The sequence below is a fragment of the Phyllostomus discolor genome, chromosome 11 (assembly GCF_004126475.2).
Source record: "Phyllostomus discolor isolate MPI-MPIP mPhyDis1 chromosome 11, mPhyDis1.pri.v3, whole genome shotgun sequence".
Taxonomy (NCBI): Eukaryota; Metazoa; Chordata; class Mammalia; order Chiroptera; family Phyllostomidae; genus Phyllostomus; species Phyllostomus discolor.
In genome coordinates this window covers 17544800-17688978 of record NC_040913.2, presented here as the reverse complement: position 1 = coordinate 17688978, position 144179 = coordinate 17544800, and the positions used below count along the sequence as shown (strand labels likewise).

Here is a 144179-nt window from a genome sequence, read left to right as displayed (position 1 = left end):
TATTATTATTAACCAGTGTCACTCCAACAAATTCAATAAAAAAGATATATGGACTAAAATGAAAAAAAAATCACTTTGTTAACCAGGTCCTATCAGAATAAGTTGTTCTATTTAATTTTCTTGGGTATTCTAATAGAAAGTTTCTTAGAGTTACTATCTGTATATTATGAATAATTATAATTATAATTATTAAATACAATAACTACTCATTTGCCAAAGATATTAGTTAAACTGTCATTTTAATAATTCTTCTTTGTAATTGTGAATGTCATCATTCAAAACAGGGTGAAATTTAGCAGAAGGAACTTGTTACAAATAACATGTATGTATCCATGAACTCTTTGAAGAAAGAAGTGAACCAGGAAAAGCAACTGAGGAAGAAATATGAAGAGAGGTAGGTGGACAACAAAGAGACCATTGCAAGCAGGTTAATAATGGCAAGAAGTGCACATAGGTCAAATGAAACCAGGACTGAGAGACCCATCAGCAAATAGTGACATTTCCTGGAACACTTATAGGGTGATGGGGAGCATAGAACTTGTTTTAAGTCTTTTGAGAAATTTAATGTGGACAATGAAGGCAGCAATTTCAGATCATTCTTTGGAAGACTTAGCTTTTTAAAATTCTCACCAGAGGACATTTTTTTCATTGCTTTTAGAAAGAGAGGAAGGGGGAGAGAGAGAAAGACATCGATGTGATAGAGAAACATCACTTGGTAAGTATGTCCCCTGACCTGGGATTGAACCCGCAACCTTTCTGTTTATAAGACGTGACTCCAAACAGCTGAGCAACAGTGGTTAGGGCTGGAAGACTTGGTTGAAAGAGGAGAGCTAGCATAACATGTGCGGTAGGAAGCAATGGAGGTGATGAGAAATGGTTAGCTTTTCTTGATCACTCAATTAATCTATAAGATGGGAGAGTCATACTTAGCTTATTTATAGCCCATAAACCAGGAACCAAAATCAAGAGAGAAAAATTACACAGAAAGAGGATATAACTATTGGGCCAAGTTCCTAGCAAGAATAAAAGTTCGGGAAAAAAAAGAATAAAGCTTAGCTTTGAGGAGGAAAAAACAACTCTCTCTGGGATTAAATACAGGTGATAATGGTCAGTGCAAACTCTTTTTTTAAAGCTCTATTTAAGGTTGCAGCTTCTGAGAACATCATATGTGACACATGTGCAAAGGTGCCCAACATATGATGAGATGAATGCTGGTTATTGATTTGCTCCAAGCCTTGTAATTTTCTTTTTCAGTATTGTAACTTGCAATTTTTTCCCCCAATTTTTCTTGGCACCAGAAAATTCACTCTGAAAAAACTACTAGTATAGATTCTGGTTTCCATTACTATCATTGCCCACTACTTCATTTGCTTCAACATTCAACCATCATAGAGCTGGTTAATTTTAAGTTGGAACTTCTTCCTCTAAGCCCAGAACTGTTTCCAAGCTTGTTAGTAAGTAGGAAAGTGAAATAAATATGTAATTTTAATGATGAATTTACATTTCAATATTTCTGCATATTTTAAAAATAAAAACAGTGTCTGTTTTCTCCTTTTTCTACCTCCCTCAATTTCAAATCTGCTATCTATTTGAACATTTACCTAAATATTTCTGAAAAATAGTCTTATGCAATACTAATTTACTAACATAGCTATACTTTTCCAATTTTAGACAATATATTTCCAATTTTTCCAATATATTCACTTATTACAATAAAAGATGCACACTTAATTCTTTTATGTCCCACTCTTTTTCACTTTTTTCTTGCATTTCTCAATATGTTTATTTTTTTCATTTGATCAATAATCAGTTTTTACATGATTGGGAAGGTGTAAATATTTTTCACAGCCTACCCATATAAGTTATGTTTATATTTACTTTCCCAGTTATGCTATTTTTGGTTTTGCCTTTGAATTAAAAATGTGTGTGTATGTGCATGGGATTTGTTTCCAAACTCTGCAAAGTGTAAATGGGTTTTCAATATTTTAAATATACAGGGGTTTTTGTGAACTCTATCTTCTTGCAGATAGCCTTCTAGCATAGTTTTCCCCTCCTGATCTCTTCTGGAGTGACTGCTTCATTGGCCATTTGCTTAGCTGTTGTTTGGGGGATCTCCCTTCACAATCATCCTAGAAATTCCCATTGTATTTCACTTGCATTGGATCTTCTCTGTGTAGGTTCAGGTTTTCATTTTCTTGCTTTGCACTCTCATTTTGGTGACATGTTTTCTATTAATTTCCTGAAGAGCCCATGGTAGATCAAGTGTCTGGTACTTTGCAAATGTGAAATGTCTTTATTCTGTTCTCATACTTTATTCCACTTGGCTGCTGTAGAAAGATAAGATAGCAGTAACATTCATTCATAATTTTGAAGTCATTGATTTACTTATTGGTTTGTTTGTTTGTCTAGTGCTGCTGATGACAGGTGTGATGCCATTTGGGTTTTTCCCCTCTGGACGTTCCCCCACTGCCGTGTTCAACATTTTAAGGTGGTGTGCATTGGCCCGGGTCTTTTTCTCCTACTGTGTCAGACATTCCATGGACTTTTCACTTGGGCTTCAGTTTTGGAACATTTCATTAAATTATTTCCTTGATAATCTCCTTATCATGATTAATTTTGTCCTCTTTTTCTATTATTCAGATAATTAACCACTCAACTGGGCACTCTACTTTTTTCTTCCCACTTAGTTTTCTACACTTAGACGTTTTATTTCTTTAAGTTAAAATTCAATATTTCCCAGTAGATGTCTTTTCTTAATTTCTACTATTGCATTTCTAATTTACACAGATTGTATTTACTTGTCTGGATATTTATTTATTTGTTTATTTATTATTACTTTTCCTTTGTATTCACAACTTGCCACAGGGACCTTGCTTTTGGTGTGTCTCAGCTTTTGACATGCCCTCCTTGTTGTGCTTAATCATTTGTAGCTTAAACATTTATTAAGAAAATTGTACACTTATCCATTTATTTTAATACGGTGTTATTTTCATGGAAGCACAGTTTCCTGTCTCTGGGAAGCAATGTTAAACACACAAACACACACACGGAGTTTGCTTTGACTTCCATCCCTTTATTTTCATCCAGTTTCTTATTTCTGCTGGTTTTGTCTCTGTATTTCATGCTAGAGACTTTCTTCAAATATCTGGGGATCCTTGGCTGCCCGTAAATACTTAAGAATGAGTCACTAAACATCTGATTAGAAAACTATGGGCTTGTCAACTGGTGTGTCTCTACCAGCTGACAGCTAAATCCACTCTGTGATTTTATTAGGGTGTCATGAGGAAATGGGGGCAAGCGTGTGTTGGCTTAGCTGCACAATTTAGACAACTTGAAATATAGACTTTTTTGATAATAACCTCTTAAGATGTAATATTTTTTAAAAACACTGACCTAAGCATGCAACTCACAACTTCTAATGTTTTGTAAAATGCAAACCAAACCAAACCAAACCAAACCCCAAAACTGAACAACATTAAGTGTTTAAAGGTAATAAAATTGAATCATGAATCCCTTTAGTAACAAATAATCTACATCTATTTTAATGTGCTTCACACATCTCTTAATAACCATGAAGGGAATACAGTATTCTCAATAGATCAATTCCATACTTCGTCTTATTAATCATTCTAACTTTTATAATGCTTGAAGTGCCAAAATATCTCCTCATTGCAGCTGCATATTCACGGTCCAAAACATTCTTTCCAGTATGACTTGATTATCCTCATCAACTTTGTAATAACCTTCATATGTGAGGTGAGAGAGTGAAAAACTCCATCTTGCCACCAGTGAGAGTGGATTTGGAGTTCTAATATGAATTCAGATTGGAAACAGTGCAATAGCTGTGAGGAGAATTAGTTGGAGTAGTTGCTATAGAACAAACACTAACACAGATGAAAAAAAGTAAACAGGGTAAAAATCTTTTGAAACCCGATGGCTCCTCATTTTTAAGAACTTGATTAAACATTTAATAATTTCAAAGATTAAGTGGATGTTTTGTCAAAAAAGTAGACATAATAGTAAATGCTAAATCAAGGCAAAGATGATGGAAGTATCTGTATAATGTCAGTATGGCTTCGAACCTATATGCTAGTAGGAAAGAATAAACAACATGAAAATTAGAATGAAGAACGGCCTCCATTCTCGTACGATGCAACTCTGAGGTCTGAGTAATTTCTGTATGAGTTAAAACAGTCTACGTCAGTGAGTGGTTTTTATAGCAGACCTCTATACGGCAAAAGAAATTGAAGAAGGTAACAGAGTTCCCCTGAGGGCTAACCACCCTTATTCAAGTTAATGAGATATGTGCCTGAATAAGGCCTCAGTCAACATTTAAAAAAAATGTTTAAAAAGGTTAGAAAAAAAGGCCATTTTTCCAAATAGTCTTTCACCTAATGAGCACTTCAGATTACCTTAATTTCTTCAAAATGATTTACATGAATTCTTTTTCCCCAAAGAGTTTATATATTTTTACGCCACTTGTCTCCCAGAAAAAAAAACATTCTTATTGCTACTATTGCATAGAACAAAAGCAAAAGCATGGCCAAGAGACTGGGGGCGGGAGGAGAAGTGTGGTGAGATGTTCTATAGGGAAGTCAGTCAGAATAAAAATGGGGAATATTCATGTTTCTTTCGACTTGGTTCTATTTCCAAATACGTACTCTTAAATTAGCTTAGAAAGGTCATTATATTTAGTGCCTAATCACATGTGAGGCTGGTAGATAAATTATAAACAAGTGAAAGATATTTACAGTTGCATCTGAGTATGCCAAAAGGAAAAGCAAACAAATTAAAATGGAAAATAAAAGCATTACACAAAAATCTATGGAAACAGTACAATAAAGAACCAATTCTAAGGGGAAAAAACCTATGCCAAGTGAGAAATCAGTGGGACTATTTTACTGGATAGACCCATGAAGTCAACTTTGAAAGATATCTAATGTACTTTTATAATTTTTTAAAATTGGTCCAATTGTTCAATTCCATTTGGCCTAAGAAGATGAAAATTCATAATTTTCACCAGAGTTGAAATAGAGATTTTACTGCCTCATTGTTCTGTTTAGTGTTTATTGTCAGCTGGTTATGAGGATATTGAAGAGGAAAGACAAGTGATTTTTAGTTTTCAGGAGCTTAAACAGTTGGAGAAGGCAGATATATGAATATACAGTAATAGCACTAAGTGCTATATGATGTTTTTATTTGTTTGCAAAGTTTCTGCTTATAGTTTTTTAAAATGAATTTTATTGAGATGACATTGCTTAATAAAATTATATGGAGTGTACAATGCCTTTACATGTTATTGCATTGTGTGCCCACTGTCCAAAGTCAAATCTTCTTTTATCACCACGTATTTGATTCCCTTTACACTTTACTACCCTCTACCCGACCCCCTCCCCTCTGGTAACCACCATACTATTGTCTGCGTCTATGAGTTTCTGTTTGATTTTCTTATTGGTTCATTTGTTACTTTCAGTTTTATATCCCACATATGAGTGAAATCATACGGTTTTTTGTTTTCTCTATATATTTCTCCTAGCATGGTATTTGCAAGATCCATCTACGTTGTTGCAAATGGAAGTATTTTGTTTTTTCTTATGGCTGAGTAGTATTCCATTGTATATATGTACCACATCTTTATCCAGTCACCTGAAGGACACTCTGGTTTTTTCCTGCTCTTGGCCACCATGAATAATGCTGCAGTGAACATAGGGATGCAAATACTATGTAGAGATGGGATGATAGGTGTTCTGGTGGGGATAGTAAAGGAAGGTGTCAGAAGTCATACTGGATTTCAGTTTGAGTATGACTAAGTTCTCAATAAATCAATGGAGTAATTAATTTAGGTAGAAGAAAATGTGCACCAGGCCAGACCATGTAAGGACATGGACTGATTTGGAAACTGCAATATAAGCTTGGCAGAATTTCAGAGAGGGTAGGGGATGAGATGGGAGAAAAGTGTTTGATGGCTCTCACGTATGCAATAAAAAGGAATTCGTACTTTAGTGTTTAGATATTGGGGAGTCACTTTAAGCTTTTAATAGGGAGACAGACATAATTAGGTTTGTCTTTGGTACCATCTCTGATAGCATCTGTAAGGGCGAACTGGAAAAGATTGAGCATTTAGGAGACTGAAAAGTGAGTAGCAATTGCTGTTAAAAAAAGACAAAAATAGCTTTGAGAAATATCTGATAGTTATAGGTAACCAGCTCTTCACCACTAACTAGATTCGAAGGGAAGGGAGGAAAAACCGAGTGGTTACCTGGCTTCTAGCTTGGCTGAATGGAGAATGATGTTCCTATTACTCAGGTAAGGAAAGGAAAAGTAGAGGGAAGATAATGCATTTGTTTTGAGTAAACTGGCCACTGTAATGGTAAAGAGTAAAATGATTTACTTGAAAACAAATACCAGCAGAGATTTTGGGAAAAAGTAGCTTATTCCCCTAAAATAAATAAGCCTTTCTTTCTTTTCAATCCTGGAAATATATTACTAATACCAGCTGATCTTCTCATATCATACATCCACCTTTCCCATTCCAGGAATCAGGTATTATTTAAACTTACTTTCTCTGGAACGTTGCCTTGGCAAATAGCCTGAAGAAGCACGTAGAGTTAGGAAAGTCTTTGCAGATGGAAATTCTGCTTTCCCCACTTTATTACCATTAATGTCCTTTGCTTTTCTTGACCATGAAGAGGAAGAATTCAATTAGAGGACACCTTTAGGTTTGAGCTTTGCCTTATAATAACTGGATTTATTTAGTTATCACAGAACTAACAGATGCGTCTAAAAACCACCTTATATTTCCTTTATATTGTTCCAGGGATGAGACAAATGGTGACCAGATGGTCCAGTCCAGAGAAGCGTAATTGCCAACTCTGATTTAAGCTGGAAAAACTCCTCAAAGGAAAATGGGAATTTAGCTTCAAGATAGTAGTTTCCATGTGTGAGTGAGTTTTAAATTCTCCAAAGAGGAGGGGGTGGGAAAAGGAATAACATAAAAAAATCATTTGCAGGGTTAAGATGATAAGTTTATTTTTACGGAATCTATTTAAAACATCGATTTCTTGCTTGTGTATATTTGTACAAGTAGAAATAATTAACCTCTTTTTTTTCTCCAGAGCTCAGTGTTTCTCATCAATACTTTAGAAGGAGTTAACTGAACTGACAGGTTTGATTACTCAAAGTGGTCGGTCTCATTTTTTATTTCACTTTGACATAAGACTTGGCACAGGTGTATTACAAGCGAGGCTCATTTATTGCTGCACTTCTAAGTTATAAATCTGGTTTACATCTATGGAAAATGTAGTGTAGAATTGAAGACATGTCCAATTATCTGGGCAATTTGTTTTATGAACTTATACCAAATTAAATAGAAAGCATCGCCAGTGTTTGTTCTTTCCTCTGTGGGCTGCAAATCAGTTAGAAAACACACACACACACACACACACACACACAAAACCTTCTTCAACAGGGGCATTGAAAGTTCTGGCTTTTCAGACTGTTTCCTGAATGTGTTCTGATTAAAACAGGATCTGAAAGTCTGATTGATAGTCTCTGTTTCCTTTCTTAATGTCACAAATACGTTCAGAATGTTGACTCCTCTGAAAGGTAGAATCGCTGAGCTGGATTGTATTGCCTTCAGCAGTTCTTCATATTAGAGGAAATGATTTGACTAAGCACTTAAATCATGGATATGCAAGGCTGGGTTTCTCAGGAAGTACTTATTGAAAAGGAGTTTGTGAGTCTCTCATCTGTAAAAAGGGAAGAAAATTCCTAGGCAACCAAGACATATTATTATGTGTATATGCGTTTGTACTTTTACAAATAGAGTGACTTACCTAACCAAGTGTGATACTTATCGGTGAGTTGTTAAGCATTTATGTATATCCACTTTTTCTATCGAATGAGGCAAAAAATATCAGTAGAAGAAATATTTTAAAGTTGAAAACTAATGAACACTTTACCTCACCCTTAAGAAAATTTTCCAGTAAAAATACTTTGTTAGGTTCAAATCCACAATTATATGTGGCAGACAAATCAGCACAAATGGAGAGATTTTGAAAATAGAGAGATTGTGAAAAAGGTGAGATTTAATTGTCTGGTAAAAATGATTTACCTTTGTGGGTGAGGATTTGTTTCCTAAAGGATGGTCAATACTCATTTTCAAAAAAAAATCATATATAAAAATTTAAAACTATTTTTCAGGAGAGCTTTTATGGATGCTTTAAAAGGAATTTTTTTATTCCCATATATATTTTCTGATCAGTTTTTCTCTGTTGTTAAAATTAAGTGGATGGTGTATTGAAATTTATCCTTATTGCTTTTTATTCTTCTCAGAATTATTCACGTCATAGTCTATTTTCTTCATTTACTATACCAATTTGCTTTTAAGTTGACAGTTTTCCTTGTGTGTCAATGTATTGTTTTGACAGAGAGTTCCTCATCACGATTTTACTTGAAAAAAGAAAATCATAATTCATGTTCACATTTTAAACTTTCAACTCACTTTAGTCTTTTTATTCCATAGCCCTATGTGTATTACAATGACACAGACTATAACTGACAAGATAATGGATTACTAAACTTTGTACATTGATCGACTTAAAGAGGGTCCATTTGGTACTGAAAACTAATCTGAAATCAAATTCAAAAAACATAAGACTGTCAAAATCTCCCCACAAGAGATAGACAATATAGTTGTTTTTAAAAGCCAACACTTTTTATTTTTAACCAGTAACAAGCTAAATTATGTACCATTTACTCCTGTTCTTTCCTCATGGCATTGATGACCTGGATCAGTATGCCACACACTGGCTTGTGAATATATTAGTTTGCCTTAATCTGCACACTGCCTTTTCCCTTATGTTCCTTGATGAATGAGCTTTGTTTTTACTTTTACTTCCTATGCTGTGTCTGCCCTTCCTATTTTTTGTTTCAATTATCTATCTATCTATCTATCTATCATCTATCATCTATCTTCATCATCATCATTCTTTTCTGCCTTTATCTCAGTATTTCAATAATACACACTGACATGATTTTGATGATGGCAATGAGGTTATCTTTTGCACATTCTTTTCCATTTCCTCCTACTTCCTATCCCATACAAAGTTTGAGAAAAAAGATCAAGAGGTTAAAACTCTTCGACCCTATATTTAGTTTTTTGTAAAGAGCCTTTTGATTGACAATGTTTGCAAGTCTATTGGGCAAAGGTGTCTAACAACCTGCAGAATGTGTGGTGGGCAACTTGCATGGAGGTCTTTAATCAGTGTATTATGTTGAGAATCATCCATTGACAGCCCTTGAACTGGATTCTGTCTAAAAGATCTAGGTAGGAAATTCTTGCCTCATTCTGAGTGCCCCTTCTTCTTAGGTAGACCACCATGGGATGGAGTGTGTTGTAGAAAGGAGTTTTCTTCTGACAGAAAATTAAAGGATTTCATGACTCCCCCCCCCAAAAAAAAAAGTCCAATTAGGAGGCCGTGGAGTTGAAACAAATAGCTTCCTTTTCCTCATTCAGGATAATTAAGGAAAAACTATTGAAAATACCATAATTTTTTAGTGTGAGCTTTCTGAACACAATAGGAAATGTTACATTTTTTTAATTTTATTTTTTAATTTTTTATTTTTAGAGAGGGAAGGGAGGGAGAAAGAGAGAGAGAGAGAGAAACATCAATGTGCGGTTGCTGGGGGCCGTGGCCTGCAACCCAGGCATGTGCCCTGACTGGGAATTGAACCTACGACACTTTGGTTTGCAGCCCGCGCTCAATCCACTGAGCTACGCCAGCCAGGGCGAAATGTTACTTTTAACTCAAGATTTGACTTGTTTATAACCCTTGTTTTTACGGTGATGCCTTACTTAATATTTGAATATTTTGGGATTATAATGATTATGGTAAAATCCATGTTAATATAATGGGAAAATGTAATTGTCCTTTGTATGGATTTTTATAAAGAATCTTATTCTAATCCTTGGCTGGTGTAGCTCAGTGGATTGAGTGCGGGCTGTGAACCAAAGTGTTGCAGGTTCGATTCCCAGTCAGGGTACATGCCTGGGTTGCAGGCCATGACCCCCAGCAACCGCACATTGATGTTTCTCTCTCTTTCTCCCTCCCTTCCCTCTCTAAAAATAAATAAATAAAATCTTTTTAAAAAAGAATCTTATTCTAATAAACTTTAGTAGAATATTTTATTTGCAATTCTTATGATGTGGTTAATATAAATTCTACAGAATTTGGATGGGATTTTAACAAGAACGTACTTTAAAGATTATTCTTAAATGAGGCCATTGTCATATTGAGTACATAGCTGCATATTATTACTTCTTTGAAGCATTGTTCTAAACAATAAATGGAGAAAATCATTCTCATTCATGAAGGTCAATATAAATTTAATGGTGTGAACATCCCATTTAATTTAAAGAAAAGCACTACTTACTAACAACATTTTGACAAAAAACTACTTCACACAAAGAAGTGAAATACCACTGTTTGAGGTTTTATCACAGTGCTGGGAACATTAAATAAATAACAATGGAAATAAAACAGGACAGAAGGGCTGTAAAGCAGCCTGGACTTTATTCACACGAGAGACTGTTGAAATTTATGCTCAAGTTACTGAATACCAATGTATATAACATCTGAACATGTGGGTACCACATTTAATTCTTTAAAAAATCTACTTTAAAAAACATTAATTGGACAAATACCTGATAAATTCTTTCTGAGACATAGAACTTTTGTTGGAAACAGTATCTTACCCCACTTCATTGTCCTAGAGATGCTATTTAGTACAGACCAGCTGATTGATTTTAAACTGGAAAATTTATGACATCACATTCCCATGGCCTCTGGTTGGTCTAATTGTGGGTACATGGTTAGAGTTGGCCAATGTGTTCCTTCTGCAGTACTGTATTGTTACCATGTGCATTTATAATAGCTATAGTTTTAATGTATAAAGAGATCAACAGTTGTAAATAGACACTTTCTATGCCTCATCAGTTAGAAGAGCGAGGTGAGTTGTCTGGGGAGAGGGCCAGGAGAGAGACAGTAGAAAAAATGAGAAAAAGAAAAGGAGAGAAGAAGAATGAAATGGGCAGGTGGGGTGAAGGAGGTGGGAGAGGAGGAGAGAAAGAGGAGAGAGAACTATTAAGTTGACCCATCAACTTAGAAGAGAAATCAATAGTCCTGCTGGCATTCAAATAATTTGGATTCTTGGGTCTCTACTTTACTTGTTGCTTGTTTGTTCTGCAAGATATTCTTTCCAATAAAAATCCTCCTTTAAAATTTGTTCTTATTGAGTATCCTTCACTGCCACAAATACATTTTCAATAAATGCAAATTTTAATGTATTTCACAGGTCTCAGTCAGAGAGATATCCACTTCGATAAGGGCAAGCTTGTGTATATGGTCAATGTCCAAATCCAGAGATCCTCATACAACTATTTAATATCAATTATGGTTAACTTTTATTTATTTTTACATATGTACATATGCACAACTCCACAATGTGTGTATCTCTAAACATCACTTTCCTTCTCTCTTTTTAAAACAATTATTTATTTTTTCATTGTTCTTCAAGTACAGTTGTCTTTGTTCCTGCCTCTTCTTCCCCCCCCGCCCCCAGCCATCACCACCTCCCACCCTTGATCCCACCCCTCCTTTGGTTCTGTCCCTGTGTCCTTTATAGTTGTTCCCGAAAACCCTTCCCTCTTTTCCCTCCCTTATCCTGAACCACCTCCCCTTTGGTTACTGTCAGTTTGTTCTTTATTTCAATGTCTCTGATTCTATTTTGCTTGCTTGTTTGCTTTGTTGATTAGGTTCCACTTATAGGTGAGATCATATGGTATTTGTCTTTCACTGCCTGGCTTATTTCACTTAACATAATACTCTCCAGTTCCATCCATGCTGTCACAAATTCTAGGAGTTCCTTCTTTCTTTCTGCTGTGTAGTGTTCCATCACATAAATGTACCAATTATGGTTAACTTTTTTTTTAAAGATTTTATTTATTTATTTTTTTAGAGAGGGAAGGGAGGGAGATAGAGAGAGAGAGAGAAACATCAATGTGCGGTTGCTGGGGGCCATGGCCTGCAACCCAGGCATGTACCCTAACTGGGAATTGAACCTGCAACACTTTGGTTTGCAGCCAGAGCTCAATTATGAGCTATGCCAGCCAGGGCCCAATTATAGTTGACCTTTAAAGAAAGCAAATAGCCAAAGTAAAACTGTTGAATCTATTGAGATACTTAGAAGCCTTTTAGATTTTGAAATTTAGGTTTTCTTTGATGAGTCAAAATGGCGGTGGATGAAATAAGTTTACTTATGGGGCTTGACTACTCAGTTTATCTCATGTAGACCTAAATGATCCCAGTGATTTTGAATGTCTTCATAGAATTACCAAGCTGTCAAATGAATTTTGCCTATTTCCCTGCATAAATGTAGTTGACTATTGTCTGTAAAATAAGCTCTTATAATTCAATTTCAAACTTCCTGTCATTTTATCACCCTTTATAGGCCCTTCCAAGTAGGTGTACTCAGTTCTATGTGATATGAATATAATAAGATCTCTGACATAGTATAACCTATATTTAATGGAGGAGGTAAATAAAATATGTCAATATGGTACCTATAGAAGGTACAGATACTTACCATAAGGGTTTAAGAATACTTAGAGTTCCAAGGACCTGTGATTGCCTTCTTGAAGGTCCTCACTAATCCCTTGGCTTTCATCATCACCCAGAAAACTGAGAAGTACAATCTCTTGGGTAGCCTGGCAACCCCTATCTATAATTCTACAGTCAAGGTTTTTTTTTTTGGTATAATGGCTGAGCAGAATGTTTTGTGAGGCATGTGAATCCGGACAAGCTCTGTCTCTTCAGATGAGCTGAGGAACATGCCTGTTGGACCTATTGCCAGTCTTCCAAAGAGATACTGGAGCAGCTGCTGAACACTGATGATGTCACTCACGCCCGTCATAATCATTGCTCTGTTTTCTGGCCTTACTAGTTCATCACGTGCAACAGTCCTTGGTCTCTGATTGCCCCCAGAACTCGGCTTTGCTTGCTTACTTTTCCTCTTACTCAGCTTTCCTTCTTTGACACATCCCAGTCTCCCTATTTTCTGACGTTGGTTCACAACCAGCATTGCCATCCCTGCTGTTCTGTTTTTAAAGCTTAAAGTCTCAAAGGAACTTCAATTCCTCTATGACTTCATTTTCTTAGAAAAAACTTACATTCATTTAAATCCTTGTCTGAACTCTATTGCTAGTTTATAGATTGTAAGGGATGAATGGAGGTTTTCACTAGGTTGCAGAAGGTCATGGTGAGAAAACAGTGACAATGTCAAGGACAGAATAAAAGGCTAGGGAGAGTTAAGGAAGAGATATCACGTAAAGTAGGGTTATTATATGACTTCACATTGCTTGTCTGTTTCTCCTGGTATAAACACTTTTGAAAAATTGTTCAGTTGGCACAATGTCTGACAAGTAATTGATGGCAAACCAGTATTGTTTCAAAAGTAGATAAAAATAATTGTGAGAGTTTAAACCAAGGCCTCTGAGGGATAAAAGAGAAGTTATAATCAACAGTACCTGACCTCCCTTTGGAAAGTGAAGGAAAGGAAAAAGTCCAGCCTCTCCCAGATTTCAGGTTAAAGTGTTTTGAGTGGTTGATGCTGTGACTGACAGAGCCGCAGAAACAGAGCAGTTAGCAGGTTCTGAAGGTATAGGCTATGACTTCGGAACTTTGACTCTGCCCAAGTGCCTGTCCAGTGAGAAGTTAGATATTTGGATCTGGAACCCAGAGGAGATGTAGAGGCTGGAGATTTGGGCATCACGATGGGATTCTTTGGTTTGCAGGCCAGCACTCGACCCACTGAGCCACACTGGCCAGGGTCGTGATGGGATTGTTAGAGTGGGGGACCTTCGCATTTAAAAACTGAAGTGCAAGAATATGCTATAGAGGAAATCAAATAAATTGGCCTAAGAGCTAGGAAAGTAAACAAAAGAATATTATTATGGAAATTTAGAGGAGAGGAAATATTGGATGTTATGCTGCGGCATAAGCATGCCTCTTGTGTCAGTCCTATGATTTGACCCAGCCAGATGGGAGATGTAGAACAAGGTGACCTGTATAGTCATCAGTGAGGACCTTAGCACCATGGCAGGGCCCCTTACTCCAAACCCACCTCTCCAGGGTGGGCCGCAGAGCCTCCTGAAGACTGGATATTTCTCTTTCTCTAACCAGAAAACATTTGTTTGCACACTTGAGAAGAACTGTCTTTTCTTTTAAGGTAAAGAACTTAACTTCTGAGTCCTCAAAATAATCCCACTTTAACCTGTAGTTGTCTCCTAAGTAGTATTCGAACGTGGTTGGTAGTACCCTGCTTTGCGCACAGCTCATGTCCACCCAGAAAATATCGAGTGACTCAATGACGTCTCTGTTGACGCCTGTATTTACTAATATGTTCACGAGGCACACACGAGGCTGATTTACAATATGCATGTGGGCACAATGCCTCGTCAGTCGAACACATTTAAAAAATCAGTTTTGGTCATTTTAAAAGTGGATTCAATATGTGAGATACAACTGGTAGTTCAAGGAAGTGAAAAATGACGAGTTAGGTGAATAATGTATTCAAACCATATATTCCTTACTCTTGGTAATTTTAAGAGAGTTTTCTCACCATTTCTATGCTGTAGTTTTTGATTTCTGGAAAATTGAGTCTACTTGGATTTGGGCCATTGGCCTATTTTGTGTTTCCAGTGCTTGCAAATTGGAACATATCTGAAATTGAATAATTTTAGAGTACCTAAGCCAAAGTGTACTAAAAATCTTGATTTGCTCTTTCCTAATGGAAAAGTGGAGTGATCTCCAACAGAGAGGGCCTCTCTCTCCGGTACGCTTGCCTGTAGAAGAGGGCACTGTTTATACATGAGCACGGAATCGTTGTGCCAAAAAGGTGGTGTGTTTTGATGTACCCTATCGATCATTCTATTCTTCTGTTAAGAATTTTATTTTGTGTTTCTCAGAATATAAATCTGGCTTATTGCCTTTAAATATTTATACAGAGTCATATATTATCTTTAAAGTTTTATGTTTTTCTTGGCATAAGTCTTACAGTAGAATTAAGAGTTTCTATAATTGATGAGCCAATCAGTTGAGTTTATGAATATAAAATGTAACCAATTGAGCCACCAGAATGAAGATGCATGAGTCAAGTTCTATGAAAATTATTATTAATTACTATTACCTGAGAACTACATTTTGCTGCCACAACAAAATGAATTACCTCTATGAGAGCTACAGGATAATTGAATCAAATAATCAAAGAGTTTGTTTTTGCTGTTGTCTCTACTCTGTTGAGGGGACTGAAATCTGGAATACTGTAGCTCTGTACTGAATGTTTTGTGGCACCAAAACTCATGTGTTGAAAACTCAAAACCCATAATGGGATGGTATTTGGAGATGGAAGCTTTGGCAGATAATTAAAGTTAGACTAAGTCATGAGGTTGAGATTCTTAGAATTAGTAGTCTTACAGAGAAAAGGAAGTGAAAATACAGCCAGGAAGCAGTGAATCAGGTAGAGCCTTTCTCTCTCACACACAAAAATAATAATAAATAAATAAAATAAAAAAGAAAAGAAAGAAACAAAAACCAAAATTTACTTGCATCTTGATATGGCACTTCCCAGCCTTGAGAACTGTGAGAAAACAAATTTCTATTGTTTGAGTCACCCAGATTATGGTATTGTGTGACGGAAGCCAAATGAACCAATGACATGAAGTTCTAGGACTAAGAGGTATTTATTGTATAGAACATAAACAGGGCGATGTTTGACAGAGAAGTAGAATGGTGACCAGGGAAGACCTCTTATTGGAGATGTTCTGCTGTCAAGAACAAGATTATTTTGTGCTACAGAGAGTAAGGGGAGACAGTGTTTTAGACAGAGGGAATGGCCTCTCATTTGTCCTATGTGTACCCTGGCACCATAGTTTGTGTTGCCTAAATATTAAAGAGAAACAGTTGACGAGAGGTAGACAAAGATGAAATTTGTTTTGGATTTAGATGGGGATGGAGAGGGACTTTGCAAATAATAGAAGACATTTTTTTCTGGGCACGTATGCAAATTATTTAAAAGAAAATAATGAAAAATTATTTAAAATACCAACAATTGTTGAAAAAGAGGCTTCTTGGTAAAATCTATATTGTTAGTTTACATCCTCTTACTCTTCCCTTCACTTTCGTGTTACAAAACAAGTTCATGGTCTCAGAGTTTTATAGGATTTTACATTCACGATTGTGAGAGGCTCTCCACAAGTGGACATTGGAAACGATGAACGGACCGGGAAGTCAGTATGGGTTTGCTGGAGGGCAGCGTTCCATTTCTGCCGTGTAAGTTAGGGTCTAACCTCTGGAGCCAGATCTCTGCACCGATTTCCTGGCTGCGGCTCTGCAAATGCGGCTGGCACCGTCCAAGGGTGGCTCAGGTAACCAGGAACTGAGATTATGTTTACCATTTTCATAAACCCTCATGGAATAAATATAGGCTCCAGTCACTCTCCATTCTACCCCCCACTATAGCCGTGAGCAGGAAGGAAGTATCATTTTCATCTCTTGGTACAATGAAAGCTCTGAGAATCTAGTTACAATTTCTCTTAGCAAATGGAATCCCAGAAGTGTCTGCGCATAGCTAAAATGCACGTGTATTCTCCTCTTAGAGGGCTTTTTTTCAGACCGTGGTTGAAAAATATCTGCTCTTTAAATTATTCCACTGCTTTACAGAGGAAGTATTAATTACATGACTGCAAGCATAGATCAGGCCGGGATGTAATTACAGGGCTTGCTTTGTCTCTGTTGTCTGACAGAATTAGGCAGGAAGTGTTCGTGATGCCAGCAGTTTAAGGTGTGCTGGGGCCCATTATGTTTCTGGTTCTCTCAAGAACGTAAGCGTGGATCAAATGACACTTCTGTTGCCCAATTGTCTGGAACAATGACAAAGCGCGTATTACCAGGGATACAGTTTTACAAATTTTATGTTTGTGCATTAATAGGAAATGTAGGAAGCCTTGGAAAGGTAGTGTTCTACAGCGTCACTCTTGTTCTCTGGGTGTTAACATATCCCTCGTGTCACAGTGTGAGCACATTGGCTCTCCCTGTGGTTTCACATTAAACAATGATGTAGCCGAGAAGATAAAAATGCGTCGTATTATGCAGTTTATTTTTTTCTGAAAGTACTTCTCTATAAAATCGATTTTCTTGCATATCTAATTTCAGATTAGAATGTCAGAAGACAAATAAAATTTCTAAAACTACCTTTCTTTTTCATTCCCTTCTTGAGTTATTTTTTTCTTGTATTTTGATTTTTTTATTATTCTCATAAAAAATTCAGGCTGTTTTTATTTGTTAGAGTAGACAGACAGGGTAGAGGCGGGCTCACAGATGCAGAAAGCAGACACGGTTGCCGGAGGAGAGAGAGTTGGAAAACTGGGTAAAAAAGGTAAAGGGTTTGAGAAGTACAAATTGGTCGTTGCAAAATAGTCACAGGAATGTAAAGTACAGCATCGGGAGTATAGTCAGTCATATTGCAATAACTACATACGGTGCCGGGGGGTCCTCCATTTACCAGGGGAATCACTTTGTAAAGTATCTGATTGTGTAACCACTGTGCTGTACGCCTGAAACTATTACAGAAGAATATTGAATAGAAACTGCAATTGGAAAATAAAATTGAACACGTTTTTATGTTAGTTCTATCGTGAGTTTCCTTGCAATGATCAGCTTTACACTCAGCTTTCAAGCTCTCCCCTCAAGCAGTTCAAGAAGCTTTATTTCGCCAGTGTTTTCTGTTATGTGGGATTCCATATCTTTTAAAAAATATTTTATTTATTATTATTTTTAATTATTTGTTTTTAGAGAGGGAAGGGAGGGAGAAAGGGAGAGAGAGAGAAACATCAATGTGCAGTTGCTGGGGGTCATGGCCTGCAACCCAGGCATGTGCCCTGACTGGGAATCGAACCTGTGACACTTTGGTTCGCAGCCTGCGCTCAATCCACTGAGCTATGCCAGCCAGGGGCTGGATTCCATATCTTTTGAAAATTCTTTACACAGTTCCAGATTCTTCTCCGTCATCAAATATAATATTTCTTGATATTTTTTGTCACTGTTGGGCAATCTGTACTACACCCTTAGTGTTTCCTCAAGGCTTTCACATTATACTAACGTTGGGGTTCCTCAAAATCCACCCCAAACTTGGAGTGCACCTTTTTTCTTTAAACACATGTGTAGATAGTCACTTTTAGCCCCTGTTATAAAACATGACATTGCTACTGTTGTTTTGCAATCATCGCATTTATTTCCTGTTCATATTTGTGTCCTCTTCCTTTTACGATAGGATGACAATTTCTGTAATTCAGCAGAGTGGGAGGAATGAACCTCCAGTGTTGTGCAGGCCTTATTTCTCCTGTCCTTTTGTTTTGGATTATATGGATAGAGGGCATCACTCAAAAGACAAAGACTTGGATTTTGACTGGTATCTTCATCCTTTGCTAAGAAAGTAACACTAAATGGTATCAGTTGCTTGTTTCAGGAGGGAATATAAAATAGTATTTAATGTATTCCAAGAGTGGAAATCTTGGTAATCTTAGGTACTATGAAGCAAAACAAAAACACTCAATGTGAAGTCTGGGCTCTAAAACACCCGCCTAGTGCCGCAGCAGGAGTATACAGTCAGAGCACCCGGGTCCGTCTTGGCCCTGTCTCCTGCTTGCTGCTGGATACATCTCCCAACTTCTTTAAATCTCAGTTGTCTTGTGTAAAAGGGAAAATGTTTATTCATCTCCAAGAGGTGTTATGTTAAAATTCAAATAGGATTATAAAAGGAAAGTGCCTAATAATCATTATTATCTTCTGTCCCATAGTGGTATACTAGTCTGTGTTCATCTTCATTATATTAGAGCTTTGTGTTTAAACTTAGACTTATGTTGGAGCAGGAAGAGTGATGGACCTTTGATGATGATCACACAGCATCATGGTTAAGAGCACAGGGTCTAGTCAAGCTGATCTGGGCTTATATCTGAGTTCTCCTGCTTCCCATTGGCATGCTCTGGGGCAAAGTGCCTGACTTTGCATATTGAAGTTCCTTCTTCCACAAATTGGCAATAATGATAACGTGAGACAGCACTGAAAGCATTTAGCATGGAGCTGGCACATGGTTCTTAAGTATTCAATCCACCCCGACTACGGCAAGTCAATAGTTCTGCTAATAAGCACCCTACTCTCTGTCAGGAATATAGCTGTTTTCTTTCCTTAACATTTTTACAAATAATATCCTTCCATCACTTAGGTATGCAGCATAACTCCACCTTATAGAATAAAGTTAGTACATTTTCTGAATGAGTTCAAAGTTGAGTTTCGTTTAAAGAAATGAAAACATTCATATATAATGCACTGTTTTCTCTTTTCTACATGTAGATATTTATAATGAACTTTTCATGTTAATACAAATGATTGTTGCTAAATCAATAGATTAAAATTAATAATTCAGTTCACTGGAAAAAGCGGTGAACTTTGTAACAGATTACTTGATTTTGTAAACCATTTATTCTAGTTCCTGGCAGTGTGATGTGACAATATGCTTTTGTACTCTACTGCTGATCTTGAAATTTGCTACATTCTCATCCTTCTTGCATTTATCTCCTTGGATCAGAGAAAATAGATAGTTTTATGCAGAAAGAAATGGCAGTAATAAAAATTCTATTTCCCTTGAGGAATATACAGACATGTGGCAAAAATGAAGTAGGAATTCCTCAGATTTCATTGTATGTAAAGTATATAAATTTAATTAAGTGGCATAGGAGAAGACTAATATGAATAAATGTTTCAATTATGGATTATTTGAGGTATAATTGACATGTATTCTGTTAGTTTCAGGTGCAAAACATAATAATTTGATATTTGCATATATTGGGAAATGATCAATAAAATTGGTTCACATCCATCACCACACATAGTTATAGATTTTTTCTTGCACTGAAAACTTTTAAGATTTATAATCTTATCAGCTCAAGTATGCCGTACAGCACTCTTAGCTATAGTAGTGATACCGTACGCCATGCATTTTTTTAAAGAAGTGGTTGAAATACTGCTTTGAACTTCAGAGAACTGAACACTTACGTGCTTTGGGCAGAAGTTTCTGGAAGACAAATTTTAATAATTAGGATTATTTTAACACACACATATATATGAATTTCTGTTATATTCATACACCTTTCCCAGTTCTTAAAAATGGTTTGATTTAGTTAACACTCAATATAACACAAGAGTCTTTAACAGCGAGGGAGTCTCATGCCAGTAATCAGGAACCTGCCTTCATAGAGTTCATTTTTTTTTTTGTTTAGAAATTCTTTTTAAAGTTTTTATCTATTATTACTATTAATTAAATCCACTGGGTGATATTGCTTACTAATAACACTATGTAACTTTCAGGTGTACACCTTTACAATAGGACATCTGTGTGCTCTGTTGTGTGCCCATTGTGACAAAGTCTAGTCTCCTTCTAGCACCCTGTATTTGACCCACTTAGCCTAGTTCATCTGCCCCACACCCTGTTTCTTAATAAAATTAGTTTTTAGTTTCTCCTCTCCCATCCTGTTCAATTGTTTGTTAATCTTAATATCTCAAACATCTTACTTACCTCTGTGCTACATAAAATTAAAGAACCGACACATCTGTTAGCCCAGGGAATAACATAAAACTCTCCAAATCCTGACTCTTGGAAAAAAGATCCCAGAATGACGATTTAACACTATTCTCCAGATTCTACCCCAATCTTTTTGCTGTTTGCATTTCCCCAGAAACGAACTCTAAAACAAGTATTCAAGTTCAAGTTACTTATTTGAAAGATAATTTTAGAAAATGCCGGTAGAGAGTGGGAAACTCAAACAGGGGAGAAAAGCAGCCGATACCAAATGCACTAGCAAGCGGATCATTACTGAGCAAAACCACATTTCACTCTCACTGAGAAAATCTTGGTGCATTTCAGCATTACACCAAGGTGGGGAGAACAGGCAGGCTCTGTATACACCCGACTTCCTTCTGTCATTGGCTGTGGGGTGCTCCCTTGGGAATGTCAGTTCTTAGGCATTGCTAGGACACAGTGGCTTTGGTTGCCAGATAAAATTCATAGGCAGTAAAATGCAGGTGTAGCCAGCTGAAGATAGGAAAGCAGGTATTAGAATGGTTTGAGGGGATGTGAGTGGGCGCACACAGTGAGCGTTTCCCCCTTCAAAATCTTGCAGAATAGGAAGCAGAGAAATGGAAAGCGATGAAATGTTGGCATGTCCAGTTATTTATTTTACCATCATATGCACACAATGCTCCTTTTAGCCTAATTTTTATTCCTATAACATCCAACTAAAATTTTTATTTTTTTCTGTTTGACTGTTTCTTCTAGTATCCTATCCTTAAGATATATCACATGGTTTTATGGTTTTTTTTTTTAAATTTTAAAACCTCTTTAGGTTTGCATAATGATTTTATATCACTTCCTTTACCACATTCTTATTTGGACAATTACATTAATTTGGTTTTGCTAAAAGAATTATAGGGTATAAATCTAGATGCTGAAGAGGAGAAAAAAGGGCGTGTGTTAAAAGTCATACTTGTGCCTCCTGTCCCTCAGGTCAGGGCAGAGATTACTAATGGATTACATCATTTCCTTTGAGAGACACTTTGCCCCAAGCCTCAAGCCTGTTTGTCAATATCACTAACTCTCATGTCCTATTGTGCTTCCACCGAGATTCTTTATAATTCAAACCACAACTCTGTTTTTGATCAGTCCAACAGCCCACTTCACTTCATCTTTCCCTGGGCTATAGAACGCTTCTGCAGAAATGGACACGCTGAATGGATGAAGTCTATTGCCATGTATTGTCTCAAACTTTACTTGGACCCCCTAACAGTGTCTGGTAATGGTTATATGTTGCAATAGTAAGCTCTATTGCTAATTTTCCCAAGAACAGTTTTTATTAATTACAACCTTTTGTTGCAAGTCTCAGATAACCAACCTGAACCAGTTTAAACAATAGGGAGAAGTCACCAACATCTTTCTGGGCTGTCTCACCAAGTCAAAGAAATAGGAGTGAGACTGGTCCTCTGTTACAGCTGGAACAAGGGGATTACATTTGATCTGTCTCCATCCTATGTTTATTCTTAGTATTGTTTGTGCATCAATTTTAAGTTTCTCTGCAGGTCACCTCTGCTCTACCATTCATATGATGGTAAACATGTGGGAAGTACAATAAAAAGACAATAGGATATGGCATTCAGGTTTCTGTCTTAAAAGCCAGATTACTAGAAAGACCGTGAGTTTTACAGCTCGGTTCCTGAAATTCTAGGTGAACACGCTGATTGGCTGCGCTTCAGTCTGGGCTCACCAACTCTGCCGAAGAGGCACGTGTGTGATGAAATCGTTGGGCAGTTTCAGTGGGAACGATAATGCATGAAGCAGAGTGGACAGGAGAGTTACTGTCCTGTGAGGGTGACAGACAAATGCTACCCCAAGTATTAACTAATGAACCATTCTACTTTTCTTGAATTATTACCTCACCATCTCATTCTTCTCAAAAAATGACCTTACTTTTTATTTCATGAAGATAATGTGAACCTATATGGAAAACTTCATTTGTTCTCTCTTCTACTACCTCTTTTTAGAATAAAATAGCTGCACCCCATGCTTATGGCGATTTTCTAGGTCCTCGTTATTTACGGTCTGCCACATTGTCCCCAAACTGGTGGTTCCTCTTGCCTTTACACTGTTTCCTTCAAACCTCGGAACTTCCAGATAAACTTTCTGCGTCAACAGTTCTGTTTATAATTGTTCTCTTAAAAAGGTATCTTCTTGGCATCTTTATTCCAATAAAAGTAGAAAATACTAGCTTTGCATTCAGGGTTCTCTAGTCCACAGTAAGTTATAAACTACTTCCTTGGTTTTATCTCCCTTCCATGTGTATATTATACCGTAGGTGCTGTCCCTGATTTCCTTAACAGACTATGCGTTTTCCCATTCAGTGGCTTGCTCTTTTGATTGCCAAAATCTGTAATTCTTGTTATACATTTTGAAACCTCATTCACCTTTTAAGATTCATATGATTAGCCAGCTCTTCTGAAATGCTTTTTTTCATCTCTGCACCAAAATAATCTCATCTTTTTACAAAGCCCACTGTATTTTGTGCTCTGATTTATGTTGTGGTAGCTGAGGTATTTGTGCTAGTCCACTCATTAATTTAACTTCTAATCAATACATTACCCAGAGCCCTCTTTGCCTTCAGAATATTATGTTTGTGTGGAATAGACATCCATAGACTCTATATGATCCAAAGAGAAATAAATACCTTTTCAAATTTTCCCTGGTAGAACCCATTTACACACTATATTTGCCGCAAATGTAGAATTCACTGAAGTTTGCTCATGGACTTTAGTTGAGGGTTTACATTGAAATGCTCACACAGGTAGTGTGTTTTTACCATAGCACCCTTTCTCCATCTTGTGGACTCTGCTTTTTAACATCTGTTTCTCTTCTGCTCCGTTAGTCCTTTACAGGAGTAAAATAGTAACATCCTCACCTTTCTCTCTTTCTTCTTTGGAGTAAGTTCTCCCTCTGAAGCCTCCACAAAGGCCACATCCTTCTTGTATATTTCACTGAATTGCAGGCCAGGGCTGGTTTTTACCATCCTTGTATCTTCGGCAGAGTCAGCAGCCATGCCTTTTGAGCACTTGAATTGCTAAGTGGCACTCAGTGACTCAGATGTTAAGAGTCCCATTGCTTCAGCACATACAAGTAATATAGGGACGGGAACAGAACCAGAGAATTATGGAACACATAGCAAAGTTTCAGCTCTGCCTTTTAAACTACAGGGTTCTAGCAGTTATGAACATGCCCCTCTGTGAATTTATACCAGCACATTCCAATCTCTGTGGGGTAGGGAAAAGTAGAAGAGAACTAAGTATGTGATATAAATTAGATTAATAGCCTGTATGGAAAAATGTATTAGGGGAGGACATTTATATTCATAAATAATTTTATTAGCTCGGTTCCTGGTTTCAGTTACCTATAGTAAGTGTCTTCACTACAAAACTTTTCCCATGCCTTGAAACAAGTTCTATCATTTTCCCAAGTTTAAGAAGAATTAATTCTTTATGATGTCAAAATTGGGAAATTGTTTCAGTGGTTGGGGTTGCAAAACTCGTCCATGTCCTTATAAAGGATATTGTTCACTTATGACTGCATTCGCTTCTGTATGACTGTGGCTTTCAGAATGGTCTATGGGGGTAATTTTAAGTTTCCGATAACTTTATATCATTTACATTTTACCCACGGAATGCTGTTTAAAAATAAAATCATTAGAAAGGACAGAAGCTTCGAAATATCAACCTAAATAAATGTGGAATTTTTCTCTTTCACCACTTCAAATTTTAATGGCTTCCACGAAACAGGTTGTGGAAGCATATTTTACTAAATATTATCCCTCCTGGGTGTAACAGGTATGCCTCGTTTATTAGTTAAGTCTGGGTCAGAGAAACGGAGCCAATAGGAGTGATAAAGACCAAGGGGTTTATCATAGGGGATTTGGCCCTAGGCATTTGCAGGAGGTGGTTAAACGTTTGTATTAGCCTGTTTATCCACATTACATGCTGGGCCTGAAGTCAGCAGGACAAGCCATTGGAGAGGGACAGGATACGTTTGCAACCAGGCAGAACTGAAACTCACATAGGTCTCCTGACATGGCCAAACCTCAACATCAATGCTGCTGGTGACTTGAGTGTGAGCCTTGAGCCCTTCACCATGGAGCTGAACTCATAGAGGGCCCAAGAGTCAGAGAAACCAAAAAGGAGACCTGATGATAACTGGTCTCTTGTGGCCCACAGGAACTTAGAACTATGCAGAAAATGGAATTCTGAGGATCACAGTTCCAATGTGGACAAACTGACACAATGCAAATCACCTTGTGGATGTTAAGAACAAACAGAAAAAATGAAATAAAAACCCAAGCATCCCCATTTTTCCCCTGGAACAGACATGAATACCTTTTGGTCTATGTTATGTTTTCATCAGGATTCTCATCACAGCTTCTGTGTCTGCATCAGATAATATCTCAGGAAGTCTCATCCAGGTTACCTTTCCTCCAGATGCACTGGATATGATCTTAATTACCACGGATATTAAGAGAAGATCGTAAGATAATAAGGGAGGCAACAGCCATATGATGTGGTAATTATCAGTCTGGGATCTGGAAGCTTTAAGAAAGACATAGGGTAGCAAGGACTCACAGACTTATGTGTTTAATGTCTTCATGCACAGTGACCTGATGGATGTGTTTATTATGATGGCAAAGATCTTATGTTCAAGTGCAAACCCCACCTGAGAGGACAGGAAGACTATTTAAGTTGTCAGGGCAGCCTGATAATGAACTAGGGCTGCATACAAACCATTAGTGCACAGTGCAAGGATACATGTAACACACAAGGCAATAAACAAAGAGAACCTTGTGTGGAGTGTAAAAAATGCATAATGCCTACAAACTGCCTGAGGCTTTGAAAGCAATTTACTGAGAAAGCTTTTACAGTGGCCCACTTTGGAGCCATTGATAATTAACCAAACAAATAATTCAAAGTATGTTCAACCAGTTTCAGTAAATTTCTTTAGGGAGTTGCAATACTTTAAAGTTCATATTACGGTACTGTTGGATCAGTGTCTTCAGCTGCAGCATGTAAACACACAGGACTTGATTCATGATCGTGTGCATAATAACTTAAGATCAATATTTTAAATGATGTAATAGAGAAGCAGCAAGGAAGCTCTCATCAGTAATAAAGAGCAATTGAGCCTTAGTTGTGGGCATATGGAGCCATTATGAATTCTGCCAAGTCTATATATTTATGCCTACACAAATTACTGAGTGATAAAAGAGATAACATTTTCTCATAACAGCAGCATAGTTTCATGACTTATTAAACACTATAGATTTAGTCATATATGACACCCAGATATTCTCTCTACTTACCCTCATGGGGTCTAAACTCAGCCGCTGATATTTCCACTTTGCAGGAACTCAGTGTTTTTTTCCATCTTGTTAGGGAGATGAAGGCTTGTGTTACTGAAGCTCTGTGGCCTTCGAGAAGGAGGTTGGGCTTGTTGCAAGAGTGTGTTTCCCGATATAGTCTTTCCTATAAGAGAGCCTTCGGCACCTGCTCTATCATCTGGTCTGGGCCTTAAGAACTGAGAGCGCCAAGCCACCTGCATGACCACCAGTCCTGCCAGTGACACAGCACCGAGAAATAATGAGCCAGCACTGGTGACTGTGCTATTATTCACGTGGCTTTTATTAACGCAGATTCAGTCCAAGTCCATGGTAATGCAAGCAGTAATCACATCACACTAGAGAACTGTGGGGTAATGAACCCAAGTCCCAGTCTTCAGTCTATGGGTCCGGGAGACAGCGTGGTGGGCAAGGGAGCCGTCGGCATCTTACAAGGCAGAGTCTCTGGAGCCGGGTGGGCAGCAGGGCAGATGAAGTTCTTGGTCCAGCCGGGCGGAGCCTCCAGCTACAAGGCGGTCGGGAGCTCGGCCCAGTGTAGGGCAGCACCGTAGTGTGTGGAGCTCGGCGGTCTCAGCAGTGGTCCGGAGCCTGCCTCAGTTATACCTTTACAGTGGTGGACTCCACCCCTCTGGGCCTCTTGATAAGTGTCTTGCCCCCCCCCCGATGGCGAGTGGGCAATTTCCTAGTGGGCTTATCCTGGGGAACCCCACCTCTACAGACCTGTCTGTTCAGGTCACATGTGCAGATGTCTTGAACACTCCACTCTGCTGGGCATGACTTAGCTAGTTCGCTCCTAAACAAGTGTCATGGCTGACCAGCAGCCATCTCGGCTCATGTGAGCGACACCGTTTTGTTTTATATACTTTACCTTATCCTGATGGACCAATGCCATTGTATTGGTCCTGCTTTCCACAGGGCTTTATAGAGCCATCTGCTTAAGAGATCTCCTCAGTGCTAGTTTCTGCTTCTGTATAATGGGCATGAGGCATCATTATTGCTCTCACACAGTTAGTTATCCTGAGGGTCACGTAACAGAGGAGAAGGCAAAGTGAGTTGTAAACAGTGGAGTACTCTAAAAATGACAGCAAATTTCTGACTTGCATCTCAAGGTTGTAGTACCACAGGGGCTAGTGACAAAGGTCAGCCATTCAAAAGGAGCTAAATGAGGATGTCTCTGTTTTATTTGTGAAACTCTCATATTCTTCTCTAGTCATACTCTTTCCAGTGTTCACTCAAGTGTACACCATCTGGTATTTTTCATAGCCTGGCATTCTTTTCCTGTTCAATAAACTCTAAAGTATCGGAAGTAGCATCATACTCTTTCTTCATGCTCTTTGTTAGTCTAACTACTCATGGTCAGTGGACCTTTTCACTGCGGGTCACAAGTTACCCATTTCCAGAATTCATTTGGAAAACTGTGTGTGGATATAGAATTGCCTTTTCATTAGACAATAGCCATCTTTCTCACTCCCTTTTCCCCACTCACTCGTTCTAGCCATCTAGCCCCCCATTCTCTTGTCTACCAGCAGACTTTTGACAACATCTTGCCTGAATCATTATTTGTTGATTTTTCCAACATTCCTAGCCAACTACTATTAAACCCCAAATTATTCTACCTATCTGATTTCTTTGTTCCTACTCCAGGGCTGTGGAGATTGCTTGAGGAAATTATGCATCCTGTATCCATGCCCACCCTTGTAAATGTCCTGTCTGGACCTTGTTGGAACCCACTTAACCACAGGCAAAATAAATGAATTGAAGCAGCCAAATAAATGTGCTTGCAAAATGCATCCTCCCGAACCAGGCCCGCACTGCCAATGTGGTTTGCTGTCTTCCTCACTGCTCATGCTCACGCTCTGACCTCCTCATTCCTTCTGTGTTTTACCCATTTTCAGTTTTGGCATCTCGGCTTATTTTTACCTGCTTTACCTTCTGGCTTCAAGCCAGTTTCCGTGAGTTGCCATGTTCCTGCCGATTAGCTAATATTCTGAATACTTTGGCGTGGCCCCAGGACTCTGTTTTGTAAACGTTTCCTGTGGCTAAACTCAGACAGGTTCGTTTTCAGGATCTGCCCTTTCCTGAGAGGGTCCAATGTTGGACATCGGTTTCCAACCCGAACTGGACCACGCGAATCTCCTTGGCAATACTTTTTTCCCTCATTGTAATCGACTTTGATTTTTCAAAGCAGATCCTGAAAATTCTACCGCTCTTGTCAAACTACAATCTAAGCCTTTCCATTTTACTTCATTACTTTGTCTTTTAGTTCTTAGAGACAATAGAAGCACATCATGAAAGTGCACACTTCCGCTGCCCACCCCTCCCAATGCTGAATCCTTACTGACCCCACACGATTTTCTTCTAACCTCAAAGGAAGAAAATTCTTTTGTTCTAGTTGAGAGTATCCCCTCTCTTTTCTCCAGATCATTATTCTGGAATCTTATTTTAGCCTATAAACACGTTGAATTATTTTTTATTGTTTGCGACATACACACCTACCCCTGTTTAAGACGTTACTCTCACCCTACCTTCTTACTTTCTTTTACTTCCTCAGTTCTTGCACAAGTAACTTCCATTAACTATACTTCATTGCCTGTCTACCTAGCTTTTCTAGGATGGGCTGCTTTAGCAACTATTTTTCTCAGAGGAGGCATTTACCGGAAGATTGGCTTTAAGGAATTTTGTAAACTAGTAATATCCTGACAAGTTCCCTCATCTGTTGCTTATAATTGCTCTTCAATTTGGCATTTTAGAGCCCAGAGTATCAATTCCCTTATGGCGCCCCTTGATGGTCTAGTTCCCTTATTGAGTAACTCAATAATTTTGAGTAATCAAGATTTTCATACTCTGCTGCTACCTCCCCAAATCCCTCTCCACTGTCAAAATCTGCTGCCTGCTTTCTTTCATCATTTTTACAAAGTTACTTGCCTACTCTTATAAAGGCTTCCTTACATCAGTCTTTGAGGGTGCCTTTGTGTGCTGTGCCTCATGGAGAACAAGATTTTAATTAAAAGGGAGTTTTATCTTTTTAGGGAAAGAGCCCTAATTTGAACACCATCATTACTATTAGTTTATTTACTATAATTATAATAATAATCATTATTATTATTATTTAGTACCACCATAAAGATTCCGTGGTAGAATAGAGAGAGATTTTTGGTGTTTTGGGTTTTGGGAAAGAAGTTCTGGGAAAAAGGATTGAGGAAGAGAAGTGGACAAAACGTTGTTTGCATAATGAATTCCTTTCTGCGCTTTGTTGTCACATTTTCTTCTTACTTTCCTTAATTTTCCGCAAATTTTATTTTTGTTCCATAACATTTGCATCGTAAATAATCCACTTTGATTTCTCTCTGTGTCCTAAAGTGAGCCAGACTTCTCAGTAAAGGGTACTTCATTGTGGTTTTCATATAATCCTCCTACTTTTTTCTGTTCCTATATACAATAGGCATTTAATATGTTTCATGAGAACAAAATGATTGTAAACAAACATGTGTCCAAGACACTATTTGTAGAAAAACAAAATGCAGTTAACCTCAGCCAATGGCCTACTTATTTTAACTGTTGTCATTCTAGCAATATTTGAGGACAAAAAAAACCCCACTGCCCTGAAATGCACATCAACATAAACTGGGGTTTTGTTTTTGTGGAACGCGATCTCTCTAGACCAGATCATTTTGTTCTCATTTGTAAGCCTGACGAGCATTCGAATACATATGTGGAGCATGTTGAAGTAGATTTCATTGTTTCTATTTTGAAGTTGGAAACTGAGGCACTGAATGTTTAGGAAAGCTACACAAGTTCCTAGGGACACATTGTAAGCTCCTTGGGTCAAAGTTCATGCCTACTTTCCTGAATGTGTGTATGTTTAAAAAATATTTAAATTTTTCTTCACTTACAGTTTACATTTAATATTATTTTGTATTAGCTTCGGGTGCACAGCATGGTTAGACGATCATATACTTTACAAAACGGAGCACGTGTATCTTTATGTAGTCAGAGCTCAGTAAAGGCTCGTGAGTTTGAAATGCCTGGGGGCTTGTTCTAAGCCTCCTGACCTTCCGCCTAGAAACCTCTCTGTGACAGAAGGAATTCCACCCTGTGTAAAGAGGGTATTACAAACTGGAAGTGGCTCCTTCATAAACTCTGCCTACTGTCTGAAGCCTTGGGCGATCCAAGATTGAACAATGGGCCTTCTAAATAGGTGCAGGGTTAGAGTGGGAAGGGTACTTTGTATTAATCCTATCCACCTGCCTTTTGCTTATGGGACCAGCCATTCCATCTGATGATTTTTGGCTCCTCTCAGTTTTAATGGAATTCAAGTTGTAAGCAAAATGTGGATTATAACCAACATTGCTGATCTCCAGCCAAATGTGCACCGGCTAATGACTTTTTGCTGCCACTACATATTAGTTTTAGAAAGCCAAATTTCATACTGCCTTCAGGGAAATATGCTAGATGTTGAAATGGAAATAGGTGAGGGGCTGGGGGATATGGTGTACAAGGAGCACATTTCAGAGGGGAAGGCTCAAGGGGCATATGATTCTGTTGGTATGTAGAAGATCAAGTCACCAGGAGCTGCTTGTTAAGTACTATGGGGACAGACCTCCCCCCACAAAAAAGCAGAATTACCTTCTGAAGGGCAGGCACCCACTGTATAGGACAGGCTCCCCCCCCACCCCAGATGAGTGTTCTAGGAAACTGTCTGTATCACTGTACCAGCTGGCATTGTTGTGAGAGGCTGCATTCAGCTTCAGTGAAACCTTTTGGAAGACTCTTTCAAGGCACTTGTCCCTTTCATGGTGGGTGGTTACACCTGCCCACACTGTGCTGAGTATTCAGCAGTTTTTGATAAAAAATAGCATGATCCCCATGCCCCACCCTCCCTCTTCACCCAATCTCACCCCAAGCAACATTTTTTTTGTTTCCCCAATGAAAAAACTCCTCAAAGGGGAATGTTTTGCTGATGTGAAAGAGGTGAAACCTAAAACATCAGAAGCAGTAAAAGACCTCATAATCGACGAGTTCGAAAACTGTGTTGAGCAGTGGAAAAAACGTCGATAGGTGTATTGCCTCCAATGGACAGTACTTTGAAGGTGACTGAGTTCAACCATGTAAGAATAAATACACAATTTTTGTAAATAATATCTGATTTTGGGGGACCCTCCCTGCAGGGTTAGAAATGCCAATCATCTGGGCACAAAGGTGCATTTAGAGTGACTACATCACGAAACAGCAGCGTGCAGATGTTCATTGTATTTTATTTACACAAATCCCAGAGGTTTCTGTTTAATTATATCCACCTGCTCTGATTGCCTAAAACACACATACAGAACTAGTTTAATCCAGTTTTGAATGGGTGATTACTCATTTATGTATCCATTGTAGCAACCTTTGAAATTTTCTCTCTTTATAGTGTACATGTTAACAAAATCAACCAGACATTCTGTTCTCAGAACTTACACATTTACCTTTAGGTTACAGGGTGGAAAAGGTAGGTTTAGAAAAAATTACGTTTAATTTTCTCAGTCTAGGGAAACTCTTCTAGGTAAAACCACCACCTCTTTTTCCAAAGTTCAAATTATAACACTGGCTGTAGGTTTCTGGATAAAGATTCTTATGAAGGCTACAAGAAGACAAAGGTTTAAGATTATCATCAGACAGGTGTGTATGAGAGTATGGAGCACATGTAGTTAACTCATAACTAGGGTCAAGGTATGTGAGTTTCTACGGAACTGAGACAAAATTGTTGACATTGTTTTCCCTCAAACCATCTATGTTCCCTCAAACCTATATGAGGGAAAATAGCACACAGGATAAACTTATTGTTTCAGAGTCTTCCAGCTGAGAAAAAGAATTTTGCGCACAGAACATGAATTTTGACTTCTTGCCCTAATATATGTTTTTTTTGTAGTATGCTCCCCACTGAAGTTGAAGTGGTTTGAGACTCAGATTTCTCATAATTTTGTGCTGACATCTTCTATTTATCCAGTAGCTTCATGACCAACAAATCACCCATTAGTTTCTTAAAATAACCACATGCTCCTTGACTAATAATCAAAATGTGATAAGAAAGTGGAAATTTTGTCAATTTTAAACTTTACATTTTGGAAACTGGGAATCTTTTAGAAACAATGTAGAAAATTTGGAAGGAAAGAAAACACAAACACAGTGTAACATCTAGTCAGAAGCTTCACTTTCTCAGGAAAAAACCAATATCAGTTGTCTAGCCATTGTCATCAATAGCATTCATGAGAGCTGCATGATTGGGTCAAACAAACCTACATGTTTGTAGAGAAATAGATTTCATAACAGAAGCCCCTTTCTTTCTGCTTACCAATGCGTTTAAGATAACTACCTTTACTTTAATCTCTACGCTCAGCTAATTTATCATTAACATACAACAAATTGTATATGGGATTTCACTCCAACCACATAATGTGTATAGATTCTTGTATTTCTTGTTTTATTGGTGTGTCTCCATACTTTCTTCCTAATTTCTTTAAAGGATGTTAGTATAAAAATAAGTGAAACCTCAACTTTCCATACATCCTTTGGTTTCACGGTTACCCAGCGGGAAATGTGCTGATGACCGACTGCATAGCAGATACACTGGGTTGGCTACAAGTTCCTTTAGCTTGCTTCTGTGTAATGGCTCTAGTAGTGCTTAGCTGTCTTTAACTGCATTTGAATCAATTTTGTTAGATTGTATTGTGACAGCTGTCATATCAGCGTGCATTAAAAAAAACTTATCAAAATTGGTCAGTTTTTGTGCAGCTATTTTCATATCGAAGATGGAAGAAAGTACACAACATTTTCAGCATATTATGCTTTATTATTTCAAGAAAGGTAAAAATGCAAAAAAAAAAAAGGATTTGTGCAGTGTATGGAGAAGGCGCTGTGACTGACCAAAGGTATCAAAAGTGGTTTGCAAAGTTTCTTGGTGCTGTTTACATTTTGGCCAAAGAATTTTTTGCTGTGGGGCTGTCTTATGCATTGGAAGATGTTCAGTAACACTCCTGGCCTTTACCCACTAGAAGCCAATTGTGGAAGCTAGATAACATACTCAAAACATTCAAATCAATAAAGTTATTGGTGAAAATGAAAAATGTGTCTTTTATTTTATGCAAAAAACTAAATGGACTTTTTGGTCAACCCAATACAACGAGTCAAGGCTGAGGCTGGTGAGCAGGGAATTCAGTGAAGGAAAAGAACCATGTGAAGGGAAAGAACCATAAGAAGTTTAAGGGAGCAGGTTTTTTTTTTTTTTGGTTGTTGTTGCTGTTCTTTCAAGAGGAGATCTCACAGGTAGCTAAGATGGTATCAGGTTCTTCTAGGAAGTTACAAGGAAAAGGACAGGAGAGACATTAAAATTCAGCAGGCAAATGTCAATAGAGTTTGGTGATTTTTTTTTGTTTTGTTTTGAATCAAAATACTACAGAGCTTGGACTCAACTAAAGCATAAGGGAACTTACTTCACTTACAAGTGCAGGGTACCATTGGAGAGAGAAAGGGGCAACGGGAGACCACTCTCCACTGGGGGCCTACTACGATAATTTCTCCATCTGCGCTTTGGAGCTCTGGCTGTGAACAGACAGGCCTTCTGAATTGGTCCCCAATCTGTTGATCTGCCTCACCACCATTAATGACATTTTGCCCATGCTAATGCTTACTTCAATCCCAGAACAATGAAAAATTCCTGAACTCTGTGTCTAGACATCAGTGCATTATTTAATATGAGTTGTAACAGTGCCTGCCGTTCTAGTCTCATACCTACACATATAATTTACATTTAAATAGGCAAGGTGGCCACCCAGGGACACCTGGCACAAGCACAATGCCACCTGCATGAGGGGAAACACAGTGTTTTTATGAGACAAATACAGTTATTTCCAGGAATGCGCACAACATGCTGCACTAAGTAAAACAATATGATTTAAAGGATTTATAGAAAACAAGCCAGAGGGCCATGAGGGCAAAGGTAAAGGGAGTTTTTTTAAAAAGCTATATTTATATATGAAAATTTACCTAAAATAATAAAAATAGTTTCCCCAAGTTTCCAAGATATTTTCTTCAAAGTTGCAAGTCAGAGGAGAATGAACAATTCAGAAAAAAAAATTTGAGTGGCCAGTTTTTTTTTTTTTCAAAAGCATTAGATCATCTAAGTATTGTGGATCTTCTACCAAAACACTTGTTTGAAATAACGTTCATTTTAATAAAAAGTATTTGGAAAATATTAGAAAGATGCAGAGGAGGTAGACACATAGGTAAACCAGAAATAACCACCAATGGTTTTGGTGTATACCTCTCTAGTCATTTCAGTGTTCCCTTTCATAAATGTTTATGCATTTAAAAAACTGAGATATTTGGGGTGGGGTACTTCCTTCTTCTTTGAGAAACAGTTTTCTGAATACCAGATAGCTGTCAGACGTCTCTTGTTGGGTATGAGGGATCTACTGGCACTCGTTGGGAGAGATCTAGTACTTCGAAGGTCCTTTCGCTCCATCTTCAGCTCAGTGTGAGGACTCAATGGATAACGTTCCTCGACCTGTGCTCCCCACCAAAAACCTCGCACTCTCCTGCTTTGTGGCCTGTGCTACATTGCAGACACATTTTGTTCTCTGTTTCGACCCAAATTTTGAATAGCAGGAGTTGTTTCTAAAATGGGGTAGGGCTCACTTTCTTGTCGATTTTAGAAATGTTCTCTATCCATATTACATTTTTTTTCTTGTCATAGTTCCTCAAATAATCATGGCATTAAAAGCATAAAATCTGACATTATTTTTGAGGACACAATAGGAGAAACAATTGCTTAATACTTTACTAACTTGGTTTAAAATATTTTATATATCTTCAGATAAATCAATCATAAATTTAATATCCATGCCAGAAGTTGAATCAACCCTGCTCTTAATCTTTTTTTTATAGTTGACACTGTTACAGATGTCCCCCATTACCCCCTTTCTCCCCTCTGCCCAGCCCCTGTCCCCCGCCTTCACCACATTGTCATCTGTGTCCATGGCCATTATATACGCATGCATGTTCTTTGACTAATATTTTTCTGTCCCCTCACCCCTTTCCCCTCTGAGATCTGTCAGCCTGTTAATCTTAATGATTAATATTCTTAAGCTCATTTGATATAAGCATGCAGATTCACAATGGCTAAGACCTGAAAACATTATAAAATTTTATTTTGATAATTGATAGTACCTACTTAATATTATATCATTTTACTGGGACATTTCTGCAAGATGTATCTAAACCAGGAATTTTCAGTACTAGTACAGGCTTACTGAATTGTAAAGGGGTTATTTCTTTTAAAAATTGTATAATGCCTTCTTGGGGGAAGTAGGAGTATATATTAGCAAGCTGGGGAAATTGTTTAGCAAATTTACAAGGCTATACCATATTATGTTTAAATGTCTTCTACTTAATATATTGAATCCCAGTTTAACTCTTTTCTAAAATTAATAACAGAGGAAGAGAATTTTAAAATGTACATATTAAAATGTCTGTGTCGGACATATGCTAGAAATTTTGTCCGAAATCTATTATTTTGCAACCCTATAAACCATATATTTAACATCAGTTATAAATACATTTTATGCATTCATCTTCAGCACACAATTTTAAGAAGTTATTTCACAAGAGCGTCTAGGAGTTTCCAAATGTTTTTTATTGGATTTCTTAAAAATGTAGTATGTTTGTGGAGCCAGTTTCTTCATAACTGACTTGGTTTGGATCTCAGTTGCTGGTTTTACAACTAGTCTTGGTGGCTCTGAGCTTTTTCTGCGATGCCTTGCGTGAAGCTTTGTTTCAGAGGAATCACTGTCTTGTGCATTGACAAAGCATTCTGTGTGTGTACTGCTGGTGAATGTACTACTATCACACCATTCCTGAAGTGTTTCTAAAGTGTCTACCCATTGTACACAAGTACAGACAAGACTGATTATAGGCGGTAATAATTCCCCCGTAAGCAAGACACACCAAGTCTCTGACTTCACAGTTTAGTGGGAGAGGCACAGAAACAAGTAGGAGCATTAAATAATTTCAGGAAGTGGTAAGGGCCATGAAGAAAAATAAAGCCAGGTGAGGGCATAGAGCAAAGAGGAGATGTTCCTACAGAGAGGGAGTCAAAGGTGTCCTCCCTGAGGAGGTGGCCTTTGAACATAGAACTTGTTAAATGATGCAGTGTACAATGTAATCTTCCCAGTAAAGGAGACAGCAAGTGCGGGGACCCACAAGGGATCTGTCTGCTCAGATCAGGATAGCCTAAGCGTTGGCAGAGAAAGAGAAGGGGTAGAATATGAGGTTGAAATGCAAATCTTGGGCCAGAATTTATAGGAGTTAGTAAGCCATGGTTCAGCCTTTTTGCACTGGTACAACCAAACTCATTTAAATATTTAAATACTTCTGAATTATTGAGCTTCTTATAGCCCCTTATGTGACATGTACCTTAATCTTCCCTCAGGACTGATGCATCAGTAAGGGGTGGGGAGGTTGGGGTTACTGCATTTCTTATTGAATGCATTTTATTTCATCCCTGACAGTGAGGATTTAGCCTTCTACTTTAAGTGGTAAGGAACTTTTGGGTGGTTTTAAGTGATGGGCAGGGAATACATGTGAAACAATCTTATTTACTGATTTAAAATACCAGAAGAAAAGCCCTGACTGGCATGGCTCAGTTGATTGAGTTTTGGCCTGCAAAGCAAAAGGTCGTGGGTTGGGGACCCAGTCAGGGCCCATGACTGGATTGCAGGCTGGTCCCTGGGTGGGACATGTGCAATAGGCAACTGATCTATGTTTCTCTCCCTTTCTTTCTCTCTTCTTTCACCCCTCTCTAAAAATAAATAAATAAAACTTTAAAAAAATATATCAGAAAAGGCTATGGGAGTGGAAGGATGACATTATTTAGAAAGCTATTGTAGAAGTCTAGGCAAGAGATGATAGTGTGTTAGACCAAAGTGGTAGAGAAGGAGACAGTGAGGATTGGTCAGAATTAGGATGTATTTTGATAGTCGTATTTGATAGATAAGGGCATCCTTCTAAAGTGTTTTTTTATTGCTACTGTTTTAGTAGAATGCTGAAATATTTTCTAAACATAGAATCTTTGGAGAGTTACACATCTTTAAGTAGATGTATTTGAGTTATGAATTCTGTTTTAGTGTCTAGTAGAGCAAAGTATAATCTAAAGAAACAATTAAAAAAGATAACATGAACATAACTTACATACAGTAATATCTTCATCTGTAAATTCACATGTAAACATATGACCAGTCTATATAATTATAAACTATACATGTTTTAAACCTCATGAGCAACTAATTATTGATTTCACAAAGTAGCAAAGACATGTGTCTATGTGTATATTTGAAAAACAAGGTGAATGTTTTGATTTTATTCTTTTAATGATGTTACATCTTTGGTATTTATTTGTTTAGAGTCTATCTTGGCTCAAAATAAAGTGACTTTCTTTTTTTTAAGATTTTATTTATTTACTTTTAGAGAGGGAAGGGAGGGAGATAGATAGATAGAGAGAGAGACATCAATGTGCGGTTGCTGGGGGTTATGGCCTGCAACCCAGGCATATTCCCTGGCTGGGAATCGAACCTGAGGCACTTTGTTTCGCAGCTCACGCTCCATCCACTGAGCTATGCCAGCCAGGTATAAAGTGACTTTCAAACACACATATAAAACAATCAATAAAGAAGTAGTAAAAGAAAAAAGAGAGTAGAAGAATAAGAGAGGCCAGAGATAAGTTTTATACAAATTATGTGTACTAAGGACCTACAAGGTATTAACATCTAGTATAATATATGTGAATATATTCACATATATTCACTGTGAATATGTGAGTATAATATATGTGAATATACGTGAATATATATGTACATATGTATATGTATCTTTCCCCCTCACTATAAAAGCCAAGCAAATGAATGGTGGGGCTTTTGAAAGTCCAGTTTAAATCCTTCAACAGCATTAAGAATTGAATTTACTGATCCAAATCAGAAGAAGACCAATTAGGTTTGGTAAGGTCAGAATCAATTTCACAATGGTACAGAAATTGATATGAATGTTGAAATAAGGGCTCTATTTAATTGTCTTGAAAATGAATCATATTATAGAATTTCCCGCTGTGTGTAGTGTACAGATACCATGAAGAGGTAATGTGCAATTTGTTCTCAATTTAATTTAAAATAAAAAGCTCTAAGACAAAAGCAGCATTCTAGCTATTACAAAATGATTCTCCAGGAGACAAGTTGGAAAGTACCATTTAAAATGATCCGTTTGTGTGTTCCTGTTTACCAAAGCACAGATAAAAAAGATACTCCATTGGGAATAATGATTTTCAAAGCAGCACCCTTGATAATAAGTGGAAGTAATTATAATAAGGAATTGTTTTCCTTCCCATTGCTGCCTTGAAGTCCTCTCTTGCCACCCTTCCCCGGCTTTGACAACCTTTTTCTGTTCTTTGCATTTTTTTGCCTTTAATATAATTTTTTCACTTGCGTGGACTTTGAGACTTACATTCATAACTAAGCAATCGAATGTATGATACCCATTGTGCTTTTTGAAAAGTCAGATGTGTTCTATTTCTTTTATTTTCTACATTGTAAAGCAGTTTCCTCTAGTTTATACACTCATGGTGCTTGATTCATTTCTTTGTGTTTAGAAAATAGCAAAATATATGATCGCTTCATAAAATGGGACACAGAATTCCTCTTCAGCTTTTTCTGTGCTCACCCTGGTCCCCTCAAGGTAAACAGGCTCCTCTCCTCTTTGTCGTCATTTGCATTATTTTAGAAATATAACACAATACTGAAAGAGGGATTGACCTACTGGTCCACCTTCTACCCTGACTAAGCTCAGATCACTTCCATTTGAGAAAACACAAAAGAGCACGTTCCTTATAAGATTGAGGCTGTTTCCTGAAACAAACGTTAAGTAGAGACTGTCAGAAATTTCCTGTACAGCTTTCGACAAGCTTGATGCCCTCTTTCTGTAAGCCCTGAACTCCCTGCGTCACCACTCCAAGTTCACCGACCAGCCTCTTGACTAAAGTTTATTTTTAAACCCCACCTCCCTGGAATTACTACAGTAATAACAATAAAATGATTGTTGTATACTGAAAGTGTAATGTACATCAGACTTTATGTATTTTGTACACTAACTCCTTTAGTTCTTGTAACAATACGGTGAATTAATATCATTAACAACTGTTTAAACATGAGCAAAACAAGGCTTAGATATGTGTGAGCTGATATGGTCAGTAAAGTGCAGAGCTGGGATTCAAACCCGAAACCAAGGTTGGACCATTTCAGAGACTGCTTTTAACAACTGGGCTTAAACACCACTTTCAGCCTCAGTTTTAACAATTTTGCATACCCTCATGTTTAAACTACAGAAAATTCAGAGGTTTTTCCCCCTGGATTTCAAAACACAAACAATTGTAACTAACAGGAATTAAACCCCTAATCCAGAGCCAGTCAGTGTTTTTCTTCTTTGCATGCATTTTCCAATATACACTGCACAATAATGTTTGTCACAGCTTTAGTTTTGTTTTAGATTTTACAATGGAAGAAACTGAGCTCCAAAGATACTGAATCACTGTGCAAAAGCACTCGGTTGGTAAATGAGGGATCCATGATTCAAATTCAGGGAGGGCGCATTTTTACGTTTAGGGATTTCTGAGCAAAGAAACCGGGAACTGGGGTTAAGGGACAAGCCTCAGTTAATGGAAATACAAGATGACTGAATAGATAATGAGAAACCTTTAAAGAGACTTAGGATTTATTTGCAAGTGTGTTTGCTTTTTAAAGGGGGATAAAACCTGGAGTCACGGAGCCATCTGTTCACATTCCAAAGAACCGTAAAACATTTGGGAGCAAAGGTTTCTTTCCCTCTCTTAGGAGCGGGGCGAGGCACTAGATCACTTGTACAAGTTTTCTGATTAATAGTGCTGGACGTCCTCTTCCGTGGTGTAAGAAACCCTCTTTGTACACACCTAGGATCTATCTGGTTCTTCCCCACCATCTTGAAGGGGAGAAAATGGGCATGGGGAAGCCAACCTAGTTATTGCTGTTAAGAATAACAGTCCCTGACCCAGATGCCTCGTATTTGCTTTCAGGATAAAATAAATAAACACAAATATTTAAGCATTTCCTGACTTCATATAAAACTCAACATTGTGCTATAGTTCCTTTCAGAACACTCCATTATCCATGTTATGATCACTCTATTTGCTACTGAAATGAACTCTTGGTTCTAGTCTTTGCTATCCTAGGAGATTGGGCATTGCTATATTGGAACAATGACACTTTTTATTCTTCTCTCCTGGTTTTCTTTTACCCTTTTCTATCTAATTTATGCATATTTTCAAAGTTGAGCTCAAACCCTACATTGTACAAAAAATCATTTTTTTATCATTTTGCTTTAAATATATTTATATTGTATTTATTTCCTAGCAATTTTTGAAAGCAAAAAAAAATAAATTAGTACTTCTTGGAGTGTTTCAAAGATTTATCTTAAATGTTATGTTTTTAATATTAACACTATTTTATTCTAATAATGGTATTGTGGTTATTTTATTTACTTCCATTCTATCTTATTTTAACTTTCCCCTCAAAATAATAATGATAGCTTTTTTGTAATTGTTTACTGCAGTTATTCTCATCTTTTAATTTTCTTTCTGATTTCTCCAGGAAGTTAAAATTTATGTATTTTGTTATTCCATTTTTGAGCGTATTCACCTAAGAATTTTTCTTCAGATTGCAAATATGTATATTAATATGTACTTTATTTTCACTAGAAATTCTAATTTAATAAACTGCTTTTTTTGTAGTACTGTTACTTTTTATTTACTTCATTAACAGTGATGATTGATTTTTTTCACAGCTTTAGCATTTTAAAAATAGGTTACATTCAAATAACTTCTTGTAGGTGTATATTTAAAGTATAGAATCAAACAATAGAAATCGAGTGAATCAAGTATGTTCTTTATTCTGGAACTGAAGACCAATTAGTCAAATTATGAATATTTTTTCCCAGGTCTCAGACTCAGTATCTGATGCCATTGTTTATTTATATTTGTGAGATGATACAAATCAAGATAAGCATTCCAAGAATATGACAGTGTTCCACACAACTATTTTATAAAAAAAATATTAATTTGTTTTTCACTGCTCTGTCAAGGTACAATGGAATGTAGCAGAAATAGATTCTAGAGTGAGCTGCGTTGTCATGGAAGCAAGAGACCGGCTATGAGACTAAGTGTAGCATCCGGGAGCACGTAGAAGTGGGCAGAGGCTGTTCATATAAGAAGATGTGTGTGTGCAGTTGCACGCATGCACGTGCTCTGTAAGCCAGCATTCTGAACGTTAGAGGTAAAGCAGAATCCCAGTCAATCAGGCATTGAATGTATGAGCCAGTTAAAGAAAGAAGGGTAGACAAGATGTGGGGATTAGAGACTATATTAGACGGCAGAAAAAAAAGAGCAAGGTTTTGACAAGGGAAAGTACTGACCCAAATGATTTGTAGTTATTACTAGCCCTGTTGGAAGGCAATACACCTTCCTCTCACTGAAAAAATAGAATATACATGAGTTTTAATAGACAGGACATTTTTTAATGAAGACATGAGCGAATGACACACAGAGAACGAGACGTACAGTGCATTGTTGGAAAGTTATACAAAGATGTCAGCAAGGTTTGGCCGTTGTGCAACCTGGTGAAGCTGAGTTGCCCTGAAGGGCATCTTGACGGAACACTCATGAAGGACAAACACATTTTGGAGGATGAGTGGTGGATGTCCATGTATAAAATGAAGTTTGGAGGGGCTCAAATTCAGAGCTTTGTTGTCTCATTTCCTCTAGAACCATCTGAGCCTTGAGGCAGACAGCTAAGTGTGGATGGCATAGTTCCCTTTCATTAACTGTCTTTCAAATCATGCCGTGTTGCCCTTCATTATTTCATGTGTAACGGAATGCAGGAAGGGGGGTCCGAAAGGGCTCAGATGGTTTATGTAGGTAATGGTTTGAGTCTGAAGAGGAATGAATACAATATAAATTGTGTGTGCGCATGTGTGTTATATGCTGTGTAGTGAGAACTTGGATCCAATATGCCGAGGTTTGAACTTTGGCTCTACATCCAAAGCTCATGTGACTGACCTTGTCCAAGGTATTTAATCTTTCTTACCTTTAGTCTTCACATCTGTAAAATGTGAACAATATTCTTTCCACTAAAATATCATAAAAGCTATATGAATTCATATGTGTAAAGAATATACTAGTACTGGGTCCAGCAAATACCAGGTGGTGAACAAATATCATTTATTGTTATTAATACCACATCATCATACCTTGTTAATTATGATAAGATACAAAAATTCATCATTGTGCCAATTCCTTTATTTTTAGAATGCTTCTGCCCAGTAGTTGCGGAAGCCTAAAATGTTTCCTTTTAGCTACTTTACACATTATTCTTAGTAAAACATTAGAGTCTCTTGTATGTTTCTCTGGTTTCCTCAAGAGTCAGTGTGTATCATACTTCAGGTCCTAGTCAGCCATCATAATGCACATTTAGTTAATTTAAGAGTTTAGATGCCATTGGTCTCATTGCAAATCCCCCGACATTTTAAATCAAGCCAAATAAAGCAAGCAGGAGAGTATTTTATATGAATTCTCCAAAGAGAGAGGGTTATCAAGTTCATTTACATGTTTACCAAGGCTGCCAGCCATCCTGCCTTGTTTGGTAGGGGGCTGTTTTTATATGAACTGAACTCCCTTTCTGATGGTCTGTTGGCAGTAAAACAGCATGAAATCTCACTCATCATTATTGCTTACTCAGTGGGCCTGGTTTTCATCAGTAACGTTTGGCATTTAATCAGAGTTTGGGGTGCATCATTTCTGAACATGCATTCTGTGCTAGAGGCAACAAAAATCATTAAAATTTGGCTCTTGGTATAATGACGAGGTGCATGAATGGGGTGGAAGTTGTAAAGGACTATAAAACTGTTAAATTTGGTGTGTGGGAGGAAGAAATTATTTGTAAAACCCATAAACTTCTTTAGCCAAAATATCTATTACATGCTAACTGGCGCTAATGAGCTGTTGTAAAAGTCCAGGTCACTAAAATATATATTTGCCTCGCTTTCTATGTAAGTGAACATTACGAAAAGGAACTGCAGGCTTGCCTTGCTATTTCTGAAGGAAAACCCAAACAACCTCAATACTACAAATTAAGGGCCTAGGCCACATTTTGAAAAAGCATTATTTTTGGAAACGGTTACCTCAAAAGCAAAAATTGTATATAGGGTTTTGCATTGAGATTTCTAAACCATTTTTAAAATTTGTATCTATGAGGAATTAAAACATATAAATTCTCAAAGGAGTAATGTTTTTTAATATTAATATTGACTTGAAAAGAAAAGCTTTAAGTACACAGGTAAATACAAGTAAAGCATACCATTAAGCACTTGGACAGTTTAGGAAAATTGAGGAAAATAAAGAAAAAACATTCTATATTGATATCTATGCCCATATCTAGGTCTTTGCTATATCTGTATTTCTATATTGGTTTCTGTATTTATCTATATACCTATCTCCATTTCTCAGCATCAAATCTGTTTATCCATATCTCTCTGTCTGAGAAGAAAGATACAGGGAAAATCAGCTTATAATCAGTTATAAACATCCTATAAGTGAATCTGTAATAACGAGAGAGGAAAAACAAAGTTAAAATCCCCTGATTACCAGAGGCCGCTGTTCCAATCATTCACTGCAGTGTGTTGCTTTGAATAGCTTTACCCAGATTTTGAGGTTAGTAAAAGGGCCTGAAATATGGCGTAGGGATACGCGATTATAGCGAGCTTGACTGTTAGATCAGACTGGGTATTTTCCTGAGAGACGTGAAGTCCGCCCTCCGGTTCCATCAGTGAATTAGCACTAACACAACTGTAAATCACACGGCTACTGCCGCTTCTGTCACGTGCCTGCGGACAACTCTGGCTCTGCCCCAGTCGACTGCCAGTAAACTGGTTCCAGATCTCTGGAGGTGCAGGGCTGGGTCAGTCAGTCTTTATCAGGCAAAGAGTCTAAGCAGGAATAACAATAGCAAACCAACCAGTTAACGGACAGAAAGAAATGTAAATATAATTAAAATGCGCTTTAACGTCTCTTAAGATAGGGAAAATGACAGCTAAGGAGATGAAAGACACTTCCTTGAGATATTCTCAGTTCTGATGTGGAAGAGCCTTCTACCCATTGCTATCTGACCTTTCTAAATTGTCATGGGAGGATGGTGATTAAAAACCATATTACCCTGGCTGGTGTGGCTCAGTGGATTTTGCATCTGCCTGCAAATCAAAGGGTCACTGGTTCAATTCCCAGTCAGGGCACATGCTTGAGTTGTCGGCGGGGTCCACATTGGGGCACACATGAGGGGCAACCATACACTGATATTTCTCTCCAGAAAGACAAAGAAACAAAAAACAAAACCATGTAAACTTATTTTGAAAATTCATTGTCTATATCTTTAAAAACAGTCTGATTTTATCCTTGATTTAATTAACTAACCTACTAATATAATAGTCAGTACTAAAACGCATATTCTGGATTTTGTCTGCTCGGAAAATTTCATCTATTTGGACCAAATGCACTGAACAACTACCGAGTGACAAGAACTCTGGCTTCTGGGAGCTGGGGGTGGGGGGTGCCATGATTCTGAAGGCAGGCGTTTTCCCTGTCCTTTCTGAGCCTATAGGCTACTCTTGGATAAATAAACTCAATTCTAACAGAGTGTTATATGTATGTGATATGAAAAGCTAAGTTAGGGGGATCAGGTAAGATTCTGGCAGGAAAACTGCTCCATTGAAACCTGGAGGATGAATTGGAATTAGTTGCATAAGCAATGAGCCATGAATATTTATTTCATCAGGGGGCAATACGGAGAAACAGACTTGGAAGCTGTATGGTAATTCCAAGGACCTGGAGAAAGGTCCATGTGGTGGGGGTCAAATTTTGTAAAGGGAAGGTTGTAGAGACCAAGGGGCAAAGGAAGTCTGGGCTCTGATCATAAACCCATTGTTAAACCAGGTCAAGGGGTTTGAAATTTCTCAAACGGCAAAAAAAGATGTTTCTGAAGCATCATAACCTATTGAGAAATAATTCTAGAAAGATTATACTGTAATGAGGATGACAGGTCGGAAAGAAACAGGGTGCATATTTAGGGAACTGTGAAAATAAAAGTTCAGGCAAAAGGATTAGGGAAGTGATAATGGTGATGACTAAGTGGACGACTGTGTGGCGGTTGGTGACAGTGGTGGTGGTGGTTAGTAATGTACCCAGATCAGCAGACTATGCAATGGGATAGAAGCTGCTGCTATGTCCTGGTGTAGGGTTTACTGTAGCAGAACAGACTAATGGGAAAAGGTAACGGGTGGGTATTTAGACAAGGTGATTTTGAGATGCCTGTGAAATAGATGGGTTGTGTGTAGTTGAAAGTAAGGGAAGGGAGCTCAGGAGAAAATCTGGGGCTGTGGGTATAGATTTATGAATTGTCAGCAAATCATTGGTTTTCGCACCCGAGGAGTGGTTGGGAAGTCTGGAGGGCAGAGGAGGTGGGATGAGAAGCGGTAACATCTAGGGCAGTAACATCAGGGTCCTCTCTCAGTGACTCAGTCTCCCTTTCATCATGCTCGTCTTCAGTGTGGATGATGACAAGATTCACAATGGGGACAAACATTCAATGCTTTAAGTTATTTAAAAGAAAATTTGGGAGAATGCTGATATGAAAACATATTTAAAAACAAGAACCTAGACCCCACACCTAACAATGAGGTGGTAAGATAATTTTTCTAGTGAGAACGTTGATCAAACGGAACCCTCTCCCTTCAGAATAGTGGTTTATACACGAAGGAACAATGAATTCTCTCTCTCTGCTTAGATATGCAACTAGAAATGTTCTGGAACTGCTAATTGGTCTCTGATGGGCCTTATGACTTTTAATAAACTACAGACAAGATTTTTAGGATTTGCTACACTTTGATTTACAATTTGTATAAGAGCACTCTAAGAAGTCATTTATAAAGATGCATTTCCTAAAGTATTCATTAATTAATTTCTTCATTTTTTCACTTTAGAAATAATTTTGCATGGTTCCTTATTTATTTAAATATTTCCAAATATTTGCACCATTTTTCAATTCCTGAACATTTTTTTCTCCTTTTGCAATAGCTTGCTCTTTTATAGAAAGCTTACTAGCCTGTGGTTTTTGAATGAAAGGAGCCTAAAGACCTTTCATTCTTAGGAAATAAATCTATAAACACATAATAAATTCATATTTGCAATGACAATAGAACATATGTCATTCAAATCATCACTGAATCCTGCCTTTACAGTGAATGCATCCAGTAAGAGATTGTCATTTATGTTTTACTTTAAAGAAGTTATGATACAAATAGCTTCCATGTAGACATTAGCAAATGTGACCAGAGGAAGTTCTTGGCTACACTCAGAGCTTAGGCAATCAGTTCTGAGTGAATTTGTGTTACAAGAGGAAAGATTTATTCTGTCAATCAAGCCAGGAGGAGGGCGAAACATAGGGCTTGGCCTATATTGAACTCTCCATTATAATCATCGTTTATCATCTTCTTGTTTTGGTAATGTGACATTTCTTATTTCCAAATGAAGTAGTTCCTTCCTCTCTTCCTTACATGAAAATATGCGCTCCTCTCCAATGACTGACGTGTGTCTTCACGGAGATGGTAGGGCACCAGCTGAGGAGTGAAAGGTCAGTATTTGAGAGAAGGGGCCAGCTGTTGTGCTTGAGAAAAAGCATGGTGAGTTTGTGACATAGGGGAGAAAATGTGTTTTCTTGGAATAGCAAGTCCTCCCTGGGAGACTTTAGGGGATGTTCCAACTGTATACATTAAGAGGTTCTAGCAGAATATGTAATTCTGAAAACATTGGGTTACTTGCCTTAGATTTTAAAATTGGGGAGAACTGTTTTCTTTAATATCCCTCTCTTTATGTATTATATATAAATATATGCCTACATATAGATATATATAATATATAGCTATCTCTACATCTATCTGTATCTACCTATATATCTCTCTATATATGTGTGTGTATGTGTTTATATATACCTGTATGCATCTATATATCTATATCTCCTGTCTGTCTTTTTCTGGATAAGATCCTGAAATCTACCATCATTCCAACTTCACTGTCATACTCCTTGCTTGAAATATTTATTTTTTCCCCATATGATAAAATCCCTTTCTTTAGTCATATTCTAAAAGTAGATTTTTGCTTTGTAAAATCTAGTCACTGATCGACTATAGAAAGCCTGAGCTCCTGTAAAAAGTTTAGTTTTCTATAATAAGAGTGTTAAAATTGTGTTTTATAGAGAAAGAAAAAAAAGATTCCTACCAAAAATAATGATGCTATAACATGCATTTATTTATATGCAATACAATTTGATTATAAATTTAGATTTTATTTACTGAGTCATTGGATTTTGGCTTATAAACTTAAAAAACAAGTCATGGGGCCCTGACCAGGTAGCTCAATTGTTCAGAACATCATCCAATATGCTGAGGTTGAAGGTTCAATCCCTAGTCAGGGCACATACAAGCATCAACCAATAAATGTATAAATAAGTGGAAAAGCAAATCTCTCTCTTACTCTCTCCTCCCCCTCTCTCCTCTTTCTCTTTTCTCTTTCTCTTTGTCTAAAATCAATTTTTAAAATTAAAAAAAACATGGAACTTTTCACTTCAATGTTCTTTACATATGTTATATAAGAATGTTATGCATAATCTTACTTGAATTTATTCAAGATATATAGAATAGTTGTGCTCACCAGATTCTTTGGGATGACTGATCCTATGGTTCCCCTTGAGCATGATTTGAATTCCCTTATCAAATATATCACTCTTTTCTGTAAAAATCCCAATGCACTGATGTCCCTCTGAAAGCACAGTCCCCAGAACGGGCACTGGTTTCAACAGTGATCTTAGCAGAGCAGAGAGGGGTCCTCAGCTCCCTCATTTCCGAAGGCCCATTTGATGGATAGAGCTCAAGATTTTATTCGCTTCTGTCGAAACAACTGTTTGACTTGGTTAAAACAAAATACTCAAGACTTTGTAAAGTTTCCTTACATTACCTCAGGGATGGGAGAGAAATTAGATTCCTCTTATAATCAGTTCAGTTAAAAATGTAATGAAATCCTTTTGAACCTGTTAAAGATTTGTTATGATTACATCCAAACGTGCATTCCCAGAATTTGAGGTGATATGTAAGGAAACAATCATGAAGAGGGTAAGTCCTTGCAAGCTATTTTCAGGACTAAGAAACACATAAGGAACATTTGGTGTTTATTGATGATGAGAGTGGAAAAACTAAAATGTCAAATCAAGTGTTTTCACATTTAGCTGGAATCCTATCAACTGAGTGTCATGAGGCTGCTCATTGTATGGAGGTCTGAGGCTGTATTTGTATACATACACATGTATCTATACCTGCGATATATTTGCTTAATCAGCACAGGCAAATAAATAAATTATTCTTGAAAAAATGCAACATAAATTCAGTTGGAAACATTTTGGAACTGGTGTCTTCAAAAGGCAGAAAATCTGAATATATGTAAGAACATTTAGTAAAGCCCCTGGTTGTAGGTTAAAACTCTCTTTTATAAATTTCAAAAAAATGCTCCTCAACCTCTGTGGCTGGCAGAACATGGGCCAGAAGAACCGTCTGTACAGCTTATTGTTTTTGTGGCCAATTTGTTATAAGCGTGGTCAAGTTTTCCTTTGAGATTCTCATTTAGATAAAATCTCTCCTGTATGCACCATCTGTGACAGCCCCTAGGAAGCTCTCTCCCTGGGTTTGTTTATGCACATTCATTCCAGTCAATGCTATGAAAGAAAAGCAACTTTCTTTCAGTTGTCTTAAAAAATTATTTGCTATTCTTTCCCCAATGTAGCCAGAAAGACTCCCAATTCTGTAATACATAATAATTTTTCAGAAAAGCAAATGGAGAAAATTCTGTGACTTTTCAATTTGGAAAGCTTTGTTTGGCTTCCCCCAGCATTCCAGAGTTCTCATTAAGCTTTAGTGTCTCTTGGTTTCAGGATGTGTGTTCAGCGATTCTGGCCACCAGAGAGTTCCCTTGCTCAGAGGTCCAGCCTCTTCTGGTTAGGAGCCACAACATCTGCAATTCTGTTTTTCTATTGAGTTGGGATGTGGTCATCATTCTTTTTTCTTTTAGTTTGAGTAGGATAGGTTGGGAAAAAAAAAGGCCCAGTTATTTTCCATTTTGTGTGTGTGTTATTCTGGCCATTGGCAATAGCATAAATATTTGAAAGTGATTTTTCCTGTTATTTATTAATTTCCTAAATGTGCGCTTTTTATTGTATATTTGTGAATATCTCTATGGGGCATCAAGCACTGGTTATACTATTAAAGCATGAAGAGGTAACTAAAGGAAATCTTAACAAGTTGGAACTCTTTTCTAACTAAAAAAATGGAATATTTTTTTAGAGAAAATAATCTCAGAAGTTTTTATCCTATGACTTACGTATGCCTTCAAGCTACTCCTTTGACAGCATAGTTTGGCAAAATTTCCTTTTGGTTGAGAAGGAAGCACAAGTTGTGGCAGGTGAAGGGACAAGTTAATGACAGGATTGCGAGCATAGCACAGGCACCTGGCACATGTTATGAGGCTTTTAGGCTGTTCCTTGCAGGAGCAAAGAGCAGCACATTGAAAATATCTGTGTCACTCATATAGGATCATTTTTTTTGTGTCTGAGGAAAGTCAGTTTGCAGGTTTCGCATGGCTTGAGTTGATCCATGCAGACCCAGGTTTCATGAGCTCTTCTGATTCTAATTCCTCCATATGCTTTGGTTTTAATTTAATTGCTAAAGAAATAAGATTTATATTATTAATCTATGTTTTTTATTCCATTTACCAATCATCCCAGAAATGTTTATTTCTTGCTACAGGACATATGTAATTCGAAATGCAGGTTGTGGTGTGGCGAGAGTTGGGGCTTAGCATGAGCCCATCTTTGATGTAGTTATGATAAGTAAATGCTAAAGATAAGCTTGAACTTTGTAACAGCTTTAAAGAAAAATCTGAAGTGCATTGTATACATATATAAGTATTATAGTTTGTTCCCCTACTCCTGTTCCTTTGGGATTTTTACTGTGAAGTTCGATTCTTTGAAGACATTTTTCTTTCCTGTCCTTTGATACCCAAACTATTTTTTAAAAATTTAGAGATAATCACATTGGCTGTCTTCATTTCATTTCTTTGGACCTGATTTCCTCTTGATTATAAATTTGTCATTGGGGAATCCTTTTCTTCCTTTAGGCCAAACAGCTGTTTTTTATTTTATTTTTTTTTCTTCTTCTTTTTCTTTCCTTTACCACTAAGGAGGTCAAGTTCCTTTGGTGGGGGAAACACTCCAGTTCATTATGTTCCTTTCTTTTCCATCAACATGTACAACAAGAAATACAAATGGCCCTTGGGCTGGGAGTTGCTACAGTGGATCTGGAGATGCTCATTTAAATACCCTCGCATTCCCCAGTGGTAGCAGCACTCCCAGCCTTCAGGTGATGCCCAGTTAGCAGCTTATTATAGCTAATTTACTTTCATCTATAAATATGACAAATGCCTTCTTAGCCATGTCCCCCTGGGTTGCTGGAAAGAGTGACGTTTGTTTAGCTTTCATTTATATTTTGCTGAGCTTTCATATTTCATTTATGAATACCTGGGACCTGTTATCACAAATCATTAATGAAAAGCCTATTTCCAATATTGCCAGTGTTTTGGGCCCCACTTCCATGTGTAGAGTGTCCAGTATCTTTGAACTGAGTGACTTGTTACCTGTCTGGTGTTGAGAACCAGTACGTTTTGTTGGTATGAAATTATGTCATTAGAATAGTGACTGGCAATGCAGATGCTGTCCAATGCTGAGAACTGTTAGGAAAATTAGTCAAATCAATGTTAGTTTATCTTTAACTTGACAAAAAGATACTACATAAAATAATATAAGACATACAAGTTTGCTACATCTTTTTGAAAGTGAGGATACCACCCAGGCTTACATGATCTTACCTTACTTCTTTTTAAGAAAAGAAATGGGGCAAGCATAATATCCACCAATAATAGAGCAGTCTATTTGCTGTTTCTTCCCTCCTTCCCAAGGATTTGATATGTAGATTAATTTAACTGAGCCACGTATTATAGAAACACAAATAACTCAGTTGTGCATTGGATGGGAAAGCAGATTTGCCCTCTTTGTATGTGATCTGTCATTTTTATGTGTTTGAGAACTTGAAGTTCAAGACTCTCACCAAGATGGTAGAGGGAAATATACCAGCTCCAGTCATCATGTTTCTGAATGGTTCCATAAAATAAGAACACCAACCAACATTGCTGTCATTTTTTTCAATGTGAGAATCAGATTTTATTTTTTAAAAATTATTTTATGGTCGTTCAAGCACAGTTGTCTGCATTTATCCCCTACCTGACCTCCCCCACCCCAGCCATCCCCACCTCCCTCCCCTGATACCACCCCCTCTTGATTTTGTCCGTGTGTCCTTTATAGATGTTCCTGAAAACCCTTCCTCTTTTCCCCCGATTATCCCCTCCCACCTCCCCTTTGGTTACTGTCAGATTGTTCTTAATTTCAATGTCTCTGGTTATATTTTGCTTGCTTGTTTGTTTTGCCAATTAGGTTCCACTTAAAGGTGAGATCATATGGTATTTTAGTGAAGCACTTTAGAATAGTTTCTGCCATTCTCTATGTCCCTTCAATAAAAGGGAAGCTACAAAGACCAATAACAGTCTGGAAAACCGTTTGTTTTCTATTGGGATCTAGAAATATATGGAAATTCATTGCCCACCTGTGACCTCATATCCTGCTGCTTTTCTTCTCTTGTAGGTACCCACCCATAAAAGTGAAATTTGTTTTCTCTATTTTCATTGCATTGGGGGAAAGCCTGATGTCTCCAGCTACTCACTTATAACTGTCTGGAAGAATTCGTTCTGAGAAGTTGTAACACACCCAGTGTGAGACTGAGCTCCAACCAAGAAATAACGTATGCCATGTTTCAACACCCACTTGGCACTTGCCTATTCAATGAAGAAATCAAGGATGGCAGAGAGAGGAATAATAAGCCTCTATGACCCCTTCAGGAAGATAAATCTTTGCTTTTATTTTTTTTCTGAGTTTTGTTCTCCTGGTTCCTGATGAACTATTTTGTTCTGAAGATTCAAAAATTTAATCAATTTTTAAAAAACAATCTTTTGAGAGAAGGTGTTGGAAATATGGGTAATTCCAGATAGAAAATTACATGTTTTCATGGCCTCATGTCTCTCATTTCTAGGTGTGCATTTGCCTGTTTAATTTGTGAAGTATTGTGCCAGATTTCGGAGTTCACATCCTCAGCTCTCTTTCCTGGTGTAGGAATAGCATTGTTCCCTCTGAGATGGAACTTACCTCGTGACACTTGACTGGAGCCACTCCCTTGACTGTGTCTCTAAGATATCTAGGCCACCTCTTGTCACGGAAAACAGCTATTTCCTATTGCAAAAAATCAGTCCAATTTATTGTGCTGTCACCTGCCAACTTGATAAACCATCCCTCATGGGGTATGAGCACCCCTGCTGAGATGGCTCCACTTGTATGGTCACCTAAGGCACGGCATTTAATGAGCATGTTGGCCTCAAGTGCCTTTCCTTACCCTGATCTACACACTCTGTATGTGGCCCAGATTCTTGGAGTGACTGTCAACGTGGTGACTTCCATGATTTTTTTCATAAACACAAGTTCTCTCTTACTCTGTGTTTCAGAGGAGAGAAGGAGATGGCTGGCCACATGTCCTCAGGTTGTAATATGTCCTCACAATTCATGAACTACAAACTTTGAAAGTATCTAGATCTCTGGAACTTCAGAAAGAAAAAAAAAAGAGGTTTCACACAGCAAACACACCCATAGGTTTCTCTGCCCACATTCAAATCTGGAAGAATGATTATAATCTTTATGCCTGAAAGCAACAAAAAAGATATTTTTAGATAAGCCAAGGCTCGGATAGCACACTGTGTCGTTCTGGTAAAAGAAGAGATTGAAGTTGTTTTTACATACATTTCTGCCTGAAATTACCTAAATGATCAAAAACAATGAAAATTAACCTTAACTGTAAACTAAGAAAGAGCCACACTACCAAAGCAAATAATACCTTTTAAGAGTGATAGCATGAACCTAAATGAAATAGGGCAACAAGAACTAATGCATATCTTTGCAGAAACAACACAAATGGCAAATTTCTTTTATTAAGTCAGAGGATCTTAAAGGGTCCTAATCAAGAAGTCTTCATTTGGGAAGATGAGGATTTGGACACGATCAGGAGGGTACAGTACCCAATTCCTCACTATAAGACGTCATGGAAAAGAAGGCTTAGTGAAAGACGTGCCGTTTTTACTTGCTTTGAGCTGAAAAAAATGGTCAAGACCTGTGGTGATGCAAAAACATTTCAGGAGAAGCATCAACATAGAAATCAGCTTTATAGCTACTGAATGATGTTCTTAAGCAGAGATAGGTTCACATGCAAATAGAAAACACAAATGAGTGTGTTCCCGGTCTTCGCTGTGAGGTCTGGGGCCGTACCACTGAAGGGCGTTCCATCAGAGAGAGCTGCTTGGTAGGGAGCAATAGCTTCTTTCTGAAGATGAATTTACTGAATTTGGCACAACACATTTGTCTACGTGGAATAACTGAATCAGGCTGCTCGGTTAACTCACTGGCCCCAGTTGTCCCCAGGTAGCCAAAGAACTGAAAGACTTAAAATTATCAATTGTCCAACCTGTAATTTAAGTTCTATGGAAATAGTAAAACAAACAAATAAATGGACAAGACCTGAGACAGAGACTGCCAGACCACTCTTATGCAAGTGGAAACTTTAGAAAGATTTACAGTCATTTGATGATGAACTATATAAGTAGAATAAATCCAACAAGAGATCTGTGCATGGACACTTAAACAATTAAAAAAGGCTTTCAAAAAAGAAAGATGGTACAAAACTAGCAGTGGCATTCAGAAACAAGAAAAGTTTGAACAAGACAGCTTTTTCATATGATTAAAAAATCAAATACATGAGTTATTTAAAGATATATCATTAAAATAAATATAAAAAGATGATGTGATCAAGTAGAATTCAAATTTTAAAGGAGCTGAGATGGGAAAAAAAAAGTAGAAAATAAGAAAACCACCATGGAAATGAAAATCCATATTAAAAGCAGATGGATATAGAAAAAATATTTTTGAAATCAGATTCACTGATATCAAAGACAGTCATAAGAGAGAAACCCTGTGTAACTATATACAATAAGAATAACAGGATAAATACAATGGGATTAAAAAATAATGGATAAATGGAGGAAAACACCAAAGGGATTATATCATGATGACATTTTTAGATCCCTATGATGTAGAAATACTTGCATAAATGTCCAAAAGAAAAACCTGGTCACTGAAGCCATTAACATTTTCATAATTACCTGGAGCAGAGTCTGTAGACTGTTTTGTATGACCACAAAAGTTTGAAGCAGCACAAATCATATACATGTAAAGGAAGAGGAAATGTACTTATAGTTAGTAACTTATAACATTTATAGACATTTCTAAAAATCACTTAGAGACAGAGTCCTATTAATGGAAATGTTAATTGAAAAGAAAGAAAAACCTGAATGAAATAGCTTTATATAAAGACTGGTAGTGAATATTGTATTGAACAGAAAATTCATCCTCTTTGCAAGTGTATTTGTTCCATTTGCAGAAATAATGAACTTAAAACAGCCAAAATAAAAGCATAAATATATTTAAAAATTGAAATAATAAAAATGAAGGTGAGTAAATTATAATAAAATGAAAAATAAAAGCAAAATTAGAAGTAAACAAATATCTAATCACTTGCACATGTTTAAATGCTTTCTGTTTTTGATTTCCTCTTGGTTAAAACATTCAGAAAATTAAAAATGATAACATACTAATTATTAAAAATATGTGACACAGATTTAGCTCTACAGAGATAAAATCATAGCAGTAAACAATCAGAGCATTGAAGGACAAAGAGTGGAATTTAATTAAGCACCAAAGAGAGCAGATTTTTTTCAAAGGGAGAGAAAAACACAAGGTAAGGAGTGGTAAGAGGTATTGCGATAGAAGTGAGCTTAGGCCAGGGTGGAAGCAGAGATCACAAAAACAGAGGTTCAGGTATGGAGGCTTTATAGGACTGGAAAGTTATTACCTCTGCATCCAAATAGTAAAGAAAAACTGAGAAAGGTTTTGAACACCAGGAGTAATAGATTTGTCACTCCACTGAACCAGTCCAGCAGTGAACAGCATGTTATCTTCGGGCCACACTTCCTTCTCTTCAGATGGTGACAAGGCAGTCACAGTGAAATTAGTTGAGGACAGCATCTAGAAAATAATTTTTTACAATTAAATTTATTGGTTAAAGTTCTGTAGGTTTCAGGTGTACAGTTCTATAACACATCCTCTGTAGACTGTATTGTTCGTTCACCACCCCAAGTCAAGTCTCCTGCCATCACCATTTATCCCTGTTCTTCTTCTACCTCCTGCTCTGTGTCCAGGAGGTTTTTCTTTTTTTTTCTTTTTGCTTAATTTCTTCACTTTTTCACCCAGCCCTGTGACATCCCTCCCCTTTGATGGCTGTAATTTTGTTTTTTATGAGTCTGGTTCTGTTTTGTTTGTTAGTTTATTTTGTTCATTAGATTCTACATGTGAGTGAAAACATGATTCTTGTCTTTCTCTCACTGGCTTTTTCACTTAGCATAATGCTCTCCAGGTCCATCCATGTTGTCACAAGGGTAAGATTTCCTTCTTTTTTTTATGGCTGAGTAGTAGTTCATTGTTTAAATGTGCCATAAAACAAACAATCCAATTAAATGATGGGCAAAGAACCTGAATAGGCACTTCTCCAAAGAGGACATAGAGACGGCCAATAGACATATGAAAAGATGTTCAATGTCACTAATCATCAGAGAAATGCAAGTTAAAACCACAATGAGATATCACCTTACACCTGTCCCAATGGCTATCATAAATAAATCAATAAACAACAAGTGCTGGTGAGGATGTGGAGGAAAGAGAACACTCATGCACTGTTGGTAGGAATTCAGACTGGTGCAGCCACTGTGGAAAGCAGTGTGGAGGTACCTCAGAAAATTAAACATGGATTGCCTTATGACCCAGTAATTCCACTTCTAGGAATATATCCAAAAATCCTGAAACACCAATTTGAAAGAATATCTGCATCCCTTTGTTCATTGCCACATTATTTACAATAGCCAAGAGTTAGAAGCAACCCAAGTGTCCATCAGTAGATAAAAACTTTGGATGGGGTAATTAGTATATGCTCCAAAACAGGAGGAGGAGGGGAAGGAGGGGAAGAAGGGGAAAATGGAGAAGGAGAAGGAGAACAAGTGTAAGAAAGAAGGAACAGAAGCCTCATAAGAATTTGATGAATGAGTGTGAACCTGGTCGGACAAAATGAAAACTATGTTTCACTGCTTAAGCCTTGAAATAGTCTCTGGGTCTTTCAAATGTCTAATCAGGAAGATTCATCATTGCTCCAGACTAGCCACTGCTCTGTTTCTCTCCTAAATTCTTCCAAAAGTTGTTCCCATCCCTACCCGCCACTGTTATCTGTGGAACAAGAAGTAATTAGTCCTTTTAGTTCACAGGTCACTGGACCACAGGAACCTCATTCCAGATCTGATAGACAGAACTGCGCCCCCTCCATTTAGAGATCATGAAATTTGAGATGGGCATTTGGTTCCTTCCCTGCAGGATGGGGTGGTGCCTGTAGTCTTTGGAAAGAAAGATGCAATTTGGAACGTCAAGGGGAGGTTCTGATGTTACAGCTCAGTTATCCACTAAACATAGTTTCCTTTCACCCAGTGCATGCAGCTCAGCTCTCCTCACCAACCTCCCTGGCAGTTATTTGCGGCCCTGGGAATGAGTTCTCGCAAATGGAATGTGAACCGAAAGTAACGTGTCATACCTATGTTGCTCCAAGGCCTTTTGCCTTTTCCAGAATGAGACTGGCTCCACTGGCAACCTTGAATTAAAAAAGGCAGAGCCACATGCTGGAAAGAGCATAGGTCCTTGAATTATGAATTAGAGGAAAAACATCAGTAACCAGAAACACTTGGTTTGTACTTATACAAATCAGATTCTTTTATATTTGAGGTGTTTTATCTGGGGTTGCTTCTGACAGAAACTAATGCTCACTCATCATTATAGGGTTCATGACTTCTTTATTCCTTCTATTATGAAAATTTATTCTTTTTGCCTTTTTCCCCTTGCATTAATAACTTACTCTGCCCTGCTCTTGGTCCAAATATCTGATCATTTTCTTAGGGTTTTTTAGACAGGATTTTGCCATAGAAAGATGTAAAATATTTTTAAAGATTTGATAAATATTGCCAAATTTTTTTCTAGAAAGCTTGTGCCAATTTTATAATCCCACTAGAAATTAATAAGAGGTCAAAAATTATTACTTGGACTAATAATTCTCTCTTTCAATGGATTTGTGATGAAAAACCTTATATATAATTTTTTCTAATACAACGTATTTCTTCAAGGCCGTGAATTCTGACTTCTGTGTACACTAGACATTGACTCCACAGTTTATATTATTGGAGTTTTACGTTATCTCTTAATATTTGGTGGTATGAATATTCACTTCTTTTCTGAGATGCCTGTTTGCTTCCAGCCACACACTCTTTTGATGAACTTGAGAAACACTTGTTAAGGTCCTTAAAAAGTTCCATAGGAAATATTATATGAGGTGTATTCATTTAATGCATATATTTTTAGAAATTTAATATATTTACAATATTTAGCATTTCCAAACAGAGATGATTTTATGTTTGCTTTGTTAATCAACCTCAGTAAAAATCTGTACTTTTTTCATATACTCAGGCACACTTGTTATTTAAGTCAAGCTATTTTATTATTTTTATAGTAAATATGAAATTTAAATTTATAGGGCAAATTTGTTTTAAAAATCAGTTGTGCTTGGAATCATTTCTGTGCAAAAGATTTTGCTTTTTTTGGTAAGTTAAAATGAACCAACAATAACTAAAAACATAGAAGACTGTCCTTTCTATTTTTAGTTTCATGTAGCGACACACTTCAAAATATAAGGATTAATAGTTTTATCACATTTATACATCAGACTACATCTGAGCATTATGTGTAGCTAAAGTTGCTACAATTTAAAACGCGCTTCAGAAAGTTAAACTGATCTGGCAAAGGAAGATAAAGATTGTGAAGATTTTGAAAATCACGCCAAAGAGGAAAAAGCTTTCAAAATCGGGAATGTTGATTCCAAAGAGGGGGAGGCTTGGCACCCCAGACCTGACAAAATATGTGAAGAGTTACCCTGTCAAGGGACGAAGTTTTCAGGTCTCTGGTGAATGACAAAACTAGCAACAACAAACAGAGCTCCAATGACAGAAACTTTGATACAATGTTAAGGGAGACCTTTTGACCACTGTAAATGTCTGAAAATGAGCAGGGTTTTTTTTTTTTTTTTCCTAAGGCTGGAGCTGGGCAGGCCATCTGTCAGGGACGCAGGGTAAGACATTCTTATATGGGGTCACAGCCTGGCCTCTATGTCCCTAAGGTCCTGGCCAGCTGTGATTCTGTCATGAGAGTGTCACGCAGTGAAGGTGGTCCCTACAGTTGGTGGAACCTCATTGTAGCGGTCTCAGCTGTCGGGGCTAGTGCCAACTATGACTTTATCCTTCTATCTATCAGTTCTGTGCTGTCAGAATGGTGTTTGTGCAGAACAACGCCCTCTCCCCTGCACCTGCAGCTGGAAATTCAAGTTGCACAATCAGGAGTTTATTTTTCATATTCAAATGGTTCTCCCAACAGCACTACAATTTCCTTTGCCCCAATTAAACTTGCTCCCCCTTAAAAAAACCCTACCATATTATGTGGCAACCATTTTAAAGTAATTTCGGGCCTGTGATCCAAAATACAGAATATTAAATAAAACTGTGGAATCTGGAATAAAAATCATCAGAATAACAGTTCTTTAAAATTCAGGGCGTTTACGATATCTAGTGTTTTGCGCAGGTATAGCTTAACTTTAAAAAAGCAAACTTATGAGCCCATCTCTTACAGCTAAGCTCGTGAATTTAAAAATAAATTAAATCTAATAAAATAACGCATTGTGCTGGGACATTGTAACTGCACTGTCTTGATGTCCTAATCCCTAGCAAATATAATGAAGGTCTGAAATTGTCCTCATAAGGCTTGGTGCAGGTCTTCACTGGAGGGGCGAACATCACACCCTTCACCACATGCTCATTCACTCGGCATATGCTCGCTACACTCAGGACCCATCATCGAAGCTACATCACGCTGTGGTTGCTTTTTAATTATTTTTTCCAGAAAAACAACAAAAAATAAAATATATTTTAGGACTTGTTTTTATTTCAGAGATTTCAAAAATAATCGTTCTGTTAGGTTCCTGACAGGCCTGGAGAACTGGTGGTGACACATTCTCTCTTTGTGCTGTGTCCTGTGTTTTCAGACGGCCGCGGCTCACTGAAGAAGCATCCGAGGGCCTGGCACCGCCCCCTCCCTGGTGAGTGGACGGCAGGTTTCTTAGCGCCTTCCCAGGGATGCGACTCTGTCCGTTTCTCCAATCCTCTTCCCTCTGGTTTCTGGAACCTGCCCAGTATTACCTTAGTTTTCCTGAGAACACTGGCGAACTTAGAGTAAATTCAGATGTATATGTTCAATCTTTCAATGTGATTACTTTACTTGGAAGAAAGTTTATTCCGGAGGGAAAGTTTATTTTGTGCCGTAAGGGTAGAAGGAAAAATAAACTGTTGTAATAAATCAGTTTCTTTTGGTAAGGATTCTGATGGCCTGAATTGGACTGGGATGAAATGAGGCAATGTACAGAGGTAATATTTAGAAAAAAATATAAGCGGATATTGGTGGTGTGTTATGTGCAAGAAATAAAGTAAGTGAGAATAATATCTGGAAAGATAACTATAAGGGGGTGTATTAAATGTGGTGATACCAATAAGCGCAGGACATTATGAGAGTTCAGAGTAGAGAAACGTAATCAAACGCAGGGACATCAGGGAAAGCCAAGGATGAGGAAGGCTGAGATGTAGTCACTTGAAGGTCATTGTTATCAAATGGGGCCAGATGCTGGATTTTAGGGGGTTGAGGTAGGGACGATAAGGAAAGATTCTTTTTAGATGTTTGGTTTTTTCAAGGAAAGAAAGCTCTAAGAAATAGTTAGAAAGGCATGCAAAGCCATGAAACATGGAAGAGGGTTTTTTTTTTGTAATTTAATAGGAGTGACTAGAGCATATTTATATGCTGATGCAGAAAAGCCATTAGAAAGTGAGATTACGTGCCCAGGAATGATGAGATGATCCATGCATTACAACGATGGAAGGGATCGGATGTCAGCTTCAGATCCATGAGCAGCCTGGATGCTACTTCCTCTGTGACAGGGTAAACAAGATAAGGAAGGGTGCATGTATCCAGAAGGAGGCAGGGATGCAGGAGTGTGTTCATGATGTGAGTGATGTCTCCTGCTGTGAGGTGAGAGGATGTTGAGACAGAGGGCATCAGAGCAAAGGCGAAAGTTTGGGATGACCATTCAGGGAGTGTGAGAGGGAGTCTATTCAGAATATACAATTGGATGGCTAAGTTGTTTTGAAAGCACAGATGAAAATCTGTAACATGAAATGCTGGTGGGAGGGCAGTGCAGGGCAGAGAGGAATAAAGGGAGGAAATGGGATAACTGTAATAGCATAATCAATAATATATATTTTAAAAAAGAAAAAAGAAAATCTATAACATATAAGGTCTTGTTGGAATAGTCTGCGGATTCTACATAGTTCTATGCACACATGTTCCTCCTATTTTGGCACCCTAGCAGCTGTTGTTTTGCCGGAGGTACACTTTGCAAGAAGAGCAGGGTAGAAAGACGGAGGGTGGTGAATCATCGAAGATAGGAAAGGGAGTGATATCAGGAGATTTATTTGGCAAACTAAAAAAAATTACAGCATAAATTATAGTTGCAGAAAAAAGATAGATTGGAGTTTCTGTTTGCTGAGGTGGAATAGCAGTGACAGTTGAAGATGACACTGGTCGCAGAAGTGAAGTGAAAATGAAGTCATTCCAGCTGAGACCATTGGATTTTCAAAGAGTCATCTACATGACTCAGGGGCCTCTCCAAATTATGGCAGGGAGGAAAATGATGAGGGTTACACTAGATCTCTGAGCTAGCGTGGACCTCGGAGGAAATTTGCTTTTGAAAGCCTTTAATTGTTAAAAAGTAATATGACTACCTGACTTTAAATTATGCTACAGAGCTACAGTGATTAAGATAACATGGTATTGGCAGAAAACAGACACACAGATCAATGGAACAGAACTGAGAGCCCAGATTTAAAACCGCATGTATGTATATGGGATGATAATTTTTTACAAAGGAGCTAGAAGCACACAGTGGGGGAAAAAACCTCTTCAACAAATGGTGCTGGAAGAACTGGAAAGCCATTTGCAAAAGAAAAGAAAAGGAAGGAAACTAGTTTCCTACAGTTTTACAGTTTGTCCCCATGTACAAAATTAATTTAAAGTAGATCAAAGACCTAAATATAAGATATAAAACAATAAATTACATAGAAGAAAACATAGAACCAAACATATGGCCCTTGGTTATAGAGAAGATTTTATGAATTTGACCCCAAAGGTAAGGGAAGTAAAAGCAAAAATAAATGAGTGGACTATATCAAACTAAAAAGCTTCTGCCCAGCAAAAGAAACTGACAACACAACAAAGAGGCAACAGACTGAATGAGAGATGATATTTGCAAACAACAGCTCCAACAAAAGTTTAATCTCCAAAATGCATAAGTAACTCATAAAACTCAACACGAACCAAACGATCCAAATAAAAACTGGGCAGAGGACCAGAATAGTCACCTTTCCCAAGAAGACAAACAGCCAACAAATATATAAAAAGATGTTCAACAGCACTAGCTGTTAGGGAAATGCAAATCAGAACGATAACGAGACACCCTTTCACACCTGTTAGAATGGCCAACAAGACAAATCGTAACAAGTGTTGGAGAGGTTGTGGGGAAAAGAGAACCCTCATTCACTGCTGGTGGGAGTGCAGCCACCATGGAAAACAGTCTGGTGGCTCCTCAGAAAATTAAAAATAGAGTTACCATATGACCCAGCAACCCTCTCCTGGGTATCTACCCAACAAACTTGAAAACATGTATTTGCAAAGATGAATGCACACTTATGTTCGTTGCAGCATTATTTATGGTTGCCAAACATGGAGACAACTGAAGTGTCCTTCAACAGAGGACTGGATAAAGAAGATGTGGTGCACATACACAGTGGGGTACTACTCAGCCATGAGAAGAAATGCTGCCACTTGCGACTACACGGGACCTTGTACCTGGTGCCGCACTCACTGCCGTGACATGCAGTGCACCTGGGACCGGCCTGGACTGGCACGCTTCATTCTCCGGGCTGCGTCCTTCTCCGAGGAACACTGTGGGGCATTCTGCTCAATAAGGAAATAACTTTTTCCTTTAATAATTAATTTACCTACTATATTTAAAAAAACACATATATGCTTTTGGGATCTGACAAGTGAGCTGTGCTTTCCTTGCTGTTGGCACGTGGAACGTGCCCTCGCCAACTTCGCCTTCAGCCCCACCTCTCTAAGCACTGGTACCGGGTGCTGAGATCATCTTCTTTGTCCTGATCGCTGTATTTCTTTATATGGCAGCAAAAGGTCATCTGAGAAGTGATAGTAAGTCTTTAAAGATTTTCACTTTTCCGTAGAAAAGACTTTTCCATTTACTTCTGGGTGATTCTTTGCATCATGAAAGCAGATGGCCCCATGGTGAGGGCGCATCATCTCCAGAACAGCTGTATTCGTGCTCACCACGATTCACTTAAAAATGCTGCCGCACTTGCTGCACGCCACCGAGCAGCAGCACGGTGGTGAGGATTCGGGTACAGAGATGAAACATTTTCTTGCTCCCAAGAAACTTACCAGCTGATGGACCTCCAGTTTGAGGAAGGAGAGAAGCATAGAGCAATTTATATAAACTGATTAATATTGTTTGAGGATTCATGCCAGACCATCCGCCCACTTCTCTGACTACTCAACTTGTAAAATAATTACATTATTTGTAACATTAGAGCTAAAAACATTTTTGTACCATTGCTTTCTTCGATTACAAAGTTCTGCATAAACACATGATTATAGTTAATTAAAAAATACAAGTGAAAGGATAAAGATCTCACTTCTCACTTTCCCTTTTCTCTTTCCCTAACTTCTTTGCTTAAGGCAAAAGAAATTTAGGATGTTTCATTTGCAAAATTTGTTAAGATGGAATAAGCATCTCAATATGTGTATTTCCTTCCAGAAACAGAGGGTTTGTGCTGCAAATGAGTCATTTTCTATTATGTTTCCTAATTTCTTGTTGCTAAGCATGAACAAATTCTTTAGAATTTGCTTATAATTCTACCTTGAGCAATATTATTGGCTGCTCATATTTTAAAAATATTTCTAAATTGAATCTTTCTGTGTTCTAGACAGATATAAATGCCATCAACACATAATTACATTATCATTATATTCAATGTTTAGTCCTCCTGTTAATTTTCTTTCTCTCACTGTACAAGAGGGGTTCCCCCACAAACCAGAATTTATTTACAAAAAAGTTATGTATTTATTCTTACATGTTTAAACTTTAGTCACATTCAAAATCTCCATTTGATGCAATACATCTATCGAGACTTTTTCCCACGGCTCAAAACAGGTTTTGAACTTGTTGATTTTGGTGCCTTTTAGTACTTCTGCTGTTTTTTGTTTTACCTCTTGCACATCAGCAAAATGTTTCCCTTTGAGAACTTTTTTCTGTGTGAGGAAACAAAAAAAAGTCACTCGGGGGTGAGATGGGGTGAATAAGGAGGGTGGGAATGGAGGTGGTGCTGTATTTGGTCAAAACTGCTGAACACTCAGCACATCATGGGCAGGTGCACTGGTAAATTACCCATCATGAAATGGGCAAATGCTTGGGAGAGTCTTCCAAAAAAATTCCTGAAGCTGAATGCAGCCTCTCAGAACAACCCCAGCTGGTACACTAATATAGAACACAGTGGGGAAGGCTGTACTACAAGGGGCCTACCCTCCAGAAGATAATTTGGGTTTTTTTGGGGTCCCCCTCATACTCCCCGAGATCAATATTGAGTAGTTGTGATGATATTTCATCAGGATCTTTCTGTTGCAAATGATAACATTTTGTTATCATATTGTTATTGCAAACAGCAATATATTTAACTTGAAGAAACTTTGGGTAACAAGAGGAAATTTTTAGGACATTCAAACAGCTTGCAGCTGGCCTGAAGTCAGTGCGGCTTGGCCTGAAGCACACTCTAAACCAGTAACTGAAATGCAGCCCGGACTCCTTCTCTCTCTAACTCTTTTTATGTTTTCCCTTCATCCGGGCCTCATTTGCTACAGCAACCGATGCCTCCTCTCTGAGAGCAGCCATGAATGCAGAGAGCTTGATGTTTCATATCTCGAATCTTCTGTCATTAGTTGGAATAGAATCCCTTTCTTCAGCTTCAGACTGAAAAACAAAAATGAAAGCAAACCCTGAAAAAGACCGATTGGCTTGGGTTGGCTCACTTGTCCAACCACCAACAACAAATTGGGAGCTGTGGCCTCCTTCATCTGTGCCGTGGAGCAGAGCTGCCGTGGGGAGCAGCTCCCCGCAGAAGGGGGCTGTTTTTCCTGGAGGAGATGGACAGTGCTGAGCACACCAACAAAAGCTGCCCAAAAGACAGTGGGCAACCTATCTTATTAGTAACTTTAATGGGATTGAATTCGGAAAAAATGTTCATCTGTAAGGTGATATGTGATAAATGCTGTAATTTCCTGGTAGATACATTTTAGCAAGCCAAGAATTGGTTTTAAAGTTTAGGTTTGTAATTGTGTTTTCAGTATTTCTCTAGCTGATCTCATGGATTGTATCTTAATATCTATTCATGTCATTTAGAGTTTAAAAAATTTAAAATATACCTAAATGTCCCTAGTTCAACTCATGCCTCCTTTGTTTTTTTCTAATTTCTTTTCTTTCTTTCCTATTCGTCTCCCCTACACCCCACCTTTGTTATTTATTTACTTTGCCCCTCCCTCCCTTTCTCCTTTCCTTTCTCCCTTTCTCCCTCCCTCCTTCCCTGACCTGAACCTTGACCAAAATGATAAGATTTGGGAAAGCAGCTCTCATAAGGACTGCACCAGTTCTTAAGGTTGCATTGCACCAGGGATCCCAAGCGAAAGAATAATCTTCAACTGTCCCAAACACAAGTTTAGCAGCAGGGGAAGAGGAAGGAAACAAACTTGAACTGGACCACAGGGAACTCAGACGCCCACTCCTTCTTGTCCTGTAGCACTCCACACTTGCGCCACTCAGGCGGTTACATGGCCTTCTCGTACTGGAAGGTGCATCAGCTGAATAAAGCCTGTCCTTTCTAGTTAAATCTTTTAAACTACTTGATAGTATTCAGAGATGCTCTAGAGATGAGCAATTTCGAATTTCTGGGGAAAAATGTTCTTCGTGACAAGTAGTATTCCAATCTGTAACTGAACTGTACTTTAAATTGTATTTATACTTTTGTCTTTTTTATCAAAGAGATTAGACTAGCATTTTTTGTAATGCTAACCACTTGCATTTTTCCACAAAGACTTTGCCACCCTGAGATACCTTCTTTATTTTTCTGCCTTCCAAAAAAAATGATCTACATTTTAGGATTGAACTCTCCTCATGGGTTTGAAAGACTTGCAAATAAGGTGGTTGGGGTTTGATGCGTTTTACAGGGACAGAATCTTTTAAATGTCTGAGTTTCTAGTCCTTTCAGATCAGTCTGGTTATTGCATATTTTCCTCACAAGTCATTCTTTTTTGTTTTTTTGAATTTATAGATAAAAAGTGTCCTAGTTATGTTATCAATACTTTCCCCTTCTTAAAGCTGTTTGAGCTTTCTAATTTTAGTTTGTTGTACTAGACTCTTCAAAGAACCAGCTATTATGAATCTGTTACTGGTCCTCTCCTTGTTTTATTTTTATTTCTATTTTTATCTTTATTAATTCCTTCCTTTGTGAGTGAAGTGTTATTGTTATTTTTTCTTGATCCTTAAAGTGTTTAATTTTTCAGAAATTTTTTTGTTTGTTTTCTAATGTGTTTTGGATTATGCAATTTACTAAGTGCCACTTAGCCCTGTTCTGCAGATTTTTGGCACATTGTGCTTCCGTAAGTAATCTCTCATTTTAAATTGTCATTCTCTGTACTCCTACTGTGATGTAAAATTGTGTTTTTACAAGTTTAAAAGGATAAATATATTATAGATTTCTTTGTTTTTATTTTCCATCAACGCATATTCTGGCAATATTCAAAGCATGTGTGAGTCTGGTTTAAATAATCTGTCTTCTTTAGCTTTCTAGTACATTATTTGAACTTTTATTTTATTTTCTTTCTTCCGTTTCCTTTGTTCTTATTTTCAGGAACTGTTATTACATTGATGTTCAAATTGAGCCTACCCTCCATTTCTCCTGTTATTTGAATTTTGATTCTTTTTGACTGCCTTTGGAGGGAATTCTTTGGCATCAGCATTAGTTCTTAGTTGAATGTATTCTATGTATTCTATAATATTTTGATTTTAGCAGTATTTTTTGTAATTCTAATCTTTTATTACTTCTTTTCTTAATACAATCTTTCTAAGGATGCTAAATCTTATCAAATTTCTTTGTAAATACTTATTACAGTTATTTTACATTGTTTTTGTCCTATCTTTAACTGTTTCTTGAATACGGTGATTCTGCTGGAGTGTTTATTCTAAGCTCCAATTAAAATTATATTTCATTAGCAGAAGAAATCTTTTTTATATCTGTATTTATGCTACGCTCCAAGCTTACAGCAAAAAATTCTCTAGTGCATTAAGCTCTAGAGAAGCTTGTAATTTTATTTACCTGTTATTGGTCAATAAAAGAAGCCCGGTTCCTGTGTGCGTGTGAGTGTGTGTTGCTTGTGAGTGCTCTAGAAAGAAGATTCTGTCTGGAGCAGGCAAAACCTGTCTACGGTGGAGGTCAGTTCAGATGCAAGCATGTGAAGAACAATGCTTCCATGCTTAAACTATTTTTTTCCCGACGAACATCTGTTCTTCTCTTAAAGTCAGGAGAGCTAATATCACCGGAAGTAAGGCCTATTTCCGAGGCTGGTCTGCTGCCCAGCACCACATCCCGAGGTGTGAGACGAGAAGGGACAGCTGCGAAGGTCCCAGCACCAGCTGCAGGGAGTCTGTTTCCGTGACTTTTATGATCGAATGCACAAAAGTGGGTACGTAAGAGCTGCTGAAAGACTTGAACTTCCAGAGCCTTCCTGAGAGAAATCGTAGAAGCAGAAAATAAAGTTATAAAAATGTAAACTAAAAATTAATTCACAATGAGAAGAAAAAGTGAAATTCTTGTGTTTTGTAAATGTTTACCAAATAGTGTGTCAGCAGGATTTTGTTCTTGGTATTTGTAATATTTTCTTCTCTAATATTAGTTCTTGTTATCAAAGTTGATAAGAACCATTATTTTTTTCCTCTACAGTTTAAACAAAGATTGAAGCTTAAACGTCATCTTGGACACCTTTCTCAAACATTTTAATTTTGATTCTTTATCTCTTTAAGTTTCCTTTGATTCTTTCTTGACAGGTACAACCATTTTTTATTCCTACAAACTATTCTGGACAGTGTCATCAACTAACTTTACTTAAAGCAACACTCTACACTTTCTGTATCAAAATAGTACCATGACTTCTCCTGGATTTCCAAATAATGTTTTTGAATAATTATTTTAGTATTTAAGCTTTTTCGAAATCCGATACCAATCAGTTTTCCAATGGTATCTTCTATACTTCCTTCACACAAAACTTATGTTCCAGGCAAATTGGAATGTTTATTATGGCGGGAACCGACTTTCACACGTCCCCGCTGTTCAGTTGTAGTACAGGTGCCCTCTGTTCCAGCCATGGAAAACCATCTATTCTTCCCCTAATGCTGTCGGATGATTCATTTGCTTGTCCTTTTGCAAAATGTTGCTTCCTGAAATATTCCCTTGCCTTCCTATGTACAAATGCTAAGTCATTTCTCCAAACCTAAATCAAGAATACCCTGGGGACCCAGCCACATTATCCAAGCAGAAGTGACCATTTCACCCCTTTGCCCATCCCTATATTCAGGGCAATTCTTTATAAACATGCTTATGGCAATAAGCTATGGTAATATTTTTACTGTTCTCTTTTTTGCCCTCCTAGACTGATGAGCTTCTTGAAAGCTAGAACACTCTTTCATTCATCTTTGTAAATCCCACGGCCTTGTCAGAGTTCCTGGCACACAGTAGGGTCTCAGAAAATTAATGTGGGCTGTGTGAATATTTCTTATTCCTAGGCATTTTAAAAATCTGTCCCATTTTAAAGGCCACTTTCTCTTAATAGAATGTCCTTGGACTCCCCCTTCCCGCGTGCTTTCAGCTGCTCCTGGAAGAGAGCGCATGGCCTTTGAACTGGAGCAGCCTCTGGTCTGAGCACCGTTTCTCTCCATCCAGCCCGCCATATGTTTTCAAGGCTTCCTATATTGTGTGCTTAGCACTTAATGTTATAATTCTTCCTTTATTTACACTGTAGTCCTAACCACCTGGCTGATGATTATATCAATACGAGGGCCCTATTTTAAAAATATCGTTGTAATTTCATACTTAGTATATTGCCCTGCATACAGGAGGTGCTCAATAACTGTGACTGATTCTGAACTGACGGCTTTATTTCCATCCACTTGACATTTCACTTCCCGGAAGAGCGATGTGCTCTGGCGACGTGGGGGCTGTGTTGCACCCTCTCTCTGCATTAGTTGTATAAGCTTTAGGGTATTTCACTGTTTATTTATTTGTTTCATAAGAAAGATCTGTCTTTCTTCTCACCTCAGTCTGCTTCCAAGTCAATTCTTAATCTGAAAAAATGTTTCCCTTTTACATCTTCTCATTGTAAGGTTATCTTTCATATAGAATCATATTATAGATGAGTCCTCTTCAGTGATCTCTCCTGACTCATGTGTTTAGTTCTTTCTGAATGAATTCACATAGCATATGCATACTTTTTTCAGAAACTATTTGCCTTTATCATACCTATTACATTTGTTTCATTGCCCATCCATTAATATGACCTCCACAAATTTATTAAATATGAAATTGTTATTCATTGGCCTATAATTTTCACCCTAACATTTATGGTCTTTTTTTTTTGTGTGTGTGTGGGGGGGGGGGTTAATTCATATTAGCAATCTTATAGTCCTAGAGTATGGTAGACAGTGGGATATTAAATTTTATCTCTCAGCCAAGAGTTCCACATTTTCCTCTTTGTATTTTTCAACCTCTTTTGTAGATTCAGTCCAATGTTGGTACATTGCACTGATACATAAGATAAAATTTACATCAGGTGCCATTTTTCAACCTCTAATAAGTATTTAGGCATAAACACCAGACAGGTGTTTTCCTCCATGAAGACCAAGCACGCAGTTCAGCACCAATCTCTACCAGCCCCCCTCCTCTCTGTGTCTCCCCTGCTGTGATACACGTCTGTGTCTGGCATGCTGAATAGTTACTTATTTTTGTTTACTGTCCGACTTTCCTCATTGTCACGTAAGGGGCATGGAGCCTGGACATGAGAGTATTTTGTTCATTAATTGTTATATTGTTATATCCTAGAACCTAGAACAGCACTTGATATAGAATAGCTCTACAATCAACAACTGCTGAATTAGTAAATTAACTTAGTTTTTTGTTACTTCCATTTATTTTTGAGCATTTGTTTGTATATTGATCATTAAACACCACTATCGTCTTTCTCACACTGATGAATTGAATTTTTATAGTTGTTTCCACATTCCCCTGCCATACTTCTAACTGGTTCTTCCTTCTTTCTTTGTATTGGGTATTCCAGAGGTTTTTCATTATTTATGGCATTAGAAAAAAAATTTTCAAAGGAACTTGGAACAGCGAAAATAAATCAATATTTTACCCATGTCTCATTCAGAGAAAGCATCTGATAAGATTCAATAAATCTATGAGCCAAAAAGCGTTGTCCATCTAAGAAGGGAGCCAGCGTGACCTGGGCAGCTCAGCGGAGCTCAGCGGAGTGGGACGGAGAATCAGCTGGCCCTCAAGCTATGGAGTCACCGTTGGAGTTAGTGACACAACAGCCAGCCATTCTTTTTAGGAACTACCAACGTTTTTGTAGTTATATTCATTCCATACCATGTTTTTTATTCATTGCTGAGAGTTTAGGACTGGCTATTTTCAGCTTACGTGTGTCAGGTAAAAACGATGATGTATGTTACAGTTCTTATATCACAGACTACAAAATAAGGGTAGGCATCTCAAACATAATTTTTATAAATGATTATGAATATTAAAAATTCAGACTTTTTAATAGTTGGTAATTTTTATGACACCAAAGTTGGGAAGAAAACTCCTTGGTTCAATCCATTAAAAATATGTTAAATTTAAATTCCAGGATCCAATCAACTTAGATTCCTTGCAAATACCTTTAGAGTTAGCCACAGGAGGTTCAATAAGAATACACTAAACCTTTGATAACGATGTACACTCTCAAAGGATAGCAAAGACAAATGGGTAAAGTAGGCAGATTTACATGCATACCCAGAAGTAACTGATCTTCAGGGGTGCAAGTAGGAAACACAGAGAATTCCTGTTTGTTTCTCTGCCAATTTCTCACTATGTTTCTTCATTCAAGCCATAATTGCACTGCTAAAGATTCCACTGTGGCAAGTGAAAAGATGAATGGAATTTAGGTCTCTTTTGTGAGCTCTAAGAGGAAAGAGAAGGGACACAGTAAAGCTTTTATTGACCCAACTCCAAACCCAGTGTATCTAATGAGAAAATTGTTCATTCAGATGAAAGCCAAAAAGCATCTCAGCCTAATGTGGCTGAGACAGCAAAATCAATTATAAGCACAGCAGCTCTGTTTAGTAAATGTTTAAAGGAGAGAAAAAAAGGCCTGCACAAATGAATAAATGATACAAGAATAAGAATTATGTAGCCTTTGTCTAATATCCCTTTTATGATATGATTTTTTTCCTCCCCACTCTATGATAGGATTTTTTATATGTTACTTTGCTGTGAAATAAAAAATGAATATTACCTTCATCCATTATAAAGAAAATAGTACCTTACTAAAAACAGTAGTTCTTTTATAACACTTATTTTTAATATCATGATTAAATTATACCTCTGACTTAAACTTTCTATGGGAAGACTAGGTGCATTTACTCTCCCTGTTAATCATGTTTTTTCTTACTCCTCTAGCATAAATCATTCTTGTGCATATTGAAGCATCAGTCTTCATCATTAGGTATATAAAGCATTTTGGAAAAAGGAGAAAAGGGGAGGGCTGGATATTAGCTTTCGGAATGAGAGTGGGCGATTTACAGGTAATTGAGGAAGAGAGGAAGGAACATACAAGGCAGGCCAATTCTTCTAGGAAACTCAGAAGCCATGAGACACAGGGGATATCTATCTAACAGGGCCTGCTGAAGCCCTCTTGTTTATCATACCTAACTCAATAACTTTTGAAGTGACCCCCTTAAGTGTAGCACCTATCAGACACCACACATGGTTAGTACAATATTATTAACTTCATTCCCTATGCTGTAATTTACATACCATGACTATTTTGTAGCTGTCGATTTGTACTTCTTAAGACTTTTCTGTTGTTGATTTAAACATTAATTCCATTGTGATCAGAGAACATGCTTTGTATGATTTCAGTTTTTAGAAACTAGTTGCACTTTTCTTTTTTTCTTTTTTGCAGAAAGTCCAGTCTATCTTGGTGATTATTTTGCATGCACTTGAAAAGGATGTGGATTTTGCTGTTGGGTGGGGTGACCTAATGTCAGCTAGTTTAATGTTTTGTCTACTTATTTAATCGATTCCTGAGACAGGAGTGTTGAAGTCTCCAACTGTAATTGTGCATTCCACATTGTATTGTTGTATGTGTACATCTTTAGAACCATTATAGCTTGTCATTAAATTGACCTATTTATCATTTGGGCTTTGGGTTTTGCCATTTAGATTCTCTATCTATCTTACGTAGGGTTTGAAAAACTCTACCACTACCTTTCCAGAGTCCTCAGGAATGGTTTTTTAAAGGAATAAAATGACCAAAGATATTGCCAGCCCATAGGCTATCTTTGTGTGAGTTAGAGAAAAGCTGTCCCATCTCACTGGGTACGCATTGATGACATATATCTTGGTAAACAATTTCTCTGTGCGAACCAGTAAAAAGGTGTCTCATCCTGTAGGTGCTTGCAGCCCCGTGCCAGACAGACAACGTGATGTCAAACATCAGGTTTGATTTCTGCCCCTGCTCACTCTCAGGCTAGGCCCTCTTGTGCTTGAGAGAAACCACACAACCATGGGAGTATATTACAAATAGTTTGTGCTTCCATGTGGTATTTTCTGGGGCAGACCCCTAATGATAATACACGAAGTATGGAAAGGAAAACTGAAAAGTCTTAGGTAGGATCAAGCATAACATAAAAATCTCCATGGCCATAAATTCAGCAGAAATGCACAGGAACAAGATGAATTCATGGGTGTGCTGCACGACCAGAATCCTGTGGTAGTCAGGAAGTTACCCCTGTGGGGTCGTGTGAAGTAAGTGTGCTGTGGAGACGGCGAGCCAAGTTCACTGCATGAGTATAGGTGTTTGATTGGCCTTGCTCCCACCTCCCACCTGTGAAAGGAACCTGAAAAAATGTTTTCTGGTTGCTTTCTGCTTCCATGGGTTTTAAAAAACGGTGAGCCTAGGGACAGGAGAGGAAATAACAGAATCACCAGCAGGATCGGAAACTTAATTTGCTCTCAGTTCCGTGACTTGATATCTGCAAAATGTATAATGTCATCTCATGACAGAAGAGACCACACTTTTCATTTTATGATCTCACCCTGGACTGAGGAGCTAAAGATAAATTTCTGTGACCTTGTAGGAGTCTACTCCCAGCCTTGCCTGCTTTTCTTCAGATGTTGAACACAGTAGGTTCACAGCTTAAGACTGTTTACTCTTCTATTGCTTTATTTTGGGGACAGTTGAAAAATCTGAATGTGGGGGATATATTAGGGATGATGATGCATTATGTTTACGTAAGACAATGTTCTAGTTCTTAGGTGACACATGCTGAAGTATTTAGTGTTCAGGAAGCAATGAGGTCTGCAACTTCCAGGTGATTTAGCAGAAAATCTATCTATCTACCTCTAATTTATCGTGTAACTATCATCTACTTATCACCTGTGGAAAGATAATTGTGGCAAAATATTAATAATTGATAGATATGGATTGTTTATTGTAGCATTTTATGTAGATTTGAAATTATTTAAGGTAAACTGAATAAAGTAAACACAAAATAGGGTATCTGAGGTCTTCTGACATGCTTCTTTGTGTTCCGTTTCTGGCCACAGCCTACTTTCCAGGATAATCAGGACGAAAGCCTCAGCCAACACAGTGACCTCCTTCTTTTCCTGTTGACTCAGTTCACGATAAGCTGGAAGTGCCCAGGTGGTAGTCTCAGATCCCGGCTCAGTGTGGTGGCCATTACATCCCCTAGCACAAGTATTTTCCTTGGTATCTTCTCCACAGAATTAAGACAAAGTTCAATGAGGGGGAGAAATGGCTTATGAAAGGGTCTTTTGGCTTAAGCCTATAGAAATCCTGAGAGCAATGAGCTTTGATCAATATGCAGAATAACACTGTATGTCATATGCAGTTTCAAAGCATATATCGCATCTTGAAGGACCATGCCCTCAAAATGGTACCGCCAAGAGGGCACCATGATAGAATATTCAATAGACCACTCGGCATTTTTTTCAGGCTAGCTATTGGGTGAATAGACTGCATGCCAGAAATGTATTGCCTCATCGCCTTTGGCCTGACATAAGATTCAATATCAAAACCACGGAGAACATAAAGAAGCCTCCAGCAAACTCATGGATGACCATGTTAGCAGAAGCACTGCAAGCATAAGAGTCAAATACTTGTTCTCAGGGTCTTTGAATGAGGATAAAGCACGGATATTTCCATGATGGAAGACGTCCATGAAATAAAATCGCCACTAAGTGCTGCTAATTTAAGTATAATTAAATAAAGTTTAATTTCATTCTTCACTATAATGACAAATACAATATATTCTAGGTTTAAAAAATTATATCCACCCATCCAACTATGTACCCATCCATCCATCTGCTATTCATGCAACCTTCTATTTTTATATATTCTTCTATCTACACATAGTAGTGTAGGTGTATATCTGAAATGCTATCCCTGGTAAGGTAATTACAGTAATTTATGGATAGTAAGATATTTTCCCATATATTTTGTAATTTTCTTTATCAAATATCTTCTTTTTATCATTTTTCAAAATCATAAATTCTTAAATCATAAAAAAATTAAAAAAGACAAGTCTCTTGCCTCAAATATTTCAAGAACCGTACTTAGGTAACATGCAATCAAAAGTTCCTTTTTGGTTTCATTTCTCATCAAAATTCTTTTCAATAATTTTAAAATACTGAGGAAAAAAAGACTTTGAGGCAAAGTAACAGAACCTGCTGGGTAGGGTCTGGATCCAGGGTTTTAATTGTTCAACAGAACACATGGCAATAATAGAAGAGACTGGGGAAGTGGGCAAAAGCACATATTTGCTGGAAGCCACATAGTAACTCAGGCCTTGAAAGTAATTATTCTCTGAGACTTCATGTTCTTCGCTTCACACCTAATTTATCAGTGAATACATCCATATTTTAAATCATTAGATTCAGGAAATCGAATTATTACTAGTCTGGTGATTAATGTTTTCTACACATCTGCTAGTATATTGTCACTATTATTGGAGCCTAAAAAAACCCACTTTCGTTAAATTCAGGCAGTGATTGTATAAAATCTCTTAAAAAATGAAAGCTTGAACCAGATTTTTTTCTGTATTAATATTAAGGCAAATATGAAATGCAATATAATTAACTTGAACTTGAAGTATATTTTTAGAAGTGGTAGTGTCTAATGAAGTCTCCAAGTAGCAGTGCTTTTCCATGGATGAGCTTTTGGTTGAGACTGAATCCAGAGAGATTTCTGGTCTAATGGGTACTCAGGCTCTGGTGAGATTGTGATGTTTGTTTAATTAGTGTGACTTAGCCTAATCCCAGTACAATTTCAATGCTTTAAGTGTGCTTGTCAGGCTTTTTTATTCCCTGAGAATCTGTTATTTAGAGAATCTGAGAATCTGTTATTTTACTCCTGAAGTCACAAAACAGCAATTGTGGTTATCAAACATCACAGTTTGATTTGTAAGTGATTTGTGTGGTCTACTAAGAACATCCATGTGACTGAAATAAAGAAGATGTGGTAACATTCTATCAGAACCTTATTATCTGCTTGCAATAATACAATTTAAACAAAATGAATGAAAAGCAGCCTCCCTGTACAGTGAGGCTTTTCACTTATTACTATGAGCTGAACAAATGCTTTAAGTAGTTTTAAAACTAGTTAGCCATGTAATAAATATCTGAATGTCTCGTATGTATGCAAGTCACCTGGAGGTCTGTCTGCCATCTAGCAATGTTCATCCTCCTAGATGACCCCACCTGCTTACGACATGCTTCCGCAGTGTTCTGTAGATGCTTCCACAGCACTCACCCTTCATTATGTACTTATTTTAAATGGTTTGTTAAAAGTCCACCATGGCTGCTAGCTCTAAACTCCCTGTGGGTTTTTTTTTTTGTCTATTTTGCTAGTGGCTGTATCTCCAGTGCCTCACACAGTAATGGGCACATTGCTGACACACTACCTGTATATTTTTGACTGGTTTATGTAGGTGATGGAAACTGCTACGAGAGAGACACAGTCTGAAGAAAGGCTGCCATGGAGATGGTATATGTTACTACAGAATCTGTGCCAGTTTGGAAAAGTGGTTCAGATTCAATGTGTCAAAACCAGAAGAGAGAGAAGAGGTAGCTCAAAAGGAAACAGAGTGTTTAACGTTTCGAGGCAGAGGAGGAGGAGTATTTATGGAATGGTGAATTACTCGGGTCCGAGTACCAGTCGGATGTCAGGACATGGGGCAGGAACACTGGAAAGAATACCTGAGTCAGGTGATTAGTATTCAGCATACAAAACCAAGAAAATCAAGCTTTTATTCAATGAAATGTTGAGAAACTTTAGGTAGGATTTTCTAACTTTAGTTCAATGACGAAAATGGGTTACATTTTAGTTACCTATCCATAATCTCGATTTTCTAAAAACTGTCAAGAGAAGGAAAGTTTTTTAAGTGCAGAAACTGTACATTTATTTATTTATTTATTCCATTGCCATTTAACCCCTTTATAGCTGCCTGCCCCATAATCCCTACACTGTTGTCCATGCCCATGAGTCCCTTCTCCTTTTGCTCAGCCCCTCCCCGCCTCCCCCCCCACCTTTGGCTGTCATCCTGCTGTCTATGAAATCTTCCTTTTTTAACTTTGTAATCCCAGTCACTGGCATTGTCACTCATACATTGTAGGTATTAAACATATATTTTTGATTAGGTTGTCATTTGAATATTTGAATTGTGAAAGAATATTCTAAAAGGTTGAAGTAATTTTTGTTTTGGATTACAGGTAGATAACAGGAATGTAGCCAGGTAGGTAGATAAGTAATAAAAGTTTAAAGGTAGGCAGATGGAGAGACAAAGAGCAAACGTTCACATATAAACATACAAACACACGATCTGTATGCACACCTAACCATACACACATACATAGGCACATACATAGATGTAACCACACAAGTACACATACAGTCATGCATAGACATGCACACAGTCACAAACACAAATACACACAGACACCCCCATACATCCACATATATGTTTGTGAGAGATAATAAATATTAGGACCGCGTTACAGGAAACACAGACAACACTCGCAGTATCATCAGGGCAAATGGTACGAGAGGGGCACACAAATAACAGATGGAAGATGATTTGAAAGAACAAATTAAAGAATAAAGAGTTGAGTCTCCGTGAAGAAGAGGAGTCACCCTAAGTAGATTATCATAATGTAGGCAGATTTTCCAAAATCGTATCCTGCATTGCCAAATACTTACTTACACATCACATATTTTATACACTGAACTCTGAGTCTGAGATGGGAAACATACTTATCAAATTTGAAAATATTTTAATGGTTTTTTTCTTTACAAAATTCAAATGCTTGCTTTAAAAATAATGGGAAAAAATTAGAAAGAAAGAAATTCTATTACCTCAAACCCAAATTAAATTGTGCTAATATTTTGTGTGTTTTTTAATTCTAATTTTTAAATCTATGGAACAGGTGTTGCATCCTGACATTTGGGAATGCACTCTTTAAGATGTAACTGGTTTGGCCACTCTGGCTCTGAGAATTTGTAATTTGCCATAGATCAAAAGAGTTATGTGGGAAGCCATCTGTAACAGTAAGGGCTACTTAGCGTTACACTTCATGGATCTAATAAAGGATTAATGGAGAGTGGTAAAACCAACATTTAAAAGTGGTATTGTAAATTTAAACATAAATGTATACAATTAACGTTACAATGATGCACAAAATATTTAAAGTTTCTGTGCCTTTTCACTAAGCAGGTGATGAACTTTTCCCTTTGTTTAGGGGGGTCTCCCTTTGGGTCTGGATGCGGAGAGTACCCCTGAGTCAGACAAGTAAGGTTTGATGTACAAAGTAGATCTAATGGTGATGATTCCTCTACAGATGTGGTGTTTTTCTTTCACTGTTTCCAAGATTTTTCTTTTTTTCTTTTAAAAGTTTGAATACAGCATGTCTGGGTGTGGGCTTCTTTGGGATTATTGTATTTGTGTTTCCTTCAGCTTTTTAAAGAATATGTAGGCTTTACTTCTTTTTGCCAAAGTTGAGAATCTTTCTGCCACATTTCTTTGAGTACATTTTCTAGCTCCCTCCTTCTTATCCTCTCCTTCTGGGACTCTGACAACACAAACGTTAGATCTTTTGTTACGGTCCCACAGGTCCCTGCACTTCTGCTTATTTTTTCTTTTCATCTAGTTTCCGTTGTTCGGATTTGCTAATTTCTACTTCCAACCTTGAAGCTCACTGGTTCTCTTATCTTCCCTCTTCATTTGGTCTTGAGCCCACCCATGGAGTTTTTTTTTAGTTCAGTCCTTACTATAGTTTTCTGTTCTAAAATTTCCACGTGTTATTTTTTAAAAATTTCAAATAGATTTTTAGAGAGAAGGAGAGAAAGAGAGAAAGACTGATTTGTTGTTCCACTTGTTTATGCATTCATTGGCTGCTTCCTGTATACACCCTGACTGGAGATCGAACCCACAGCCTTGGTGTGTCAGGACGATCTTCTAACCAACCGAACTACCTGGCCAGGGCACCATTTGTTTAAAAATGGTTTTTAATTCATTTTCTGAGATTTCTTAATTCTTTGTTGAGTACATATGCTTTTATTTTATTTTTTAAAATATTTTTCTTGTTGTTTGATTGCAGTTGTCCCCATTCCCGCCCCCCATTACTCTTCCGCACCCCACACACCTCCACCTTCCACATTCAGTTCCCCCATTCCCTGCCATTGTCTTTGTCCATGGGTCCTTCATACATGTCCCTGATGACCTTTCCCCTTCTTTGTCCCATTATCCCTCTCTCCCCTTTCCTCTGGTCACTGTCAGTTTGTTCTTTACTTCCATGTCTCTGGTTCTTTTTGCTCCCTTGTTTGTTTTGTTGATTAGGTTCCACTTATAGGTGAGATCATATGATATGTTCCATATGATATAACCTGGCTTATTTTACTTAGCATAATGCTCTCCAGTTCCATGCATGCTAATATGAAGGGTAAGGGCTCCTTTTTCTTTTCTGTTGTGGGAATGTACCACAGTTTTTTGATCCATTTATTTACTGATGGGCACTTAAGCTGTTTCTAGCCCTTGGCTATTGTAAATTGTGTTGCTATGAACACTGGGTTACATAGGTTCTTTTGAATTGGCGTTCATGAGTACTTATATTTTTAGTTGGTTTAAACATGTTCATAATTGCTTTTTGAAGTGATTTTAGGATGGTAGCTTTTGAGTCTTGTCAGATAACTCTAACACCTCTATGTCTTCAGTATTTTTTTTTACTGATTGTTGTTTTTCTTCAGGTTTGAGATCTTCTTGGTGTAACAAGTGACTTGTGATCAGAACTTGCAAATTTCTGGTCTATATCATGAAATTCTGGATCTTATCTAACCTCTGTTTTAGCTGACCTCTTTTTGACACTATTCTGGCAGAGACAGAGGGAGATAGGGCATCAGTGCAGTCTCTTTATTGCCTGGTTAGAATAGAAATCTAGGTTTCCTACTCAGTCTAACGATGCGAGGAAAGGGTTCATCTTTACTGTTGGACAGATGCGGGGTGTCCAGCTCCTGCTGAGGCCTCCACTCGTACCCTCCTGTCGAGAAGGACTAGGAACACCTCCTTCCTGCTCCCACACCCCTCTACTGATGCCATGGAGGGGGCGGGCCCATGGTCTGTAGCAGCAGGCTAAAATCCTAAGTCTCCGTTAGACTTCTCTGATACCACCCCAGCAGGTGCAGGGAGGGGCACCTTATTACTCCCAGGTGCTGTGGATATTTAGGCTTTCCATTCTACCTTTGCTAGTGCAAACGGGCATTAGGCTGCCATTTTTTTTCTGTGGTATTTGCCTTGACCAGAGCAGTTATTGTCTAAGCCTTTTTATTTTGGCTTGTGTTCATTTGCATTACTGGTTGCCAGCTTCTTCCGTTCCGTGTATGGGGTTTGCGAGGTAAAAAGAAAACCCAGGGAACATGTTATCATGTCATTCCTTGGGTCCCAATGTCTTGCATGTTCTTCCTTCTTCTCTTTGTTTCTCAGAATCTTCTTATGTTTGCTTTATATAATAAAACTAGGGATTTTTTAATTGTATTCTACAAAGCAAGAGAAATAAGGGAAAGATGAATCTTTCCACATGATGGATTTTCAGAAGATAACTTTGAGGAAATGGTTTGAGGTGGATGCATGGAAAATCAGAAGGGCTTACAAGTTACCTGATAATGGTCTTCCAGTCCAAAGTCTGTGCAGGTTAATAATCATCCATGCTCATTTTCATTAAGAATGATCAAAAACAGATTCGGAGCCAGAGACTAGATCATAACAATTATCTGACCAGTGTCTTAAGAGGAATTTCTTGAATAATTTTCTTGGAGCACTGCTTTAAAACAAAGTGGCTTTCATTGCATTCTGCTGAAAGATGGCATTGTGACTCAAAGGAGTCTTATGATATATCTTTCAACTGTTTATTTATGTAGATAATAATATGGCTCCTCACATGTTGTAGATGTTAAAGAGGCATTTGGTTGTTTCACTAAAAATCTATGTAGATAAATTTTCTTGATTTGAGAGAGAGAATTGTTCATTTGTTGTTCCACTCCTTTAAGCATTCATTGGTTGAAACTTACATGCCCCTTGACCAGGGATGGAACCCTCAGCTTCGGTGTATTGGTATGATGTTCTATCCAAGTGAGCTACCTGACCAGGGCCTGCTTACATTTCTTTCAAATGGTAAATCATTCCAGCCTTAGAATACAAATGCTCAGTCTCCTGAGACTCCTCCGATGAATAGCCAAAGGGATAACTGTTTAAATTTCAACATATTTTTTAAGCAAAATTATAAATAGGTATCCAAATGTAGATTCTGGCAATTTGGGATGTCATGTCAATATGAGGAATTCCCAAGGGGGCCCTGGAACTCTCATGGAATTACTAAATTACAACAGTAAACATAGTAAGCATAGTTTTTCAATAGTCAAAACAAAGTATGATCTATGTAACATATTTTGTATAATAAGTAATACAAGCCTAATAGAAAACAGGTGACTAATATTGCTTAACTATTTAAGTGTACCATATGTGATAAAATATAGCCAGATGGTAAGTTACTAAATTATTTCCATAAAGATACAGATCATTGCAATGTGTAAAAAGCAGATGATCTTCCACATTGTGAACTTTGAGGCTATACATATGATTGTGAATTGTGATAAACTTTTCAGTTTATTATGCTTAATCAATGATAGAAAAGTCAATGAATATTCAGATATTCTGGAAATGAGTTGTGCTTTTTACGTGAAGAAGCCAGCCATCCAAAAAACTATTTCCAAGAAGCATAATCTGCCATGTTGAGCTGAACATTTGTACGGTGTAGCTCAGCTGTTGAGAACATGGGATATTCCTTTCAGTATCAACAGGTATATTTTCACTTGACCCAAGCAGCTTGGCTTTAACAATGCATGTTTTTAGGTGAACAAAGCCCATGTGGAACAAAGCTCCATACTGTACCGTCCCAATGGTACGACATGTTCTGGGTAAGCAATGCTACAGGGACAGTAACTAGATCAGTGGCTGGCAGAAGTTCATGCAGAATGGGGAGGGAGGGGGATGGATATGGGGATTTTTAGAGCAAGGAAACTATTCCAAATGATATTTTAATGGCAGATACATGACATTACGTATTTTGCAAACTCATAATCCAGTACAACACAAAGAATAAGACAATGTAAACTATGGCCTTTAGCTATTAGGAAGGTATCACCATTGGTTTAGCATTTTAACAAATGTACCACAGAAAGCACAAAGTTAATAAAGGGGGAACTAGTGTTTAGGGGAGAGGAAATACATGGAAACTCTCTGCATTATATGCTCAACTTTCCTCTACACCTAAATCTGTTCCAAAACATAAAACTTAGTAATTTAAACATGCAAACACTAAATTAAATGAAATTGTAGAGTGATGTATAATATGTACATTTTTTATTAACTTTCCTACTTTGAGACCTGGGTACAACCCTCCCTCTTGACTTTGTTTTGTATCGTTGTCTCAGGAAGAGGAAGGGTCTGAAAGCTCCGACTTTCTCCAAGGAGATTTTTTAAAGCTAATTTCTTGACTTTGTTTTGTTTTAACACATCACCTTCTGCAGACATCGAACCTGAGTTTATCTGTAATTCTATCTAACTTTGCTCACTGCTCTTTAGTATCCTTCAGGCCAGACAGCTTGATTGAACCCTCCTTTAGTCTCTTAATTTTTTTACTGTTGTATTTCTTTTCCACCTTCAAAAACTTTTTGTAGTATATTATCTATTCTTGTCTCTTATTTTTGCCCTTGTTCGTTTAAACGTTCATAAAATGGCTTACTTTCATTTTAACAAAACTTCAGGGGCGAGAAGGAATAAGCCCATATAGCAAACATCCATGTTTAACTAAAAATCCTTCTGGTTTTCTCTCTCTAGTTGCTTTTCATAGTCCCCATCTTTTTCTTCTCTGGATACAACTACTCCTATTATCTACAGTTCAATATCATCTTGGTCAATACGTTGCATAATAATATGGACTACTTTAAATAGAAAAATGACTGTTTTTGGCAATGAATGAATTCAACTGCATCACGAGACAGTGTTGGATATAATTATTTAATTAATGGAAATGAAGTACTGCAATATTGATGGGTGTGAATACATGTTGAAGGATATTGTGGATAAAAACTATGGCCCCAAGCCAACTCTGAACAATTCACATTGAAAATAATGAAATGATGAATTTTCATTGCCTTTTCCCTTTTTCCTTCTCTGAGCTTTGCATCCTGATTGAAGCAAAGGCATCTGTCTTTTCCCGGGTAGCAAGAACTTGGGTTGCTGTGGCAACAAGTTGACTGGGGAACTTAAAATAAAGGTGGCTCATTTCCAAATCACTGTTTTTTCTTTTTCTTCACACAAAAAAAGCACACATTGGCAAGCAAGCTCTGCTGGAATCTTTATAATCAATAAACTTGTTGTTTGCTGTAGGATTATATCCCAAAACTTGCATGTTAAGAAGAAGAATAAGTACATTTGACTTTCATACAATTTTAAACTATGAAATACTGCACTGCCCCATTTTAAACAAAAATTTCCTCCTTCTGTCCCTCCCTCCCTCCCTTCTTCCTTCCTTCCTCCCTGCCTCCCTTCTTCCCTTCCTCCCTTCCTCCTTCCCTCCCTCTCTCTCACTTTAATTGGGATGGTAGGGACCTGGGTGTGTATAGGAGGAGGGGCAGAGACAGTGAAAGAAACTCTTCAAAGGCCTTTGCTAAAAGCAGAGCCTGGTTGCTAGGACTGGAAAAGATTGTTATTTGTAGCTAACACAAACTTACTCCAAAAGCCATTCAGCCTTAGAAAAGAATGAGTTCTAAATTTTTAAGAGAGGCATGGATCAAATCTTCCGACATATGAAAATAATCTTTTGACATGTTGGGATGCACATGTATTTGTGCATTAAATTTTATGAAATCATGGTAGTGGGGTAGAGCTTTAAAATGTTTCTTAAATTGAAGACATAAATCTTTAAAAACTGGTATATTTAAAAGTACTAGAATTTTATAGTATTTATGTCTAACATTTTATTTTAGTTTGGGTCCTGTTGTAAAGTTGGGTTCATCAACAACAAACTTGCATGACAGGAAAATAAATGTGTGCTTCTACTTTGGTTTTATTTGCTGACATACTTCCAAACCTAGAGTCGTGTAATTTGTTTCTTTTTAATTTATTTTATAAAGACAATTTTTTCAAATTGATCTGCACATCAATTCCATTCACATTCTTAATTTTTGAAAATGAAATAAGCTGACTCTAAAATTAATAATTAAGACTAAAAACCCAACAACAGAAAAGACTTTATGATATGAAAGAGAGTATCCGGATTATCTACTGATGTATGATAAAACCACCTAAAGTTAACTGGTTTCCAAAAACAATTTATTAGTATTATTTCACCATTGTGTATTGAGTGGATTTAGAAGGGTGGTTTTTGTCTGAGGGGGTGTACGTAGCTGCAGTTAGGTGTTTCCCAGGGTTGCCATACTCTGAAATCTCACCCAGGCTGGAAGTCCTTCCGGTTCGGTCACCTTGTTGTCAGCTGACACCCTGTGAAGGCTGGAAGCTCAGTGAGGGCTGCCTAGCGGTGAGTCTTCACGAGGCCTCTCCTCACGCCTTGGCTTTCTCTTGGTATGACACCTGTGTTCTGAGAACGAGCTCTCTAAGAGACAGTATCTCGAGAGACTCAGCTGCAGTCTCTTGAGCTGCCAGGGTTTTATACCCAATTCTGGGGAGCCAGCATTTGTATTTCCTCTGCACTTCATGGATTAGTCAGCTCTCCCTGGCCATCCTGATTCAGGAGAAGTCCTGTCTCTACAGGAGGAGAGGAGAGGAGAGGAGAAACACCGTGTCCCTCTGTAAGCCACCACAGAGAGGCAGTGGATTTCCAAGCTTTCAAAACATGTTGTATTACTTTGAAATGTTGTGTGTGCACAGGGGCTGACAAACACAAACAACAGAGAGAACCCAGACACAGCCTATACACACTTGCGGAATCTTGATAACTGAGCAAGGAAAACTTTTGAAACAATGAGTGAAAGGTAATTTTTAAAAAGCAATGCTAGTACCACTGCCTGCCCACAAAGGAAGAAAAATAAATGATATTACTACTTAATACCATGCAAATGTGAAAAGTGTATTTTGCTATATACAGTAAAACAAATGTACTAAAATAGAGATAGATCAATGTATTATCATGAAATTCCAAATAAAATGAAGGACAATGCAATATTAATAGTGGATGAATTAAAGATCAAAATAATAAAATATAACCCACATAGTGTATACAATAAAATTTTCCATGGAGTTTTATAGCCTTGTATTTATAAAGAAAAAAGCCTAGAAATAGAAGTTCTTTCAAAATACAGTTGTAATGAGACATTTGATATATATCCCTCAGTATTAATGAATTATATAGAAAATGAAACAAGAAAAAAGTAATTTGAAATGTCACATAACAAAATCAACAAGCCCTATTACATGTATACAATAATGAAAAATAAGTAAATAAATCTTGTGATGTACAGATCTAAAGTAGAGATGAAACATTTATCTATTTCTTTAAAAATGCATTAAATTGGTCATGTATTGATCTCCCCTCCAAAAACCTTCAATAAATTTTATTAGGTGCAGGCTACATTGAGTCAGCATAAGCCAATATCACTTGGAATTAAGTAAAACAACATTAAATACACACATACCAAATCTTTAGCAACTTAAAATTAAAAGGTATACTTTAAAAAACATGAGGAACAATGAGAAGTCTCAAAATCAATATTACATTATCTAAAATTTAATGAAGAAGTGAACAAATTTTTTAAATGTTCACAAATTTTCAATATTTATCAAGTATTAGCAATTAATTAGCATAATTTATTCCAGGAACAGTTTACAACAAGTCAATATGTTCACATAGCCTGAAACTGAAGCAGGAGTTGGTAAAACTAGTAACACATCCTAATTTTTAGAAAAAGGCTATGTGAAGAAAAATAGAATAGACCACAAATATTATAAAAGACCACAACAAACCAATAGCAATCAGCATAATAAATATTGTTATAAAGTCAGCTTTACAAATTAAATTGATTTTCAAGTGAATAAAATGAAGTAATATAATGATAACAAATATTATTATTTAAAATTTCATATATGTATAGTTGTATGCCTAGTAAAACCTCTTATAAAATGTTTTAAAATATTTCAGAGGAAAAACTGCTACTCATTTAAAATTTATAAGAGGTTCTTATAACAGTATATACAAGGTCTGTCCAGGAAAATTCCAGCCATTGTTAATATAACAAGAAGAGTTCACGTGACATCCGTGTAACCTGGCAATCAAGGAGAGTGGATTGGATTGCACATGTGTGAACAATGATGACTTCACTGTACTAGTCAGTGGGGGCAGTAGATGCCATTGAGTGAGCATGTGTACTGTGTAGCTGTCACATTCAAAATGACCGAGAGTGGAGAGCAACAAATTTGCATTAAATTTTGCATTAAATTTGGACATTCCTCTATGGAAACTATTCTGGTAATTTAGAAGATGCAGCTATGGGCAACTGCTGATTGGCAGCTTCATCACAATGCGCCCACTCATGCATCATATCATGCATCATGCAGTTTTTTAGCAAAACATCCAATCACCCAGATGACTCAGTCCCCCACAAACCAGATTTGGCATCCTGAAACTTCTGACTTTTCCCAAAACTAAAATCACCTTTGAAAGAGAAGAGATTTCAGACACTTGAAGAGATTCAAGAATACACAATGGGGCAACTTATGGAAACTGGGAGAACTGTGTGAGGTCCCAAAATGAGGGGAATGAGGCATCATCGTTCTATGTACAATCTTTCTTGTATCTTCTTCAATAAATATCTCTATTTTTCCTATTGCATGGCTGGATACCTTCTAGAGAGACCTCATCGTATAATAAATACATACAAAATAATAACCTTCCTTTATGGTAACAATCAATGAGCAGTGAAAAATAAAAAAAGTAAAATTTAAAATATCATAATAAAAGCTAACAATTACATTGGGTAAGATGTTATTGAGTATGTTTAGGGCACTGGGGGAAAAGTAACTAAACTCTCAGGAAAAAAGAAACAATGTATTTTCCAACTATCCTGGTAAAATGAAAATTGTTGCAATTATTTAAATTTTGTTTAAATTGTTACAACAAAATACATTCTTCATCAGAATGAATTTATATAGAATTCAACTTCTTGGGGTTCCTTTTTATAGCTTTAAATATGACAGAGGTCTAAAACAGCTTTGAATTTTAGAATACAAGTTACTGTCCATTGAGCAACATAGATAATACACTGACCAATATAATTAACACACAAACACTACTAAGTGATCCTGGGTGGTGGGAGGCACAGAACAGAAACAAATGCCTTTATTGGTTTATGCAAAGAATGAGGGTCTTAAATATGTTATATTTTGGTGAAATTTAGCTGAATTTTAAGGGACAGAGAACTCATAGATGTTTGTGGTTGATAAAACAGATTGGAATAGTTGGAATATTTACCATGATGCTAATTAAGTAATAAATCCAATAAATGTATACTAAAAATAGATCTGACTTATTTTAGTATCTGTTTCTGCAGTCTTTTAGACAGAGAAATACACCTCTTAGAGATGCTAACTGTACTCTGGCTCGTGTGGCTCAGTGGATTGAACGCTGGCCTGTGAACCAAAGGGTCACTGGTTTGATTCCCAGTCAGGGCACATGCCAGGGTTGTGGACTGGGTCCCCAGTGGGGACTGCGTGGCAGGTAACCACACATTGATGTTTCTCTACCCCTCTTTATCCCTTCTTTCCCCTTTGTCTAAAAATAAATAAAAAAAATCTTTTTTTTAAAAAAGATGCTAACTGCAGATGAACTTATACATATGACTAATATCTTCCCTCACTTCTCTCAAATGTCTGAACGCCCTCAAGTTCTTGAGTAAGACATCGATAAAAGAAATTAGAGTTCTGGACCACTGAATATAGAAAAAAAATCCAGTTGATTATGGAATGAAAAATTCATGTATTCAAATTACATATGAATATATATTCAATATTAACTCTTGACCTTAGAGGTTCACAGTATAACCCCTAGAAGTGTTTAGTTCTGAACAGACTCTACTCTGAAGTTGCACGGGGAAGGAAACCATCAACCAAGTGAAAAGGCAACCTATTGAATGGGAGATGATATTTGCTAATGATATGTCTGGTAAGGGGTAAATATGCAAACCATATAAAGAACTCATGCAACTCAACATCAAAACCCCCAAACAATCCAATTAAAAAATGGGCAGAGGACCTGAATAGGCATTTCTCCAAAGAAGACGTACAGATGGTCCACAGACACATGAAAAGATGCTTAACATCACTAATTATCAGAGAAATGCAAATTAAAGCCAAAATGAGATAACACTTCAAACCTGTCAGAATGGCTACTATCAAAAATGCAACAAAGAACAAGTGTTTGCAGGGATAAGGAGAGAAGGGAACCCTCGTGCACTGTTGCTGGGCTTGTGCACTCACTGCAGCCCCTACGGAAAACATTATGGAAGTTCCCCCCAAAATTAAGTATAGAACTATCCTGTAACCTAGCAATTTCACTTCTGGGAATTTATCTAAAGAAAACAAAAACTAATTCAAAAAGATATACACACCATTATGTTCATTGCAGCAATGTTTATAATAGTCAAAATATGGAAGCAATCCAAGTGTCCATAGAGATATGAATAGATGTATGTGTGTGTGTGTGTGTAAATATATATATATATGCACGTGTGTATACATACATATATAATGAAATATATATGTAGCCATGAAAAAGAATGAAATCTTACCATTTGAAACAACATAATGGACCTAAAGAGCATTATGCTAAGTAAAATAAGTCAGAGAAAGAAAAATACTAGATGATTTCATTTACACGTGGAATGTAAGGAACAAAACAAATGAAAAAAGCGAAACAGAAACAAACTCATAGATAGAGAACTAACGGTTGTCAAAGGGGTGGGAGTAAGGCGATGGGCAGAAAATGGAAAAGGTAGCAAGAATGACAAATTTCCATTTATAAAATAAGTCATGAGGATGCAATGTACAGCATAAGGAATGTAGTCAATTATATTGTTAATAACTAGGCATGGTTATTAGACTTGTGGCGATCACATCATAAGGTCTATCAATGTCCAATCACTATGTGTACCCCTGAGACTAATATAGCATTACACGTCAACTCTAATAAAAATTAACATAATAAACTAAATAATGAGGCATTTCAGGGAAAAAAGGAGCTATATCCCCAAGTCCACTTATACCACTTATATACCACTTACAGAGTGATAATGCTTTTTCCCACTAGAAATACTGTCATTCAAATATTTCCCTCTGCACCTCCATTAGAAAAATAACACATGCATGTAACAATGTTTTTGTTACCTAAAGCATATACAGCAGCCTATGTTTTTGTTTTTATAGAATACCCAAATAACAAGTATAATTGATTTTTATAAAAATAATTATTTGAAATAACAGAAATAATTTTAAAAATTATTTTATTGTTGTGTAATTTTTGATCATTTATTCCACACCAGTCACCATGCTAAGCAAACTTAAAAAGTTATTTTGTTTTAATTCTCTCCATGACCTAAGATGCTGTTTCATCTTACAAATGAGAATACTGGGGTTATGAAAGTTGCCTCAGTCTACACATCTGGAAAATGGTGGAAACAAGATTTGAACACAGATTTAACTCAAAAGTTAAGTTCTAACATCATGAAACATTTCCTTTTTCATGGAAAACATCTAACTGTGGAGAATTTAACCCAAGTAATAGCTTCATGTAGTCAAAGTAAAATTTTAGGTAAACTGATTTTCTTAGTTAAATAGGAATTCACTGTGCGATGGAGTAATTGCTTGTTCAAGAATAATTAAACACTGAATCATTTCTATTAGCTTCAAAAATTAAAAGGAAGTATGTTCTTTAGAAGACCTATTATCTTTAAAAAATATCACTTAAATATCAGGCCAATCAGTTATGGTTAATTAAAAACAAAACAATTTAAAACTATGGAGAAATAGTCTGAGAATTAAAAAAACAACTTCCTGATATCTGCTGAGTGTTTAAAACTCAACTATTCAGCCAATGCAGTGTAATTTAAGATGCATTTATATAGCTTTGTAGTGAATATGAAACTCATGTATTTGGCCCTATGTAAATCAAATTATAAATTTAAAGATTACATTGTTCACTTTTAGTCATGTTTATGTTTGCGATGGAAAGAAAGTAATATATTTGTAACTTTTTAAAAATTAATTTTCTTGATATTTTGTTATCTCGTGGACACCACCATAATCAGGAGAGCGTATCGGTCTTCCTATACAAAAGAAAACTGAAAACCAAAGAGAAGGTCACAATCTTCAAGCTGAAGCAGCTGCAGGCTCAGTTGGTATCATTAATGCACTTCAGAATATGTGATTTTTAAAGCAATTCTAACAGGCTTTGTAAGTTACAAATATATTTGAGAAATCAATTTGGGCAGCCCGAAACTCAAACTTCATGGTAAGCCTTACAATTCAAGTATAATAGCTATTATTTCTTTGAAAACTATTATAATAAAAGAAAAGAATAATTATGTTTTTGGTACCAATTTAGCTACTTTGACATCACAATTCATCAACTGACATTTGTGTTTTTTTGTCACGTTGTACCTGGAATTACACTACATTCAATTAGGATTCAAATCTTGATTCTGGGATTGTTATTTTTCATGAAATAAGTAAATTACTATAAATAGCTGTTTTTTAAGTATAAATGGCATAGTAAGAAAAGATAATGGTGCAATTGCAGATACTTATGACATTTTAAATCTACTTTTGCAGTTGAATACAATTACTTCTCTCTGAATCCATTATGTTTGAAGCTATTTAAAAAGTCTGTGCTTTTTCTCTTATTTTTTTCCTCCACTCTTGTATCTTAAAAATGATTATAACCAAATCAGGTTCACTTGTAATCCCAAGCATAAATTAAAATGAACATATAATTATGAAATGAACTTATTCCACAGTATCAGACACACTGACTTGAATAGACTTCTAAAAAATTTTAATGTATCTATTGTTCTCAGAATTGTATTGTGAGCAACTTTCCAGGCTTACGTGTTTACATTTTCTTCCTTAATAGTTTCTTGTCCTTCCTCTTTGCAGCTGCACTCTGTTAGTGTGTCAGCTCAGGTTTATGGACTCAATGATGCATTGCATATTTTTGTCATTTCCTCTGTGACAGTAGTTGTCAACCCGGGGCAAGTTTCACAACCAGGGAACATTGGGTAAGGTTTGCAGACATTGTTAATTCTCGCTGAAACTTGGAGAAAAGGTGCTACTGGCGTCCAGTGGCTAAAGCACTGGGATGCTGCTGCACCTCCTGCAAGGCACAAAACAGTCCCCTACATCAAAGGATCATCTAATTCAAATGGTAATAGAGTCACTGGAGAAACCCGCTCTATGCAATAGCCTTGAGAAACCTTGTAATTGCTTTATGTAGATTTTTACTTTTACAGATTGGCAAAAAGGTGAAGTAAATTCAGCCTCCTTATCAGGAGCGGCATATTGTGGAGTGACATGAACCTTAAAAAAGCCAAAGGGCAATGGCAGGGGACAGAAAATTAATAGGTGTCAATAGCAAATGTGAAGGAGTTTGATTCCACTAAGTTGGGATCAAAACATTCAGCTGCCCTTTAGGACAAAAAGCTTGGCTGTCTCAATGCAAAAGTTAAACACATTTAATCCCCAAATCTGAACGCTGTGGCATGGGGAGTGCATGAGAACAGGCAGTGTCCACTTGAGAGAGACACATGTTGAACAAGGGTTTAACATTGTGTAAAGAAAGCAACACTTTGGTTAAGGCAAGGCGGGGATGTGAACTTGTTAAGAAGGTTGAGCACACAGGTGCCAGCTATTTGAAGTGGAAGTTGGCGCAAGAGAGCAAAGTGGGTGTGGTTGGAGCAAGGTCCCCTATGGAGGGCAAGTCAGGAGGCCACATCACTTGTTTGGGAGTGGTCTTCTGATACCACTTGGGCTGAGGCCCCAAGGACTAAAGGGGTTTCAATATTTTATAACTCAATAGCACCGACAAGACAGAGAAAAAATTACTTGGATCTTTAGCCTCATAAGTGATATTAGCTTTTAAAAATTAGCCGAATTGTTTAATTGATGATTTCAGTGCAGAGTGGTAGATGGCAATACACAAGGGCATTCTGGCATGTGACCCAGCCTCGGAGAGATAAGAAGTGTAGTTGCATCAATTGTGTTTGAAACTGAAAGATTCAATGAAAAAGCATATTATTCATGAATACAATGTTTGCACAGATTGGTTTTATAAATTTTATACCAATGATGGTTGCCAAGAGCTTAAAGGTACTGGGAAGCCTAAGCTTTTCAGATATTACTTAAAACCGATGACACCTTTATGGGTTGGAGAAAAATGTCTATTGGGTAGAGTTCTCTCTAAATAGTTAAAGAGAATTTTAGACACTTAACCCTTGCGGGAGTCACTCAAGCCTTTGATAATTGGAAATGAGGGTGGGGAGGAGATCTAATTTCAGGAGTCCCATCAGAGATAAAGAACAAAAAGAATGAGGTAAGGTGGGAGGTGGGTTTCAGCAAGGAAAACTCTCCGATTTGATAGTGCCCTCTCAGAAAGGACGGGCACAGAGATTCAGCTCAGGATCCTCATAGAACTCCCGTGCCCACACTCAGTACCACACCGTGGATCAGATTACTGCATGAGGAAAGACAGCACTGAGAACCTTTTTGTACTGGGAGAATGTTGGACTGGAATGATTCAAATGGTGCTCAAGGAGTGGATTCAACTTTGAGAAAACACGAAGAGAATTAGAAGGCTGAGAAAAGAATGGGTATCTTTTGAAAACCAAGTATGTGCTGGACACTATGCTAGTTACTTTTCCCATGCTGTTCTATTAATGATTTAGTTTAGGTGTATTGTACTGACCACAAAACCGAGCCAGTAAATGTCACCGTTCACATGTTTGGCTTATGATGAAATTGTGAAGGAAGCCCATGTGTCTGGGAAATGAAATAAAGATCGATAATCTTTAGAATGCTTTAGAATGCTTCTGGCAATCTGTTCATCTTTTTTTTTCCCTCAAAAGTTCTTCTATTCACATACACTACTTACTAGGCTACTCTTCACCTGGATAACTGGTTTCTCTTTTTCCCTTTGTAATTAATTCTTGGTATTTCTCTATACTTGCTTGGTTTATGTGCTTTAGTTTTTCTCTGCTAAGGTGGTCCAATAAATGACCTAACTTCATTTAACTATATTCTTTTTGATATAGCACTCAACTTTTGATATATGATTTTTCTAAAATATACACTTATCAGAGTTACCCTATAACCCAGCAATCCTTCTTCTGGGTATTGACCTCCAAAATTTGGAAACATTTTTTTTTAAGATTATATACACTCCTATGTTCATTGTAGCACTATTCAAAGTAGCCAAGACATGGAAAGAATCCAAGTGCCCTTTGATGGATGATTGCGTGAAGAAGATGTGGAGCACGTACAATGCAATGCCACTCAGCCATAAGAGAAGATGAAGTACTGCCTTTGGGACATGGATGGAACTTGAGAATATCATGTTAAATAAAATAAGTTAGACAAAAAAGGAGAGGAATCAGATGATTTCACTTATATGAAAGCTATAAAACAGAAAGCGACAAATGAATGAACAAAACGAACAAAAGCCTCACTGAAAGAGAACAGTGTGGTGGTTACTAAAGGAAAAGGGTGATGGGAGGCTGAAGAGGGAAAAGGGGGTCAAATATAGTGACTAAAGGAGATGAAACTTGGGGTGATGAGCACACAATGTGTTATACAAATCATGTACTATATAATATTGTACACTTGAAACTTATATAATGTTATTAACCAATGCCATCTCAATACATTTAATAAAAAAGCTAGCCCTGGCTGGCGTAGCTCAGTGGATTGAGTGCGGGCTGGGAACCAAAGCGTCCCAGGTTCGATTCCCAGCCAGGGCACATTCCTGGGTTGCAGGCCATAACCCCCAGCAACCACACATTGATGTTTCTCTCTCTCTCTCTCTCTCTCCCCCCTCCCCTCCCTTCCCTCCCTAAAAATAAATAAATAAAATCTTAAAAAATTATTAAAAAAGAAAATACATGATTATTAATTCATACCAAAAAAGAAAAATGCAATTCTTTTTTATCATATAAATACCTAATCTCTAAGGTGAGCTAACAAAATTGGGAGGAGTTTTAATATTCATTGTTTGTCCGCCATATTTAGAAGACTGCTAACATAATAGTTGTTGCAGTAATGCAATTCTACTGCAATGTTTGCAGGTTTATTTACTCTTGGGAGAATCTGTCCTAAGTACAAAGTTCAATCACAGAACTAGCTTTAGGATGCTGGCTTTACCCTATAAGGAGGAAGCAAATAGTGTAACATCTGAGGTGGGCTGTGTTTCAGAGACTCTACGGGGAGAGATGGAGATGGTGCTGGAATGAAAAGCACAAGTTCCAGCGAGAGATGAGACCGTTTGCTCTACCCGGTGCCTACTGACTGCTGCCATCTGTAAATGTAGAGCTAGTGTGACAGATCTTCTGAGTTTTCAAGCAAGATCAAGTCAAGATGTTTAGACGTGAAACACTTTCATTTTTCTAAATTGTCAATGATTAAAACTATGTACAGATCTCCCATTTTTAATGTAAGACATAAACATTTCTAAGAGGTAAAATTTTATATCATCTTTGCTCATGTCAAAAAAGATTATACATTGTCTTGCAGTCTACCGTGTTTGTTCTCCCCATTTAAACTGATGTTTTTCTGAAATCATAACCAGTGTATGTTTGTGGGTGAAAAATATCCTTAAATGTTCCTGGGCAAGAAAATATAGTGTATAAATGCTAAATATAGTATGATGCTCACACTGGAAAAAAGTTGATATTCATTAAAAACTTTTTCAATAATGATACACTAGGATTTTATTCATTTAACATTGCAAAGTACTTCAGGTTATTAAATTAACTACTTTGTTGATAAAAACCATGCCAGAAAGAGATTTCCAACATTCATAAAAAAGGGTGAAAATCTATCCTCAAAAATTCTCAAAAATCTTCCCTTCCCCCAAAATCTTCCCTTCCTCATCTTCCTCAAAAATCCACCCTTGCAAAAAAGAACAATCACAAATAACATTATTGTTATAATTTGCCAAAATCTGTAATTCCTCCCAAGTTTGTGAAAAAGGCAATCAGACCAGGAAACAGCCCATGATTCGGCCAACTGAAGGAGGGTCGGCATCAAACGCTTACAGAAGGAAAAGCAAAGCAGCAACTGATTCCCTTCAAAACCAGAGAAAATGAATAGTAAACAAAATGGGCTTGAAACATAGAGCTAGGGGGAAGGTCTGGAGACAGGTGAATTGCTTGTATGAACGGTTGGACAGCCAGGGTCACACCGTTACCCTGGGCACTGAGACTGCTGCTGCTCCTTCTTTGGGAGAGACCATGTAAGTTCTCCAGAACAACTTACTTCATCATAGTACAGACTCATTTTCCTCAGACAAACAGAAAGATAGACATGGAGGTTCAAATACAAATAAGGGGTCATGCATAGCAACATACCTGGACAAGATTTCTAGCTCGTTTTCCTTATGAGTGTCCAGTTTGCTGTAGCTGAGCACTATCCCAGGCAGGCAACTAAATGGTGATTCCCTGAAAAAAACTTTATTCTCTGGGGAAATACCCGCAGGTTCTGATGTCTGGAAGTTTTCACAACTAGGTTTGGCAGGAAACGCATCACTCTATAGCCCACTGACAACATTTCCATGCACTTAGGACTTGCACTCAGCTTTATTGTCTAATTCTTGTATATAAATGAACAAGAAAAGGTCCGAGACATTCGAGGAAAAGCCCCGCATGAAAGAAGGAGCCCGATCCTCCCTGCTTCCACCCCATCGCGTTGGAATAGAATGTGGAGGCTCTGCCTCCAGCTGAGGTCAGAGTCATTTCCATGGACCAGCCTCCCACTGATGGAGTAACTATCAACTCTGCACAGAATACTTTTGAAGCTATCCAAAGATATTAGAGAGTGGACATCAGTAAAAAGGTATGTAGAAGAACTCACACTTGGGAGAAAGAATGAAGTGATTTTCTCATTTTTTAAAAAAAAGTGTTTTTATACTGGTATCAGGCTGAAATCTGCCATCCAGGCTGATTTCTTAAGACTTCATATTTCAGAAATATTTTTCTGTTTAATGATTTTCCTTTTTAAGAATGGGTAGGGCAGGGCCAGAAAGTTCCCTTGCATAATAATTTGGAAGAGAGACAGAGACATAATGCTCTCGTGAGGAAAGTTATTTTCTTCCACAAATATGTAAATGATAGATAAATAAGAGGGAAGTTAATTCTGTAAAAATTTATTATTTAATTGAGTAAGAATTTGAATGATATACTGTGTGCCATACTATTCTCTAAATGGTTTATAAATATTAACTCATCCTATCATCTTGGAAGATGACCCTAAGGAAGTAAGTACTCTCATATATACACACTTTACGGAGGAGCCTACAAAAGCACAGAGAGGGTGCATAACTTCTCCATGGTCTCCCAGCTAACAAGTGGCAGGGACCTCTGTTTCCATTAGCTAAACCAATCCCCCTCCCCACATACACACGCGATTTCTTACATAATATATGCTACCTTATGAAGCCCTGCACTGTTTTGATACAAAGATAATGAGTATATTCATACCCTTTCCTCCAGGCTGTGAGTCAACATGGCTCCTTGCTGGCTGCAAGACCACAGAGCTTAGTTAAGGGGCACCTACATTAATGACCATACCAGACTGTGTTCTTTGATATGTCTTATGACAAATGCACTGGACATTCCTTTTGTATCCCCTACTCATCTTGCTCCCAATTGGTGACTGCCCCGGCCAGCCCCAAGGTAGGGCTCTTTGCAGAGGACCACATGACCTTGGCTTTGGGCCTCTGTTGGGGCCGCAGGCAGGAGATTTGCCAGGGCGCCTGCTCAGCAGACCCCTGCCCTTCCTCTTTCGTTTTGGAGCTCGCCCACCTTTCACAAGCCCTCCTTTCTTCTGGCCTCTATTTCTTTGTTTGCAGGCCCTCTCTGGGAAATTCTTGCCCACCTCTTCTGGCCTCTTTTCTTTCCCCCCTTTTCCTCTCTTTCCTCACTGCCCTTCCCCATGGGGCGGGTATTCAGCACTGGGTCCATTGTGGGCCTTGTTCTCAGGGATACTCTTCAATCCTCTGCATGGCTTACGTTAACGGCTTTATTTACATATTTGGGCGAGAGGCATTAATGGTGGGAAAAGCAGAGCTTCTTTTTGGAAAGGGTTGATGTTTCACAGCCTTTGGGATGCTAGAACATTTGTGTGCTAGGCTTTCAGTCCCAGGAAATTCATACGTTTTCTTAGCAGGTAGAAAATGAATAACATAACAAAAAGGCACCCTGTTTCCTCATGATAAACACAACATGAAAGATTATGTAGTTAATAACCATACATTTATACACAGAGACAATGAAACCTCAGACCAATTCTTCATTTAAATTACAGAATATCCTTGAGGAAAATTAGCCTGCATTTTCAAATTCCAGTAATCCAATGAGGAGGTTCGTCACCTTTTAACATTTTCCATGTAGTTCAGCTTTTGATTCTTTTTTTCTGAAACCAAAACACCTCTGGATAAAAATCTGGAATCAAGACTTTCTGCATATACATTCTATTTATATAAAGCATTTTCTCTCTGAAATCAACCCTTTTAATCTGTAATGATAGGCAAGTCAAGTATAATTTTCTCTTGGTTATTGTACTCACATAGTCAGGCAAAAATGGTAAAATGTTTTATTTTTCTTTCCTCACTTTCCTGAAGTTGGTGGCTTACATCACACTGAGAGGCCCTCTGGAGTATTTGTTTTTAAATTAGGACCATATTCTCAATTCGATACACAATAAAGGGATTATACATTTAAAAGAACTGTATGCAATCAAGAAGAAATTTTAATTAATCACAAATAGAACTGGCCCAATGGAAATAATTCGACCCGACAGTCGGGGGTTTGATCAGCATAACACAGAGATTAAGAAGACTTCTGACCTGAACAGCGTCGGAATCGGTCCATTCTGGAACTTGAAAGAGGGAAAGCGGATGGGTTCAAATCACACGATGGCAGTATTTTCCATAACACTACCACGTATTAGTAACCAGTGAGAAACTTGCGTAATTTCTGTAGAAGCCATCTAGTAGCATACACAGCTTCAGTCTGCAATGAAGCAACAGAGTTTCACCGCAACAAACTGTGATGTTTCTCCCATGTTTGCTGGGCGTAAAATACGGAGCCAGCTCCTTTGAAGCACTAATTGACTGTCTGTATCAATTAGTGGCCTGATCGCTTTCTAGTTTACATTTATGTCTCCACAGTAACCCATTGGCATTTGGAGGAGGATGGGAGTTCTTGCTGGTAAGGACTACTTAAATATATCCAGTATAAAATGATGACTAAAATTTAAACAATTTTTTAGCTAGATCAAAAAACAAGGCCCAGCAATTCATATATTGTGACAACTTTGTGGGAAAAGCTGAAAGTTTCACTAAAATGGAATCCTTCATTAAATTAGAAACATTAATATATTAAACATGGGTTACATGGGAAGAGTACAAATAATTTCAACAAATAGATGTACTGGAAGTGAGAGACTGGTCGTGAGTTTAATAATCATGCCATAGGAAGACTGGATAAAGAAACAGGAAATACAGTAAAGAGTATGACGTGTAGTAGGAAAAACTTGGATTTGATGTCAGAGAATCAGTTCACTTCTTGCTTGCAGTCTTTGGCTGGTTTGCTTTGAAGAAGCAGTGTCATCTCTCTGCACCTCAGTTTCCTCATACGGAAGGGGGGACACTTGTGTCTGCTTTGGGGGTCACTGGGGGCCTGAGGCTAAAGCATGTGAAAGACTATGAATCTGGCCCATGGTAGGTGCTCAGCAAATATCAGATATCATTATCATCATCATTGCAGGGGCTGGGAAAGAGAAAAAGGAAGTGTAATATGATAACTAATGCCTAGTATTAAAAACAAACAAACAGAAAAACCCAACACTTTGAAAAAATGGTAGGCTTATTCTGTGTTACTCCAAAAGGCTAAACTAAACCCAATGCATTGACATTATAATGAGAAAATTTTGGATCCATATAAGCAAGTAGTTCACTAACAACTTGAATGGAATAGAACCAGAAAGCAGTCTGATTGAGATGGCTACGTCTCAAAGTGTTATAATTTGACATCTGAAATTATCAGTTATGGTAGCAATTAAAAGTGTTCAGCTATAAAATAAATGAATAAATAATGCAGCCTAGAGACTATATAATTTCCAGATTAGCTAAAAGGAAGGATTAATTTCTGCTGAAAACAAATTATGACCTTTGAACATTGGTCAGTTATGACTTTCACAATTTTATGTCATTAGAGTTTTAAAAAGTGTAGTTCTTTTTTTCTCTTTTCTCTCTTTTTTATTAAAGTTATCGGGGTGGCATTGGTTAATAATATTATATAGGTTTCAAGTGTACATTTCTATATCACAAGAACTGTATGTTGCACTGTGCGCCCACCACCTAAAGTCCCACCATCTCCTGTCATCATATGCTAAGCCTACACCACCCCCAACCCCACACACCCACCCTCATCCTGCTGGCATCCACCCTGTTGCTATCTGTGAGTGGACATGTCCTCATGATGAAGCTGCCAATCAAGTGGCTGTCCATTGCTGAGGTTTTCTAGATCATCTAGATCACCACAGTTTCCATGGAGGAATGTTCAGTCCTAACACAAAATCTGATGCAGATTCATTGTTCTACTTGCTCAGTCATTTTGAATGTGCTGGCCACACAGTACACATGCTCACTCAATGGTGTCTACCGCCCCCCGCCCCCGCACTACTACCATGAAGCTGTCATGGTTCCACCTGTGCACCCACTCTCCTTGGCTGCCAGGTTACATTGATATTGGGCCAACTGTTCTCATCACATTTAACAATGGCTGGACTTTTCTGCACAGATCTTGTAGACTTTACAAAGCAGCCACCTCCGATATTTCAAGTACCCTCCTGGCCCCACACATAGTTATTACAATATTATTAACTATATTCCCTATGCTGCAATTTATATTCCCATGACTATTCTGTAACTACCAATTTGTACCTCTTCATTCCTTTACCTTTTCACCCAGCCTTCCAACAACCCTCCCTTCTGGTAACCATCAGTCTGTTCTCTGTATCTGAGTGTGTTTTTATTTTTACTTATTTTTTTTTCTGTAGATTCCACATATAAGTGAAATCATATGATATATTGTCTTTCTAGATCCATGCCTGCTGTTGGAAAAGGTAAGATTTCATTTTTTTTTATGGACGAGACTCTACTAAAGGACACTTTGCTTGTCTCCACATCTTGGTTACGGTGAGTAATGCTGCAATGAACATAGGGATGCATATATATTTGAAAATACATGTTTTTGACTTTGTTGAGTAGACACCCAGGGGCGGGATTACAGGGTCATATGGTAACTCTATTCCTAATTTTTGAGGAACTGCCAGACTATTTTCCACAGTGGCTGCACCAGTCTACATTCCCACCAGCGGTGATGAGGGTTCTCCTTTCTCCCCAACCTCTCCCACACTTGTTATCACTTGTCTTGTTGATACTAGCTGTTCTAATAGGTGTGAAAGGGTATCTCATTGTAGTTTTGATTTGCACTTCCCTAGCTAGTGAGGTTGCACATCTTTTCATATATCTGTTTGCCATTTTTTTGTCTTCTCGAGAGAGGTGTCTGTTCAGGTCCTCTGACCCATTTTTTTTAATTGGATTGTTTGTCTGGTGTTAAGTTTTATGAGTTATTTATCTATTTTGAATATCACATTTTTGTTGGAGCTGTTGTTTGCAAATATCACCTCCCATTTGGTCAGTTGCCTCAATTTTGTCTTCTTGTCAGTTTCTTTTGCTGCACAGAAGCTTTTTATTGTAGTGTGGTCTTATTCATTTATTTTTGCCTTATTTCCTTTGCCTTGGGATCAAATTCATAAAATGTTCCTCATGACCAAGGTCCATAAGTTTAGTACCTACATTTTCTTCTATGTAATTTATTGTTTCAGATTTTATATGCAATTATTTGATCCACTTTGAATTAAATTTTGTACATGGGGACAGACTGTAATCTAGTTCTTTCAAAAAACTGTACATGAATCAACAATGTTTATAGTGAACAGAAGTAAAATAATCATCACATTTACACCATGACCAATCAAAAACTTAGGTAATACTTCCTCAGCTAACAAAAATGTGCAGAATCAAATACAAGATGTTTCTTATCCTGTTGTCAGGAAACAGCTATAGGATATTAATTAGTGTGGTTTATTTCTACATATATGTCTGGAGTCTGAAGTGAATCATACTGCTTTCATATAACTAATACACAAGTGAAAATGTGCTGTGAACCATCAACTGATTCATTGGGATGGGATGAGCATGAGAGCATGAGGCAGGGGGAAGCGCAAGAGGTAAGTGGGAAGAAACACGGGCTTTCATTGTGATTCCAGCGCTAAGTAGGTGTGACTTTGGGAAAGCCATCTGAAGTCCCTGATTTCAGTTTCTCCTCTTATAAAATTATAGAATAGGTCTGAAAAAGCACTAATGTCCTCTCAGGTTAGAAAATTTTCTAAATTGTAAAAGAATAAATCCTTCCATACACTTCATTAGTGTATCTAGGATTAACTGTTACAGTTGTAATTTATTGGTAGAGAGATAGGACCTGGAAGGCTTGCTGAAAATTAATTTTCAATTTAAAAAAATACTGTGCTGTTTTTCCCTACTAAGTCTATGAGGGCTTTTTTGATTTTTAGGGATAATATCTTGAGAAAGATATTTCTTTTTGGGGTTGAGAGTCTAAGGATTTTGGAACCCAGGTATTTTAGTTAGTAATTTGCTGATGTACAATGTTTACCCTAATTTCCCCGGGTTATGCCAATAGAATAAAAAGATCCACAGAGCAAGTCAGTACTGTCTTTGCCCCTAGCACTGTCATAAAGCAGCATGGTCTTGACTATGAACTTCCCTGAAGCCCCTTTTCAAACACAGAGCCTTCTGAGTTTCTTACACTTAAGGGGAGCATTTCTCATTTAACCAATTCCAGATCTTGTGAATGTTTCCAAAATACACAAGTTCATATGAGAGAAGACATTTTTCAACATAATCTAAATATTATCCCTAGGTTTAATAATATTGAATAAAGACTGTAATTGAAAAATACTTTTAAATTAAAAGAAAGATTGTGACATAAATTTCCTCATAACACATTTTTTTCTATGGGTAATAGAGACATTAGGTGGAAGATTTTTTTCTAAATTGAGATATAATTTACATAGAACACTACATGAATTTAAGGTGTACAACATGTTGATTTGATATATTTGTATATTGCAATATGATTACCACCTTCACACTAGCTAACAGCTCCATTACCTCACATAATTATTACCTTTTTTGTGGTGAAAGATGAGAACCTAATCACTTAGCAACTTTTAAATTTATAATATAATATTGCTCAATATACTGCCTGGAAAAAGTCCAGCCATTGTTAATGTAATGAGAACAGTTTGCATCAATGTAACCTGGCAGTCAAGGGGAATGGACTGGAATGTGCATGTGTGAACAATGCCAACTTCACTGTACTAGTCAGTCAGTGGGGGTGGTCGATGTTGACTCAGCATGTGTACTGTGTGGCCATCACAATTAAAATGACTGAGTGAGTAAAACATTAAATTTTTCATGAAGCTTGAACATTCCTCTGCAGAATAATATTTGGGTGATTCAGAAGGCCACAGCTGTGGCAACTATTGATTGGTAGCTTCATCATGACAATGCACGTGCTTATGCATCACATCTTGTGCAGAGTTTTTCTGTGAAACATCAAATCATCCGGGTGACTCAGTCCCCCTACAGCCCACATTTGGCACCCGCTGAATTCTGGCTTTTCCCAAAACTAAAATCACTTTTGAAAGAGGAGAGATTTCAAAATGTTGATGAGGTTCAGGAAAATACGAGGAGACAGCTGATGGCTATTGGGAGAATTGTGTAAGGTCCCACGGTGCTAATTTGAAGGAGACTGAAGTGTCATTTACCTATGTATAATGTTTATTGTCTCTTGTATCTTCTTCAATAAATATCTCTGATTTTCATACTACATAAATTATATTCACCTAATAATCTCTATGCTGTCAATTAGATCTCCCACATTCTTAAACAGAAAATAGTCATATACATTAATAGTATAGAAAAACTTACCAGTAATTTACAGTTGAATATCTTTTCCTCCCAAAATTCTATTATTGTTTTTCTTGGTCTTTGCTGATTTCTTCTGGTTTAGAATGATCTGAACTATACTTCTCTCTAGATTCCTTCTATAAGTTTCACATGATGACAAGATTAATATAAATCTGCTTAGGATATTGTCATATGCCCAAGCCTAAATCAATCTCAGGTAAATAAGGAAATAATGGAATTGGTTTAAAATAGCCATGGTTCACTCCATGGGACCAGGGATAGTCTCATTTTTTATGGAGACAATGGCCTTGTTGGGAAGGGAAGAACTTGGGGATGGTGGTTGGGTAGCTACTGAACAGGTTTGTGTCTCAGTTGCACGAGCCAAGGAAAGAAAGCCTGTGGTATAAATGGTATAAAGCAAACAGCATTACCAGCACCCATCTCCAATGCCATAAATAAGACAGAAAAAAAGTTTATCTAGAAGTACAAAAAAAAAAAAGAAAAAGAAAAAAGGAACAAATCGATCATCTAGAGCTATGTTTCTCAAATTTCAAGTGAGTATAAATTGCATGAAGATCTTTCAGAAATGGAGATGATGGCTCAGTACATCGGAGAAGCAGCCTGGATTTCTCATTTCTCACAACCTTCCAGGCTGTGTCTAGTTCACTAGCCCAGAGACCACATTCTGTATCGGAAGACATGTGACAGGGGTGTAAATGCACTCTCCTGCAAATGAACATCACATGCTCAGAGAAACTAGTTATAGATAGTTCTGGAATTGCAGGAGGGACTATGATTACTTGAAGTTTAGATGAAATCTTTTAATTTCCTAGGATGTTATGAGCCAATAATACCATTGCTGTTTATACATCTGCCATTGCATAGGATATTCTTTCAGGCGCCCAATGCATATTATTACCTGTAATCAAGGTAATTAGAACTAAGGACAATTTAATCAAATTTCAACAGTTTTCAATTCATAGAATATGGTTTATTTTACTCATGCAGAACAAAACATGAAGAATGTAGAGCTTCAAATTTCTGTTTAACCGAGCAAGGATGTGGTTAATCTGAACAGAAATTAACATACATCACCATTACTTTCTGATTTTTATGAGGAGTGTTGGGCAATAATTAAATAAAAGATTGGTTGACACTTCAATAAGAACCTAACGTAGACATTTGAACCATTTAATTCCACTAGCAATAGAATATTCCGCAGAGCTTTTAAAACCAGGTAGAGGCTAGTTGCTTTAAGTAGGTCATATTAACTTCTCATCTTCTGATTGTGCACTTTATAATGCATCACAACTGGTTGAACACAAAATAATTTAGAGAATCAATATAATTTAGTAAAATTGCTTTTTAAAAGAACTGCATAAATGTTACTTTGAATTCATTAGCATTTTAATATTGTGGAAGCACACTCCCATGTAACATCTCAAAAATGCTGGGAATGAAAGGAAAGACAGAAACAATGGTTTGGTAGCTGGTACTTAGATGCCATTGATTATTTGCACAGGACATCTGAAGAGCATTTTTTATGAAGCTGTAGCAGATGCTTTTGATACCCTGTGTCACATCTGTAGGTTCACCTCTGACTGAAGCTGAAGCTGTGGTGAAAAACTCCGTGTTCATTGACAGCCTTGTTCTTCAATGGTTCATCGCATGTTTCTCTAATTTTCTACCTCAGGTCCTTCTCTGAAGTTGAGCCTGCAGGAGTCCGCTCAGCCTGAAATGCAACCTGAAAGACTGGAGAGACAATTCTCCCAAGTGTTTCATGTGCTTCCTTGTAGACCGGATCTAAAGAACTCAGCCTCCTGTCTTTTCCTCCAGACCTGCCCGTCCTCCCTCATTTTTGATTTCTGCGATCACTTCCACATAAACGACCTGCATGTTTCCTGCTCTACACTTGGGCATGGAAATTTCACAAACCTTTTATATAATATTTATTCTTTAATCACTTATTCATTATATATATATATATATATATATATATATATATATATATATATATATATGCCAGACCCTGCAATAAATCCTGGAAATGCAGTCCAGTAGGAAAATATGAAACCAAGTAAGAGAAATAACATTTTAGGGACATTGGAGGCACATGGGATATAATGGCTTTTTCTATGAGGTTAAAAAAAGAGCATTTAGATGTTGTAGAGACTACATAACAGGAATTGAGACTACACAATAGGAATTGGAGTAAGAAAAGAGTAGAGAATCCAGTCATAGAAAAATCAGAACATAAAATAGTCTTATAGGCTTGTTTTAGGACCTTCAAAGAATTTTCTAAGACTAATTAGGGGAACCTAGAAAGGTAATTAGGAGATAGATCACCAAATGTATTTCTAAGTTTTTGGTTCAGTGTGATAACCAAACTAGTGGATTCTGTGATCCTAAACTATTTGAAGTGAAGGCAGATATTTAAGTTGAATTATGTGCTAAAGCTTGTTTAATTTATTTTCTTTTACAATAGAATGAAATCAAATAGAGAGCTATTTCTCATTCACAGTTTACCCTGCATTCTGTTAGAGTAGCTGGATTAAGGACGTCAGAGCAGGCACATTAATGGGCTTGCTTATACGCACTAATAGATCACTGGGACAGTACCTGAAGGGAGCTATCAATACAAAGAGAAGACAAACCCATCCTGGATAATGATGTAACTAGTTTACCTACCTTTTGTGGCAAGAAAAATCTCAGAGCCTTGTGTTCCTTCTGGGGAAACTTTGATTTCTACCTTAATTTGATTATAATAACTTCAAAAAGTTTCTCTAGAGATGTGCAAGTGTCTTATGCATGTGTGTGTGTGTCCAAAGACGCTGAGAACTAGGCCATGGGGGGTGTGGGGCTTCTCTATCACACAGTGGTAGAGTGGCCCCAAGAAGCGAGGACTGGGCGGCCCCACCCACACTTGCCAAGGCCACCATGCGTTACCATTTCAGACTCCAAAACTCAAACTTTGGGATTTGTACTGCTGTCAGTTTCTGAGATGATTTTATTTTCCTAGACGAAGCAGGATTGCCCAACCTATGCTACAGCCATTATGCATGGGGCTTTTAGAAGGAGCTGAAAGTGGAAACGAAGAATTAAAGCGATGAGGTCTGGAGCAGAGCTCAAGACAAGGAAGCGAGGATTAGGATGGGGCAGAGCATTGTGGGAAAGGGGCTCAGGATTCAGGAGACATGTTCGGTACAGGCACGGACTGCTGTTGAAAAACAGAAGTGACAGGCAACTAACTGCTTAGATACGTTAAGCTCTTCTGATTTGTAGTTACAATTATTGCTTTCATTATCATGTTTTCTTTGTCTTAGTTCTCCACGCCAGGTCCTCAACAGCCAGTTGCCAGACCAAATAGATATGAAAGATTAGGTGAGAGTTATTAGCGCAGTGTCTGACATATAGTAGCTGCTCATTATGATTGTGGTAGCTGTATTTAGCTAAGTTACCCATAAAAGAGCGGATTTGTGGTATGTATGTGAAATAAATTACTAAAATATCCTATGCGTTCAGTGAATGGACCCCTGCCTTCCTTGTGTCACTTCTTAAATACACAGCCACCCTGTCAAGACTCATGTCCACTCATGGACTACCAGCAGACTTGTACCCAAAGAAGTCTGTGTCTTTTTGTTCTTAGCAAATGGGAAGAAAGCATGAAATACATAAATCCTCTGAACTTAAAACAGTACAAATCTAGTGAAGGGGGAAGTGTCTTCCTTAAAAAAAAAACCCAGCTTTATTGAGGTATAGTTGGTGTGCAAAGAATTGTACACAGTCAACTTGTACATATGCAAATACCACCATCAAGGTATTAGATGTACACAACGCCTCCCAACATTTCCTTCTCTCTCTCTCTCTTTTTTCTCTCCTTACCACCCTCTCTGTCTCTCTTGATTTTTGGTAAGAACATGTAACATAAGATCTGCTTCTTAATGAACTTTGAAGTGCACAATATTGCATTACTATAGGTAATGTGTTCTACTGTGGATCGCCAGGACATACTCATCTTACATAAGGGAAACTTAATATTCAGTGAGTAAAAACTCCTCATTTTCCCACCCCCAGCCCCAGCAACCACTGTTTCTATAAGTTTGACTATTATGGGTTCCTTATATAAGTGGGTTCCTCATGGACATGGACTTGTTATATGATTTGTCATCCTGGGGCTGGCTTGTGGGTGAGCCCAGAGAGCATTATGCTAAGGGAAGTATCTTCCTGGATAAAGTGTTGTTCTTGCAAAAATTCCGGTACAGAATATTCCTCATTGAAATCACACCATTGATATTATTATTTTTATCTTACAGTCCTTCTGGGCATAGATAATTTTCTTTGAACTTGTTCAATGATTAGGAGGTGAGATATTCTATTCTACTTAGAATAACTAACATAATTCAAGATGGTGAAAAGTGTTAATGGAATGAAAATAAATAACTCCTGCATTAATTGTCCATATATATAATTTTCATTAAATTCTACAACAAAGCCAATGCCATAGCTGAAGTGATAAAAAATAAGATTATTTGCATATTTACCCAACTTTCTACTGTTGTGAGGCTTAAATCTTACACAGTCTTAATGTTGCTAGTCTAAGGAAGTTGTTAATATCTAACTCTTAGGGATTGTTTGCTGCTATAAGGAAACTGCCTTGAAATAGTGGTTGTTTCATAAATAAATGATGATACTCTCTTCTAACTTCCATTTTTGTTTGATAATATACTTAATATAATTGTATTTATTTTTTATTCTACAATATCATTTATCTTCTATTATGCTAAGTGTAATATGGATATCAAGATATGTAAAATTCTTAATGTACTTAATATATTTAATAAAATCTTTTGTATTGTTGAAATATTTTTCATTTCATATATTCTTTGGCTTATCCAATAGACACCACTACAGCATTAAAATTTGTAACTAGGTACAATAAAGCCAGTATATTAAGATAAAGGAGAATATTGTTAAGATGAGCAATAAATTATATAACATCAGAATTTATGCAAGATAATTACAGATGACATTCTTTTTGAGTAAAAAAATAGCAAATATTCATGATTTGTCCCATTTTACATTCTAGACTTGCTAATAGAGAAAATTTGGATATATAATTTGTCAAACATTGATTGTATTACTTGTTTTGGCATTTTATAAATGGAAATTTGTTAAATTGAAAGGGTAGTTGAATATAATTTTGGTAATGGATTGATATTTTGCATCAAGAATTGATTGACACTAGCTGATAATTAAACACCTACATACAAGATCCTATATTAGCAACTGTGGAGAATATGAAAAATAAGTTTAAGACACTCTTAAAAATTGAAATCAGCAAAAATCAAGAATAAAAGGAAAGTTACTGGGTTTGTAGAAGCAGGAGGGCAATTATAATCACATATGTATTTAATATAGTTTTTGATGCCATAATCTGATTTTCTTTTGTGTTCCTGGAGATAAGCTCTGTTAAGGCCAATATACAAACTTACTCCCCACAGGGAAGTGGGCCTTTAGTTTTGTGGAGCAGGAAAGCCACACATTTCAAAAAAAAAGATGTGAAGGTCTCCATCCAATTCCAACATGGAGTAGTGGTGGTTCACCCGCCCTAACTAGCAGTTCTTGGACACCATTAGGGTGTCCTATAATTCACCTGAATCCTGATACCACCCACCACAAGGTACTATCAGATTCCACAGGTTAAGGGTTCAGCCCCATAAGAATGCCCCTCCCCTTCTCAACTTCAGATGCCAGTTGCCAGACCAGGTTGTCACCTGTGGTTCTGACCAAACAGCTATAGCAGGTTCCATCGACCCCTTCTTGGGTTTGATTAATTTGCTAGAATGGTTCACTGAACTCAGTAAACTGTAACCTACTAGATTATGGTTTTGTTTTTTTTTTGTAAAAGAATATAACTCAGAAAGAGATGCATAGGTCAAGGTATGGAGAAAGGGTGTGAAGCTTCATCAACCTGAAAAGTCTCTGAACCCCATCCTTTTGGATTTCTATGGAAGCTTCATTACAGAGGCATGCATTAATTCAGTAGTAATTGAACTCAGCCTCCAGTCTCTCTCCCCTTCCCAGAGGTCAGGGGTGGAGCTGAAAGTTCTCACCTTCTAATGGCTTGGTTGGTTCTGGTTACCATCTGCCATCTTTAGTTGTCACCCAAAGCCACCTTCTTAACCTAACAAAAGACAGCTTTAAGGATCTCATCATTTAGGAAGTTCTAAGGGTTTTAGAGCCCTGCATCAGAAAAGGGATGAAGACCAAACACCTATTTATTATAAATCACAACATCACAGATCACTTTCTCAGAAAGCTCAGAGAAGTTGGAGACAATGATGTTATTTTGCAAGTTACAGAAGTTACTGTCACAGAGAATAGTCTTAATTTCCATGAGATGTTGCATCAACACCTTTGCATGAAACACGGCAACTGTTTACTCATTTGCCCAGCAAGAAAACACAACAAAAAGCAGGGAGATTGATTCAATGCCCATATCATTTAAACTGCTATTTTAAACATGATGGATTTACTTATTTGGAATAGTTTTATAAATGGCAATCAAATGATCAGTACCCATTTGAGTTGCTGAATCTTACTGGTTGGACCCTGACCTATGAAACCTTTTAAGGTAGTTTGGTATTCTGTCTCACCTGGATTTGTGGATGTGGACAGACAGATGTTAATTGGTTAATTTTTCCTTTCCCTATTCTTTCATATCTGCACTCATCATACTTTTACTGGTTTTTAACACGTATTTTTTTAAAAAAATAAAACAAGCATGAACAACTGAAATAAAGAAAAACATGACATACTCATTGACTTATCTTCCCTACCAAGCCCCCCATACAGCAGGGATTGATAGAGTCAATGGCTGTTCATCTCACACTCCAGCCTGATCCCGAGCTTGTAGGAGAACTAAGGTTGAAGGTATCTTGAGGCTTGTTTGAAAAGGAAAAAACACTGTATCTGGGCTGGAACAGGAATCTGTGTGACCTATGTGACTTTTTTATTCTTGGGCTATTTCTCAGCTTTTCTGCTTGTTGTGTGTCTTATACACACCCAAAATTTCATCTTCACATTGGCCCTGTGAAGACACCACTGCCATCACAAGTGGACAAAAATTTGACAGCTTTTACTGTCTTTAGACAGGCTGTGGACACTGCTTTCAGTACCACATGACAGATAGGTCAGGACTCTGAGCATATCTGCTACTGTTTGCCACTACCTCCACCAGACTGAGTTCTGCAAACCCTTGGTTTCCTTGACTTGCTTCTGTTTCGAAGTCTGTTCTGAGAGCATGTGATTGACTGCTGACTTTATACATCCATGCTTTTGTTAAATGGAAGGTTACAAAAATGTCTGGTATTTTCTACCTTAATTATGGAGAATGTTCTTTGTCTAATTAGATGGCAGATTCCCTTGACACAGCAAAATGCAGCCCAAGATGATAATGAGAGGTTATGGCATCTCTTTTAAAATAAGTAAAAAAAATTAGACTTAGGCTCTGTCACTTCCTTTGTGTTTAACTATGTTAGTTAATTTTGTTATTTGGAATGCTTTTTTATTATTATAAAATGGCATTGAACAACATAACCTTTTAGTTTCTTACTTGCTATTAATCCTACCTTAATCTGACACTCGTGTATACTTCCTACCAGTTTCTGTGATGTCTGAGAAAGGTCCTACCTGTACATTGACCCCCTCTGCTTGTTATTAATGTCCTGGTAATTGAAATAGTAAAATTATTACTAAAGTTAATATCATCCCTGTGTTGATCTTATCAGGTTGATAAATACAATAGAATACTTTTTATTTGACATATTTATGTCAATATACAACAATATTTTTATTTCATGGACATTCACAATACCCAAGAAGAAACACCATTATCTTGAATGAGCCATTAGAATTTATGAAGAAATGGAGGATATTGATTTGTATAAACATTTCTATGATTTTTACCATTCTATCTCCATACAACGTGCATCAATTAGGGTGGCGAGGTCAGGTGGGATTTCACCTAAAAATTGCATTACCTCTTCTCTCCTATTGTTTTGTGGGGGCTCAAGGATGGAAAATTCAAGGATGAAATTTTAGGAAATAATAGTAAAGAACACTTCATGCCGTTCACATGTGGGTCACAAAGCTATCAAATATACTGTGATTTGCCTGGACCTGTTACACATGAATTATTAGAAGATACAGTGGGCTCCAGTTTATAACCCTGATCATTTCTATCTTTGGCCTGCCTTCCTAAGGTTTATGGAAGAGACTTACTCTTCAGGCTCAAACCAATAACTTACCCATGGGAAATTAGGTCCTTGTACTAGAAATAGATCAAATCCAGGGTGTCTAATTAATAAAAGTCTGATTTGGGTGATTGAAGAAGATTTGTTCCTAGGATCCTCACAAATTCACATTAAAATGGTCATAGCTGCAATGTGGTTGTTCTTGGGTTTCAGGCTGATCGTACCAGACAGATCTGAATGGTGCAGGACTGGCTGCCCTAGTTCTATTCCTTATTGTGGTTTTGTTTTTGTTTTATTTCACTTTTTTTTCTATCTTTTTTATCGCTATCTTCACCAACATATAGGAGCAAAGAGGTGACTTTATCAAGACTAACTTATAGGGTTTAATGTGACACTTCTCTGATAACCAACCCTACAATGTCCTTTCACATAAGCTCCTGTTTGTCTCTTTGTGAGTTTTGGGAACTGGGGGTGTGGAGAGGGTGATGAAGAAGGTGAATGGAAAAAAAAAATAAGCTGCAACCATAGGAATTCACTTGGTTTGTCTTCAGAACATCCAGAAATGCCTTTTTTTGTGGCTCTCTGTCATGACCGAGGATTCTCTATGGACATTGGGTAAGTAAAAATTAAGATTTTAGTTGTAGAGAATGAATTAAACACATGAAGTGAGTGGAGTTAGTTAAGATAGAAAGATAAATGGAAACTCAGACCCACATTCCATGAGATTTCCCACCCTAACAATATCAGGTGGAGGAACAACTTAACCAAATTATTACCAGCAAGGGCTCATCCTCCATCTTAATCTGGGAGTCAGGTTTAATAAAGACGGAAAACTACAGTTAGGAAATAAACTTCACAACTTCATAACTGAACCAAAAACCATTGCTAAGGTTTTGAAAAGTGTAAAAACTTTCACTGAGGCACATAAACATCTTCACACACAGGATTTGTTGTGGCAGTGAAATGTTAACCCTTTTGCAAAAAAACCCAACAAAGACCAAAGAGAAAATATATTTATTTGTCTTTTAGGTGAAAGATAAACAGGACCAAGGTAAAAACCATGTTATGGAAGTTAGGAGAATCTCAAAGTAAGGGCAGTCAAGCTTTTTGGTATAGGCTATGGTTTTTATAGAAAAACATTTGCCATTAAAATGACAACAGTTTCTCAGGATCTACAATATTTAAATTTTGAGGAAATCGAAGATTTTAAGGAGAAGCACAATTGACCCATGTTGATCCACACAGGACTTTGACCACCATCTTGGGAAATGTAAGTAACACTGAAGGTTGGTACCACAAATTTCCACTTCAAATATCTGTTCTAAGGGATTCTCCATGTGGGAAGGTGTACAGAAAGGAGATTAACCCAAAGGAAAAGCCACACATGCACACACAAGCACACTCACACACACCTTGAAGATTCCAAATATGTAATGTTTCTGCTCCTTACATCTACATCACTGGTAGTGAGCAATGGAAGTCCCCATGTTGCTCTGGAATTTGCCTCAGAAGCACAAGTGTGAGTTTTAATGATTCAAAGTTAAACCACTTATATAAATCATTTATCTTATCATGCTGGTTGCCTTCCATCGAAGAGCGAAATAAAGTGAGCAAAGATGGATGAAACACCAGAGGAAATTAAAAAGAAGGGACTCAAAAGCTCACAAAAAGCTGACATCATCTCCCTCTGTCCCAACTGTCATAATACCACGAGTTCAGGTTAAGGGTGAGAAGGAGGGCAGAATAACACAAAAACTTGGCTTTAATTTACTTTGTCAGAAACACAAATAAATTATTAATAAGGTAATAGTGGGGCAGAGGTGAGGAGAGAGGCATGCCATGTGGGTGCTGGTAAGAAGAAATAAGGGAATATTTCCTAATAATTTATTATACATGAATAAAATTTTAATTAAGCCAAATTATTAGAAACTTTTACTGTATTTACATTTTTATTAAATGTGGCTTTAGTAACCTGTAGAAATATTTTGCATATATTGGCATGGGTTTTTTGGTAGGATTTCAAAATTACTGTATGTGGCTTTTCATTAGTAAAAGGTTTTTAAAGTTCCAAGTTATATTTGAAAACACAGTAATATTGAAAGAAATTATTGACTTTTTACATTGATACTTTGATGAAATGGAATTCCAGACTTCAGGAAAAATTTTGAAATAGGGCAAGGTGAGCATACCTAACAGAGAAAGACATAAAGAATACAGTGGAATCTAGTGAATTTGGAGATAAGATTGAACAAACGTGTGATATTTCTTTCCAAAGCACCTTCCATTTGCCCACTCCCATTTCTTAATCATCATTATTATAAATAATAAACAGTGTAGCCGTGTAATGTCCAGACCATCCAAATAGACTCTTTCCCTGTTTTATAATGTTCCCCCAAACCCTTCCATTTCTACTCCCAAACATACCTGCATATCACCTACACCAATATCACACTTTTATCCAGAACGCTATTATTCAGTGATTCCTACAAGCCCAGCACTGTGCTAGACACTGGAAAATTTGCTGGAGAGACTTATGAAATATAGATTCTAATAAAATAAAAACTGACTTATTAAAACTAGTGAGTTATTATTTCATCAACAAAATGAAACTGATATTTTCTTGTGAAATGGGTGGTAGAAATAAATCTTGTTTAAAAAAATAAATTAGATGTGGACAAGTTTGGGAGTAATACCTGACATATGAAGGAGTCCATATTTGAAGATTTCAAGTGTTCTTTTATTTTTTTTTTCTATTTCTCATCTTCCTCCATTATTTAGAGGCATTTTATTTAATGGGTCGACACCTTTTGGGATGAGCTCTTTTCTCTCAGCTTTCTAGAAGAAACACACTTCTTGTTCTTCTTCTGTGTCATTTTGTATCCACCTCACCTCCCCTTTTCATAAGTCCTTAAATGTATGCATTTCTCCAAACTTCTCTCTCTTTCTTACTCTAGTGTTAAGGATTTAACTAAAGTTATTGTAATTATCATCACCTCCATTTCACTAGCATCTCCAGTGAAATACTTCCATAATCAAATACCTTATTCTCCCAGTCAAACCAGCTCTATCTGCATTCTTCTATTTACCTGAGGGCCTTACTTAACTTATTGTACCATTTGGCTCACCATCAGAATTAGTCCATCTTTTCCCACTCCATTATTTTAAACATTCTACTCACCTCTGAAGTCCAGTGTTCTGCAGTCTTGTTTATGCTATATTATTTCGATATTTTAGAACTGGTCTCTCAACATCAATTTCTTGCACTGACCACCCCCATCGTTTGCAATGCATCTTGCATGAGTCTTTAAAATACTTCCAAAAAAACTATCTGCAGTCACTTCACTGCCTCCAAACAAACACTGGTCAGAGTTTTGATGTCTCCCTGAGGCCCACAGAATAAACTTCAGTCTCTTCAGCACTGCATTTAAGGCGCTTCATTGTCTAGCCAAGACGTATGGCATTGTATGTTACATCAGAGTATTTGTGCACGCATCTGCTCTATTCCCAACCAGAATAGATTCCTGGAAGTCATATTGCATTTGAACTAACCATCGTTTTTCCTGAGTAACGTAATGCCTCCCTTGCAATTGTTTACCTCGTAGGAGCTCAATACATATTTGTTGAATGAACAAGTGCACTGGAAATTTGGAGCCAGGTAGATAGCTCCACCTTCTCTTGCATCCTTCCCCTCTTCCCCTCAAGAAAAGAGTGTCTTAAAGAAGTGTCTTCTTTTTTGAAAATAAATTTAGTGATAAAATCTTTAATTAAAGGTATTTCTTTTCTGGGTGAGGTGAGTGGGAGTTTTTCGTGAGAAAGAAAGGTCTTCCTGGTCTCTTAAATTAGAATTTGGAATACACTTCTCAAGTAAGGAAAAATGCATATATTGGTGAGGTATAATTGGAATAATGTAATTTACACTATATTTATGGGCACATAAGATTAAAGAGATAATTGAGAACTCTGGGCTCTGGAATCAAAACTACCATTACTGTGATTTCTATGGAGATATGTTCTGCAAACTTCAAAAATGATTTACAATAGCTTTTAAATAAAACATATTCATAACTTGGATTCCTGACATGCAGCTGAGATAAATAAAAGGGGAATTATTTTATTACAGTGGATTCTTTATTTAAAAACTCATCAAAAGCTTCTACAAACAAAAAATTGCTGAAAATATTAAGGATTTTATGTGATCTCATAAATACTGTTTCTGTCAAGTTTTCCAACTACGTGTTATATTAAGTGCCATGTCCTTACCTCACTTTCAGTTTTGTAAGGTTTTAGTATCTACCTTAAATATAATTTTAAAATTTCTATGTCTTAGACCGTATTTAGAAACAACTCTTTGCTTACAGAAATAAACTACGAAGGTAATTATACCTTTTAAACATTTAAGCACGTTTGATCTGCTATTTGTCTAAAATTCTGGCAAAAATCAGAACGTGTTTATCTTTTGATACACAGCTCATACCTCTTGCTCATTTTTAATTTTTTGATTTGTATTTGTTTCCTTTGAGAACATCAGGGATATCAGACATAATTTCCATGGATAATGCTCCAGGCATTGCCCCACCGGTTATCAGTATAAATGCATTTGCAAGAAAGTTTAATTGGTGCTGTTAATTCGACTCAGGATCCTGTTTATTTTCCTAATTACTGCCAGACATTGAATGGGTGGTTAATATATTAGAAACCTCCTGTTTTTCTGAACCTTTGCCTTACCCACTGGCAATTTTATTAGGGAGAAAATCTGCTTTTCATTTATTTTTCCCTACCTTGAAAGCAATTCCATAAGCTCTGGCAACATTACTTCTGAAGACAGTACTTAAAAACTCTTCCCTCTTGCATCTGTCTCCTTGTAGGGTAAAAGCGCCTCATCCCACTCATCACAAACACGTGACACTGGCTATTATCAGATGTGTATTATCCCTGTGACAAAAAGGTGTTCTTAGGTTTCATAATTTAACACGGTGAGGTACTCACTGTAAGTCGTGCACCGCGATGACAGAGGTGTGGTCCTGTCGGGGCAGGGGTCAGGCATGTGACGGTACAAGGGCTCCACAGGAGGAGCGTTGTGGGCCAGAAACCGCGCGATGACCTGGAGCCCCGAGGGAGACTGGGGACCCCAGAGTGGCTATCCAAAGTGTTCCAACCTGTAAGTCTAGCAAGAAGATTTTTGTTTTGTGCTTTTCCCTAGCCATGAGAGAAATTATGTAAAGAAGAGATACTTTTGATATCTTTTTTCACACAATACTTATTTCTCATTTCCATGTTTTCTAATTTTGAAATGATACTCGCAAAGGTTTTCCCTTCTCCCTGCATCTCTTCCTTCTCTGCCAGATACATATTTTGGCAAGATACTTAAAAATAATATATCAAAAATACTTTATTTCAGATACTTAAATTTTATTGTGGTCGTTTCTTTCTGAAAGGGAAGGAACCCTGTAATGACCTCCTTGGCAACCTGGCTCGTTTCTACACAATTAAGTTGTACAGACAAAACCAGTGTTTCCTCAGACTTTAGAAATGCTTATTTCTCATCAGAGGAACTTTAACAGATTATTCTCTAATTTACCACATTTGCTTTCTGATGCTTGATTGTGATTGTGTGCACTTCCTAATTTGGTCCTTCCTTATTTTCTGTGGCCCAGTACACTCTCCATATTTTTATTATAAATGAACTACTGCTTCATCCTCCACTCATGCCTAATTCTTCACCCAGATGCCTTTTATTCTGGGACTATGACAGCGCCGCACCCTTCTTATCACGGGTTCAAAAAAAGGTCCAAAAAAAGGTCCCCAAAAAGGTCTCCATGTATTATTGCTAAAAAAAAAATCCCCCAAACTGATGTTGGGAGAGTTACTTCACCTCCATGGCTCTGCGATTTTTATTTATACAAACAGGGTGTGAACGGGATTAATACTTAGAGTCCATTAACTGCCCTTTCCTATTTTCTATAAACTCATTCTATAAGGCTCTATAATTGATACTGACTTCAGTTCGAAATGCTGTCATTTGCAGCAATCCCAAAAGGTAACTATTTAATTACCTACCTTAATACATTGATAATTTATAATTACTATTTCTTTTAAGATACATGTATTTAATTTTTCTTAGCCAATATTTATTTATTCTTTCACTTACGCAATTTCTAGCTGATGCACATGAACAGTTTATAATTTCTTAGGTTCCACTCCTACCCTTCTTATTTCTAAAGTCTTGGTAAAATCTTGCCCTTATTTCAGAAAATAATTTTTATAGGCCTCCTGTTTTTATTCATTGTGCTAATTAGATTTTCAGAGTCCTGTATTTTTGTGTTATGATTTAATAAAAATATACAATCTTTCTCTTAAACACACACATATTATACAAGTCTTACAGAGACATATTCAGGTTGTGCTTTTATTTTTGCAACAGTAACAATCTTCATATAAAATAAATCACTTCCTTTCCCCTGCATATGTCAGTGCTTACCACTTGTGTCATTTTCTTCACACCCTTTCACTTCAGAAACAGATGTTATGTGCCAACTGGAAGAAAAAGTGCTAGCAGGCATTTGCAGACCACCTGGCTACCTGGACAGGGCTTTCTGCTCTGATGGCTGCTTTTTCCACCTTTGTGATTCACTCAGCTTTGCTTCTTATTCAGCCCTATAATAATTTCCAAAAGCCAAAACCAATTGACTTTGCCCAGAGAAATTAAAGAGGGATATGATGGATTATGTCACAGGACAACGAGCTGTATTGACCCTTCTCCATTGAGCATTTAGCCTGAAGAATGGTAAATGCTTATATGTCAGTAAGTTCCCTAAGATTAAATGTATATTTACAGATTCAATGGCAAAATGTTCCAAAGGAGCAGTATATCTGTGACAATGCTTTGTGAAATTTGTTTCTAGTATGTGTCCAACCACCATAGAATAGAACTAGGAAACTAGGAAGATAGTTGATTTATATAGCATGGCTAATTTGCTTTGTATACACACCATGAGCTTTCTGTCCCCTGATAATAGGAAGTTTGAATGTGATTTCATGTTTCTTCCACTCTTACTTTCTTTTAATCATGTGAGTTTCTGTTAAGAAGATATCTTCCCACTTTACAAAGCTTGAATCTTTTCTCTGTTCTCCAGATCCAATTAGTCACCAAATTTTTGAAATCCTATTCATATCCTTTGTTATATGTATTACTTTTATGGAATATGACTGTTTCTTTAATTAGTAGTCCTCTGTCCAGTTTTGCACCTATTAAATACACGTAATATATGTATTTATATATTTTGATGCTATATATCATATCAAAGTTTAATTCTGATATCATTTTTATTGTTTGAGAATTACAGTAGTGCCAACCAGAGTCCAGGGATTTGAGTTCTGATTCCATTATATGTGACTTTAGGCAACTTAAACTCTTTGTGTTTCAGCTCAAGCACCTGAAAAATAGGAATAGCAGTGACTTCAATACAGTTTGTTAGGGCTAGCGCATGTAGAGCCTTTAGAATGGTGCCTATCACTCACTCAGTACTAGGTAAGTCTTTTCTAGCATCGTGTGAAAACTCTTGGTGGGATCCCATTGACTCTAGGACACTTTAATCGTGAAGATTCTTTGAAACTTGTACACACATTATGATGCAGCATACACAATTTAGAGTCTGGATGAGGGAAGATGCTGATTAAGTATTCATTGCCATTTAAGTTACCAAGTGGCTAATAGGGATAACTGATGGAAATATATGTTAAGAAGTACTTCTCTGGGATATGAGAAGTACTTCTTATAGAAGAGAAGATAAGAAAAAGCTTGCTTGCTAGCCTCTATTTTGCTCATTGTATGTATAGTAGTGCCTTTACTATTGATTTTATTAGCAACAGCACTTAAGATTTCACTGAGACATACCAAGTCTGTCCAGAAGGTATCCAGCCATATAATATGAAAAATAGAAGTGTTTATTGAAGCAGATACACAAGACGAGAAATATTGCACACGGGAAAATGATGCCTCAGTCCTCTTCAAAGTAGGCACCTTGGGATCTCACACAGTTCTCCCAGTCACCATCTGCTGCCCCATCATATTTTCCTGAATCTCATCAATGATCTGAAATCTTTTTTTTTTTTCAAAGTTGATGTTGGTGTTAGGAAAAGCCGGAAGTTGCAGGGCACCAAATCTGGGCTGTAGGGGAAATGAGTCACTTGGGCGATTTTATGTTTTGCCAAAAAACTCTCCATGAGACGAGACGTGATGCATGAGTGGGCACATTTTTATGATGAAGCTGCCTATAGCCGAGGCCTTCTGAATCATCTAAATAGTTTCTGCGGAGGAATGTTCAAGTGTAACAGAATTTGATTCAGATTCGTTGCTCTGCTTGCTCAGTCATTTTGAATGCACCAGCCACATAGTAGACATGCTCACTCAATGACCTCTACCCCTACTGACTAGTACAGTGAAGTCATCATTGTTCACGCATGCACATTCCAGCCCACTCTCCTTGGCTGCCAGGTTACATCAATGTTACGCAAACCATTCTCATTATGTTAACAATGGCTGGATTTTTTCCGGACAGACTTTGTATTTCAATGGTTACATCACAGTTATTTCAAATATTTAGTAGCTTGCTTCTTCCACTGCCCTGTGCAACCTTAAAGGGCCTGGCCATATCCTATTCCTATCAACAGAGCTCCTCTGAAGCACAATTCACACAGAATAGGGGTGCTGGGAATGCCATTATCAAACATTTGAGGAAGTAGCCAGTTGTCTTACCTCGACAATCAGTTTTTGCTTACCTTACCTGTTTTGTTACATGTCTTCATGTATATTTACTTTCAAGAGGCAATGGAGTTGATTGTGAAAGGTACTGAATAGAGGACTTCTTTTCCTCAGCAAGGATTAAAGCAAGATTTGGGAGTGGGGATAGCATAATGACTATAATTTAAGCTACTGCATTAGTCCTTACGAAGTGTCTGTACATTTAACACTCCATATGGTAATTATGACTTCCCTAGAATGAGTCAGGGTTGTTTATGCTTTCATAAATCAAGCAGCTGCAGCAGAGCAGGCAGACTCCGTATTAGCATTTCCTCCTAAGACCACGAATGTGCTTAAAAGATTTTTGCAAATTTCTCTTGAATTCAAGTTGTTTGTTAAAAGTGATAGTTTTATGAGACTGCCACATGGAAAATGTCCTTCACTCTCAGATTTTCCATTTGTGATATAAATCCACATTTAGTACCAATTTTAGAGGGGCATTAAAGTTGATATAATAACCCCCAGCTGAGTTTGATAAAAGGAGAGCTTAATTTACAGGTAAAGTACGGTTATATGAAATGACAGCTAAGGAAGTTATGAGTAAGACTTGGAAAAAAATACACACTAACCGGTTGATAATTTATTTCCTGCATTCAATCTTCTGACTTTACAGGGAAAATCATGCTATAACAAATGCTCGCTGTCCAAGTACTTTCTTTAGCATAATAAATAGACTGTTTTGAAATTACATGGAAATATGTAGAACTACATCTGTGCTTTAAATATCTTTCATTCAAAATATTAGACATATTGAGGGGACTATTTGTAATAATTAATGCAGAGACTATATAATTACACACACACACACACACACGTAATCATTGATGAGATTTCACCATGCCATCTTTCATGAATTATTTTATATATTGGAACTCAGTTTTATCAGCCATAAAATTAGAATGTCCAACTCCATCATGATTTTTAGAGAAGAAAACTTGGAAAGAGAGGCTGCTGTATATGTAAGAAAACAAAGATCCCCTTTCTGAGGAAAAGGAAGTATGGTTAAAAATTTTAGCAGTTAGAGTACGCTTTAGTAAGCAGGCAATTAAATGATTTAGAAAATGTTAACCAAAGTCTTCCTTTCTTTTCTCCTCCTCCTCCACATCCCCTCTTTTTTCTTTTCTTTTCTTTTTTCTTTTTTTGGCTAGAAAAGATCTAAACCTTCGAAAAAAGATTTTCCCTTATTTTATATATGAAAAACTGAAAAGCATAAAGATTAAGTGAATTTTTTATGATTATATATTGACAAACAGTAAAGCTGCCACTTGAAAACAGTTCTCCTGACTTCAAGGTAACTGCCCTTCCCATCACTTCATTTCAAGACCTTACAGCATGCTAGAGATGACAGAAATGAGTTCTCTAAAGAAATTAGTGAAATAGTGGTCAGAAAAAATAAAACAATGGAGGCGATGGGTATAAAATGCCAAACAATGATATACTTTGCTACTTTTCTTTTTATAAAATATAAATATCTAATTACTCTCTTGTAAATATGAAACTAATATATTGTCTAATGTCAACTATAATTTAAAAATAAATTTAACATATTTTATTTCTCATATATAGTATTAGTTTTCATGTGACTTATTCTGCTTGCTTTTGTATTTTCAAAATATATTAAAATTACCTAAATGGCCCTACCAAGTACTATAGCAAGTATGATTTATTTTGATTGAATCAAGGATAGCATTTTGTTATACTTAGTTATCTATCCTAATCTGTATCATCACACACTGTAAAATTCAAAATATATATCCTGTTCATTCTTGAGTGTTGATTAAAACAAAAAATAGAATGATTATTTCAACACTTCCACACTGATACTCTAAACTGTCCATAAAGTAAGAAGGTAAATAAAAGAAATGCCTTTAGGAAGAGGAATGAAGAGGAATGAAGAGTTTATGAGTAAGTATTTTTTTATTATTGTTCAATTACAGTTGTCCTCATTGTTTCCCCACCACTCTCCCCTTCCTACCCACCTTCCACCTCCTGCATTCAATCCTCCCCGCTACCTTGTCTTTGTCCATGGGTCCTTCATACAATGTTCCTTGACAGCCCTTCTCCTTCTTTCCATGGTTATCCCCCTCCCTCTTCCCCTCTGGTCACTGTCAGTTTGTTCTTTATTTCCATGTCTCTAGTTCTGTTTTGCTCCCTTGTTTGTTTTGTTGATTAGGTTCCACTTATAGGTGAGATCATACGGTATTTTTCTTTCATGACCTGGCTTATTTCACTTAGCATAATACTCTCCAGTTCCTTCCATGCTGTTGCAAAAGGTAGAAGCTCCTTCTTTCTCTCTGCTGCATAGTATTCTATTGTGTAAATGTACCACAGTTTTTATATTCCTTCACTTACTGGTGCTCACTTAGGCTGTTTCCAGCACCTGGCTATTGTAAATTGTGCTGCTATGAACATTGGGATGCATAGGTTCTTTTTCGTTGGTGTTTTAGGATACTTAGGGCATAACCCCAGCACTGGAATTGCCAGGACAAAAGGCAGATCCATTTTTAGTTTTTTGAGGAAATCCCATACCATTTCCCACAGTGGCTATACCAGTCTTCATTCCCACCAATAGTGCACTAGGGTTCCCTTTTCTCCACATCCTCACCAGCACTTGTAGTTTGTTGATTTGTTTATGATGGCCATTCTGACCTGTGTGAAGTGGCATCTCATTGTGGTTTTAATTTGTATCTCACTGATGGCTAGTGATGCTGAGCATCCTTTCATATGTCTCTGGGCCCTCTGTACATCCTCCTTGGAGAAATAAGGAAGTTTTTTAAGGCAAAAGAAAAACTACTAGAATGCATAGTAGCTATTAAAAGGACCATACTATCAATGGAGTTGAAGAAAAATATTTTCAATACCTTAAAATTGTAGTTATATACATTATATTATACATGTATTTGTATTTCATAATCATAATAATATACATTGCAATAGTGTTGCAATGGCCTGCAAAGTCACCAGCTTGTTTCCTGAAAATAGTAGGTGTTTACTGAGCACTTATTATGAGCCAAACACAGTAAGACTTTTTTGCATGTCATTTCTTTTAATCATGATGGCATGATGACTTCTAGTTGTCACTACCTCAACATTTCAAATTAGAATACTGGAGTGGGGTGGAGGAGATTAAACTGTTTAAGTTAGTTCTCAGGTATCAAGTAACAGAGCTAGGATTTAAATGCAAGTGCACTGGACTCAAAAGTTATGTTTTGCTATTACACAGCATTGCGGTAATCTGGGTCTGATCTCACTGGACAAATCTATACACAGTTATTTGGCCTTCTTTGAGAGCACTGCATTAGTGAACTTTGCTGGCTAGAGTCCACCCCTGTATCTTTTTGCTGGATTGTTAGGTAGCTGTTAGAAAATCCTGTTAACAATATTTATTAATAACCAAAAGTGTCCATTACACCGACAGAACCCAAGCAGATCATTGCTCATTTCTTGATTTGCTTTTGGTCTAAGTTTTTAGGTTGGAGTTTATGAATCTTCATGGGTTTTACATGTTCTTTGAATCACCTTAAAGATATCTGCATATATGCACAGATATGTGTATCACATGTGAATTTTAATAGATATATTTATAGATATATTCATTTATCTATGTGAATATGTATTAATATTAGTTTATTCCTTTCTTGATATAGTCAAACAAATCTCAAAGTGGTCTGAGTTCTCCAATAGGCTCAGAGTCAATAGCTCCACCTCCAAACACCCACTATTGGATATAAATCAATTACATCATTATGTTCTTTAGACATAGTCAACCAGCAATGAATTTAGTAAAATATACTATTATTTAGTCACCTTTTTCTTCTTTATGTGAAATATTAGAATAAACTAGTGTAACAGTTGACACTTGGAATCTTTATGTGAACATAAAACTTGCTCATATCAATCTGTGAATCTTAGAATTGACATTATGTAACTAAAGGAAAAAATCCTTTTCTACTTCATCTATAGCTAGAACAGGGTGGTGTGCTGTGTGCACACTGAATCAGGTGCTCACGGGTATTTATATCATTGTTAGCCTCAGGTAAATTTAAGAATGAGCAACAGAAATTTCACAATTTGGTTTCCTAGTAGGTGCTGAAGAAAACAGAGCTTTTTTCTTCTTCTCTTATGCAGTGAAGGAAAAGAAGAAAGTAGATTAGATTAAATTAAAAAAAAAGGACTAATATCATTGCAGACAGGCCAAAGGACTTCTAAGAACAGAATAGATTATAATTTGTTTGTTTTCTCAACTATAATGTAACAATGTTGGTAACTAATATTTCTTGGTTTCTTACCTTGTACCCATTCATTGTGTTAATGAAACATGTGCTATCACATTCATTCTGTTATAATTATTTGAGGTAGTGCTATCATTTTACCAAGATGTGAGTAAGATCATATAATCAGTAAGTAGCACAACCTAAGTCTAGACTTGTATTCTTATCTATTTTTTCACTTTTATTCTTCTGTAATCCCCTTCTAGCTCATCTGCTCTCAGTGTCAATAGTGGTAGTAGTGTACTGACATTCTTGATTTCTGGATTTGCTAGCTTATTGTGGTTAAAACTAAGGCAAATGTTGAGTTCTCTATTTGCATGGATTCCAGTGCAGAGATCAAGAATCCCTTTGAGAAGTAATAAAAGAAAAAGGGTCCTAGCAGGCAGGAGTTTGCAGTCAGAAACCTGAAACCAGAGGTGACTGAGATAGTGTAAACTCTGGAGTTCCCAGAAACCTTGTCGGGTGCTTGAGATTTTCCACAAGACATGGACTGAAGGAAATGTATTTTCATATTAGGGGGTAGTATTATCTCAACTGACATCTGAATTATAGCTGGACTTGCACAACTTGGTCTTTGGAAACTTATGCTTATCTTTAGTAATCATCTAGTTAATAGGCTTTTTTGTACTAATTATCTGGTAATTTTTTTATGTCAACATTGCCTGTGTTATAGTTTAAGAAATAGTATCATCACTCTTCTCTATTTCTGGTGTATTATTGTCCTCTAGTTTTGAGAAAGGTGACCAGATGTCCCAGTTTGCTCAAGAGAGTCTTTGTTTATGCCTTTTGTCCAAAAAATATTAATAGAGTTCTAGCTTGTACAATAAATTCCACGATCATCCTATCTATTGGCAGCATGAGTATTTCTTATTATCTCTGAAGGACTCTTAAAAGCAGTTTATCAGTCTCACCTTCAACTTTTCTGAGTTCACGATGATGCAATCCAATTAGACAAAAGATATGAACTCATTACTCTAACGTAATTTCTCAAAAGTATGACTGTCACATATCTATGATTGATTTTAGGGTAGATGTGAGAGAACTTATCCCCTATTTTTATCTGCTAAACACAACAGTATAGATTAATGAATAAAGTGTATGCATTAGATACAATGGTATTTGGGTTTAAGTCTCAGCTTTGGTAATAATCGTGTGAAGTTCAGAACATATTTTTAATAACTATTTCTAACTATTTATTTACCCTTGAAATGAAAACACTCTAATAAATGAACATAATAAAATTCTTGTGACAGCTAAATTTGGCACTTTATAAAATGATTAACATTATTTATGACACAGAGTAGGAATAAGGTTTAACAAATGGTCACTTTATTATCTTCTGTCAAGAAATACCCTTCAGTATTAATCAGGTAATAGATGTGTTGCATTTGGCTCAAGCAGAAAATGAACTTCTGTGTTTAAATGAACCCGACAATTTTATTTACTATTTTTTATGATATAAAGATAAGCTTTGATGTAAAAAAGTAAGCTCTACAGTTGAATTAATAAAAAGTGACACAGAAAATTTCAGAAACAGAAGTAAACACTTTGTATCTATTCACAAATAAATATTTAACTTACCACACATAGTTTGATGTTTGTTTAAAAACATTTTTTTCTTTTTAAAACTGATCTGCCTTGAGGGATATTTGCTGGATTTTGGAAAAAATATTCTCAATTTGTAAATATTTGCCCTTCATTTGATTTCCAGTTTTTCAAATGAATTGAAATACCTTTATTTCTGTTAGTTTTCTCTCTTTTTAAACCACCTTATTGAAGTCTAATTTATGTACTTAAATTCTCCCACTTTAAGTATAGAATTTAATAATTTTTAGTAAATATGTCAACTTGTGAAGTTATCATTATATCCAGTTTTAGAACATTTTCATCACCCCAGTAAGATTTTTCATATTCTTTTACAGTTAATCACCGCTCCTGGGCAAAAATGGTAGCTTTTAAATAAGCAATCCTACTAGAATGTTTTCCCCATTTCAAGGCCACTCTGAATCAAGAATGGCATTAGAAATAGAGAATATGGTTCTTTCGCCAAAAAATGTAGTGGGGTGAGAGCAGATTCCCATCTACCTTGGATGGCCCAGGAGACGGAGAACGTGCCCTGAGCAGGGGAGGTGGCAGTGGCCTCACTCAGCTGGAACCCCACGGAAAGCCGTACCCACACAGGGTGGCATCGATCTGAAAACTTTTGGTGGACGTCTCTGCCCCAGTGATTATGGAAGCCTCACCCTAGCCTCATAATGCTTTGCATACAACGTATTATGATTTGTAAGATATTCCAAATAGGTTAAGCTATAAAAACACTACTCAACCTGAACAGTATGCTTTGATTTGACTTTATGCAGCCATATTTGCTCTTTTCCTGAACTGTTTTCCTCGGGATTAAATGGATAAAGAAACCCTCTAAATTTGGAAGTAAAAAAAACTTGACCTTTGACTTAACTTTTACCTTTCCACAAGGCAGTGTTTCTATCTGTTAAAGGAGTTAATACTATTTACTCTACCTTTTTTTCTTTTAAAAATTTCTTGGTGATATTCGAACAGGAAAAGATATTGCCATCTAGAACATTTCTAATCACCTCTTGCTTGTACAACAGCTACTAGCTTCCTTGTGGTCCCCTGGCCTCGATGCTTTCTAAGTCAAAACCACTGTTCTTCACAATCAAGGTGATTTTTAAAAACACAGGTCATACTTAAAACTCTCTATAGCCTTTCCACTGAGAATAAAATTTTAAATTCTTTCTAAAGTCTCAGGGCCATGTGTAACCTTGTGTGTGTCTCCATTTTCAAGCTTGCCATTTTAGTCTTTGCTCTGGAAACACTGGGTTTTTTCTTTTCTTTTCCTCTCCAAAAGATCTTGGATCTCCTTTTATTCTCATGTTAATTATTATTCATTGTCTATATCCTTTGCTGAAATATAAGGTTCCTGAGAGAAGGAAGCATGTTTGTCTTTTTTCCTACTGAACTCTGAGTACCGGTGACAGGGGCTGGCTCACAGTAGATACTAAAAAAGGAAGTATCAGGTGAACCTGCTTTCAGTGCGAACATCGGCTACTCTCAGAATAGAAAGGCAAGACAAAAAGTAAGCTCAGGTATTTTTCAGATTTATATGTTAATCTCCATGTAATGTATTCATTAATTAAAAGTCCCAAGTATCTTTAATGGGGGTAATCCCAGCATCATACTAGGGCTAACATTTGTTGTTATTCGATTTGCATCAGACAATGTGGTATTTACATTTGGTGTGCTTCTCTTGTCTCGTTCATATGTAAAATGAAACTCCTAAATATGAGTGGAATAATACACAAAAGAAAAGTTCCAGAAGAGAGCCTTTTTGTTGTTCGACTTAGCACTCAGCTCTGACCGCCTGCACTCCTCTTGCCCCTGCAACAACACACCTCCGGGACCAGCCAACACCATGGATTTTGCAGGCCTGAAAAGGCCTGCCAGCCAGCCTCCAGGTGCTCAGTGACTACCTGGCAGACAAGACCTACATCGCGGGTTATGTGCCATCTGAAGCGTGTGTGGCAGTATTTGAAGCAGAGTCCAGTCCACCACCTGCCAACTGGTATCATGCCCTAAAATGGTAAAATGGCATCAAGTTTTATGAAAAGGAACAGGCCAGCCTGCCAGGAGTGAAGAAAGCTTGGGCAAGTATGGCCCTGCTGATGTGGAAGACACCGCAGCATGTAGAGCTACAGAGAGTAAAGATGATAATGACATTGATCTCTCCGGATGTGAGGAGGAGGGAGCAGGGAAGCAAAGAAATGAAGAGATTAGGAGAAGAATGCCTTGCACAGCAAGGAAGCTAAAAATCCTGCTCTTGTTGCCCACTCTTCCATCTTATTAGATATGAAACCTTGGGTGACTAGACAGATAGGTAAAATTAGAGGAGTGTGTCAGGAGCATTCAAGCAGCTGGCTTGACCTGGGGTTCTCTAAACTAGTTCTACTGGGTATGAAATTCAAAAGAAAAACTTCAAATACAATGTGTAGTAGAAGAAGATAAAGTTGGAACACATATGCTGGAGGAGAAGATCACTGCTTTTTTTTTTTTTTTTAAACAGTGTTTTTTTTATTTATTTATTTTTAGAGAGGGAAGGGGGAGAGAGAGAGAGAGAGAGAGAGAGAGAGAGAGAGAGAGAGAGAAACATCAATGTGCGGTTGCTGGGGGTTCTGGCCTGCAACCCAGGAATGTACCCTGGCTGGGAATCGAACCTGGGACACTTTGGTTCCCAGCCCGTGCTCAATCCACTGAGCTACGCCAGCCAGGGCCAAAGATCACTGCTTTTGAAGTCTACATGTAGTCCATGGATGTGGCTGCTTCCATGCAACAAAACCTAAAAATCCATCATGGATCATTGCCCTTAAATAAAGCTTGAAAAAAAAAAGTCACAGAAGAGATCTGGCCCATAAATATAGAGGGGGAGTACTGCATCTCAAGGTCTGTATGAGAAAACTCTACGTCTTTGGATGAAGCCAATGAAAAGTTAGCATGAATGGAACTCTAGGGAATTTTTTATGTGGGTGTGTCTGGAATTTATTCAACTATATGCAGTAATTATTTCCCATTAACATTTATTTTTATATTAAGTTTTCATAGTTTTAAACTTCTTAAAAACTTGGACTTGTAATTATATTATGAACTTGGACAGGGCTGTTTGCTTTCTCTTAAGAAAAATCATGACATATTTCCAGGGGCAAGTGTTGCTTAGATTTCACGTTGACTTTCAACAAGTTGGACTAGATCTGAGAGAGGAAAAGACAGAAGCTGTAGTAAAAAGATAAGTACCATTTTTCCATACACTGAGAAATAATTCTACGACATTTTTACTGTAGAAGATTTTGGATGTTGAGGAAGAAAGATGTAAAAATAACCAGTTGAATGGGTTAGTCGTTGTCACATGTAAAGTTGTGTTTTTCAGAAAGAGATACCGGTGATCATACTTGCCTTGAATTAACAATCCAGGTTGCCCAAATCTTGTACCTTTCTTAGTTTATCTGTGTGTGTGTGCATGTTTAAACATGTACATATGTGGGGGTACATATATGTATACACATACATACACAAAATGGTCACTTCCAATAGTCTCTAGTAATCATATGAGCCATATGACTAGCCCTGCCCAATGGGCAAAAGTGTGATTATCACACATCACTTGTGGATCAAGCAAAACAATTGTAGATTTGAATTCTTTATTCATTATCTTCCTTTGCCACAATTATGTAAAAACCAAATACTGCAAATGTCATAATTAAAAATAAAAGCCACCTGGCCTCCTGATTCACCATGTGGAAGGTGGCCACCCTGCATTAGTACTATGTGAATAGGAAACAAGATTTTGCATGTTAAGCTACTGAGATTTGGGAACTTGTTGATTATTGAAGAATAACTTTTATTAGTCAAGAACTTGCCAGAAAGCAGTTCAGATTGTTCAAATGCAGTACGTTTAATACAGAAAATTGGTTGCATAGGTGATGCAAAAGTACACAGCAAACCCAAGGCAGTAAGGCAACCCAGAGATTTCGTATAAGAAAGTAATACCTATGGGATAGAAGGACAATGGGAGGAGATGGTGTTACCCAGAAGCTGAGGCATACAATGAAAGCTACAATGACAGCGAGGCCTTCCTGATAGAAAGTGGAACAATACACAGAAAGGCTATTTGGTGGGAACTAGAAAGAGAAGTGACAGAAATCAAAGGTGATGGGATATCCACCATTCTTCCCCTAATCATCTGCTCCTATCAAAAATCCAGAGGTGAAGGGAGCTGAAGAATATAGTTCTCGTAATATGTAGCAAAGCTGGGGATGGATAGTATCAACCTTAAAGCACCTTGTTCTTTGGCACAATAGCTTATCCTACTCTAGTGAGTAGGCTGACTCTGTGGGAGAGAGCACAGAGAAAGTGTGCACTCCTCGGCTCTGATAGATGCATTCTTTTTTTGTCAAAGTGAGAGAGCCAGTGCGAGTGCTGTGGCCCAATACACTTTTTCCTTTGATTTAAACAAATTTCTGGAGGAGAAGGAAAAAATATTGGAATAAGGAGAAATAATATCTTAAACTCCTTCAAGGGGCCAATATCTTCTTCAGCTTTTGTTTTCTCTTTTAACCCAGTAGACTTCATGGCAATGCCTTAGTGAACTAGGAATGCTGATACTTCTTGAGTGGAAGAGGTGGGTGGCAAGGACTGTTGGTCTGAAAACATTTGATCAGGACTGACATTGCACCTAACTGGAAGACACATTTCCAGCTGGCTGGCAGCACGTGGAGGCAGTATGACACTCACTAGCAAAACTAGGAAAATCACTTGAAGGATACAGATAGCTGGCATTTTTATTCTTGCACGCTTGGAGCGCCAGTGGCCCTTTGCAATGGTAAAGTGAATCTCAGGTACGGGTGTCATGTTGTTGGGCGATACATCAGAAAGAAGAGACCGGTTGCCTGATGGACAAGAGGTCACCAGACCTGCCCTCAACTGTGTTCCTCCTGAGGTGTGTTATGTGAGTGATACATATAAATGCTTCAATTCTTCCTGCTTTGATTTTATTTGTTAAATACCATCTGCGTGAATCATTTCTGATTCCAACCCCCGCCCTTTGCCCCAGCTTCAATTCACAATCCTAGTCCAAGAAGAAGAAGCAGCAGCATATTTCAAGTGATGAAATCTTTCACTCAGTTTGGCTGAATACACAAAGGAGGTGTCTGCAATCTGCCACCAAGCTGAGGGATTATCGAAGGCACTGTATGGATCTCTAACAGAAGAGCATGAAGCGGGGCTGGCTCTAGCTCTGCTGTGGTCAAGTTATGCATATTAACAAAATGTTTTCCTTTCCCATCTCTCTCTGACCTTCCCCTGTAAGGCTTCAGGGATGAACCTTCACCTAATGGACTGACCAGTGACAGAATGGATTCTTAGGAGATATTTCAAGCAGGCTCCAAGAATCCCCCCGTTCAGCCCCGCCACAAATCCGTCGTTGATCCTAGATGCAGGCTACAGCTGGCAAAGGAAAGGAAATACAGAGTTCAAAGTGAGGTGAGGAGGCTCATGGCCAAAAAAATCCCATATGCAGAGACTACTTATGGCCTACCCCAGCCCATATGGAAGTTCACTGCTTTTACCATTTAGAGTTCCCAAGAGAGCCTGTCTGGAAGGAGAAATAAATCCCCATCCCCACTAACACCAGATCCTGCTTGCTGCATGTGGGATATTACTCAGCAGGCGCAGCTGCACTTGCAGTTTTATATAAACATCCGAGGCCTTTCCTAGAGCCTGAGTCTCACTCTCTCGTTTGGAGCACTTTCCTCCTAATTTCAAGTTCCCTGCACATAAACAACCTCCAGAAACCGAGCCCGATGTAAATCATGTTAAAGCGTGAAAAGAGACGGTATTTGGGCCAGGACCCAGGATACCAACTACTTGAATCCTTCCTTCAACCCACACTGCTCCAAACGCAATATGCCCGAGAGATATGTGCACAGAGGGCAAGGCCAGGCTAAGGCCTATTATTCAACGCGGTGTGGCTTTTGCCCTGAATCCCAATGTAATATCACCTCCTCGGGCAGTAACCAAATAAAACTGGCCCCAGACTGGTTTCACCTGCCAAATGTGTGGGAGCAGATCCCACTACTACTGATTCAGGTTTTAACTTTGCACCCAAAACTCTCCACCCATTAGGACTGAGGCCAAAAACCATTTCCTGCCTTTGACAATGACCCATTCTTGATAGAAGAGAGATGAATGAGGAGGAGGCTGGAGCCAGGCTCGTTTGGTTGGTAGATGTGCCGGGAATAGGGCAAGAGTGTGAGCTTCCTGGAAGAGGCCACCGCTGAGATGTATTCGTGTTGTTTCTGTTCGCTTGTTGAAAATGAAATCTATATCCTTTTTGCCCGCATAACATGCATTCTCACTTTTATTTCCTGATTTTCCTGACTCGTTTTGACCCTTTTGCATTCAGGTGGGGGAATATGTCCCAGGCCCAGACAGAGGATTACATCCCTCCAGCCACAGCCGTTCAGAGATGGCCATGAAACCTGATGAAAACCAAAGAGTCTCAGTTGGGGAACTTTCATTAGAGTCCTCAAGAAAGAAGTCATATTTTAAACTAGTGTTTTTGAAACTGCTGGGAGCCATTTTGTCACTGTGGAAATCTGCCTGAGAACAGAACCACGCAGAGTAAAAAGATAGTATCCCTGGGTTTTTCAGTTTAATTAAAGAAACAATTCTTTTCTTTCTTTCCTTCTTTTTTCTCCTTTTTTTTTTTGTCCTTTTCTTCTGATTTTTTTCTTTTTTTCCTGGAGCATATTTAGGTTACATTCTTGTCACTTGGAGTCTCATGGAGATTTGCAATACACATCATGTTTTCCCGATGAGCTGTCTATTTCCACTTCTATGTTAATTGTATCTGCAAAATGCCTTAATGTTGTATTCTTATACACTATTTTGGAGGATCTATAGGGATTGTTGGGAGGACAATTCAGAGTCCAGTCTCAAGAATCAAAGTCACCATGAAGAGCTCTCATAAGTAGGTAGCAGCAGCTCTAGACAGCATGAGTTAGTTTTGGGATTTCTACCCTGGATTCACTGGGGATTTGTGTTATTCCTGTACAAATAATGTTACTTTGTTAGCTACTCTGTCCTCTTGGAGACCCTCTCTTCTGTCAGACAGCAGAACTATCTATACATCAGTTTCCCTCATTATCTGGCTTTGTTCAATGTAGCCCAGAGGATTGGTTCCTTGCTGTTAGTGGTACAACCTTCAGAAAATGTTCCAGCTAATTTTTGTACTCCTCATTGGGCTATTAAATTCAATTATCTGATTGATTACAGTTTATATTATCCGTTCTGTAGGAAGCTTGGGACCCATAGACAGAGCATCAGAATCCCTATTTTTTTCCTCAGGCCATTGAACTTAAAATTGGCAGAGCATCTAACCGTAACGTAGTAACACGTATGCTAGTGTGATGCTGTATGTCCATGGTGAATGAGTGAGCCTTAAAAATGTGCTTGAACCTTTCCTGTGAAAAAAAGCATGAGCTCCAGCCTATATGTGCATTGTTTCATTCTTTGTGAGTCTTCAGCTGGCAAACTGAGGGGTTTCTGGCAAGCGTTGTTTTCTGAGTAGAATACTCTCACTTAGCTAAACGTGAAGCCACTATAACAGCTTCAGTTGGTTCTTCGGTCACAAGGACACAGTAACAGCAGGAGCGAAGTAGTTACCTTAAACTCTGAAAGCTTTCTTTCGCTGCACTCTACTCTCTTTTTTTTCTGGGTCGTCATCTCTTCCTTGGTCCTGGCACAAATGGTCCCTACAGTTCTAACTGGAGGTCAAAACCTTTCTTTCATTTAATAGAAAAGCTTCCCCTAATTTTGTGGTGGAAAATGAGTCCGGGCCATAGTATTTGCTCTGTGGCAAACACTATGGAAATGCACTGAGCTTTGAGGTTAAGCCAGTGCCCTCACTTGTCAAAACCCCGAGAGATGGGCCATTGTTCTCTCAGCTCTCTGTGATAACAAGATCCGTGGTAGGCTAAATTAGCGTTTCCACTCCTTCCTCTCCCCAGATAACTTGGGCAAAATTTAGACTTCATTAGCGTAGAAAAACTACACCAAGCAGCCCATGACTTCTCACCTTCTGCCATATTTGTCTGTATGTTTACGGGAGGTGTCAGCACAGCCCGAATAGCGCCTCATCACTGTGTGTCGGCGCGCAAGGACTTGCTGTCCTTGTGGGCCTTCCCGTCCTTGTGGGCCTTCCCATCTCCCATGGATACCCGTCCTTTAACAACTTAGATTCTGTTGTGATGTATTATGTCCTATTATGTCCACCCATATGGAGAATATTAAAGCCGGAATCACGCAGCCTTTTAGAACTAGTAAGATAGGCTTGCCCAATATTATCTCTGGTGAAACAACACAGATATTTTAAACGTCCAGGACAAGTTTTCTCATGCCTGTGTAAGTTGGTAATATGAAATTTTTCCTCAGTTTTTTTTCAGGCAGTTTGTATCATAAACTATGTAGGATTTGCATATGTCTCTTTTCCAGAAAAATCTGAGCTTTGAGGCCCATTTTCTTATCTCAGAATTTAACCACTAAGATTATACAGAATCCTTGTTTTTTTATTTGGCTCTGGGAAACCCTTTGTCCCCAGGTTGCCACATGCCTGAGCCTATGGCTGTTTGCTCAGTAGTTTATCATGGACAAAGGCTGGATGATACCCCCGAGGAGGAGACGGGTAAACCAGGCTGACTGTCTCCAATTTTCACTACCTAAAACATCTGCTGTGGTATCACTTCCTGATGTTTATTGTCAATTTATCAGGATCCAGCTGCCTCACATACTCTGGGCTCCCACTGCTTACTCACTCAGATTTTGGAGTTTAACTCGAACTGTCCCTTTTCAGCGGAGGAGATGAATCCAGGGCATGTACATGTGTCTTTAGCAACTCCACAGTGATTTATGGACTCCTCAGGTTCTCTCAACTTGAGTCAATACGGTGCTACTGAGAGACCGTGACTCAAAGAGGTGGGAGGGTTGGGGAATGTTCTGCCTTGTTTAATAGTATTTAACATTACTGGAAACTTTTAAAATGTCTATGAATGACATTTAAATTTAAGAAAACATAAAATATAGAGGAGCAATCTAGTATTGTAAAAAAATCTGAAAAACATCAAAAAGTATAAAGTAAATTAAAATCATATACAATTCCATTACCCAGAGGAAAATCATTGTTGACACTTTGACATATTTTTTCATTTTCTTCTCTGCTTTTGTATCTGTACACATGTGTATATATGTAATTTATTTATATATATACATATATGAGTATATGGGTAGGTGCTGCTTTATGAATATCTAAACTTTTTTCAGATTTAAAATTTTGTAAGAAATATATTTAAATTACTATACATTTTTCTAGGATATATACATACCCACACACATTACACGTAATGTAGATGATATATCATATAGGTAAATAGACATACAGATTACTTTTAAATGTTTACTATTATAAATAATGCTATTAGTTAAATCTCATGTATATTTCATTGTTTCCATATGGCAAATTACCACATTTATTTTCAATCTCCAAATCTTCCGTTCCCTGTGATCATTAATCACTGGCTTAAGGCAACAGGTGTTTTCCTCTACTGTTCTGCCTGCCCCACTTTATAAAACAGACTTTTCCATTTGTGCCTCCTGCCTCCCCTCCCCCCGCCATGTTCTCCAAGAACCTCATGGTCAGCGCCTCCTCCGAACATCATCACACTCTTCCTCCTAGACCTGCCCACAGCCCTGATCTGAATCCACCGTCAGGTTTGATCTAGTCTTATGACTGCTCAGACTATCCTGTTTCTCCTATCTTCTGTCAAGAACGTAGATCTCTTTAGAGCTTTTTATAAGCCTCTGCCTTTCAAAGGGGCATGGAGAGTTTTCTGAGCATGGTGCCAGTAAGAAGGATGTCACATATACAAACCAGACCTTCCCATGCCCCCCTCCTCCCAGCTCTGATTTTTCCTGTCCAAAACTGCCTCCTGCTTTTCCATAGTTATGAGACGGGACCAAACGATCCTGCTTAATAGGCGAGAGCTAGTTCACAATCAGATGGCTGTTTCCCCACTAAATATGTTTTCTTCGCCTCCCTTAAATTGTTGAACCCTTCTTTGCCATCAATGCTGAATTTTAAAATAACATCAGGGGAAAAAAAAACAGGTATGTAGAACCTGAAAGTATTTCAAAGCAGAGCTGATCTTTCAGATGGTGAAAGAAATCAAAGGTAATGGCAGTTCTCTTATATTCTAGACCTTGGGTTTCAACCACATTCAAAGCACAGTTTTTCAAATTTCCTATTGTTCTCTTTCATATAATCGAGCATGAGAAGAAATGTATTATAATTTCTAGGGCCTGGATAATTAATCACCTCCTTTCATGTTCTGTGAATTCCGTGGTAATAGAAATCTCACTTATACTGACAGATCATCCTCCCTTGGGACCCACAGAGTCACTGTGTGCATGGAGGTCACCCCTGGGGAAGGAAGGACCCACCTTCAGTTAACCTTCGGGCCTTGCCTGGCAGGTGGTGCAGTGACCTCTGGTGGAGCAAAGGGCCAAAGAGCCATTACGCTCCATAAGGGACAGCTGGGCTGGAACTGCTGAAGAGTTTTTTCCTCCAAATTCCTTAAGATGCACATCCTACAATAAAATTTACAAAAGCCACTAAGGGTGTATCCTATTGTGTATAGTTACTTCAAATTTACACAAATAACCCCAACCTCGTGTTTTTCTGACCATTAACAGCTTTCTTTTTTTATGTGTGAAGGAATGTGCATGTTTTTTTAATCTGAATGTTAATTAATTTTGTTTACCTTTTATATTTCCATTTACAAAGAGGAAATATGAATGGGCTGTATTAAGGGTACATATTGTTACAGGTTTAGACTCATAATATCAATATGAGTGTGTAAAATAACAAATGACTAATTAACTTTCCGATTCCAGTTACTGCTTAAGTATTTACTAGATTCATGAAATTTGGCTGCTCACTCTTGGTTTTCTCATTTGTAAAATTACAGTAATAGTCATTTGACTCATAGGATTGCTGTAATTATTCAGGCAGATGTTGCTGTAAGATTCTTAGTTCAGTAGCTGGCACCTAGTAATCTTTGATAAGAATTACTACTATTAATTCTTCTTTATTATACTTTTACAGTTATATTGTGATTAGACTTGTGCATATCAAGCTGTTGACCAGTATCTCTGTCCAACTAGGTTGTATAAATTTTTTCAATTATGTGTTCACTTTATTACTTTCCTGATTACCAGGAATAACAATAGGTAATATAAATTATTTTATTATCAGCTTATAGAGCATTTTCATATTTTATTTTGTCTTCACTACAACTAAATGAGCTAGGCAGTACAAGTTCTGGTTGCCTTTAAAAAAAAGAAGTATACATGGCTTAAAAAGGTAATTCACGTATTCATATACAGGGTGGAGCAAAAGTAGGTTTACTGTTCTTAGTGTGGACAATTATACAATAATTAATAAATGATAATATGAAAATAAACTCTGTGTTTCACATACAACTGTAAACCAACTGTGTATTTTTTAAAGATTTTTTTAAAGCTTATTTTTTAAAGATTTTATTTATTTTTAGAGAGGGAAGGGAGGGATAGAGGGAGGGAGGGGGGAGAGATAGAGAGAGAGAGAAAGAGAGAGAGAGAGAGAGAGAGAGAGAGAGAGAAACAAACATCAATGTGTGGTTGCTGGGAGTTATGGCCTGCAACCCAGGAATGTACCCTGGCTGGGAACTGAACCTGGGACACTTTGGTTCCCAGCCCGCGCTCAATCCACTGACCTATGCCAGCCAGGGCCTCCAACTCTGTATTTTTAAACTGCTAGTATTAATATCTTTTGTCCTATTATATGACCTTGCCAAACATTACAAGCAGAGAAAGTGGCAACACCAGGTCTGAACTCTGTTCTTCTGGTACCAAATCACATATACTCCATTCATGGCCTATTGAATAACACTTTGGCTTCCTCAGAACTTGCCTGTCATATTCTGGCCATCTGAAGTAATCTCAATTCATTTGCTAAACTTAGGCTACATTGCTCATAAACTCTCCAGAAAGGTGAGAACCTAACACTATTTTATTTTATTTTATTTTTTTATTTTATTTTATTTTATTTCATTTCATTTCATTTCATTTTATTTTATTTATTTTATGATTTTTTAAAGCTTTTTTTTTTAAGATTTTATTTATTTTTAGGGAGGCAAGGGAGGGGGGAGAGAGAGAGACAGAGAGACAGAGAGAGAGAGAGAGACATCAGTGTGTGGTTGCTGGGGGTATTTTATGATTCTTTTAAAAATATTTTTTATTGTTGTTTAAGTACAGTCATCTCTATTCCCCCTGACAACTACCCCCACCCTAACACTTTTAAATGGTCTCCCAATATGAACTCATAGCTACCCTATGTTTTTATAAAATGCCTCAAAATGCTCCTTATTACAAAAGTTGTAATTACACTAAGTTCCTCCTGTTTCGGTTCTAGTGCATGTAGAGTAGGCCAGATTTAGAGTCAAAGCAGGTAGCACAGACAAGGCTGGGGTGTGGGAAAAGCATGGCTATTTTGGACTTGAAAGTGAGGGCAGAGGCCATGCAAAACCCTGAGAGAGGGGCACTGTTGTGAAACGGACCAGCAAGCGTGCAAGCTCGGAGGGGGTGTGGAGGGCAGCGAGCAGGGCAGTGTGCTGGAGGGAAAAGGGTGAGGGAGAGTTCTAGGTCAGTTCAGAGTCAAGAAGGAGGAGCAAATTATGTGGGGTCTTGAGAAAGCTTTTGTCTTTCACTCCCAGATGTGAAGTCCTGGGGACATTTGGGGTTGAGGCTGGTGTGACCTGACCTAAGCTTTAAAAGGTGAGAGCAAGGATCAACAGCAGGAGGCCACTTCATTGTGTAGGTGACTTGCCCCACGCCTTCAACCCTGTAAACGTGGACTTTGTTTTCAAACCATTGTGCAAAACAATAAAAACAAAATAGCTGGTGACTACCAAAAGCTAGCCTTCGTGACCTTTTAAAAGAGTTATTGAATCAGCTCCTTTTTTAAAAAAAATCTCAGAGGTAACCTGGATCTGTAAAACAGGACTCACGCTACCCACTAAGTTAATGATTCCCTGCCTTTAAATATTTTACCTCTTCTTGCTCTTTGGTCCACTGACACCATTGTTAGCAAATATTCACATGTATCTAGTTGTGCATTACACATACACTTAAAAAGTTAAATAAATACTTTTTAAGTTAGTAAATATTCACTTTGTATGATGAATATATGGGAATCTTATAGCAGACAGTGAGGTAGTTAGAAAAATTCTTGAGTACTCATATTCATTGGTAAGTACTTTGTGTGTAGGGACCGTATTTACCTAATCTTTATTAGGTAAAGCTCCTGTGTGCTACAAGAGCACCTTTCAAAATAGTTCAAGGAAAACTCTTTCATTAATGAGCTCATAAGTTCTTAGAATTATAATCAGTTTTTACTGGGTACCTTCCCAGTTTACTGGGATTCTCCTTTTTTCTAAAACCACCTCCAATCCAAAGGGATGTTCCACCCCACGTCACACTGCCCTGTTATGTTTGGGTAGAATGTGACCTTGGCCACTCTTCATCAATAATTGGGCCAAGAGGGAGTAGTGAAGGGTCAACAGTATTCGCTCCTTCATATTTAGAATGAAGACCAAGGCTGGGCCTGTAACATGGAAGATAATGATTTACCTGTCCTTTGGATGAGAGAAACAAAGGAAGTTAATCTGCTAGAGGAAAATATCTGGGAGATGTGCAGGGAAATGAAGAGTTTGGACTTTTAACAATGTTCTGTTTGTAGAAACTTCAAAGAGATTGACTTCATTCCAGGAGAATTTTTGTGTCCTTCTATTGAATTACTGCTTTGTACCTAAGCTAGGTCTGGTGCTTTCTCTTAGTTGTTCTAGTTAACCTAAGTTTCCATTCTTCCAATAACCCATTCAAACATTATCAGGCCGAGCAATACAGATACAACACGCAGGATTGAACCACAGTTTATTGGAAGCCAAAGAGATTTGACTTATTATGTTTTTATAAGAGGCAGTTTCAAACATGTAAATGGATAATTAATTATAACAATAGCACTGATAATTTACAAAGACATCTTAGATATTGCCTAACACTCTGTCCTAGTTTTTCCATAGACTTTAAAAAAATTCTCATTTTATGAAAAGCATTTCAAATATTATACATTTCTATGCAATAGTTATCCTATTTAAATGTTAATAAAGCCTGTTTGCATGTAGGCAAAAAACCAAAACATGAAAACATCAAAATGTTAATTTATGAAACAGTTTTACAAGTGGAGTAAAGTATAAAATAAAGTAATAATATCATGTTTTTTTTAATAGTTTATAAAATTTCCAGTTTAGTAAGGTTTAAATCAAGACCTAAAAATATTTGGAATTGTAAGTGAGTTACAAACAAATAAATGGCCTACTTTTGGGGATCAGGGGTCTCACGGAATTAATGGCTCTCCATGGAGAGTCATTCTACACGCAGTCATTCAGTAGTTGCAGGGTTGCAAGCTGTTTTTGTGTAGGTTTTTGTCTAGACTTATAAAAACTTTCAATAAAGCCACGGAGACATTCAATTGCTTCCTGTCTCATGGAAAAAGTTGTAGAACCCAAGTCATGCTGCCTGCTATAAAGTGATTTCTGAGTCTGTGGCCTTGCTTTTATAGTGCTTCATCTGAGTCAAAGAGAGAAAACCAGGAACTATGACTATTAATGACACAGTGAAAGAATTGTCTAGAAAACTTGTGTCGACTAAGATTTTTATCAACTATGAGACTGAGCAAAATAAGTGCTTTATTATAGAAGCATCATTATGGAGCACAGGTAGAGTTTAGTACTTATTCGCTTTGTGCTACTACCTTCCTACTGAGAAGAAATAGAATTTTCATTGTGTAATGTTGAAAACATGCCGATAAATCTTAGTACACTCAAGAACTGTATTCTCCATAATTTCATTATTATAACTTTCCTGTGATATACTTTAAATTAATATATCTTTGGTGTTAAGATAATATATACAACGTTGAAACATTTAAAGTAAGTTACAGACACACAAAAATTATTCATATATCCCAGACAAATTTTTACTTCATCTGTTGTACATAATGTTTTTACTTTGCTGCAATAGTTACACTAGTTATAAAATACTGAAGTCTCAACAGTTACTAGGATGGGTTAATATGCTAATTGGAAGACACCTGGATGGATGGAGATCAGAGTTTAGACAGGTGGGTGCTGCTTCCTTTGATCTCCAATCAGAACAAGGTTGGGGGTGAGAACATTCCAGAGACTACAGGGGCCCCCCCTTGGACAGGGCTATGTGTAAGGGATAAAAACATAGGGATCTGCTTCAAAATGGGGGGGGGGGAACCCTAAACCGGAAGGTTGTAAAAGTTTTTGAAGAATTTTCAGGTTAAGTACAAGGGCAGATACAGAATCAGAAAATAAAAAATTAAATTAGGATAGCAAAAATAGTACAGCATGCAATGTAAAGTCGATAAAGCTGAATTCATTATCCAAATGTTGGATCAGGGTGAAATGTTTAGAACGGTGGATATAGATATAATAATTGTAGATAAGTAATAAAACTAGGTAAAGAATATCTTAATCCAGAGTCAGTTTCTTAAGCAGGTGTCGAAGGACAAACAGGCAGGATAAATTGTAGATGTACCAGCACTAAAATATGTCAGACAGGTTATCGTTGCGATTGCAAAGGTGTGCAGGCCAATTGTAATGGGTCTGAGAATCTGATCACAGCTGTTCTGCTCATCTGGCATGGTAACAAATGAATCAGTGGGGCAACCTCTGACAATCAGCTCTGTACTATACAAAGTGTTTTTTTAAAGTATTTTTTTTATTGATGACAGAGATAGAGAGAGAGAGAGAGAGAGAGAGAGAGAGAGAGGGAGAGAGAGAGATCAATTTGTTATTCTGCTTATTCATGAATTCATTGGTTGATTCCTGTATGTGCCCTTACCAGGGATCAAACCCACAACTTCGGCACATGGGTATGATGCTCTAACCAACTGAACTACTCGGCCAGGGCAGATCTGTACCATATAAAAATGGCTTCCCTTCTCTTTTGCACTCCAAAATCTATGAATGAAGTCTATTTTATATATTGTAATATAAAATAACATGTATGTAAAACAACTAAAATGAAAGGATTTGGGGAAATACTTCCTGAGTGACTCACATGGCATTGTGTTAGGTATTAAGATTCAAGGAAATCTACCGTGTTCTGCAGTGTAGATTCAAGAGGATGAAACAGATATTTATACAAATAATAGAATGAACTGGTCAGTGGAGAGGTAGAGAGAAGGCAAAGCTAGCCTGTAATTACTAAATAAGAATACTGGAATTTCACGATAAACAGAGCTCACTTAAAGTGACTTGATTGCGCGGCCCATACTGTTTCCATTGACGGAGCCTCTGCGTTTGCCACCAGCTGTTATTTTTCCCACAAGTTATTCCTACAAAGCCAATAATGTTTGTCTTTTTAGCAGATTCAGTCTGTTTCTAGGCACAATTAAAATGCCTGAAAATGGTAGATAGTCAATTGTTTCTGAGCAAATGGTGTTTTTTTATATTGTTTTATATTGAAAGCCACTGCTGGGAGTCATCTTAGGCATTCTGACATTTTACAAAGGCATCAGGTGACAACATTCTGGAAGGGTTTTTACCTCCTGTCTTCACCATAGCTTTGTTTCCACCAAGTGTGTTGACAATCTCCAAATGAATATCTTCAACACGTATCTTCCTATGGATTTCAGATAATTATTTTATACTGCCGTGGCCTATCAATATCTCATAGTCAGATTTTTAAAGACTGAATTTATCTTCTCTCATCCACCTGTTCTTGAGTCTCTATTCTGGATTTTAGTACATATCCAGACTTTTTGGAGCTATGAGAATGGGGATCATGTTTGATGACTCCATCTCTTTCAACCATAAATCCGATCAATCCATTGATTCTCCTGGCAAAGCCTTTTACTTGAGCCTCTGCCGTTCTTATGCAAGTGGTGTGAAGAAAATGGTTCCAAGAAGAGTCTAATCAAGTATGTAATTAAGTAATTTTTAATTAATCCAACAGGTAATAATTGAGTCTCAGCCATGTGGTAGGCATTGTTCTATAATGTTAAGTATTACTTTAAAAGCACATATATATAAAATTATGCTACTGAGTTAATTTCCAATTGATTCAAGGAGTTCAATAAACATTATGGAATTTTAATTATAAAATTTTACTTGTTGATATTATAATGTAAATATTAATCAATATTTAGTAGTAATACTAGATAGATTTTTTAAAATCAGACACTACTAGTCACTCTTAATATTCACTTAATGGAAGATGTTACTGCCCTTTCAGAGAGGTGGGTCTGTGAGTATCTGTTGGTTCTGGTCAGCAAAGGCAAACAAAGAAATACCAATCTATACCCTATTCCATAAAGTGAAGTTGACTAAACTAGGCAGAATCGGGGATGCTGAAACCAGGCTTCTACTTTGTATTAGTTAATAAGCCTGACAAAATGTTTTGTCAGAAGGATGATATAGGTGTATCCAAGAACATGACTTAAAAGAGAATTGTCATCATTCAATAGTTGATTTAAATACTACCTCCATCCTTTCTTGTGCCCATCTGGTTTTAGTCTTTCTCACTAGTGATTGGTCCTAACAATGGTATGATGATGATTACTTTTTATCATGCCCCATCTCCCACACTGGACTGTCTCATTTTCTTAGGTACTCTCCATAGCACCCAGAACTCTGCTTCCTGCATGGAACTACCTGAATTCAGCTTTATAACTAAAAAAAAGCATACAAGTTTATTTGGTATACACTATTACTATAGATAAGATGATAAAAATTCTTGCTGAATGTTCTTTTCATTTAGAAGCACAAATTTTAAAGGTATTTTATAAAGATTTTCTCAGCTTTTATAATTTTTACAGTGAGCAATAAAATGTTTTATCAATAAATTCTATTTGATCAAAATAGCCTTAATATATATTTTAGCCAAATGCAAAATAAGTTGTATCAAATAAAACACTTTCTCATAGATATACACTGATCGGTGATAAACATAAGTCAAAATAAGGTTGGATGTAGGT

General features: G+C 37.3%; 1 pseudogene; it reads left to right on the top strand.

The window, feature by feature from the left end:
* Window positions 1–26448: 26448 nt before the first annotated feature.
* Window positions 26449–132623, top strand: LOC114508447 (annotated as a pseudogene).
* The last annotated feature ends 11556 nt before the right edge of the window (window positions 132624–144179 follow it).